The sequence below is a fragment of the Trifolium pratense genome, linkage group LG6 (genome assembly GCF_020283565.1).
Source record: "Trifolium pratense cultivar HEN17-A07 linkage group LG6, ARS_RC_1.1, whole genome shotgun sequence".
Lineage (NCBI taxonomy): Eukaryota > Viridiplantae > Streptophyta > Magnoliopsida > Fabales > Fabaceae > Trifolium > Trifolium pratense.
The window spans coordinates 36,855,119-36,978,053 of NC_060064.1; the positions used below are offsets into that span (position 1 = coordinate 36,855,119).

At 34.1% G+C, this 122,935-nt stretch overlaps 12 protein-coding genes and 1 pseudogene across 17 annotated transcripts; 6 read left to right on the forward strand and 7 right to left on the reverse strand.

Annotated features, from left to right (window-relative positions):
- The first annotated feature begins 8,162 nt into the window (after window positions 1–8,162).
- LOC123888958 (transcription factor PIF1-like) lies at window positions 8,163–13,367 on the forward strand. Of its 5 annotated transcripts, none has more exons than XM_045938127.1 (9): window positions 8,163–8,489; window positions 8,593–9,283; window positions 10,803–10,898; window positions 11,000–11,065; window positions 11,156–11,221; window positions 11,731–12,144; window positions 12,534–12,612; window positions 12,877–12,974; window positions 13,057–13,367. In XM_045938127.1, exons 1-8 carry the CDS (start codon window positions 8,401–8,403, stop codon window positions 12,885–12,887), a joined length of 1,512 nt encoding a protein of 503 aa, XP_045794083.1. In that variant the 5' UTR covers window positions 8,163–8,400; the 3' UTR covers window positions 12,888–12,974; window positions 13,057–13,367. The 5 variants fall into 5 exon arrangements, with proteins under 5 accessions (XP_045794083.1, XP_045794082.1, XP_045794084.1 ...); XM_045938128.1 differs by having other exon boundaries at window positions 8,169–8,489; window positions 12,877–12,957; XM_045938129.1 differs by having other exon boundaries at window positions 8,169–8,489; window positions 11,749–12,144.
- A 727-nt stretch (window positions 13,368–14,094) lies between these two features.
- LOC123888959 (ankyrin-3-like) lies at window positions 14,095–16,141 on the forward strand. The gene is made up of 2 exons (XM_045938131.1): window positions 14,095–14,691; window positions 14,958–16,141. The coding sequence occupies exons 1-2, from the start codon at window positions 14,095–14,097 to the stop codon at window positions 16,044–16,046; spliced, it is 1,686 nt and encodes a 561-aa protein (XP_045794087.1). The 3' UTR covers window positions 16,047–16,141.
- A 1,286-nt stretch (window positions 16,142–17,427) lies between these two features.
- Window positions 17,428–20,368, forward strand: LOC123891274 (espin-like). Its single transcript, XM_045941114.1, has 4 exons — window positions 17,428–17,944; window positions 18,380–18,462; window positions 18,569–18,767; window positions 18,843–20,368. The coding sequence occupies exons 1-4, from the start codon at window positions 17,428–17,430 to the stop codon at window positions 19,802–19,804; spliced, it is 1,761 nt and encodes a 586-aa protein (XP_045797070.1). The 3' UTR covers window positions 19,805–20,368.
- Window positions 20,369–21,381: 1,013 nt separating this feature from the next.
- On the forward strand, window positions 21,382–22,119 carry LOC123892198. The gene has a single exon (XM_045942014.1). It carries the CDS (start codon window positions 21,382–21,384, stop codon window positions 22,117–22,119), a length of 738 nt encoding a protein of 245 aa, XP_045797970.1.
- A 5,169-nt stretch (window positions 22,120–27,288) lies between these two features.
- On the forward strand, window positions 27,289–32,541 carry LOC123892199. The gene is made up of 4 exons (XM_045942015.1): window positions 27,289–28,086; window positions 28,379–29,344; window positions 30,699–31,310; window positions 31,424–32,541. Exons 1-4 carry the CDS (start codon window positions 27,478–27,480, stop codon window positions 32,240–32,242), a joined length of 3,006 nt encoding a protein of 1,001 aa, XP_045797971.1. The 5' UTR covers window positions 27,289–27,477; the 3' UTR covers window positions 32,243–32,541.
- A 23,603-nt stretch (window positions 32,542–56,144) lies between these two features.
- LOC123888284 lies at window positions 56,145–61,361 on the reverse strand (annotated as a pseudogene).
- On the reverse strand, window positions 60,736–61,366 carry LOC123888283 (histone H4). The gene has a single exon (XM_045937281.1). It carries the CDS (start codon window positions 61,271–61,273, stop codon window positions 60,962–60,964), a length of 312 nt encoding a protein of 103 aa, XP_045793237.1. The 5' UTR covers window positions 61,274–61,366; the 3' UTR covers window positions 60,736–60,961.
- A 3,016-nt stretch (window positions 61,367–64,382) lies between these two features.
- Window positions 64,383–69,422, reverse strand: LOC123889675 (26S proteasome regulatory subunit 4 homolog A-like). The gene is made up of 6 exons (XM_045939113.1): window positions 68,752–69,422; window positions 67,245–67,490; window positions 66,498–66,667; window positions 66,108–66,324; window positions 65,839–65,979; window positions 64,383–64,621 (listed from the first exon to the last, which is right to left on the reverse strand). The coding sequence occupies exons 1-6, from the start codon at window positions 69,226–69,228 to the stop codon at window positions 64,538–64,540; spliced, it is 1,335 nt and encodes a 444-aa protein (XP_045795069.1). The 5' UTR covers window positions 69,229–69,422; the 3' UTR covers window positions 64,383–64,537.
- A 14,642-nt stretch (window positions 69,423–84,064) lies between these two features.
- Window positions 84,065–84,831, reverse strand: LOC123890476 (glycine-rich protein 23-like). Its single transcript, XM_045940083.1, has one exon. It carries the CDS (start codon window positions 84,731–84,733, stop codon window positions 84,338–84,340), a length of 396 nt encoding a protein of 131 aa, XP_045796039.1. The 5' UTR covers window positions 84,734–84,831; the 3' UTR covers window positions 84,065–84,337.
- A 6,165-nt stretch (window positions 84,832–90,996) lies between these two features.
- Window positions 90,997–103,641, reverse strand: LOC123889299 (heat shock cognate 70 kDa protein 2-like). Of its 2 annotated transcripts, XM_045938577.1 has the most exons (3): window positions 103,544–103,641; window positions 93,261–93,455; window positions 90,997–92,882 (listed from the first exon to the last, which is right to left on the reverse strand). In XM_045938577.1, the coding sequence occupies exons 1-3, from the start codon at window positions 103,560–103,562 to the stop codon at window positions 91,147–91,149; spliced, it is 1,950 nt and encodes a 649-aa protein (XP_045794533.1). In that variant the 5' UTR covers window positions 103,563–103,641; the 3' UTR covers window positions 90,997–91,146. The 2 variants fall into 2 exon arrangements, with proteins under 2 accessions (XP_045794533.1, XP_045794532.1); XM_045938576.1 differs by lacking the exon at window positions 103,544–103,641 and having other exon boundaries at window positions 93,261–93,763.
- On the reverse strand, window positions 100,635–103,562 carry LOC123889300 (heat shock 70 kDa protein 3). The gene is made up of 2 exons (XM_045938578.1): window positions 103,349–103,562; window positions 100,635–102,565 (listed from the first exon to the last, which is right to left on the reverse strand). Exons 1-2 carry the CDS (start codon window positions 103,560–103,562, stop codon window positions 100,833–100,835), a joined length of 1,947 nt encoding a protein of 648 aa, XP_045794534.1. The 3' UTR covers window positions 100,635–100,832.
- Window positions 103,642–110,061: 6,420 nt separating the features above from the next.
- Window positions 110,062–115,216, forward strand: LOC123889467. Its single transcript, XM_045938810.1, has 3 exons — window positions 110,062–110,902; window positions 113,090–113,257; window positions 113,353–115,216. The coding sequence occupies exons 1-3, from the start codon at window positions 110,354–110,356 to the stop codon at window positions 115,069–115,071; spliced, it is 2,436 nt and encodes an 811-aa protein (XP_045794766.1). The 5' UTR covers window positions 110,062–110,353; the 3' UTR covers window positions 115,072–115,216.
- A 253-nt stretch (window positions 115,217–115,469) lies between these two features.
- Window positions 115,470–115,865, reverse strand: LOC123889468 (dolichyl-diphosphooligosaccharide--protein glycosyltransferase subunit 4A). Its single transcript, XM_045938811.1, has one exon. It carries the CDS (start codon window positions 115,863–115,865, stop codon window positions 115,752–115,754), a length of 114 nt encoding a protein of 37 aa, XP_045794767.1. The 3' UTR covers window positions 115,470–115,751.
- Window positions 115,866–122,935: the final 7,070 nt, after the last annotated feature.

The window sequence follows — 122,935 nt, forward strand, 5'->3', positions numbered from 1 at the left end:
AACACAGCTTTTCGGCTAACCCCTGTTCGATTCCCACCTAACGTGATTTATTATGTTATTATAAGTTTTTTAAGATAGTTTATGATAAAATAGCTTATAAAAATACAATTTTCACTAGTGTGAACTTATAAAATAACATAAAATCTAATTTATATTACATAAGCTGTTTGCATAAACTCTAAAAAAAGCTGGGCCAAACGAGCCCTAAAAATCCTTTTAGATACTTTTTCTCCGAATCTAATACTCAGTACACATTTTTAGCAAGTCTCTTTTATCTTTCCTTTTGTTTTAATCCTCTTCTTCATGGATTTTTGAAGCAGGTCAGTAGTTTAAAAATACTAGTACTACTACTCCAACATTCAAATTTAAATCTAAAAAAAAATGTACTTTAAAAATTAAATTCAAAATTTAACTTGTCTTTTTTGTTTGGACGACTTTAAATTTAATTCTTTTTATCCGTATATCAAATTGCAAACACTGAAACTCACACGAGATTTTGACTTCGAATACAGGTGAAAAGCGAAAATGTCCAATTTGTTCTCACATTATAGAGAAGGAAAATAATTTATGAACTATTACAATTTTTTAATTACCCAACTGTGTGAATTTTTTAACCTTAATTATTAGTTGGTTTAGTAGTAATTGACGCTGAACTTGGTTGGGAGGACCACAATTCGATTCCCTGCAACTGTAATCGGGAGGGGCTTAAACCACCTGATACAAGAACTGACCTCCAAACCAAATTAAGCAGTCCAATGAACCGGATACTGGTGAAAACAAAATAAATAAATAAATATGAATTTAACTTTTTAAATTGTTCTCGCACAACTAAGGATCCAAATTGCATGCAAATTAAATACAACTTTCAGATTTAAAGCCGACTTTTTATTATTTAAAGTAATCTAAATTTGGATGGTCCGATTTAATCTGATCTAAATCGGAAGGTGAGATCTGATCGGAATCTATTCTGCATGCAGCCTAACTAGCAGGAAAAACAGTGACAGAAATTTAGGAAGAATAAAATGTCAAATACGTTTCTAATTTTCTTACTGATTTTTTTGTGGAATACTTTTAATTTTAATAAAGGATTTTATTCATTCTATCCAGAATTATTTATATTTTTGACTATTATCTCCAATTTTTATCGCTGACTTTTATAGTAGTATTTTTCCTTTTGATAATATAGCAGTATATGTTTTATGTTGGACACATATTTAGTAATAATATATTTCTAAGAGAAGAATAATATCTTTTTTGACTGGTAGGTGAAGAACAATTTTTTTTTTTTTGACATAGGGCAAGTGAAGAACAATTAAAAAGCATATATTCTCACAAGTTAATAACACTGGTGGTTGATGACGACCAAATGGTCTATCAAAACATAGTGGAGTTTTACTTTTCACCCCTCTGAAATTATATTAGAGTTCTTAGAGAGAAAAGTGAGAGAAGAGTTGAGAGATTATGAGAGGATAAGGAAAGTTTCTAATCGCATTAAAGTGGAGGAGAGTTACATTTTTAGTTATATACAAAAATTCTGTTACTTGCACACTAAGCAACCACCTAACTAAACAATACACATCCATTATCATCATAACTAAACATCCTAACTAACTTTCCTAACAAACATTTGAATTATACATCACCATCAACAAAAATTACCAAACTAACTCTTTCGATTTTTAGGGTATGAACTCCGTTCGCACTCTAAGTAGCGAATGTCAATAGTTTTTTCCTCAAACCCAACGTCTCTGCCCCTCTTTAAATGAAAAAATTATTAAAAAATGAGTTCACATTCTAGAATGCGAACGCTACTTAGAGTGCGAACTGAAACACAATTCGCTATCTAGAGTGCGATCAGTTTGCACTTTAACTATTGAACCTTATAAAAATTTGGTCACCGTCCAATACCATATTTTAATTGGCCTTTGGAGCGGTTATGACAATATTGATCAATCACAGACACACATTGTATAACTCTATAAATTGAATTCTCTTTTTTTTAATCACTCGCTCATACAGTATTCCATTCGAAATATTTTCTAAGGGTGAATGAAGGATTCATACTTTAACTTGCAAATTGTGTTTCAATCAAAATTATTTCATGAGAGATGAAATAAGGGTGAAGTGGACACAAAAATTTGATTTTTATAAGGTTCGCATCCTAGAATGCGAACTCAGTTCGCATCCTAGAACGCGAACTCAGTTCACAGTTTACATCAAGAATGTGAACTCTTTTTTCCCAATTTTTACTATTTACACACTCGTATTCTAAATAGCGAGGGGTAAATTTGAAATGTTAGGAAGTGCGTGTGAGATTCGGAGGTGCGAAAAGTAAAACTCAACATATTGAACATGGCAGTGTTGGCCCAATGACTTTTGATGCCAAGTAAAATTTTAAACAAGGATTATAAAAATAAAAAATTAAATTGTAGAAAAAGTTTTATTATATTATATATAATACTTTATCTTTGTGATTTTTTTTTCCACAAATAAATTCATTCAAATGCTAACAGAAGTGGTTGCAACAACATAAACAACAACATAAACAATATTAGGAGGAATTTCTCGATTAAAAACTAGTATTACCAGCTCTTCTTGAACGAGAAACTAAAAATGTAAAAAATAAGTCATCAATCCCAAATTAAAGTAAAAATTATCATCGATACATGACTTCAAATCATTGACTACATTAAGAGAATCACCTTCAACTACAATGTTGAGAAATCTCATGTCATAAGCAAATTGAATTTGAATTGCTATCCGAAATCCAAAGCATCAACAATATTAGCATTAGGAAGTGTATCAAAATTCTTTGTAGCAACTGCTAAGACAAAACCGTTTGAGTTTTTAACAATATCTCCGACACCCTATTTGTTATCAACCGGTTAAATGCATCGATGCTCAATTTTTTATTTTATTTATTAATCATATGGTTTTCGGAGGAAGGGATCAATGTTTAATTTAAAGGAAGATATGAAAAGGGGACTCCAAATTAAATTAGACGGTCCAATTGGTCGGATACTGTGGTGAATTTTTTTTTCACTTTCGATTTAATTTATAATTATTTTTTGGTATACTTAATTAAAATATAATTTAATCTTATCATAATTTATTTTACACAAGTTAGAGATCAAACTCTAATATTCTTGATCGAGAATTTAATTTTGTACTTATTCTAAAATTGAAAATTTTACTTTTAATTTAGAAATTTAAATGTTGCAAATTGTAACTATAGAAATGATTAAAACACAAATAGTAATAACATTTAAATTATTTTTTTTGAATATTAGATAAATAGTACACAATTTGTTTTCTCTCATTTCCATATGTAAAATACGGGGCTTCTTTTTTTTACATAAATACGACTCTTTAAGTCATACATATCAATCATTAAAAATATCACCAACCAATTAATAAATCATACACAATTCTTTGTACCAAAAAAAAAATCATACACAATTCCCACTTTCTCATGTATATTAAATATGATTTTTCTCTTTTCTTTCATTTCATCCGTCTTTTTTGCATACATTCGTAAAAATAAAAGATAATTGTACAAATTTACGGACTATATTACTATTACAAAAACAACAAAACATATATCCTATAAATATTTACAATACTATTAAAATAAATTTATGTTCATTATAAAAAAATTACGTTGATTCAATATTTGTATATACTATATGTATTACTAAAAAATTATTTGACGCTTGTTTACAGATATTTATTATATAAGTTTATTTTATCTTATATCTCAAATCGTGCTCAGGGCCACCATTGTTTACAGGTATTTATTATATAAGTTTATTTTATCTTCATGTATCTTTAAACTATTTTTCTCGTGCATATGCTGAATTTTATCCACAACCACAACTACCGTGTATGATTTTTGTTATCCCTAAATTTTATATATATATATATATATATATATATATATATATATATATATATATATATATATATATATATATATATATATATAGTGAAATAACTTTTATGTTTATATGTACTCATTTTATTCAATCTAAATAATATATACTCTTTAAACTTTTATGTATGATTTTTATTAATAAATTATTTATTAAATTGGGGTTATAATATGATATTCTTTTTCTTTATTATTTCTTTATTATATATATATATATATATTAAATATAATTTTAAAAAATTTAATCAAGGCAACGCCGGGTGTCTAAACTAGTAATTAAGGAAAATGTATAACAAAATCTACTTATAACTTCTCAGCAAGATCGATCTGCAGCCTTGTTTTTCACTTCCCAGATCTTATGTTCTATGATAAAAAAAAATAAAACTGATTAGATTAAACTACTTACATGATCAGAAAATATAACATAAATCAATCACTTACATAATCAGAACAACAGAAATGTGCAAGTATTTTGTAAGGGTTTGATTTGAACAAAAAGAAACAAAACATTTCTAGTCTTGTTGAAGAAGAAGAAGAAGAAGAAGAAGAAGAAGAAGAAGAAGAAGAAGAAGAAGAAGAAGAAGAAGAAGAAGAAGAAGAAGAAGAAGAAGAAGAAGAAGAAGAAGAAGAAGAAGAAATGGATTTTGATGAATCCATTGTGACAAAAAAAAAAATAGAAGAAGAAAAATAAAGTGAGGGTTTGTGAGGAGAAGGTGTGTTTGAAGTAGGGGTGGCAAAACGGGCTCGGCCCGTCGGGCCGGCCCGTTTGACTCGCCATTTTTTGGAAAGTCGTGCTGAGGTTTTCAACTCGCCATCTTAAGTTGGCACGTCCCCCCATCTGCTTAAAAAATGAGGCGGAGACGTGGCGGGACGAGTTTGTCCGTGGGCTTTGTAATTATTTATTTAGAATGAAAATTGAGTGTGCATTGGTGAAGTGTTTGACAATGTGTTTTGTTTTGTCCTTTATTTATCTTGTTAACGACTAATTACTACTCCGGCCTAAAATATAAACAAGTTTTAATCCAACAAAATTGATATATTAGATCTAAAATTTACATCAAATATAAATTAACTTTATTTTAACCAATTTTTATGTATATTTGATGACCAACTTTTACTTATAATTAAATTCAAAGTAACTAGCACTTTAAATATTTGATTGAGGATAATTAAGAAATGTCTAATCTTGGTGCATGTTGTTACTACTTACTTAGTATGTTTTGATGGAGCAATAATGAGCATTGGAGTATATGTTTGTTCAATGTGTCATGCATTCTAATGCGTGAAATGAGTCGTGCTATATAGCGCCACTCTTTAATTTAATTTGTCTTTGTTTTTGGTATTGTTGAAGTTCTATTATGCGCTCTTAAATAATATTTTTTGTCGGCCTTTTTAATAATGACTAATAATTTTGTAATTAATGTAATAATTCAAACTAAAAAAAAAGGAAGGCGGGCCGGTCCGCCAACCCGCCAATAAATGTGGGGGGGGGGGGCTTGAGGTTTGAGCCTATGCACCTAAGTTGGCCCGCCGCACCCTGTTTTTGGGCGTGCTTAAACGGGACGGACCGTCCCACTTTGCCACCCCTAATTTTAAGGTGTGTTTATATAGAGAATGTGTACGTGTTGAGTGAGTGTGTGTTTGTTGTGATTTTGCAAAATGAAATGAAATTAAATCAAAATTTTGATTCTGTTAGTATGAGAGAATGATTGCAAAATGATTTTTTTTTATTAAAAATAAATATTCATTCATTCAAATTGAAACATATATAGGTCATTAAAAATTCAAGATTGCTAAAAACTGAAAATGGTGAATCTGCAAACAATCTTGCAACACCTAGGTTAATAGCATACAACATCATGAAAGTGCCTAAAAATATGACAAAATAAATGTAACCGGAATATTCATACTTCCGGATCTGTGACATTGATATTCATGTCTTCCTCAGATCTGTAATGAGTTGAGGTGGATATGTCAATTTGAATCAACGAAACACGGTACTAAAACGAAAAATCAACAAACGACACACAAGACGACGACAAACACAAAATCACGGAGAAAAAAATTAAATATATGTAAAAAACACTTATTTGAATAAAAAGATAGGGAAAAACAATTTAGAGGGGGTGATTTTGGGTCCAAAATTGACCCTAAAACCACCCCTCTTTTGGTGGATGAAGAAGAAGAGAAACTAGGGATTGAGGAAAAAACGGGTGGCTGTGAGAGAAAAAAAAGAGGCAAGACGATTGCAAAATGAATTGAGTGAGTGAAGTAAAGAAAATACGACGAATATACATACTGACTGAAATTAACAAACCACTTCCGAAGTAGAATCCACCTTTCAGCATGGAAGAAGTTGGTTGATACACTTGCTTTAAAAAATTAATATATCACCAAGTCCAAGTCCGATCTGAGCAGGACAGCAACGACGCGTATATATGATAGTCAATATGTTGTGCGGAGTCCCCCGTTTACAAAACTAGGTATCCCTTAGGGCACATCCAGAGAAGCCATCGTTCCATATATAAAGACTATACCATTAATGTGGGATCCGGATTTGCAGCAGTTAAAAAAACACACAGTTTGACGCAATAATTAATCTCAGCCATTCATTTTTTATTGGACGGTTTACATCATATATATATATACTAAACTGATCACAACCATCCATTCAGATCGGATGGTCCATACTGTAACTGCATCGACACAGTTACAGCAGCAAATCTGTTTCCATTAATGTGTGTTCCCTCCAATGTGGGACTCCATGTAAGCTTTTTTCAATTCATACATAATTTATCATTTGTGTTTATTTCTATACCAAATTTTTCTCTACAAGTTAGTCTATCCGTCCCAATTTGATTGACACAGTTGATAGTTGTGTACTATTCACACATGTTGCTTTGACCTTATTTTTCTACTAATAAACAAAAATAAATATTAGCATATAAGATGTTGTTTGATTCGTCTCGGTGAGTATTTTCAAAATATCAAATTTTTATAATTTTTACTATTATACAATTAAAAATATTAATCGTCAAAGTTATGCATCGGCATACATGAAACAGTCAACTGTATCAATCAAATTGGGACGGAGTACCAACTTGTTCCAATAGGAATAGTCAACAAACACTATGAATAAGCTTCTTTGCAACAATATATCAGGTAGAAGAATTGGTAACAAGGAGCTTTGGATTATTTTTTGTTGGTTATGTGTTGTTATCTCTTCTTGTATCGGGTCTGCATGTGTTAGTATTGCTAGACTGTTTCCATCTTTTTTGGAGCTTATTGTATTGAGTTTATCTGACTTTCAAGCATATAATTTGGCAGTTCTTTTACTGCCCGTTATAAAAGGTGGGTAGTTGTTTTTTACAACGATGTTGGATTTGGATCTTGCCAGTCATAAGGGTCGGAGACTGAGTAGCCCTTTCTACTTCCATTATTAGATTTTTGCTTATAAAAAAAATTATTTATTCCTTCAAATGTTTTTAGAATCTAATTTATACGTGCTGTGAGGGTAAAATTAGTTTACGTCAAATAATATATTAACATATCATATATTTTGTACCAAAAAAAAAACATCATATATTGTGTTTAAAAACACATGATGTGACAACGTATCATTTGATGTATGTGTAAAAAAAATTACACCGACAGCGCACAACGATTAAACTCTTATTAATATTGATGGAAAATAAGTTTAGAGTTTATAATTTATATGTATTGTCGGTGTAAAGTTTTTTTACACATGTATCCAATGATATGTTGCCACATCATTTAATGAATGTGACACATTGTTTTTAAACACCATACATTATGTGTTAGTATGTTATTGGATACATGCGTAAAATAACTTTACACCAACTGTGTATATAAATTACTCTATCCGGCCACACATATTAACAAAATTGCACTTTTTACATTCCTTAAGTAATTGATGTATCTAGACTATAATACAAACTAAATACACCTAATATTCAATTAATTTTAAAAATGCAATTTTTTAAGAGAAATGCACATTTTTAGGAAATTAACATAAATTTAAGAAGAAGAAAAACAAAAAAGTGAGTCGAAAATGAATAAAGGTAATGCAAAAAAATTTAATTTAAATGGATCGTAAATATAAAATTATTTTACACATGCATCCAATAATATATTAAACTCAATGTGTAAATAATATTGACACTTACTGGGCAAAACAATTAAACTCAATGTCAAAAAAGTAATTCGTCTTTTAGCTAAGCATTATTCGGAAAGAAACATCTTCTTATCTCATCTCTGTGGCCTCGCTTCTCTTCTTTTCTGTTCCATCGTCGTGTCTGTCTTCTCCATTATTTCAATCCCCAAACAACAACCAACTATATGTACTACCCAACAAACTAAAACCAACACGTACACTCCTCAATCTCATGCTCATGCTCATGCTCAACTCAACTGTAACCGACTCAAGAAACCCTTTATATATATTTTGAATGCTCTTTTGCGGCATGAACCACTGTGTTCCTGATTTCAATTCTCAAATGGATCAACAACTGTTACCTCGCCCTAAGAAACCCTTCATGTAATTACTTAATTCATTCATTATCTTTTTTTTTTCTATTTTATTACTATAATACTATTTTAATTAAACTAACGAGGAGAAGTGATTATGAAAATTGAAACAGTGCAGACGATGAGATTATGGAGCTGTTATGGCAAAACGGTCAAGTTGTAACGCAGAGTCAAAACAATCGTCATGTGAACAAACAACCGCCGGGGAGAAACTCTGACGGTGGAACTTCATCTGAAGTGGAAAATAACAATCAATTTCTCTTCATGCAAGAAGGTGAAATGGCTTCGTGGCTTCATTATCCAATCAACAATGATCATGATGATGATCATGATTCTCCCTTCTCCGCCGATTTTCTCAACAATAACAACAACAGTAGCATGCAAACTCCTCACCGGACTTCTCAATTGACTGAACTCCGGAGGAATCCGATGTCGGTGGCTCCTTCTCGTCCTCCGAATCCGCTACAACGGAGATCCGAGCAAGTGCAGCCTAATTTCGCGTACTTTGCTAGGCACGGTGTTAGAGCTGAGCCAGGATCATCGTCGATTTTGAGAAATTCTGCGAGGGAATCAACGGTGGTAGATTCGTGTGATACGCCGGCTACGATGCTGGCGGCAGGTTCAGAGACTTTACGAAGCTTAGCGGATCATACGGAAGGAGAAACCGGAGTGTCGGCGCCTTCAACGACGATGTTTGATGAACCGGGCGGTTCGAGTAGTAGTGGCGAACCGGTTCAGAAGTTAGGGGAGCAGGATCGGAAGAGGAAGGGAAGAGAAACGGAGGAATGGGAATATCAGAGCGAGGTGAGTGAGTTAACTCAACTCGGCGTTTTTTATTTTGTTTATTTATTCTGTATTTAAAGTTGCACATTCCCCTATGCTCTGTTTGTGGCCGTTACTTTCAGCAAAGCGGCCATACCTGTCGTGGCTGGATATGGCTATGCCACGTGTTTGGTGATAAATTTGATACCTTTTTAAATAGGAAAATGTTAACATATGCACAAAGGGCATATGTTAAGCAAGCAAAAGTAGAAATAATATATTGAAATTTGTGCATTTAACTTCTTAAACATTAAAATTTTTTCGAACATTAAATGCAATTTTTTATATTTAGAAGCTTAACATGTGCCCTTTATGCACGTGTTAACATGACCCTTTTAAATACTATATCAATGACAATGATGAAGTTAGTTATAACTTACAGTACTTAGTATAAAAATTTCTAACTGCATGCATACTATAAAACTGTTCTAACTAACATAATTACCAATTACATTGACTATAATTAATCTAATAGTAAAAAGTGGAGATGATCATTACTTACTAATAATGGACATAATTACTACTAAACCCATGGGTGAAGTTTGAGTAGGAGTGGAAGGTTCAATTAATTGTAAAAAGGGAAAATTCTGGTAAGCTTGAATCAGATGGGAATTGTTCTTGGCTCTGATGAGGACTGGGTGGCTGCGTGATCTCGTGATCATTGCGAGCCACCTAGCAACTAGCTGATCTTTAGAAAAGGCATTGTTGTACATGGTTTTTGCAGGTGAGGTATTTTCACACTCTTATACAAACTCCATAGAATAAGTTTGTAGTTTAACTGGGTAGAAATGACCAACCCTTTGAATGAAAGATTTTTGTTGTAGGAAAGTATGTTTGATTTAGAGTAGTTCAAATATACAAATGCGGTTTATAGCCGAGTATACACACAAATCAGGTATTCATCGTGATATTTTTGTTCTGATGGCGGTTAGATCTTATACTCCTTGACTTACATGTTATAGGCTTACAGTTTTGATTTAATATTATGAATGAATGATGATGGTACTCTTTTGCAATTGCTATGATAATCATATAAGCTGAAGACTGAAATCAATTTGGTAATTAGTAATTACAATCCTGGCTAAATGGTAAACATGTAGATTAGGTAAATAATGTTAATGAATAAATATGTAGGTACAGAAATAGAATTCAAGTGTTTCGTTATATTTGTATTAGGGGAGATGACATAAGGCTGTAGCGATCTATTCCTGTACAACTTAATTGCTCTAGAAGCTTTGTTTCGTTATCCTTGCTTCTATTTATATATGATAACTGTCTACTTAATCAACAACACTAACTAGTCCTTACTACTCTAATACTCATTTTCTTTATCCTAACAGTTTCACTTGTTTGTGTACTGTTTATAATTGAATTTTGCACGAAGGCAAATCAATTCGTTCAATAGCATTTTTCTAATCCTTTATTGTTTTTCTGCAACTCCTACAAACTTATTCTATTTGCAACTTCAATGTTCTTATTTATATTTTCCTTGCTTTAAAAGGATGTCGATTTTGAATCTGCGGAAGCCAAAAAAAATGTCAGTGGATCATCTACAAAGAGATCTCGTGCTGCTGAGGTCCATAATCTCTCAGAAAGGGTCAGTACTACTGAGTCAGTAGTTTATACAAACATTTGAGTTCACATGTTTTATGATTTCTTCCTCATAACTTGAAACTTTTACTTTGCATTTACCTGCAGAGGCGTCGTGATCGGATTAATGAAAAGATGAAAGCTCTGCAAGAACTTATACCTCGATCTAATAAAGTAATCCGACTTTTTATAAAGGGCATGGTTTTATATTTTATTTCCTTCCTAATTTTTGTTTCTAATTTTGATCCTGCTCTTAATTCGTAGTTTGACAAAGCTTCTATGCTGGATGAAGCAATTGAATACTTGAAGTCACTTCAGTTACAAGTTCAGGTAGATTCTTCTCTTTTTTTGTTGAATATATTCTTCAGTTTTTCTCACTTTGAGTTTGTGTTGTAAGTTGTAAATTCATTAGGCAGATAAACTTAAACTCAGTACATTTAATAAATTGTTTCTTAAGCAAGATACTTTAGTAAGCTTGCACCATCCCCCGGTGGCAGAACATTACAGAAGCAATTCACTCGATGATTACAGATAGTTTATCACCTTCCATTGTTTCCAAGTTTGTATAGCATCCAAAGGTTTTAGGAGGATGGGTTCTGTAACATAGGAATGCTAAAGATGGCAAGACAACGTAATAAGCTGTTGCATTCTTATAATATATTTATACCGTATTTTTTACGAAACTTCCCATCCGTCAATTGTGAGATGGAGATAGACAGTCATAGATGCTGTAGCAAGTTTACACATTAGAAATGTCCTCTCTATATTTGTGACTTTACAAAATGTCATGCCACTATCTAGTGTAGCAAGTTGGTCATGTAGTTTCATTTCTGAAACAGAGAGTACAACTTATGCAGATGATGTCCATGGGATGTGGCATGGTACCGATGATGTTTCCTGGAATCCAGCAGTATATGCCAACAATTGGAATGGGGATGGGGATGGGAATGGGTATGGGAATGGGTATGGAAATGGGAATAAACAGACCAATAATGCCATTTCCAAATATGTTATCTGGTTCTGCTTTGCCTGCAGCTGCAAATTTGGGACCAAGGTTCGCGGCCATGCCCCCTTTCCACGTGCCGCATGTTCCTATACCTGATTCATCCAGAATGCAAGCAACAAATCAGGCAGTTAATAATATTTTAACCTCAGTTGGAACATATGATTCAAATCAGTCACATATACCAAACTTCACTGATCCTTATCAACAATACCTTGGACCCCACCAGATGCAGTTTCAATCAATGCAGGTATTTTGTCCTCTAATGTTATTTATGATTAGGAATTTTTAAAACAATGTGTGAAATAACAACTTGTTGCACATGAGCTCCATTGAATTTCCTGCCACTCCACATGTATTGTTTTACTTAAGTGCATCGCCTTTTGGAGATTATTTTATTTGGCTGGTTGTTAATAATGTGCTATTTTGCTTGGCTTTTGAAAAACAGATCAATCAAAACTTATACGTTATATATAAATTGGTATTTATATATAACTTAGTTAATTTGTATTTTACTTTTAACTTAGTTAATTGGGAGGAAAACTTTATTTTTGAAATTTTTTTAGTTTCTTTTTAGAAAAAAATATCACAATGATGATGTAGACATTTAAGAATTATGAGGTCCATTTCCATGTGTAGAGTCGGGCAATGAACCAACCAAATGTCGGCAAGCCAAGTATCACTAGGCCCCTTGAGAATCCAGAAATCCACCAGTCAGGTAAATTACTTTATCTTAGTATTTTGCAGGATTTGGTTAGTTTAGGCAGAAATAAAAGGATGGTTTGTTATTCTTGGTTTTAATAATTTTGATGTACGCATACGGTGTTCCTGTGTCATACGCCTCTGTAGCATGGTAACTTCCAGATCTGGTTGTTTACATCAATGAAGTATTCTATTTTCCAGAACCAATTTACTGAATCTTTATTATATATCAAATATCACTGCTTCTAAGTATCTCAATCATTTTCTTGATTATGTTCAGGAGATAAATGATTATTTGATAGTTACAATCAAGGGCTGACTATTGAAATGGTGCTGCTTATTACTACTAGCTCTCAAAATGGTACTACTAGTATTATTGTAAGTCTCGAATACGCGATATTTCACAAAACATGGATAACTATGTATAACTAATAATGGACTTGTGCTGTGTGCATTGCAGGTTATATTTTCTGCCATCTATACTAGAGTATGCCAAGTTTTGTAGTGTAACGGAATGAACCTTTTAGCAGTTCTCAGTTGCAAGCTAATCTATACACGGCTAACATGTAAATTATTGTAATGTACTCCGACTCAGTTTTCTCTCTTTTTTATCTTCCCTCATTTACACTTTTTCTATTTACAAAATAAATTGGGAACACTTTCATCTGATGAAGTGGTCATCGATTATATTATATTATATGTATGTAAATGTAATGTAAGGTTAGATCATGAAAATAGTTTATAGCTGCTTTATTCATTAATGGTTTGTAATTCTGTCTCCGTATATTATTTATGCCGATGTTGGGTTATGATTTTCATTTTGCGTCTTTGCAGTTCTCTTTAGCGCGTGTTTGCTTGTTTTATCATGCAGCTCCACCTTGCACTCACTAGTGTAGCTTTTCTCTTGTAGTTTCTCTGGACTTGAAAAAGGATAATGTGTAAATAACACAAACCAAATATCTACTTAAAAGAAGAATGTGAGTATTTAATACTCCTAGTGCTTTTTTTAAGTATGATCTTTTTTGGATTAAAAAAAAAAAGTTACCATTGTTTCAATGCCATTGGGTTTTATAGCTCTTGAGTGTCAAATATAATGCAGTTGGTTGTAGTCCTTTAGATTAAGAAAGAGGAAATTTATATCTTAATCCATAGGAGATCCAATTTGTATTTTTGAAGGAGGTAATGTGTTTCACTCATTATTTAATGACCAACAAAGAATCTTGTGTTTCACTCATCAAATATTACTGTCTTCTGTACAACTACACAGTCAAAGCACATTGTTGGCTAACCGGCTAGGACCTTAAATATCATCAAAGATTCTCTTGCTATTGTATCTCTTTTACTACAAAGTCTTTGGTTATACCAATCCATATTTGTTCAAGTGTGTAATTTCATTAACTTTGTATCACACTATTTAATATATCAGAAAAATAAAGAATGTACTATTATAACTTATAAGTACATTATATCACTTGGCTAAGCTTCCAATATCCCTTAAATGGAGCTTTCTATAATGAGAAATCTCTATGATGCTTCACTAAAAGGATGTGTTAGTACCTTGAAAAAACTTATCGAAAAAGACCCTCTTATTCTAAGCAGAGTTTCACTCTATCCAAACTTTGAAACTCCACTACACATAGCTTCTTTGCTAGGATATTTAGAATTATGTCAAATTCTTCTTGATATAAATCCCATTTTAGCAACTGAAATGAATTCAGAAGGACATTGCCCTCTTCATCTAGCTTCAGCTAAAGGACACATTGAAATAGTGAAAGCATTGTTGTTGACAGACGCGGAAGCTTGCTTGATAAGGGACAAAGATGACAAGCTTCCTCTCCATTTTGCTGTTATGAGAGGACGTTTAGGTGTCATTAAGGAGTTGATCAGCGCAATGCCGGAGACAGAAATCGATAAGGTGATGGCCGAGATTGATGATCATGGTTCTGTTCTGCATTTGTGTGTTTTTTATAATCATCTAGAAGCAATGAAGATCCTAGTTGAATCAATTAGAGGAGACATTGATCAAATTTTATCTTCTAAAGACAAAGAGGGTAACACTGTTTTGGATTTAGCTATCAAACGAGGCCAAATTAAGGTAATGTTTCTATTTATTTGTAATTTTTAAACTTCAATGCACATTAATTATTGTTTGGTCAATAATAAAATTGAACTGGACACTGAATCGGCGAGACCTCCAGATCATAGTTTCATTGCTTTAAATCGCTCGAACTAGGACAAAACAGAAGTCGAACTGCTCAAATAATCGGAGTATAAACAATGTCGGTTCACAATTTAAGTGATTGAAAAAAATACTTGAGAGGTATAGTATAGTATAGTAACAACTCTTTTATCCTTCTGCAGATGATTAAGTACTTGATCTCACTATCTGAAGTGAGTGAGACGATAAATACTTCCAAATCAGAAGCTTTAAGAGCTTTGGATATGTTGGAGCATTATCCAAGAGATTTCATCAGCCACACAGTTCAACACATTTCCAATGAAGAAAGAGCTCAAACATCTTCAAATATATCTATTGCACAACAAGATCATATAACTTCACCAAACAATGATCCTCCAGAAAATCAACCACCATCACAAAATATTAATCCTCCACAATCTTTACCAATAAATGATCCTCTAGTACAATCACCAATTAGTCATCCTCTACAACTAACAAATTCTTCACCACACAATAATCCTTCGCAACCATCATCTCATAATCCATCACCAAGCAATAGTCCTCAACATCTACAATCACCATCACCACACAATGATCCTGCACAACCATCATCTCATAACCCTTCACTAAGCAATGTTCCTCTACAACCACCAAACATAGCTAATGAACAACACAAATGTACTAGATGGGACACGGTTGAGGAATTCTGCAACACATACCTAATAAACCAAGACTACTGGATAGATAAAAAGACAAGAGAACAACTAATGGTAGCAGCAACCGTGATCGCAACAATGACATTTCAATCAGTAATAAGTCCACCGGGCGGCGTTTGGCAAGAAGATACAACAAAAGGCGGTTACGCTTGTCCTGATTATGGTTTCTGTGAAGCAGGAACTGCAGTTGTAGGCTATGTTTGGTCACCAGATTATCTGAAATTCATTTTCTTCAACTCTGCTTCTTTCTTTGCTTCACTATGTGTGCTTTTGATTCTCATCAGTGGGCTTCCTCTACACAATAAGGTCATAGTGTGGATTTTGGCACTTTTGATGGTAATTGCAATCACATGCATGTTGCTTACATATATGTGGGCGTTGGGATTAGTTAGTCCTAATCATATTTACTATAGAATTCATGATTTGGGTTATATCTTAGTTGGAATTTGGATTTTCTTACTTTTTGTTGTTTGTTTGATTCAAATAGTTAGAACTGTGTTTTGGGTTAGGTCTAGGAGCAGAGCAGGTCCTCCACAAATTAATGTTGCACAATAAGAGTCTTACTTACATTCAATGATATATGACCTGAAAGGATTGAGTTCGACTCGACTCATATTTTAAAATGGTGTCAAAAGAGTATATTCAAGACATGTTTGGCCACTAGTATGTTAATTGTTATGTTAGTTTTTTTTTCTTTCTCTTTGCCGGAACTTAATCTTGGACCTCCAATTCATTAACGCTTAGCTCAAATTCACAATACTGTATTTTTTAAGCTATCTATCATTGTAGTTGTGATGAAACTAGATTCAAATCTCTATTAGAATAAAATATTCTATAAAAGACTACAGCAATATGGAGGGAAGAAGAAACTGTCATGACAGCTGCATATCAGTTAGATAACATATGCCAGTAACTATCATGTAGTTTAGAAAAAACTATTAAAGTAAAATAATAATAATTAAAAAGATATAATATGTTTTACTTGATGTAATCAATCAACATCGATTCAACAAAAGCTTACAAATATCGATTTAACTAATAAAGTAGTACGGTTTGTGCTAACATAGTGCCATAATCATCAAATACTATGGAATCATCAAAATACATTGCTGGTTAGCCAGCTGGGACCTTAAATATCATCACAAAAAATTCTCTTGTTATAATCTTCTTTCTACAAACTCATTGGTTATATCAATTCATATTTGGTAAAATAAAAAAGACGACAATTTCTAGTCACATTTAATAATACTAATTTACACAGCAATCATGAACTCAGTTTACATAGCCTGTATAAACTCAATTTACGACTAAATGTAAAGAAGTGGGAAATTCGGAATTTGAATCCCGACTTCTCCAATAACATCTCTAATAGCTACCAATTGAGTTATTCTTACGGGACAACATTCAAAAAATTAAAACAATGAGTTCACATAGATTTCCAAACATAGAAAGAAAATAAAAATGAAATCACAAGAAAAAAAATATGATAGCTCATAGAAATCATCATTTGAAAGACAAAAATAATTTACTTATGCAATAGAGTATTGATGAAAAGACCTTATAATCCAATCTTTAATTTTTTAGTTAGATTGATTATACATCCATATTCCATAGATATTTTGAGAGAGGTGAAGATGTAGATTGAGAGATGAAAAAAGTGTTAGAAAAGTTTATTCTCCCTCCGATCCTTTTTATAAGAAACAACTCACTTTTTAGATTCATTAAATAATTGAAGTAGCAGATACATCAGATATTCAATAAACCTAAAAAGTAAATCGTTTGTTATAAAAAAGATAAGGACAATTTTGGTATTATCATTATATTCAATTAAATTAAAGTGTAACCGGAAATGTTTAGGTGGACTAAGAAAGAATAAAAAATACTCTACTATTATAAGTACATCATATCACTTGGCTAAGCTTCCAATATCCCTTAAATGGAGCTTTCTATAATGAGAAATCTCTATGATGCTTCACTAAAAGGATGTGTTAGTACCTTGAAAAAACTTATCGAAAAAGACACTCTTATTCTAAGCAGAGTTTCACTCTATCCAAACTTTGAAACTCCACTACACATTGCTTCTTTGCTAGGACATATAGAATTATGTCGAATTCTTCTTGACATAAGTCCCAATTTAGCAGCTGAAGTGAACTCGGAAGGGCAATGCCCTCTTCATCTAGCTTCTGCAAAAGGACACATTGAAATAGTGAAATTTTTGTTGTTGACAAACGCGGAAACTTGCTTCATTCACGACAAAGATGACAAGCTTCCTCTCCATTTTGCTGTAATGAGAGGACGCTTAGGAGTCATCAAGGAGTTGATCGGTGCAATGCCGGAGACAGAAATTGTTAAGGTGATGACTGAGATTAATGATCATGGTTCTGTTCTGCATTTGTGTGTTTGTTATAACCAACTAGAAGCAATGAAGATCCTAGTTGAATCAATTAGACGAGATGTTCTGGACCGAGCATCACGCTCGAGCCTCAGAGGGTGTCGAACAAATACGACCCGAGCAAATATACCACGAAGAGCCGCAAGACGTGCTCGACTCTCCAACGGTCAGATACTCCTACGTATCGTAACGGCCGTAAACCGGAATGATGAACATTTACTGCTCATCAAGGCCTCCAAGCCGTTTTCCGGCAGCCACTTGATGGCCATTAATGCCATCAAGGGCCTTGGCCCTGCGCTGGGGGCTATATATACGTGACTCCACTTCATTTACAAGGTACGCATTATTTAGCCAAGAAAACCTTTACATACACAAACTGACTTGAGCGTCGGAGTGCCTGCAGGTACACAACCCCCCTCCGCTTCAACAGGGGTTTCAACGCTCTCAACCACCGTAAACGCCGGCGAAGTCGCTCTCTTCTGGTCAACACGATCACGAGACATTGATCAAATTTTATCTTCTAAAGACAAAGAGGGTAACACTGTTTTGGATTTAGCTGTCAAACAAGGACAAATTAAGGTATTGTTTCTTCAACAAAATTATATTTAAGGTCGTTGGACCTGAGAAATTGGACTAAACATTGCTTTAAATGACACTTAGTAACAACTCTTTTATACTTGTGCAGATTATTAAGTTCTTGCTATCACCATCTGAAATGAGTGAGAGTGAGACAATAAATACTTCCAAATCAGAAGCTTCAAGAGCTTTGGATATGTTGGAGCATTATCCAATAGATTTCATTAGCCATACAACTCAACACATTTTGGTAGAAGAAAGAGCTCAAACATCTTCAAATATAGTTATTGCACAACAAGATCATATAACTTCACCAAACAATAATCCTCAACAGTTACTAGAACAGCAGTTACAAATCAATGGTCATGAACAGTCACAAACTCCATCACCAAACAATGATCCTCAACAGTTACTAGAACAGCAGTTACAAATCAATGGTCATGAACAGTCACAAACTCCATCACCAAACAATGATCCTCAAGAAAATCTACAACCGTCACAAAACATTGATCCTCCGCAACCACCACAATCTTTACCAATAAATCATCCTCTACAACAAGCACAATCACCAATTAGTCATCCTCTACAACTACCAAATCCTTCGCCACAAAATGATTCTTCACAACCATCATCTCATAATCCATCACCAAGCAATAATCCTCAACATCGACAATCACCCTCACCACACAATGATCCCTCACAACCATCATTGCATAATGATCCTCTACAACCACCTCCACCATTCTTGCCGAGCAACAACCCTTCACAACCTTTACCTACACCAAGATGGGACAAGTTTGAAAATTTCTGCAAAACATACATAATAAACCAAGGTAACTGGATAACAAAAGAACAATTGATGGTTGCAGCAACTGTGATCGCAACAATGGCATTTCAATCAGTAATAAATCCACCAGGCGGTGTTTGGCAAGAAGATACCACAACAGGAGCTGTATCTTGTCCTGATTATGGTTTTTGTGAAGCAGGAACTGCAGTTGTAGGCTATGTTTGGTCACCAGTTTATCTGAAATTCATTTACACGAACTCCGTTTCTTTCTTTCCTTCATTATGTGTGCTTTTGGTTCTCATCAGTGGCCTTCCTCTACACAATAAGGTCATGGTGTGGATTTTGGTGATTTTAATGGTAGTTGCAATCACATCCATGTTGTTTACATACACATGGGCGTTGGCATTAGTTAGTCCTAATCATATTTTCAATAGAGTTCAAAATTTGGCTTATATCATGGTTATAATTTGGGTATTTTTGCTCATTGTTGTTTCTTTGATTCCAATGACTAGATTTTTGCTTTGGGCTAGGTCTAGGCGCAGGTCCTCCCCAAATTAATGTTGTTTTGTTGTTGCACTTTGAATTATTTTGACTATAGTTGAATAATGCAGAAATGGTGTTGATCCAATTTGTGATTCCTGTGTTTCTCCATATGGTAGAGTATCACATTCAATGAGATATGACTTGAAAGGATTGAGTTAAGCTCAACCAAATAAAACAATAGCAAAGGCTCTACAAATTTCTACAACATTGCAGATCATTAAATACTTGCTTTCACTATCTGAAATGACAACAACAATAAATACTTTGAACATTGCGGGTTTAACACCATTAGACATGTTGGATCACGATTCAGGAGATTCTATTAGTCTGACAATCAAACATATTTTAACTAAAGAAGGAGCTCCAAATATTGTCGGAACACATCTACCAGCTTCCTCGTCAACTCAAGTTAATATACACCAAATGACTACGTCACAAAATATAGTTTCTGCACAACAAGATCACGTCCTTTCACCACACAATGATCCTCCACAACCACAAACGCTGCCAACACAAACATCACCAAGGAATTTACAGTCCTCACAAACACGACGCAACAGATGGAACATGTTTGAGAACTTCTGCACAACATACCTAATAAAATTGGATTGATAAAAAGACTAAAGAACAATTCATGGTAGCAGCAACTGTGATTGTGACAATGACATTTCAGTCGGTAATAAGTCCGCCAGGCGGTGTTTGGCAAGAAGATACAAAACACGGTAACCATGCATGCACTACTTATGATTTCTGTGAAGCAGGAACTGCAGTTGTGGGTTATGTTTGGTCACCAGACTTTATGAAAAAAAAAAAATTTCAACTCTGCTTCTTTCTTTGCTTCTCTATGTGTGGTGTTGGTTCTCATTAGTGGGTTTCCTCTTGGGAATAAAGTCATGATGGGGATTTTGGCAGTTTTAATGACAATTGCTGTCACGTTCATGTTGCTCACTTACATGTGGGCACTTGGATTGGTGAGTCCTAATCATGTTTATTATAGAATTCGTAACTTGGGATATGTTTTGGTTGGTACTTGGTCTTTCTTACTTCTTGTTGTTGGTTTGATTCAAATTACAAGAGTGGTATTCTGGATTCGCTCAAAGCATGGATTCTCAACAAATGCTTCACTGAGTCAGAATTCTCCTGGTCGAATAGCTAATGGTTGTGTACAATAGGAATTTCTTTTTTTAGTACCAATGTGGTTGTCTTAATGTTCTAAAAATACAGAAAGGTTAACAAATAGTGTAAGATTAGAATTTATAAAAGGAAGAAAAACATTGATTTAGCACTTCACTAGTTATTAGTGGTTGCAAGCCTACGATATTAACTGCATTTTCATGTGAAGTGTTACTTCTTCGATTTGGTGTTTGTTATATATGCTATAGAAACTAGAATGCAATACTCATTCGTGTTCTGGAGTTTTTTTATACAAAAGTAAAATTACTTGTGTTAAGAAAATAATTAGAGCATGGACCTAATATAACAAGATTAATGAAGGCTAAGCTTGATAAGAACTGTGACAAGGTTCATGAAGATTAATGAAAAAAAGAAAGGCATATCCTATCAAAGAAATCTTCTCTTAACAAAATCAACACATGAGAAACAAATGTGATCCCTCACAGCCACAATCACCTTCACCACACAATGATCCCTCACTGCCACCATCACATAATGATCCTCTACAACAACCTCCACCATTCTCGCCGAGCAACAACCCTTCACAACCTTCACCTACACCAAGTATAGCTAATGATCCTCTACATGAACATACAAGATGGGACGTGTTTGAAAATTTCTGTAACACGTACATAATAAACCAAGGTAACTGGATAACAAAAAAACAATTGATGGTAGCAGCAACTGTGATCGCAACAATGACATTTCAATCAGTAATAAGTCCGCCAGGCAGTGTTTGGCAAGAAGATACCACAACAGGAGATGTATCTTGTCCTCGTTATGGTTTTTGTGAAGCAGGAACTGCAGTTGTGAGCTATGTTTGGTCACCAGATTATCTGAAATTCATTTACATGAACTCCGTTTCTTTCTTTGCTTCATTATGTGTGCTTTTGGTTCTCATCAGTGGCCTTCCTCTTCACGATCAGGTCATAGTGTGGATTTTGGCGATTTTAATGGCAGTTGCAATCACATCCATGTTGCTTACATACATGTGGGCGTTGGCATTAGTTAGTCCTAATCATATTTTCAAAAGACTTCAGAATTTGAGTTATTACATGTTTATGAGTTGGATAATTTTGCTCGCTGTTGTTTCTTTGATTCCAATCACTAGAATTGTGTTTTGGGTTAGGTCTAGGCGCAGGTCCTCCGCGAATTAATGTTGTTGTTGCACTTTGAATTATTTCTACTATAGTTGAATAATGCAGAAATGGTGATGATCCAATTTGTGATTCTTGTGTTTCTATGTAGAAAATAATAAGTGAATACTATTATCTGTTATTCCTCAGCTCAAGGCTGGTTTAAATAGGAAGAGTACAAACATAAAAGGAAATAATAGATAAGCTTAGAATCTCCTAGAAATAACAAACTAGGAAACTAAATATTTTCCAACACCCCCCCTCAAGTTGGTGCATAGATATTTGTCATGCCCAACTTGCCGATCAAATGCTCAAAGGTGGGTCTTGCCAAACTTTTGGTTAAGATATCTGCAGTTTGCTGACTCGAAGTTACAAAAGGTAGACATATGATTCCGGCATCTAACTTCTCTTTTATGAAATGTCGATCGATCTCAATATGCTTGGTTCTGTCATGTTGAACTGGGTTATGAGCTATGCTAATAGCGGCTTTACTGTCAGAGTATAATTTCAATGGAAGCTCAATTTTCATCTTAAGCTCTTCTAGGACTCTGTGGATCCATAATCCTTCACATATACCTTGAGCCATAGCTCTAAACTCAGCTTCTGCACTACTTCTTGCTACAACTCCTTGTTTCTTGCTCCTCCATGTCACAAGATTACCCCAAACATAGGCACAATATCCAGAGGTTGATCTTCTATCAGTAATCGAACCTGCCCAATCAGCATCGGTAAAGATAGACACATTCCTTTCACTAGTCTTCTTAAAAAATAATCCCTTTCCAGGAATTGCTTTCAAATATCGCAGTATCCTATAGACTGCCTCAAGATGTTTTTCAAAAGGAGAATGCATAAACTGACTTACTACACTAACCGAGAAAGCAATGTCAGGTCTAGTGTGTGACAAATAAATCAGTTTCCCAACCAATCTCTGGTACCTTACAGTATCAACAGGAACACTACCTTCTTCCCAAAGTTTTGCATTAGGATCCATGGGAGTATCTGCTGGTCGACATCCACTCATTCCTGTTTCTTTCAATAAATCTAGAATGTATTTTTGTTGGGAAACTACAATACCATCTTTTGATCGAGCAACCTCCATACCAAGAAAATATCTCATGGATCCCAGGTCCTTGATTTCAAAGTCTAATGCTAATTTCTCTTTTACTCTTGCCATTTCAACTATATCATCTCCAGTAAGGACGATATCATCAACATAAACAATTAGGACAGCAATTTTTCCATCTTGTGAGAACTTTGTGAACAAGGTGTGGTCAGCTTGTCCTTGAATGTACCCTTGTTTCTTCATGGAATAAGTGAATTTTTCAAACCAAACTCTAGGAGACTGCTTTAATCCATACAAAGACTTATTTAGTTTGCATACATTTGATCCAAACTTGTCTTCAAAGCCAGGAGGAATGTCCATATATACTTCTTCTTCTAAATCACCATTGAGAAAAGCATTCTTAACATCCAACTGATGTAGGGGCCAATCTAAGTTAGCAGCAAGAGACAAGAGAATTCTGACAGTGTTCAATTTTGCAACAGGAGCAAAAGTCTCCGAGTAGTCTATACCATAGGTTTGAGTAAAACCCTTAGCCACCAATCGAGCCTTGTACCTTTCGATTGACCCATCTGAATTATACTTCACAGTAAACACCCATTTGCATCCAACCGTCTTCTTGCCATCCGGTAGTGTCATAACACTCCAGGTTTTGTTCTTTTCAAGAGCTTTCATCTCCTCAAGTACAGTTTCCCTCCACTTTGGAACTTCTAGAGCAACCTGTACATTTTTTGGAATCTCTACACTAGACAATTTTGAGGTGAAGGCAGAAAAAGACGAAGACAAATTTGAATATGATATAAAATTGGACAATGGGTATTTAGTGCAAGATCTAACAGGTTTTCTAACAGCCACAGGATCATCGATATCAGGATACAAAATACGACTCTCAGAAACAGAGATAGACTTACCTTTTCTTTTTTTAGGAAGTTGATCATCCCCCGGTTCAGATTCATGACAGTGTTGAGATGTGGACTCATCACTTTCTTTGTGATTCTTTCTCACAAAAACCTTTCCTTTCCAAGTCTTGTTTCCTGCTTCAAACCTATTATCTTTATATGACTCATTATTTTGTGGCATTTCAATTAGATCACCATTATCATCGTTTTCAAGATTCTCATTGTTTTCTTCATGAGAAAATTTAGGCTCAGATTCACCAAGTTCACTACTCATAACAGGAGTAGGATTAGATAAAGAATCATGACCATTTTTTGTTGGTGCAGAAGTATAAGTCTTAGAACTTTGTGATACCGGCAAAGATAAATTATTAAAAAAACTCATGTCCTCAGTTTGAAACGAATCTTCATTTAAATTCCCCCCCTGAAGATGCGTGTCAAAAAAAGGTTTGTTTTCAAAGAATGTAACATCCATGGTGACAAACATTTTCTGGTTTTTTGGATCAAAACATTTATATCCCTTCTGGGTTGGAGAATACCCAACAAAAACACATTTTATAGCACGCGGTTCGAGTTTGCTAATATTCTTATGTTCATGAACAAATGCAGTGCAACCAAAGATTTTTAAGGTCAAATCGTTTGAAACACGATCATTAGGAAAACATTTTTTGAAAATATGAATTGGAGTTTGAAAATTAAGAACTTTGGAGGGCACTCTGTTAATTAAGTATGCAGCAGTTAAAACTGCTTCACCCCACAAATAATTTGGTACTTTACTTGCGAAAAGTAAAGCTCTAGCCACCTCCAACAAGTGCCTATTTTTCCTTTCTGCAACTCCATTTTGTTGGGGAGTGTTAGGACATGAACTTTGATGCACAATTCCATTTTCACGAAAAAAATCACTCAACATTGTGTTAAAATATTCTTTGCCGTTATCACTTCTAAATACTTGAATATTTGTTTGAAATTGATTTTGCACCATTTTAACAAAATCTTTTACGGCCTGACAAACGTCAGATTTCCCCTTTAACAAGTACACCCAACAAACTCTTGAGTGATCATCTATAAATGTGATAAACCATTTTTTATGAGAAAGTGTACTCGTTCGGTTAGGGCCCCAAACATCACTGTGAATAACATAAAAAGGTTTTGATGGTTTGTAGGGCTGTAATGGAAAATGAGAACGATGATGTTTTGCAAATTCACATGCTTCACATTTAAACAAAGATAAATCCTTATTACGAAATAACTCAGGAAATAAGTGTTTTAAATAAGGAAAACTAGGATGACCTAATCGTGAATGCCATAACATATCATCATTATTATTATTCAGAACTAAAAAAGATTCAAAGCATGAACTTATTGGTTTGGAAGGTAGTTGTGATTCAGGTTCAATGTCGAAGTAGTAGAGTCCTCCACTCTCCTTAGCACTACCAATCATCTTCCCCGAGTTCAAATCCTGAAAAACACAATGGGTACGGAAAAAATTAGTTTGACAATTTCTATCTTGGGCTAATTTACTGACAGACATGAGACTACAAGATAGATTTGGGACATGAAGAACATCTTTAAGGGTTAGACTTGGAGACAACACAACCGAACCTTTACCCGCAATGGCTGAAAAGGATCCATCCGCAATTTTTATTTTATGGTTACCTGCACATGGACTATAAGAAGAAAACAAAGTAGAATCACCTGTCATGTGATCACTTGCACCAGAATCTACTATCCAAGCACGACTGGGACTGACACTAAAAAGGGCAGAAGTACCTTTTGGGGCAACAGAGCCAGAAAGAGTGTTAGATTCAAGAATTTTGTACAGTCTGTCTAGTTGTTCCATCGTGAATGAAAGCTGAATTGAAGAAGATTGTTGCTCTTGATCAGAATTACTGGCTTGGAATGTATGACCCTCACCTCCACCTTTGTTCTTCCGATTTGAAGGTCGCGGAAGACCATGTAATTTCCAACATTGAAAAATAGTATGTCCCAAACGATGACAATATTTGCATTCACGACGGTATTTGAAAGTGGATGATCGTCGTCGAGAATAAAAAAACGTCATAATTAATAATCTTAGCCAAGTAGTACCGGAAGCAGCAAAGAAAAAAGTAACGCCGGTGAACAGTACACGCGAACAGTAATTCCGTGAACAGTACGCATGAACAGTGCCGTCAGTGAGCAGTACCGCTAGATGAACAGTGCCGTATGAACAGTACCACGGGTGAACAGTGCCGCACAAAATCAGTTGTCGTGGTCGGATTGTAAACACGACGGCGGCTAGGGTTTTGCGGAAGCGAGACCCCCAAAATCGGGAGCTCTCGATACCATGTAGAAAATAATAAGTGAATACTATTATGTGTTATTCCTCAGCTCAAGGCTGGTTTAAATAGGAAGAGTACAAACATAAAAGGAAATAATAGATAAGCTTAGAATCTCCTAGAAATAACAAACTAGGAAACTAAATATTTTCCAACATTCTCCATATGGTAAGAGTATCACATTCAATGAGATATGACTTGAAAGGATTGAGTTAAGCTCGACCAAAATTCTAAGATAATATCAAGAGCCTATTCAAGATATGTTGGACCACTTATCAACAAAAAAAAAAAATAGTTGTGTAGCTATTATGGGAGTTGTGATGAATCAAAATTCAAATCTCTAATAGAATAAACAAATTCTATAAAAGACTACAACAATGTGGAGGGAAGAAGAAATTGTCATGACAGCTACATATCAGTTAGATAACATATGCCAGTATCTTTCATGTAGACTATAGAAAGAACTATTTAAGTAAAATAATAGTAAAGTAGATATAATATGTTTTGCTTGATATAATCAATCAACATCGATTCAAAAAAAGCTTACAAATATCAGATAAACTATTTTATCTAAAATGGTCTTTAATAGTTTAAATAGTATTAGTTGATAGTTAATATTTATATTATATATGTCATGGTTGATAAGTGGCTTGAGGTTGTTTGACAGTCATGATCGGAGCCTCTAATGTGGCTTGATTGACCCAACCAAGCCTAATATATTAAGGTTTGAACGCTAAGAAAATTAAGGCAAACAATAAATTAACAAATCAAGCAAGCACTTTGTGCTCAAGCATGTCGCACGAGAAGGTAGAATATTAAAATCAAAAGACATCCATAGATAATTTGCTCAATTGTTCAATCATTTTATATAAGCTTCAAAGGACAATTAAAACTTGCCAATTGAAACTCCAATTATCATAGATCCCTTCTTATTAGCAATTTCTTTTGTTTTGATCATATTCTTACTCATTAAGCACAAGACAGACTCTACAAAAAAATTTAGATAAGTTAGATTCTGATAGCTCACCAGAGAAAGCCTTAAGGCTCAAAGAACGTTTACACAGGCGCATCAATATTTCTTGGTTTGTTGTTCAATATTCCTTAAATGGAGATTTTACAGGATGATACAATGAGAGAGCTCTACAATGCATCATTAAATGGATGTGTAAGTTCCTTAAGAATATTGATCCAACGAGACCCTCTTATTTTGAGCAAAGTTTCATTGTATCCATTCTCTGAAACACCATTACACATAGCCTCTTTGCTTGGAAATTTAGAGTTTTGTCAGATTCTTCTTGATACAGATCCTAATTTAGCAGCTGAAGTGAACTCAGAAGGACATTGCCCTCTTCATTTGGCTTCTGCAAAAGGGTACACTGAGATTGTGAGAGCTATATTGTTGACAAATCCAAGAACTTGCTTCATAAGAGACAAAGATGACAAGCATCCTCTCCACTTTGCTGCAATGAGAGGACGTGTGGAAGCCATTAAGGAGCTGATTAGTGCAATGCCAGAAACAGAAACCAAATGGATGATGACTGAGACTGATGATCAAGGTTCCATTCTACACTTGTGTGTTCGCTATAACCATCTAGAGGCTTTGAAAATCCTAGTGCAGTCAGTGAGAGGAGACAATAGATTGCAATTCTTATCTGTCAAAGACAAAGGGGGTAACAATATCCTGCATTTAGCTGTCAGACGCACACAAATAAAGGTACTGGTCATTTTTCTAAAATAACATAATGGACTCGAGCGCTGGATTTTACAGCTCAATTCCAATTAACTTGCTCATTTAGTTGTAATTTACATACCATTGTAACTCTCCCTTTTAGTTGCTTTCAATTGCCTCACTGGTGAGCTTGTATTCAAGTTGTGCGTCAGAGGCCTCAAGTTGTATTCAAAATTTATGTACAGTTTGGTTCTCTTTAATTTACCCCATATGAAACTTTCATGTTCATCAACATAAAACAATAGCAAAGGCTCTACTAATTTCTACAACATTGCAGATCGTTAAATACTTGCTTTCACTATCTGAAATGACCACAACAATAAATACTTTGAACAATGCGGGTTTAACACCATTAGACATGTTGGATCACGGTTCAGGAGATTCTATTAGTCTGACAATCAAACATATTTTAACTAAAGAAGGAGCTCAATGGTCTACAAATATTGTCAGAACACATCTACCAGCTTCCTCGTCAACTCAAGTTAATATACACCAAATGACTATGTCACAAAATATAGCTTCTGCACAACAAGATCGTGTGCCGTCACCACACAACAATCCTCCACAATCACAACCGCTGCCAACACAAACATCACCAAGGAATTCACAGTCCTCACAAACACGACGCAACAGATGGAACATGTTTGAGAACTTCTGCACAACATACCTAATAAACCAAGGTAATTGGATTGATAAAAAGACTAAAGAACAATTCATGGTAGCAGCAACTGTGATTGCGACAATGACATTTCAGTCGGTAATAAGTCCGCCAGGCGGTGTTTGGCAAGAAGATACAAAACACGGTAACCATGCATGCACTACTTATGATTTCTGTGAAGCAGGCACTGCAGTTGTGGGTTATGTTTGGTCACCAGACTTTATGAAATTTATTTTTTTCAACTCTGCTTCTTTCTTTGCTTCTCTATGTGTGGTGTTGGTTCTCATTAGTGGGTTTCCTCTTGGGAATAAAGTCATAATGGGGATTTTGGCAGTTTTAATGACAATTGCTGTCACGTTCATGTTGCTCACTTACATGTGGGCACTTGGATTGGTGAGTCCTAATCATGTTTATTATAGAATTCGTAAATTGGGATATGTTTTGGTTGGTACTTGGTCTTTCTTACTTCTTGTTGTTGGTTTGATTCAAATTACAAGAGTGGTATTCTGGATTCGGTCAAAGCGTGGATTCTCAACAAATGCTTCACTGAGTCAGAATTCTCCCTGTCGAATAGTTAATGGTTGTGTACAATAGGAATTTCTTTTTTTAGTACCAATGCAGTTGTCTTAATGTTCTAAAAATACAGAAAGGTTAACAAACAGTGTAAGATTAGAATTTATAAAAGGAAGAAAAACATTGATTTAGCACTTCACCAGTTACTAGTGGTTGTGAGCCTACAATATTAATAGCCTTTTCATATGAAGTGTTACATCTTCGATTTGGTGTTGTTATATATGCTATAGAAACTAGAATGCAATACTCGTTCATGTTATGGAGTTTTTTTATACAAAAGTAAAATTACTTGTGTTAAGAAAATAATTAGAGCATGGACCTAATATAACAAGATTAATGAAGGTTAAGCTTGATAAGAACTGTGACAAGGTTCATGAAGATTAATGAAAATAAGTAAGGCATATCCTATCAAAGAAATCATCTCTTAACAAAATCAGCACATGAGAATCAAATGTCGAGAAGCTCAAATTACCTCGTTTGCAACATCTATGTCATCCTTGTTCTCCACTCTTTCCAAATTTGTGTTTATTGTAATGAGATCTCTTCTACAGCATGCTTATAAACTGTGTCAATGAAACTGTTTCCCTTTGATGGTGCACCCTAGTCAAGTATATGACCAACAAAATAAGTGACGGAACCTGCCAAAACACTAGTAGTGAACCAAATATATTTCTATGCTTAATTTAGTCTTCAATAATAGGGCAACCCTCAATAATATTATAGTATATATTTATAATACAAGTGTGGTTTAACACTATCATAATTCGAGTGTGACACTCTACTATTTTGACACTATCATTTTCTGTATACTTTCTTTCTCTATTTCTTTCCATAGACTAGATTGATAATAATTCTGTATTCAAGCATGCAACAGACAAAAAAAATCTCAAAGAGTCTCAGTCCTGCACTGGTTACGATACTAATTCATCATAGCAGAAACTACATGTTCCCATATAGTAACAACTAATAAGAATGCATACTGTTACAACAATGCTTAGACTAAACTAAACACTATAGCCTGATTTATCAAACACCTCAATGCTAGGAAATTCCAACCATTGACTTTGTATATAAAAATCAAAGGAACAAGGCACACCCTCTGTCACTGTCACTATTATTATAAATAACAAATTGTTTAACTTCATTGAATAATTGATGAGGGTGTAAGCACAAAACCCAAATGTTACTCCATAAACTCTTAAATTCCAAAGTTGACCGACCATTGGCTTTTCATAATCAAGGGAACAAAGAAAGTTCAAATCCCAAATGCTACTCCATAAACTCTTAAATTCCAAAGTTGACTGAGCATTGACTTTTTATATAAAGATCAAATAAACAAAGTATGGAGAAATACTTAAACTCTTGAATCCCAAATTTATTGATGGAAGAGGAGAATATAACACCAAATTTTGAGGATGATACGGTAAGAGCACTCTACGAAGCAACAGTAAATGGCAGCATAAATGCCTTAGAAACACTAAATCCTCTTACCTTAAGCAAAGTTCCATTCTCTCCCTTCGGGGAAAACGCATTACACATAGCCTCTTTGTTTGGATATTTGGATTTGTGTGTGGTTATTCTTGAAGTAAATCCAAGTTTAGCAACTCAAGTAGACTCGAAAGGACGTTACCCTCTTCATTTGGCTTCAGTTGAAGGACACATTGACATCGTAAAAACATTGTTGATGGAAAATCAAGATATTTGTTTGATACCCGACAATGATGACAAACTTCCGATACACTTGGCTGTGTCTGGAGGACATGTGAAAGTCATTGAGGAGTTGAAAAATGGCATGTCATGTTCTATTCAAAATATTAGTGATGATGGATCAATATTGCATTTGTGTGTTAGGTACAATCATTTGGAAGCCTTGAAATACATAGTGCTATCCGTGAGTGGAGCACAAGAGTTATTGCATGTCCAAGACAAAGAAGGTAACACCATTCTTCATTGGGCAGTCAATCTCAAGCAAATTAAGGTATCCAACCTATCAGTTTTCTTTTGGTTACTATTCAATCCTTGCATATTGTACATTTTAATTAAATTTATTAATTTTAGTGCTTTTGAAATTGATTACTCTGCATTCTGCAGACCATAAAATTCTTGCTTTCACTTCCCAAAATGAGAGCATCAGCAAACACTTTGAATAACACAGGTCTAACACCTTTGGATATATTGAACAACCGCTCTCCAACAGATTTCACAGACATTGCAATCCAATATATTTTAAAAGAAGCAGGAGTTCAAAAACCTTGTACAAATCCAAACATGTCTACCACCAACTCTAGCTCTAGTACTGAAGCAAATGACCAATCACAACAACCCAATACATTGAAAAATTGGGAGAACTTTTGGTCAAAGTACATACAACATCAAAGAAATTGGATAGAAGAGTCACGTGGCACATTAATGATTGTAGCAACCGTAATTGCCACAATGACATTTCAATCAGCATTAAACCCACCAGGTGGAGTTTGGCAAGAGAATACACATAATGGTGTACACACTTGCACTACTTATGGTATTTGCCAAGCTGGAACAGCAATTGTTGGTTATGATTGGGAAAAGGGTTATATCAAATTCATGTCTTTTAACACCATCTCTTTCTTTGCTTCACTTTGTGTTGTGTTGATCCTTGCTTGTGGATTTCCACTTCAAAATATGGTTATAATGTGGATACTAAATATTGTAATGACTATTGCAATAACGTTTATGTTGCTTACGTATATTTGGGCGATTGGGTTAGTTGCACCGTATCATATTTATTATAAAGCTTATTGGTTGGGGTTTATTTTAGGTGGTGCTTGGGGTGTTATACTTCTTGTTCTTGCTTTGATTCAAATTGTAAGGTTTGTCTTTTGGATTAAAGAGAGGAAGAAGAAGAGGAAGAAGCTGCACACACGACCATAGTTTTAAATTGTGTTTTGCAACTACGATTGCGACCACTATCGAAGATTTTAGAGGTTTTCACATGGCATCACAATTCTAAATTGGATGTTGTTTTTAAGAGGATCGGTTTTACCATCTAAAAAAGATTGTTCACCGAGTCAGAATTCTCCTGGTGGAATAGCTAATGGTTGTGTACAATAGAAATTTCTTTTTTTATTACTAATGTACTTGTCTTAATGTTCTAAAAATACAGAAAGGTTGAAGTTTTCTTCGATTTGGTGTTGTTATTTATGCTATAGAAACTACAAAGCAATACACATTCTTGTTCTAAAGTTTTTCTTATATAAAAGTAAAATGACTTATGTTAAGAAAATAATTACAGCATTGACCTAGTCACCTAACATAACAAGATTAATGAAGGCTAAGCTTGATAAGAACTGTGACAAGATTCATGAAGATTAATTAAAAACAGTAAGGCATGTCCTATCAAAGAAATCTTCTCTTAACAAAATCAACAAATGAGAAACAAATGTCGGGAAGCTCTGAATTACCTCATTTGCAACATCTATGTCATCCTTGTACTCCACTCTTTCCAAATTTTTGTATCTCTTCTACAGCATGCTTCACAAACTTTGTCAATGAAACTTTCCTTTGATGGTGCACTCTTATCAAGTACATGACCAACAAAATAAGTGATGGAACCTGCCAAATAACACTAGTTGTGAACCAAATAAATTTCTATGTTTAATTTAGTCTTAAATAATAGGACAAACTTCAATATTATTAGTATGGTTTAACACTATCATAATTCGAATGGGACACTCAACTACTTTGACACTACCATTTTCTGTATACTTTCTTTCTCTATCTCTTTCCATAGACTAGATTGATAATAATTCTCTATTCAAGCATGTAACAGACAAAAAAAAATCTCAAAGAGTCCTGCACTAGTTAAGATACTAATTCATCATAGCCGAAACTACATGTTCCCAAATAGTAACAACTAATAAGAATGCATACTGTTACAACAGTGGTTAGACTAAACTAAACACTATAGACCGATTCCAAATGCAAAACTAGTCTTAGCACATGCAAATTTCTTTGCAGTATATTTGATATCACTAAACTAACTTTTAATAACTAATTGAGTTTATAATACAAGAACAGTTAAAAAAAAAAGAAAAATTGGAATGGTACCTTTCATCAGAAAAGTCTTCCACGGTAACCAACTTCCAAGCAGCCTTGTGGTTCCTTTCATATTCATAATGCAAGATATCATAACTATAATGAGTGCATTAATTTTCTTAAGGACAACAGAGAAGCCTGTTTCTTCAATTGAGCGTTTCGTGAAACCAATTAGGGTTATAATTATAACAGAGAATACACCATACACCATGATTTACGAGTTGATTTCTTATAAAGATTCATTCATATTATTAGCTTAAATTGAAAAACAAGTGTATGACTTGCCTCCTGATTATGTTTAGCTTAAAAATCTTAAGCAATTAATAACAACACAGAATTTAATATTAAAAGCAAATATGCAAGATTCAAATGAAATTGCAGCAACGAAAATATTCATTCATCATTAGGATTCAAGTCTACATGATAGAAACACAGAACTAACCGTTCAAATTCAATTGAAACAGATCTAAGATTAACCTAATCAAGAAACTGAATCAAGAACAAAACAAAGCAGAAATACACCGAATTAAACAACATTTACAGCTAACTAAACACAGCTAGGGTAAACAAAACCCTAAATCGGAACCCTAAAATCAACCACCAAAACCGTAAAGAGTCCTTCCCTGCCTCTTCAAAGCATAAACGACATCCATGGCGGTGACAGTTTTCCTCCTAGCGTGCTCAGTATAGGTAACAGCATCACGAATCACGTTCTCGAGAAAGATCTTGAGAACACCACGAGTTTCTTCGTAGATGAGACCACTGATTCTCTTGACACCACCTCGCCTAGCCAAACGACGAATTGCAGGCTTAGTTATGCCTTGGATGTTGTCACGAAGAACCTTCCTGTGCCTCTTTGCACCTCCCTTTCCCAATCCCTTTCCTCCTTTTCCGCGGCCAGACATTTTCGTTGCAGTGAAGAAAATGGATTTTTCTTATAATTATGAAATGTGATTATGAAATTTTGAGAAGAAGATTGATTTGCGAATGAATAATTGGGTTTCCCGGGTCGGGTTTATATAGGTGGATTTGAAGAAGTTTGCGAGTGGGAAGAGTAAGTGTAACCGTTGATTAGAATTTAATCGACGGATAACAATCACGATCCGTGTCATCTCGTTTGGGATTCATTTGTTTCGTTGTTTCTTTTCTTGATTTTATTTTATTTTTAATTTTGTAAATTATCCAATATTTTCCATTATCTTTCTATCTTTCTATATTAAAATAATAAAGGAATTGCTAACCCTAATTCTATTCGCCTTTGGTAACTCTAATTTCTATCCAATTGTCAATTGACATCTATAAGTTAGCAAATCACATGTTAACAACTAGAAATTTACATTCATTCAATAATTCTTTATCAAGTGTCTCATGTGAACTCCTCCTAAGTCATTTCAAAACAATTGACTGGTTTTATGATTGATTTCCCAATGTTTTTCATTTGTGAAGTTTTTTCTCTCCCTTCTCTCTTTTCTCTCTCATAGGCACTCTCTCTCTTCTCATCATCCTCACACTTTCATCTCTCTTTACCCTCAACCATTTCAAATCTCTTCCTCTCTGCCCTCCTCATCTCATCCTTCACCATAACATCCACCACAACCTCCACTGCCACCTACAAATCAATCACTGGTGAGAGTGAGGGAAGATTTGCTGGCGGAAGAGAAGTTCCGGCGAGGAGGAGAGAGTTCTGGTGGTGGTTCGCGGTGACACGACGGTGCTTGGAAATTATCCAATATTTTTCATTATTTTATTATTATACTAAAATAAACATATATGGTTTCTTGGGCTATTTTTTAAAAAAATTTAAAAAATTGAGAGACCAATTTCAAAATATGAATAATAGCGATCAAGTTACAATTTTTGAAATTTTATGCTGAACAATGTTCTATTTTATGAACATTAAAAGATTCAATTTGAAAAACATAGAGACTAAATTGTAAAATCCAATTGTGTAAAGAAAAATTTGTAAAATTCAAAAGAATTATAACGAACAATTTTATTTATTTTTTGAATCAGCAAAATATTATAACGAACAATATGATATTCACATTGAAAGAGTAAGAAAAGAATTTCAAATTTTTATCTATGATGATATTTAACATTTTCTAAATTAAAATTAGACAAAATACTTCATAAAATTGTTTGATGCGGTCTATCACCTCGAAGAATTGGACACCTGGCAAAAAAATTAGTATTCTACTCCAACCAAATAACAGTTTAAAACCAAATTAAATCAACTCAAGTTAGCATACGCCGCCACTTTGAAGTTACGGAGTAGAAAATATAGCTTTTGCACAAGATCATGTGTTTCTCCACATAATTACAAAACTTTATCCACTTTCTTTGAGTTACAGAGAAAGTTGGACTAACAATACTGTACCATACAAAGTCTTCTACGTGAGACTAGTGCCCCATAGACAATTAGCAACACCTTATGGCCTAATAAATACACCCCAACAATTTTAACACCAGAATATATAGAAACAGACACAAGCCTACAAAGAAAGTACACAAAATAGTAAGTAAAAGTAAGCAATAGGACAACACAAGTACACAACACCATCAATATACCCAATTACCTTAGCAGACACTCTACAACTAGAAAAAGAACCTCGTAGATTCCTTATCCAAATGAGATTGGATAGGTACATTCCTCTTGTTGGAATTCTTCTGACTGCACTCTCACTAGAGCTTGATCTGACCATGATCATTTATTAGTTTGACTAATGGTACAATTAGACATGCTTCCTCCTTCAAATTTCACAAAATATGGACTCAACATGAAAAATGCAAAAGAGTAGTGGCGGAGCTGAGGTACGTAACACTCTCGTGGTAGGATGTTCTCTGCTAGTTCTTTCTCATAAGCTTAAATTTCGCAAGTCTCATTTGAGAATTAATGTGTTTGGCAATATTCATACTAGATTTATTAACAGCTATAGTAGCATTGATGTTTTGAATCTTCAAATCACTCTTAATGGCTATTCTATGGATACTGTGAGCGAGGAAAATTTGGCTCATATTGAATTGCAAAAAGACCTTTCTTGGGAGGAAACTTTTGGAATTTCTGAACCAAGTCTTACTCATCGGGGTTCATCCTTTCCCGGCTTTCCAGTCTCTTTGCTAGCCTTTTAATCACTGTGCAATGACTATATCAAAAACCAAAGTTAATTGGTTTTGTTTTGGGATAGAAATACTGCTTACTTCTACCGATTGGCTGAAATTTAAACATAAATATAAGTAAATGATTATCTTAATTATTTATTGCTGATAATGTCATTAATCAGAATGTGTTCAATACAATATGGTATATCAACCAAAATTTGGGGACTAGCTAAAGATGTGACCGTCTTAGCTAAACTATGAGCAACCTCATTTGCTTGTCGCCTAACAAACTCAACACGGGAGTTATTATAAAATTTGGAAAAAATACTTTTACAATGCGTGAATATATCACCGAATTCAGTAGCATCATGTGAACGTGCATGGAACCTGTCTACTACTTTCTATGAATCGAGCTCAAAATCAACCGGTCGCAAGTTTAACTCATGAACCCAAGTAAGAGCAGAGAGTAAGCCAAGAGCTTCTCCAATATGAACCGCACGCACAGGAGTAAATTGGTCATACCTAGCCAAAACAAAGGCTCCAAGCTCGTCTCTAATGCATATGTAAATTCCCACTTTATTATATTGAGATGAGAAAGAAGCATCTATGTTACATTTAAAACATCTGGTGGTAGGATTGGTCCATTTTATAACTTGCAAGGCATTCTGATCTGAAGGAACACCTCCTGTACCTTCATACTCCTGCAATAAAGCTCTCATATACACAAAGTTTTGAGCATCAACTATATTATTCCACAATTTAGTATTCCTTTGTTTCCATATACTCCCAAGTATGCAAGCAAATGTGGAAGATTCCTCAGCTGTGAGACAATGTAACAACTGGAAAATTAAGACAGTAGCATCTGAGGCACTGTTGATAGCAGCAGAAACAGCAGGGAAAATTGTACTCATACTCCAAATATTCAAACTACTCGGACAAGTAAAGAACAGAGATGCGAAAATTGTTGAAAAAAAATTGGATTAAATCCATCTGGACCTGGACATTTATCCGGGTTCATAGAAAACATTGCCTCTTTGAATTCCTCCAGAGTAAACTGGGCTGTTAGCATGATATTGTCATCTGAGGAGATAGAATGATCAATTGTGCTAATGACTGGACCAAGAACACTATTTTGCTTCTGAAAATTTCAATGAAATAATCTCGTGCAACATTACACAACTCGACTTTGTTAGTAACTAAGTTACCAGAAGAGTCCACCAAGGAACGAATGCGATTAATTTTACGTCTAGAAGTAGCAGCAGCGTGAAAAAAACCTGGTATTTAAATCACCGTGCCGGAGCCAATGAGTTTTAGCTCTTTGCCTCCAAAAAGCATTTTCTTGGACTAATAAGTGGGACATTCCTTTCCTCAAAGTATTAAACTAATTCACATTTTCAGAGTTCACCTGACATCTGAATCGATCAATTTTTCTCCTGCATTTATCAATGTCGTGTCGGAGGCGTTGAAAATGATTTTTATTCCAAAAAGTGAGGTCCAATGCACACATATTCAATTTCTGTGATATAGCTTGATCACCATAAGAGCTCCACCGGTCACGAACATAGTCACGAAACTCAGGATCTACAAGCCAAGCATTTTCAAATTTAAATCTGGATTGAAATCCCCTACCCCGAGACTCAGGTTGTCGGACCAATAAAATGGGGTAATGATCTGAGGCGGGGGCTGCCAGATTTTCTAGAATGACATTAGGAAACAATTGTGACCACGCTTCATTAGCTAAGGCCCGACGCTCCTCAACTGCTCTATTAGTACCAAGGCTTTTGAACCAAGTAATAGGATAGCCTTCCATATGCACATCAACTAGCCCTGAGTCCATAACTGCTGATCTAAAGCCATTAATCAACCAAGGGGCTCTCTCATTTCTCCCTTTTTCTCTAGTGGTGATAAAATGTCATTAAAATCACCAATAATACACCAGGGTTGAGGAGATAACCGAGAAAGGTGTCATAAAAAGTTCCAAGAGTCCCTTCTTCTACCGCTTCCGGGAAAACCATAGAAGCCAGTTAATCTCCAATTACCACTGCCACTGTCCATAACTTCCATATCAATATGGTTTGAGGAAAAATTAGTAACTGAGCATTGAAAAGAAGAAAACCACATAAGTGCCAAACCACCTCCTCTACCTTCACAATCAACAGAGAAGGAAGAGTCATAGCCCAACATACAACACAACTTTTCCATTCTCCTAGACTTAGATAAAGTTTCAGTTAGGAATAATACATCCGGCTTATAAACTCAGGCGATGTATTTAAGGTCAGGACTCAGGAACTAGACGCGGGTTGCCTAATCCCCGGCAGTTCCAACTTAGAACACTCATTTCTTCATGAAATCAAACCCAAAACAAAATAAACCAAATCTCCAATCAGCTAGTAGAAAGCATCAAATCAAAATAAATTACCGCAATGAGGGTAAACAGACTCCCAAAAGAAAATAGCAGTAGAATGCAACAAGCTTCAGCATGCCCATCAAGTCTCCAATCAGTTGATAAAATCAACTTTGATGCTGAATTCTATCAGAAAAAACAATAGTCACTAGATTGATAAAGTAGCAAACCTGAAACCTTCACAATGGCTTCAATTCAAACAATTTGATGGATGTTTGAACCCAAATTGATGATCAAACCCTTAAATTGGGACCAATTTGAATGATACAAGAGGGAAGCAAGAACCATGAATCAGCATGGACAAAACAAAGCGACCACGTTAGGATTAATCTCCGGAATAAACGGCAAATCCTATCAAATCGAAATCAACAACACTCACAAGGAAACACAATGGAGTTTCCACGAAGAGACTAACATATGCCATTGCAGCAGCAACGGTGTGGTGTCAGAAACGGCAGAGGCTGTGTGTTAAAAGGTTATACGAAAGGTGATATTGGCAACAATGTAATTGACTACTATTCCTGTGTTAAAAGTAAAACTATTCTAAACATGTACTGAAAGGAATTTAACTATCTTTTTCAAAAGAGGTTCTTACTCCTTTATCACTTTTCATTGGATATTTCTCTACAGAGCATTAACTGAAAACAAAGACTTAATTGCTATTTGATTAATATAATTAAAATGAACTTCAGTTGAACATCTTAAACATGTTATAATATGACATAAAACTCAAAATTAAAAACAAGAATGGGCGTTTCAAATGTAATTGCAGTAAAAGAGTATTCAATATTCATTCATCAATAAGATCCAATTACAAATACTAGAAACACAGAACTAATCGATTCATTTCAATTCAACCAGATCTAAGACTAATCTAATCAAAGATTCAAAAGAACCGAATCAAGAACATAACAGAAATACAACAAAATCAACAAACATTTACAACTAAATCAAGCTAGGTGAATCAGAAACTCTAAATCGAAACCCTAAAATCAACCACCGAAACCGTAAAGAGTCCTTCCCTGCCTCTTCAGAGCATAAACGACATCCATGGCAGTAACTGTTTTCCGCCTAGCGTGCTCAGTGTAGGTAACAGCATCACGAATCACGTTCTCGAGAAAGATCTTGAGAACACCACGAGTTTCTTCATAGATGAGACCACTGATTCTCTTGACACCACCTCTTCTGGCTAAACGACGAATTGCAGGCTTAGTTATGCCTTGGATGTTGTCACGAAGAACCTTCCTGTGCCTCTTTGCACCTCCCTTTCCCAATCCCTTTCCTCCTTTTCCACGACCTGACATTTTCGTTGCAGTGAAGAAAATGGAATTTTCTTATAATTACGAAATGGTTTTTTTTTTTTTTTTTTTGGTAAGCTTATAATTACGAAATGTGATTATGAAATGTTGAAGAAGATTGATTTGCGAATGAAAGAATTGGTTTCCCGGGTCGGGTTTATATAGGTAGATTTGAAGAAGTTTAAGAGTGGGAGGAGTAAGTGTAACCGTTGATTAGAATTTAATCGACGGATGACAATCACGATCCGTGCCGTCTCGCTTAGGATTCATTCGTTTCGTTTTTCCTTTTTTTATATGAAAAAATTCCTAAATAGTCTTGCAAAATACTTCATGAAATTTATCAATTTTGAAAACTATCCAAATTTTGTGTTTTTTTACTGGTATAAGACTACATTCAATGGTGGGGTTTAAACTCCAAAAAAGGGTTGAATATATACAATGATGAGTTTAATGTTGGAGTTGAATGAGGTGGAGGGGAGAGGGGTTGAATAGAGTGAACTGAATTTGAACGTGAATTTCAACATAAAATATCACATAAAATATATCCATTCATTCTAATATTAGAATTAGAATTTCCATTGAAGAAATTGAATTATCCCTTTGAATTTATGTTACCTAAAAAATTTATATTATTCATAGAACAACACCATCAATACACCCAATTACCTTGGCAGCCAATCTACAACTAGAAACAAAACCTTGGCAGATTCCTTATCCAAATGAGATTGGATAGTGTTATCCCATATTTTAGCTCAAGGTAAAATATGTTATAATCTTCAGTTCCAAAGATATTTATTGCTATAAAAACCTGTTGAAATGGCTTTAAGTAGCCTTAGTTTTTAATGTCTTCAAGAACAAGAGAGTTCTAATGGAAAAGCTTCATGGCTCGAAACTGAAGAAACCTTTCGATAGAAGTCAATAAATCGAAGTAGCCAGGAATTGTGGACTTAGAGCATTCTTTATCATTTAAGTGTGATTCGACTTCGACGGTTACAACGGTTTAAAGGCCTTGGTTCATTTCAAATGCAAAAGGACGCGTGGCTAAAGTTTAGGAGTTTAACGTTAAAGTAGACGTTACTTAGTTTTCTATAAATAGAAGTATGTATAGTCGAAGTAAGGGTCACAATTCATTTACACAAAATCTCAAACACTCAAAGTATCCATGTTAAGGCGAGAAACGAGTTACTCGAGAAAGATGTATGAATCGGTGAACCTTTACATTTTCTTTGTAACTTTTACATTCTAAATGCAAATTTACTTTTCATAAGTCTTTATTTTCTTAAAGCATTTACAAATTCTGCTTTTTATTAGTTCCCTCGTTCGAGTGAACGTGCTTTAATTACATTTAACATATGTTTCAGAAATTGAACATGTTCTTTTATAAAATAAGGATGCCTTTAAAGATAAACTTCCAAATTTCCTTTAACAAAACGCATGAACAATTGTCCCGAGATTTACTAGTTGATCTCTCAAGTAATTAATTTAAACTAGCGGTTGTTTACCAAAAATCAGTGTAAACAAATTGGCACGCCCAGTGGGACGGGTTGTTTTGTGCAATTTACATTGTTAAAAGAAGTTTATTTTCTAAAAATCCTTGTACAAATACTAAGACAGTTAGTGTTTACAGTTTTGTGTTTTGATTTTGTATGCATTTGAGAAGTGGTAAGTCTTTACCAAATTTAACTAGTGTTAAATCTAGATCAAAAATGGTTAGACCACCAAATAATAATCAAAACAATAACAACAATGTCCTAAATCTTGAAGGACAGCCAACACAAGCGTCAATTAGTAACGCTACTGTCATGGCCCAAGGCTCAGGAACATCTGCTTCGAGCGTTCCTGCAGTCAGTTTTGGGAATATAGGGGTAACAATGCCCTCAACGAGTTCGACTGTATCTGGGTCGATATCCTCGTTAGTATCACATGGTATAGGGGGCAGTCAGCCTGGTGTTGAAGATGTAAGGAGCCCCATTCGATCGTTTTTGTTGAACCAATCAGGGTTAGGAATGCCAGATTCTTTAATGGCAGGCTTACATAATTCTAATCCAAATCCTGACAGGAGTACCATGCCTTCCCCAGCAGCCTCTGTTGTGGGAAATAGGACCAGAGACATTGCCTTACAAAATTTAACCAATGTAACTATGATGTCCTTTCGACAACAAATGGACGAGAGTAATCATGAAATGGTTAACACTCTGACTTCACAATTGGGGACTATTTTGAACCCTTTAATCAACAATACAAATAATAATTATCAGTTGCTAGCCCATCAGATGGGGCGGATTGCAGATTTCTTTGGTACTCCTACAATGCCTAACCAAAACCTTCAGCCCATTCGAAACCAAACACAGGTTCAGAACCAAGGGTTTCGTGTGAACAATGAAGTTCCAAACGATCAAGTGCCACAAGTGGTACAAGAGGAACCACCGGCTCCAGTATTGCACCATGTGCCAGAGCCTGAAGTAATTTTGGTTAATCGAAATCAAAATGCTGACGAAGTAATTAGAAATGTGCAAAGAAATAATTTTGCGCAACAAGATAACTTGGCAAATTTAGTCGAAACTATTTTAACTCAAAACGGTTTCAATGTTGGCCTACACAGGCCTAACTTCATTTCCCCATTATCTGAATACGTGTTACAAACTGAATTGCCAAGGGGATGGAAGATCCCCAAATTCACAAAGTTTGCTGGGGACACAACTGAGTCAACAGTGGAACATGTGGCAAGATTTTTTGCCGAAGCAGGAAATTTGGCAGATAACGAAAATTTAAGGTTGAAATATTTCCCAAATTCCCTTACAAAAAATGCTTTCACTTGGTTCACAACTCTCCCCCCCCGTTCGATTCAGCATTGGACTCAATTGGAGAGGGCTTTCCATGAACAGTTTTATATGGGCCAATCTAAGATTAGTTTGAAGGAATTGGCCAGTGTCAGGAGAAAGACACCAGAGTCCATAGATGACTATTTGAATCGATTTAGGCTACTTAAGGCTAGATGCTTTACCCAAGTGCCTGAACATGAGTTAGTCGAAATGGCTGCTGGAGGCCTAGATTATTCAATTCGAAAGAAATTAGATACACAACATCTAAGAGACATGGCACAATTAGCAGATAGGGTAAGACAGGTCGAACGCCTTAAGGCTGAGAAGGCCAGATCATCGAAGTTTCAAAAAAGGGAAAAGATTGCTTATGTTGAAACTATAGATGATGATGATGAGGAATATGTAATAAACTACGGAGACATAGAGGATAATGAAATTAATGTGGCCGAATTAAAACCTGGTCCCCCTTATGTCTGCAAATTACTAAAACCTTCGAATGGAAAAAATCCTGTCGAACCCAAGAGTGATAAATTTGTTGCTAAAACTTATTCGTTTGATATAACTAAATGTGATGAAATATTTGATTTGTTGGTTACTGATGGCCAAATTGTTGTTCCAAAGGGATTGAAAGTGCCTCCCCTTGAACAGCAAAAGAAAAGAGGTTTTTGCAAATTTCATAATTTCTTGGGTCATAAAACCTCACAATGTGTTCTTTTCAGGGATCTGGTTCAAAAGGCTTTGAAAGATGGAAGGCTGAAGTTTGGAGAGAAATCTGGACAAAAGATGAAAATTGACGAAGATCCACTACAAATATCGGATGCTTCCTATGTGGAACCGGTCGAATGCTTGATGATCGATGCCATAGACTTATCAGGAGGCGCTCAATTAGTTTCTATTCCAGAGAATGAGTACTATGAGAAAATGAAAGTAGTATATCCTGGGGCTGAAGAGGAACTGATTGATTTTCTACAAAGGTGTAAGCTTAACAAGTCTGAGGTGATGCTTTGCCCAAGGTGCAGTGCTGTATTCGACAAGAAGGCTACTGAGGGCCTTAACAAGTTTATACCATTCAGAAGAAACAAAGAGAATTGGCCAAACTCAAGGCCAATGAAAAAACAGAACATGGCGCATGCTAAACCAATACATCAAAGGTTGGGCAACCCAAATACTTTTGTGCCATCCAACAAATCACCAATGAACAAATGGGTTCATGGTCATGCATCTAACTTTGTCAGAAATTCTGTTGACAAGGGAAGTTCGAGTCATTCTGTTGATTCGAAGAAGTATGATTATAGAAACAATTACAAGGGAAAGAATCCCATGACCCGCACACAATGGCGTAGGCATCAGCGCCAACAAAGGCTCTCCCTTCAAGAGGCCCAAAAGACTGAAGACAACAAAAGAAAGCAGGTTGTCGAAGTGGCTAGAAGGCCTTTGAAAGAAAGATTGACTCAACCAGAGGATGATAAAAAGGTTGAAAATGAGTTTGAAGGAGAGAACATGGAAGATGAGGATCTCCTCGATTCAGATCCCGAGTTTGATGTGCTGGTGAACGTAGTTTCGATCCTCCCTGCTGAATATGACGTGTGGTCAGAAGTGACTGAAGGGGAGGATGAATTCGATGAGTCTGAATTGGCTTTACACAAGCCAATGTATTATTATGTAATGAATAATGGCTGCTTAGAGGAACAGATGGCCAATTTTGAGAGGCCAACTGAGGGAATGAAGAATCATTTGAAACCCCTCTTTATTCAGGCCAAAGTAAACAATGTGGGGGTCAACAAAGTGTTGATCGATGGAGGAGCAGCAGTAAACCTGATGCCAGAATTCATGATTACCAAGATTGGTAAATTCTCTACTGACTTGCACCCTCACAACATCGTTCTTTCGAATTACGAAGGTGAGACTGGTTTCTCGCTGGGGGCAATTCAAGTCGATGTGGCAGTTGGCAGCACTGTTAGGCCAACTTTGTTTTTGGTTGTAGCATCGAAGGCCAATTATAATCTGCTTCTAGGAAGGGAGTGGATACATGGTGTTGGAGCAGTGCCTTCGACCCTCCATCAGAGAGTAAGTATTTGGAGAGATGATGGTGTGGTAGAAAATATCGAAGCTGATCAAAGTTATTTTAGGGCTGAAACACACCACATAACCAAGCATTCATTTGATAAGAAATTGGCGAATATATCGCCATGCACTGAACAGGGATATGCCTATGCCCCTGCTGATAATGTCTATCATTCTGTCAAATTGGATCCAACTCATGGATTCATTTGGGAGAGAGAGGAGATAGACGAAGGTCCACATGTGGATGAAGGCAAAGTCCGCCCAACTGGGTGGGACCTTGAAGAATACTACGATGACTAAGCCCAATGCTTGGGCCAAGATTTCGGCTTATATGGCCGAAAACAAGATAAAGATGGATTTAGAAGCCACAATGCTGCAAGAAAATATGGCTATCGAAGCCAACAACTGTGAAAATGGCAAATTATTGCCAATGACTCAAAAAATGGACTGCATCTATGATGAAGAACCATTAGGATTTGAGAAAGATCCTTCCAGTTCCAGTCAAAAGATGCAGGCCCAAGATCCTTTGGAGGAAATAGATATTGGAGATGGCTCTATCAAAAGACCAACGTACATAAGTGCCAATATCCCAAAGGACTTACGTGATAAACTGGTCGAACTCCTTAAAGAGTTCAAAGATTGTTTTGCTTGGGATTACAATGAAATGCCAGGTTTAGACAGAAATTTGGTCGAACATAGATTACCCATTCGACCAGACAAGAAACCAGTTAAACAATCACCAAGAAGATTCGCACCAGAAATCCTATCTAAGATCAAGGAGGAAATTGAAAGGCTGCTGAGAAGCAAGTTCATCCGGACTGCCAGGTATGTCGAATGGTTAGCAAATATAGTTCCTGTCATTAAGAAAAATGGTTCTCTTAGAATATGTATAGATTTTAGGGACTTAAATAATGCTACCCCTAAAGATGAATATTCGATGCCTGTAGCAGAAATGTTAATAGATTCAGCAGCAAGTTTCGAATATCTTAGCATGTTAGATGGGTATTCTGGATATAACCAAATTTGTATCGCCGAGGAAGATGTGGCAAAAACAGCTTTTCGATGCCCAGGGGCTTTGGGTACCTATGAATGGGTCGTAATGCCGTTTGGATTGAAAAATGCTGGAGCCACATACCAAAGAGCAATGAACTCAATTTTCCATGATTTTATAGATACCTTTATGCAAGTATATATTGATGATATTATTGTTAAATCGTCATCACAAAATGATCATCTGGTTTGCTTGAAAAAGTCATTCGAAAGAATGAGAAAATATGGATTGAAAATGAATCCATTGAAATGTGCTTTTTGTGTGCATGCAGGAGATTTCCTTGGGTTTGTGGTGCATAAAAAAGGCATTGAGATAAACCAAAACAAGACAAAAGCGATTTTGGAGACTAACCCTCCAACGAACAAAAAGCAACTTCAATCCTTGTTAGGAAAAATCAACTTTCTGAGAAGATTCATTTCGAATCTAAGTGGTAAAGCTCAAGCTTTTTCACCATTGCTTCGACTCAAGAAAGAGGATGTTTTTACTTGGGGGCAGGATCAGCAAGAAGCATTCAATGCAATCAAAAGATACTTGTCTAATCCTCCAACTCTGATGCCACCAATTAGAAATAAGTTTATGAAGTTGTATATTTCAGCATCTGATACCACATTAGGTAGTATGTTAGCCCAAGAGGACGAAAATGGCGAAGAAAAGGCCATTTATTATCTAAGTAGAGTCCTTAATGATGTTGAAACTATATATAGTAGTATTGAAAAGCTTTGTCTTTGTTTGTACTTTTCTTGTATGAAATTGAAGCATTATATAAAGCCTATTGATGTTTATGTTTATTCTCATTATGATGTTATTAAACATATGTTGCTAAAACCAATTTTACATAGTCGAATTGGGAGATGGGCTTTAGCTCTTTCTGAATATTCACTTTCATACAAACCTTTGAAAGCAATTAAAGGCCAAATAGTGGCCGACTTTATTGTTGATCATTCAGCAATCGAATCACCTCAAAATTACATTGTTCTAGAACCATGGACTTTGTATTTCGATGGGTCTAGACATCAACATAGTACTGGAATAGGTATTTTGATAATTTCCCCACAAAAAATTCCTACTAAGTTCAAATACAGGATTAATGGTATTTGTTCGAACAATGAAGCTGAATATGAGGCTTTGATAGCAGGATTAGAAATATTATTAAGCCTGGGGGCAAAAGACATTAAAATAAAAGGTGATTCAGAACTAGTTTTGAAACAACTGACAAAAGAGTACAAATGTATCAAAGAGCATTTGATTCGTTATTTTGTCATAGCAAATGCGTTACTAAAACGTTTTGATTCGATTGACATAGAACATGTTCCTCGAATAGAAAATCAAGAAGCAAATGACTTAGCCCAGATTGCTTCAGGATATAAAGTGTCCAGAGAAAAGCTAGAACAATTAATAGAAATCAAAGAAAAGTTGATTTCTAATGAGCCAATGCAATTGGAATTGTCAATGCCAAAACTTGAGGGGGCAGAGATGTCACCAAATGACATAAATAATTTTGATAAAGAAATGAATTATGATGAATTCCAAATTTTGGTCATTGACAATTTAATAGATGGTGATTGGAGAAAACCAATTGTAGAATATTTGGAAAATCCAATCGGGAGTGCTCCTCGAAAGATCAAATATAAGGCATCAAATTATGTGATCATTGGTAATGAATTGTTTAAAAAGACCCTCGAAGGAGTACTGTTGAAATGCCTTAGTGAGAATGAGGCCTACATAGCAATATCTGATGTTCATAGTGGGGCTTGTGGTTCTCACCAATCAGGCCATAAGATGAAATGGCTTTTAGTTCGACAAGGCATGTACTGGCCATCTATGTTAAAAGATTGCATAGATTTTGCTAAAGGTTGTCAAGACTGTCAAAAACATGCAGGAATCCAACATGTACCTGCAAGTGAATTACATTCGATAATAAAACCTTGGCCATTTAGAGGTTGGGCATTGGATTTAATTGGTGAAATAAAACCAGCATCATCAAAAAATCAAAAATACATAATAGTTGGTGTTGATTATTTTACCAAATGGATCGAAGCTGTACCCTTGCCCAACGTTGATCAAGAAGAAGTTATAAGTTTTATCCAAAACCACATTATTTATAGGTTTGGAATCCCTGAAACCATCACAACTGATCAAGGTTCAGTGTTTACTGGTCGAAAGATGCAAGAATTCGCCAGGCAAACAGGGTTTAAACTTTTGACTTCGACACCTTATTATGCACAAGCAAATGGTCAAGTAGAAGCTGCCAATAAAATTATTATTGGATTAATTAGAAAACATATTGCTCAAAAGCCAAGAAATTGGAATAAGACTTTAAATCAGGTCTTATGGGCATGTAGAAATTCCCCTAAAGAATCAACAAATTCTACTCCATTTCGATTAACATATGGTCATGATGCCGTGTTACCAGTGGAAATTTATTTGCAATCTATCAGAATTCAAAGGCAAATGGAGATACCAACTGATCATTATTGGAGTATGATGTTTGATGAATTGGTTGATTTAGACGAAGAAAGGCTAAGAGCACTTGATACTTTAAGTAGACAAAAAGAAAGAGTAGCAAAGGCCTATAATAAGAAGGTTAAATCAAAAACCTTTGACGTGGGGAATTTAGTTTGGAAAGTTATTTTGCCTATGGACAAAAAAGATAGAATTTTAGGCAAATGGTCTCCAAATTGGGAGGGACCTTTTAAAATAATACAAGTGTTTTCGAATGGTGCGTATGAAATAGAAGAATTAACTCCAGAAAAGCGAACATTGAATATAAATGGTAAGTATTTGAAAAAATATAAACCAACGCTTTTAGAAGTTAATATTAGCACAGAATAAATATTCGAAACGAAATTGAAATGGCATAAACGAAGTAAAAGTGCCATAAGAGGCAATTGTCAAGGTTACAAACCAAATAAAAACAAAACCAGATAATTGTTCGAGAATTTAAAAACATCAAAAGAAAATCTAAGACAAACACTTAGATTTGAAATCAGCATAATGGTCCTTAATAAGGCCAACTTCGACAGTCTGGATCTTGATTGCATCTTCGAGAGATTTGATCTCTTCTTTGATCACAGTGGCAGCACTGAAGTGAGAAATACCTTCCTTCGCAGCTTCGCGGATAGATTCTTGAGTGGTAGCAGCAACAGCTTCTTCAATCTTTGTACGCTTTGCTTTCTCTTCAAGAATCTTTTTCTCTCGATCAGCAATCTCAGCTCGAAGAGAATCTATTTCTGCCTCCCACTTGGAAATATTGTTGGTACATTCTTGAATCCCAAGGCCTGGTTGCTGAACTTGTGCTTTCATTTGGTCAACTTTCGATTGAGCAGCCATGGCCTTCTCAAATAATGCATCATAAGCAGCTTGCTGACCAACAAGTTTCTGAGAGTTGCGTTTCAGGTTTTGCACTGTAGTAGCAAACTGGTCCAAGATTGATTCGAGCTGGATAACTTTTCCCAAGGTTTCGAGATCAGTTTGAGGATTATGCAACTTGTTCAAAAAGGACTTATGCTTGAAAGCATTAGCAGGGTGTTCCTCAACTGATGCCAAAATGTCTCCATTGATGAAATCCGTATATAGCTTTGAAATCAGAGAGTCTTGTCGAACAGAAGAATTGATTTCTGAGTCTGAAGCAGTTGAATTACTGGGTCCACTCGAACTTACGGGATCAGTAGTTGTTTTAGAAATCAGAAGTTTTAGAGCAGCTTCAGGATCATGAATTTGCAAGGAAATGAATTCTTCTTCAGCGAGCCCTAGACTGGCTGACAGTTTCGATGTCGAGGTTTCCGGTAGCAATTCTGATCCACCAGCCTCTGCTTCCTTTATGGCTTCAGAATCAAAATCCTCTTCCTCTGAGGAAGTTTCATCAGCATTGACCTCGACTGTTGGATTTTCGTTCCATTCTTTGAAAGGGGAGGTCTTGTTATCAGTTTCTGCAGATTTAGGATGCTCTGGTTGGTCTTGAATATGCTCTGGTTGGTCTTGAATAGGCTCTGGTATGGTTTTTTCAGAAATAGTGGTCTCACTATCTTTAAAGGTATCACCACTAGACCTGTCCGACATAATGTCCTACATAGCAGAATCGAATATGAGGGAATATGACTTTATTTATGATAAATGAGAAAATGCAAGTAATTCAAGTACCTCTGGATTGATGTCTGGCCGGGGCATGTTGTCCGATTCACTGAGTGTAGCATCAGGCATAGCAACATCTTCTTGAACTTCAGCTTCAGGGGTAGGCTCTTGTTGTTCACTCGAGATCGAAGGAGTTTTAAGGTTGGTCGCAGAGGGATCACTTGAGGACTTTGACTTTTTATGTTTTTTATCCCGGGTTCGATCCTCTGAACTCTTCTTTCCTTCTTTCTTCTTTTCCTCTTTCCTCTTTGCTTTCCTTTCCTTCTTTTCTTTCTTTTCTTTCATCTTCTTTTCCTTCTCTTCAGTAGAAAGATCATCAGAAGTAGTTTCTGGGATATTTGTTTCAATAATCACAGGAGGCTGGCTCCTCTTTCTCTGGAAACTTTGTTCTTCTTCTTCTTCCTGCAAATAGAGGTCGAGATAAGAAACATTTGAATTAATGGATTTGAAGGAACTTTGAAAATAAGTTAGAAAAACTTATACCTCTTCTTCGTCACTGACGACTATCATGTTAGGTTTTGGCTTCTTTGATGGGCCAGTCTCAGTGGAAGGGACGTTGGTTGGTCTTTTACGTGCCTAGAAGAAGTGGGTTAGAAAAATAAAGATTTAGCTTAGAATTTTCAAAGGAAAACAAGTTTCGATTAAGTAAGTACCTTAGAAGGTTCTCCAGTTGTTTCAACTGCCTTTGGTGTTATTTGTTCTTTAACTGTCTTAACAGTTTTTGCAGCTTGTTTCTTGGTAACTAGGAAACACAAGCAAAAGGTTAAATCGAAACAATATGAGAATATTTGGTAAAAGAAAGTGCATATATAAAGACAAGTTACCTGTAGTCTTGACTTGCTGTTCGATTCTCTTTATCTGAGGTCGAGTAAACCCACTCTCCAACCTCGAGATAAGCACTGCATCTCCTAGGTGTTTGCTGTCGAAATATCGCCTCCACCAGTTGGCAAACTCTTGTGTACAATAGTAAGAAAGGTTGAAGTCAAATGGCTCGAAGCCATAAACGTTATCACGACTAATCTTCATGTACCTTTCATACAAAGTGGAAGTCACAGTAGTCCCAAGCACGATGTTCTTCTTTCTTATATACATGCTCTTTGGGCGAAGCTGCGAAAAGCCAAACTGTCTAGAGACCAAATTCGGTTGATACCCAATTAATGCATATTCAGAGGATAGAGTACCAATTCGAATTGACAGGATGGTAGGATCTAAGTATGCTGTCCAGGTTTCATTTATTTCCTCCTCAGCATTAGGATTCAACACTGGTATCTCTTTGACGAACCAGGAGGGACCAATGGTTCTCTTTACAAATGGAGCGTGTTCAGGCTTGAATTGATCGATGGCTAAGAAAATTTTCATGTACTTCATGAAAAGCTGTTGAGAGTTTTGTTCGAGGGGATTAGGTTGAAGCCTTATCAAGCGGGTGCCTTCGACGTTCCTTTTAGCTATCGAAGCATGATGTTCAGTGGGAATGAACAAACCAAGTTCCTTTTCAAAGGTGGCATTTAACCACAATTGTAATAGCCACATTGGCCCAGCAGCTTGAAAACATCCATCTGTGGCGGCTTTCTTCGATTTCGATTTGGCAGGAACTAAACCTTTTAGGTTATCACAAACTTCCCCAATCGACTCATACAGGGTTGCCAGCAGAAGGCGTCCTAAGGCAAAATGGCATCCTTCATGTATTTGCACAGCCATGGGTATAAATTTCCTAGCAATCTGGAGAGATCGAGAGCAGAATACATAATGGGATAGCCATAGAGTAAGAAAGGCCACATGTTCCTCATCTGAGACTTCTTCATTCTCGGGTCCTGAATGTTTAAGAATATAGGCAGAGAAGGCGTTTTCTTTATAGTTTAAAGTGATGTTATCACTAACATCATCAGGGCTGTAAGTTTTGCCAGTGGGTCTTAACCCTGTGATAGCTGACACATCGAACAGGGTGGGTGTTATCATACCACTTTTGAAGTGAAAAGTGTTGGTAGATTTTTCAAAGAAATGCATCGCAGCAATGAGCATTTCAGGTTGATATTTGGGCCCTATCCTAGAAAATTGTATTAACTCGAAGATTCCATAATCTTTCCAGAATTTGCCAAAGGATTGTTCTATTCGATCAAGCCAAGTAAGGTAAAGGTTATTTCCGTAATAAGGATGGGATCGAAAGGGTTTATAATTTGTCAGCATATATTCAAAGTTATAGGGTTTGCTGTCAAAGATTCTGGGTTCACAAGTTTCGAGACATGGAAATATCTCATCTACTTCCCTAGTCAAGTTCATATCATCTGGAATCGGACCACCAAAAGCATAAACATTTTTATCAATAGCAAAGGGAATCATTACCTGACCTTCCCAGATTTCTCGATGTTCTTTGCTACCTTTGGGTTCCGGAACGTACTTCGTTCCATCGTCAGCAATGGAGAAGTCACTCCATTTTCCAGCGAAAGGAACTTGAAACTTGTTGGATGAAGACGCCATGAAAATTCTTGAGAAAACGGATGAAATGATATAGATCAGAGATCTTGAAAGATACGAACTGAAGAAGGTAATCAAAGATCCGGTGAGTTCAGATTTGTTTTGGATCTTTGGTGTTTCAAGATTTGGAGAAAGATTTTGAGAAATTTCTGGAACGTGAGAAGCTTTGGAAGAAGTTGGAAAAGTTTCAACTGAAGTGACAGAGCTCTATTTATAGGCGATCTTGGATTAAGACAAAATTTAATTAAAAAAAAAAAAAGGGATAAGTGCTGAAAAAGCGCTTTTTGTTTGTTCCGATTCCACTTCTCAGGCTGACGCGTGTCCCACTACTCAAAAGGACGCAGAACGTGACAGTTTTGTAAGAAGTGAAACGGTTATTTTCTTAAATGCCATGACATCATCAAATCGAAATAAAAGGGATGGCGTTTGGGAATAGAGGTACTTTGAAAAATGCCAATCTCTTATTTCATTCGAGTCATTCAAATCGAAATAGGCATTTTTGGGGGCAATTTGTTATCCCATATTTTAGCTCAAGGTAAAATATGTTATAATCTTCAGTTCCAAAGATATTTATTGCTATAAAAACCTGTTGAAATGGCTTTAAGTAGCCTTAGTTTTTAATGTCTTCAAGAACAAGAGAGTTCTAATGGAAAAGCTTCATGGCTCGAAACTGAAGAAACCTTTCGATAGAAGTCAATAAATCGAAGTAGCCAGGAATTGTGGACTTAGAGCATTCTTTATCATTTAAGTGTGATTCGACTTCGACGGTTACAACGGTTTAAAGGCCTTGGTTCATTTCAAATGCAAAAGGACGCGTGGCTAAAGTTTAGGAGTTTAACGTTAAAGTAGACGTTACTTAGTTTTCTATAAATAGAAGTATGTATAGTCGAAGTAAGGGTCACAATTCATTTACACAAAATCTCAAACACTCAAAGTATCCATGTTAAGGCGAGAAACGAGTTACTCGAGAAAGATGTATGAATCGGTGAACCTTTACATTTTCTTTGTAACTTTTACATTCTAAATGCAAATTTACTTTTCATAAGTCTTTATTTTCTTAAAGCATTTACAAATTCTGCTTTTTATTAGTTCCCTCGTTCGAGTGAACGTGCTTTAATTACATTTAACATATGTTTCAGAAATTGAACATGTTCTTTTATAAAATAAGGATGCCTTTAAAGATAAACTTCCAAATTTCCTTTAACAAAACGCATGAACAATTGTCCCGAGATTTACTAGTTGATCTCTCAAGTAATTAATTTAAACTAGCGGTTGTTTACCAAAAATCAGTGTAAACAGATAGGTAGATTGCTCTTGCTGGAGTTCATTTTCTTACCGCACTCTCTCTAGAGCTTATTCTGACCATAATCATTTATTAGGTAATTTGACTAATGCTACAATTAGACATCCTTCTTCTCTCAAAATTCTCAAAATGAAAACTGTGAAAGAGTAGCAGTTGAGGTTTTGAACATTCTTGTGGTAGCATTGATGTTTTGTATCGTCAAATCACTCTTAATGGCTATTATATGGATACTGTGATTGAGATTATCAGCAATAGTATCATTAACTCTTGATGGCTATTCATCATACCGTGAATTGCAAAAAGACCTTTCTTCGGAGGAAACTTTCTGGAATTTCTGAACCAAGTCTTACTCCTACTTAGGCATCAATCATTTAAAATAAGGGGATTCCTTTTAAGAGTGTCTTATTTGCATTTGGTTTGAAAATTGTCCCAATAACAGCTTCATTTTCCTTCTTTGTATTTCGTAGTAAGGGCATCGGAGTTCATGCTTTCCCGGCTTTCCTGCCTCTTTGCTAGCTTTGCTAGCCTTTTAATCACTTCATCTTCAAGAGGGCGCAATGTGTATTCAAAAACCAAAGTTAATTGGATTTATTTTGGGATAGAAAAATTGCCTCGAGGGGAGGGGAGGGATTTTAATTGCATGTATGTTTGGTTCAAAAGGGGAGGGGAGGGATTTTAAAACTAAATTACTTTTTTATCCTTATTATTTTACAAAAGTCTTATAGTTTTAAAATTATTCACTTTATAAATAATCTTATAATTTTAAAGTTATTCACTTCAAAAATAATTAAATACGAAAACTCAATTGCATGAAACCTCTGCAAATCAAATTATCAGTTGATAACAATTTTTTATTTTGATGATTCATCTAACTTAATAAAATATTTATTTATAAAATTAAACTCTAATAATTTTTATATATATATTTATAATTTATAATTCAAAGAAATAGAAAAAATATAAAACAAAAACAAACAAGAAAAAACATAAACATATCATCACAAAAAGAGGCAAAAGAATTGCAACTCAACCATTCTAATAATTACTAGTATATCTCGTAACAAGTACTACTGTACGTATACGTAAAAAATTTTGCAGGTATTGATAAAAAAAATTTGCATGAAAGGAAGAATACTAGTTACGTTAATAGCAAAAAGAATGAAGTTGCACTGTATCATAACAATACACTAAATAGGAGTATATGATATAGAGAAATAAATAAGGCTGATTTTGGAATTATAAAATAAGATCGAGGATAATTTTGTAAATGTAATAAAAATTTAAGTAACATATTTTACCTCCCCTCCCCTCCAAATCCCCCCAATTTGGGGGAATGCAAAAAATGAGTCTATGAGGTATTTTGCTCCCCTCCTCTTCCCTCCCCTCCCCTCCAAAAAATTGAACCAAACACATAAAATATAAAATATTCCCTCACCTCTCCTCCCCTCCCCTCCAAAACCCCCGAACCAAACAGACCCTAATTCATTATCAGTCTTAAAATTTAATTATTAATAAAAAGTAATTTTAATTTGAAGGGTGCAATTCTTTTAACGAAAAAAATGTTGAGAAGATTAACTATGCAAATAAAATGTGACGCAAAAAAAATAAATAAATAAAATTGCACCGTACGTGAAGGCTAAGTCAGAGAACAATGTGAAGCTTGTAGAAGAACTAGGCCTCAAGAGTGTATATACTACTATTCTTCTGCTGTTCATTACAACAATTCAAACTTACAAACATTCATACTGCATAATTCTTCAATGAATATTGGTTATTCAGAATCGTTGAAGTAAATCCAAACCGGGTCTCTTTATCGCATATTGTTCTGCTTAGATGCAAACAAAATTAAAATAAAACTATTCTAAACTTGTTCAGAAAGGAATTTACTATCTTTTTCAAAAGAGATTCTTCTTCCTTTATCGTTTTTCAATAGAGATTTCTCTACAGAGCATTAACCGAAAACAAGTCCACGCCAATGCCATGGTATTTTAGTTTATTAACATAATTAAAATGAATTTCAGTTGAAGATCTTAATCATGTTATAACTTCACAAAAAATATAAATTAAAAACAAAAACGCGCGTTTCAGATGTAATTGCAGCAAAAGAGTATTCAATATTCATTCATCAATAAGATCCAATTCCAAATACTAGTAACACAGAACTAATCGATTCATTTCAATTCAATCAGATCTAAAGACTAATCTGATCAAAGATTCAAAAGAATCGAATCAAGAGCATAATAGAAATACAACAAAATCAACAAACATTTACAACTAAATCAAGCTAGGTCAATCAGAAACCCTAAATTGAACCCTAAAATCAACCACCGAAACCGTAAAGAGTCCTTCCCTGCCTCTTCAAAGCATAAACAACATCCATAGCGGTAACGGTTTTCCTCCTAGCGTGCTCAGTGTAGGTAACAGCATCACGAATCACGTTCTCGAGAAAGATCTTGAGAACACCACGAGTTTCTTCATAGATGAGACCACTGATTCTCTTGACACCACCTCTTCTAGCTAAACGACGAATTGCAGGCTTAGTTATGCCTTGGATGTTATCACGAAGAACTTCCTGTGTCTCTTTGCCCCTCCCTTTCCCAAACCCTTACCTCCCTTTCCACGACCAGACATTTTTGTTGCAGTGAAGAAAATGGATTTTTCTTATAATTATGAAATGTGATTATGAAATTTTGAAGAAGATTGATTTGCGAATATGATGAATTGTAATTCCCGGGTCGGGTTTATATAGGAAGTTTTGAAGAAGTTTGCCAGTGGGAGGAGTAACTTTAACCGTTGATTATAATTTAATCGACGGATGACAATCACGATCCGTGTCGTCTCGTTTGGGATTCATTTGTTTCGTTTTTTCTTTATGAGCAGTGCTAGTTAATCCACGGGGATGAAATTTTCGTTGCACTAAGTATTATTCTTTTTCTTTTTCATTTTTTTTATAGGAAAGAAAAGATTACCTAAATTACCTAAATAGTCTTGCAAAATACTATACTTCATCAAATTCATTAATTATTTCAAAAATTATCCAATTTTTTTTTATTTAGGGTCTTGATAACGAGTGTCCCGATACTCTTTAGCATTCCATTTAAGAAAATCATTTATTCAAAAAGTAAAATATTTCAATTCTCAATACGTTGACTTCACATATTTCCATAAAAAACTCACCAAAACTTATTATTTAAGGTGCTTAAAAAGTGTCTCGGGGATACTTGATAGCATTTTCCTTTTGTTTATATTATGTTATTGGTCTAGTGATCAACACATACTCAAATAAACACATACACGGGGGGAGGAGGCATCTACCTCATCCCGATCACAAGTAGTGGTTCACCAAGATGGGGTACTTTTTTTTCCCTTCCGAAAATTATTAAATGTATAGGGGGGACCATCCATTTGTTGTGTTGCACGGGAATACGGTGAACTGAGTTTGAACGCAAGTTTCCATGTAAAATATCGACACATTCAAACAATAGAATTTACATTGAAGAAATTGAATTGTCCCTTTAAAATTATGTTACCTCGAACAATAGAATTTACATTGAAGAAATTGAATTGTCCCTTTAAAAGTATGTTACCTAAAAAATTTACATTATTCAAACACTCAAAATTCTAAGAGTGTGCTCTGATAAAGTAATTGAAGATTCTAGAAAAATAAATTTCATAAAATTGTTAATGCAGTTTATCATCTCCGAAGAATTGAACACCGAAAAATAAATAGCATTATGCTCCAATCAAATACTCCCTTCGGTCCTTTTTATACAAAATAACTCATCTTTTAAGTTCATTAAATATTTTATGTATCTAATCTATATTATAAACTAAATATATAAGTTATTCAACAAATCTAAAAAGTGAATCGTTTCTTATAAAAATCACATATCATTCTAACTATACAAATTCAACACAGCTCTAGGTAATTTTTGCCAGGTGTCAATCTCACAACCTCCCTCATCAAATCATTGCTGGACAAAATGATAAAAAGTTTACTTCTTATGGCCAATGTTTTGAATCGTTTTTCCCTCCTCTTCTGTTCTGTGATTTTAGGCCAAATACATTGAGTCCAACACAATCCAGCCTAGCAAAGCCCAGTCCTTGAAAGAAGAAAAGCTTCACGCCAAACAAAAAAATAGAGAAGCAAGAATCTTCCTTGAGCTGTACCTTTCACGTATTGCAGATTTTACAGGCTAGAATCCAAAAACATCAATTAGGTTGGAATCAATTTCAAATTTCAAATTTTCCCTCTCTCCAAAAACCTCAATTAGGTTGGAATCAATTTCAAATTTTCCCTCTCTTCAATATCATAACTCACTTATTGATAAGGTAAATGAATTAGGGCCACCTAAAGGGAAGGCGTCCCGAAAGTGTTATGTTTAAGCATATATCTTATGTTTATAATGTTAGGACAAATTTTGTATTATATTTTGCTCATAATATAGTTGTATTATGTTAATTGACATTTATCTAACTATTTTATTAAAGTAAATTATAAATAATGTTAGGACGAATTTTGTATTATATTTTGCTTATAATATAGTTGTATTATGTTAATTCACATTTATCAAACTATTTTCTGGATGATACTCTTAAGTTATTGTTTGTTTGTTGATTTAGGTTTTAACTATAACAATAATTATATTATTATGTCTTTTTTATATGGTTGTATTATATTAACAACCAATTGTCTAAGTGTTGTATTTAATCAGATAATACAATCGTCCTCGCCCGTGCACCGATTCCTAACTAGTAACACTAATATTTTAGAGTTAAATTAAATGAGACCCCAACCAATGGGACATAATTCATCATCACCTCCAAGTCAGCATATACCAATTTGAAGTTACAAAATATAGCTTCTGCACATCAAGATTATGTGTTTTCTTCATACAATGACAATACTTTATTAAGTTTGTATAAAGGGTTGCAGAGAAAGTTGGACTCACAATGCCATACAAAGTCTTTTACGTGAGATTAGTGCCCCACGGACAATTAGCAACACCTTATGGCCTAAATAATACACCCAACAATTTCAAAGCAAGGGTTAGAAGTTAGAACCAAAATATATAGAAACATACACAACACAAGCCTACAAAGAAAATACACAAAATAATGGTAGTAACTAGTAGTAAGTAAACCATAGAACAACACCATCAATACACCCAAATCCAATTACCTTGGCAGGCACTCTACAGCTAGAAACAGAACCTTGGCAGATTCCTTATCCAAATGAGATTGGATAGGTAGATAGATTCCTCTTGTTGGAATTCATTTTCTTATTGCACTCTCACTAGACCTTAATCTGACCATAATCATTTATTAGTTAGTTTGACAAAAAATGGTACAATTAGACATCCTCCTTCTTTCAAAATTCTCAAAATGAAAACTGCAAAAGAGTAGCAGTTGAGGTTTTGAAAACTCTTGTGGTATGTCCTCTGTTAGTTCTTTCTTGAAAGCTTAAATTTCTTAAGTTTCTTTTGAAAATTAATGCGTTTAGTAATATTCATACTAGAAGGATTAAAGCTAAACTAGCATTGATGTTTTGAATCATCAAATCACTCTTTTAATGGCTATTCTATGGATACTGAGGAGTAATTCATAATCATTATCAGCAATGGTATCATTAACTCTTAATGGCTATTCATCATACTGTGAATTGCAAAAAGAACTTCCTTATGATGAAACTTTCTGGAATTTCTGAACTAAGTCTTACTCCTACTTAGGCATCTATCATTTAAAATAAGGGAATTCCTTTTAAGAGTGTCTTATTTGCTTTTTGTTTGAAATTTGTCCCAATAACAGCTTCCATTTCCTTCTCTGTATTTCGTAGTAAGAGCATTGGAGTTCATGTTTTCCCGGCTTTCCTGTCTCTTTGCGCCATTTTAATCACTTCATCTCCAAGACGGCGCAATGTGTATTCAAAAACCAAAGTTAATTGTGTTTAATTTGGGATAGAAAAATTGCTTCCTTCTACCAATTGGCTGATAGTATTAGACATAAATCTAAGTCAATGATTAACTTAAGAGTGTATGATACTATTGGCTATTGCTGATAATGATGTTGATATTGGCAAGTTGGCAACCATGTCCTAAACTACTATTCTTCTGATTATCTGATATTCATTCTTGTGAGAATGTCATTACAACGGAAGAGGGTTGTCTCCACTCTCCACTCTCCACTCTCCGGTGTACTTTTCACCGGATACCCTCAAGTGTGCTCATCAAATCAATAATTCAATTTTTTAATAATTAATATTGTAAGTGGTGAAAATAATAAAGGGTTGAGTTTCACTGAACAAAATTTTCATTACAACAATGCAAATTTAGATGATATTGAATTTCCTATAGTTTTTCTTGAGGACAGTACTAATAACTTTCATACATTCATACTATTGCATAATTCTTCAATTGAGTATTTGTTATTTAGATTTGTTGAAGTAAAATCCAAACCGGGTTTCTTTATCCCCAAATTGTTTTGCTGAGATGCAATCATAAAATAAAAGTAAAACTATTCTAAACTTGTTCTAAAAGGAATTTCCTATCTTTTTCAAAAGAGATTCTTCTTCCTTTATCGTTTTTCATTAGATAATTAAAACTAAATTTAAGTTGAAAATCTTAATCATGTTATAACTTGACAGAAAACTATAAATTAAAAACAAAAACGCGCGTTTCAGATGTAATTGCAGCAAAAGAGTATTCAATATTCATTCATCAATAAGATCCAATTCCAAATACTAGAAACACAGAACTAATCGATTCATTTCAATTCAATCAGATCTAAAGACTAATCTAATCAATGATTCAAAAGAATCCAAACAAGAACACAATAGAAATACACCGAAATTAAACAACATCTACAACTAAATCAAGCTAGTTCAATCAGAAACCCTAAATTGAACCCTAAAATCAACCACCGAAACCGTAAAGAGTCCTTCCCTGCCTCTTTAAAGCATAAACGACATCCATGGCAGTAACGGTTTTCCTCCTAGCGTGCTCAGTGTAGGTAACAGCATCACGAATCACGTTCTCGAGAAAGATCTTGAGAACACCACGAGTTTCTTCATAGATCAAACCACTGATTCTCTTGACACCACCTCTTCTGGCTAAACGACGAATTGCAGGTTTTGTTATGCCCTGGATGTTATCACGAAGAACCTTCCTGTGTCTCTTTGCACCTCCCTTTCCCAATCCCTTACCTCCTTTTCCGCGACCTGACATTTTTATTGCAGTGAAGAAAATGGATTTTTCTTATAATTATGAACTTTGAAGATTAGAAGAAGATTGGTTTTGGAATGAATGAAAATTCCTTTCCTCAGATTGGCTTATATATGAGAGTTGAAGATTATTTCGAGTGGGAAGAGCGGTTTTGGCCGTTGATTAGAATTTAATCGACGGATGAAGATATCGATCCGCATCTTTCCGTTTGGTTTGTGAGCAACCGTTGGTGTTATGCGATGGACGGTTTTGATGCTATTATGCTCGATTAGCTTCTTTGTTGCGGATCGATAACGTGGCAGTGTTTATAAAACTTATCGCTGAATGACTTGAAAGGGAACGTGGTGTCATAATATAATTTGTATTTTTTTTGTTACAATATAATTTGTATTCAATTTCTATTTTATTTTTGGTACAAATTTTCTCTTTTATTTTACTTTCATACTATGAATGAAATAAGTTCATGTAACATTGGGTTTTGGCAATTTAAATTGTACGGAAACTAGGTTTTTGTCATCATTTTTTTGATTTGCATGCTAAAGAAGCGATCAAGAATGTTAAGGTTTCTCAATGTCTGTGAGGAACTGGTTTAGTGCCGTTATGGAGGTGAAATTGATCTAAATCGTTGAGTGTGAACGAAACCCAGCAGCTTATTGAATTACAAGGTCTGTTCCATGGTTTTTTTCTTCACAACAATAAACACGATCAGTGGCGCTGGATTCCGAATTCGAATGGATTGTTCACAGTTAAATCATGTTACACGAATTTATTAGACCTGCGGCAGGTCGAGCTTCAAGATGCTCAGGTGCTCGAGGTCATTTAGCGCCTATGGAAGTTGGATGTTCTTCGAAAGTAAATGTTTTCGATTGGAGGTTATTATTAAGCAGATTACCAACAAGAGCAGCTCTTCATCGCTGAGGTAATTTGACTAATCATCACGAATTATCTTGCATCTTTTGTTTTCAACAAGCTGAAGACGAAAAATATCTTTTCTTTTCATGTCCTTTTTGTGAGGGAGTATGGAACAAAGTTTTATCTTGGTTAGGGACATCTTTACAAACCGGAGTCGAATGTAGAGATCATTTCATTTTATTTGGTGGTTTGTTCAAAGTGAAAGACAAAGGTCGTGTCCGGTACTTAGTATGGTTGACAACCACTTGTAATATTTGAAATCTTCGCAATAAAGTAATCTTTAAGGGCAATATGCCGGATGCTTCATCATTATTGAAGACAATCAAACTTCATTTTTTGTTGTGGTTCATTAGTCGGTATGGACGTAGGGCTTGTACTCATTTACCTTTTTGGTGTTTAAATCCAATGTCTTTTATTCTAAACACTTAGTTTAGTGCTCTTTGTTGTAAGAGTTTGAGTACTTCTTATATTCTCTTATAATAAATTTTTGCTTATAAAAAAAAATTCATGTAACAAAAAAGAATTATTTCTCAATTCAAAAACAAGTAATACGTGGACAAACTACTATTGTGAAATTCTGTACCAAAAAAAGACTATTTAAGTTGTACCAAAAAAATACTAGTGTTGTTTCAAAAAAAAATACTAGTGTGAAATTAATTAAAAATAAACATGTTTAACTAGTTTGTATTACATGAATTAGTAATTTGTATTACGTGAATTATTTAGAGCAATTCCACAACAATTGCATAAATTATAAATTATTTAAGAATGTTTAAATAGATCTGAACTATTAAAACAATAAGAGCCCGTTTGGATTGGTTTATTTTTGAGTTTATGCGAAATAATTTATGTAAATAAATAAGTTTTTATATATTATTATAAAGCTTTTCAAGGTAGTCTATAAAATACAAGTTTTGTCGGTGAAAACTTATAAAGTAATATAAAATTCTATTTATTTGCATAAATTAAGTTATATCCTTTATATATTAAAACAAAATACATCCTAGCAAGAATTAAGTTATGTTCACCATATGAAGCGCATGAATTATATCCGCTATAATGAAGTAAGGAACAACTCACAATGAACTAGATAAGTCATAAATCGTCACAATGATTTTAGACAAACCGTGTGTTTTATAAAGAAGTTTTACGTGCCTAAAGTAGAAGAAATTCGAAATTCGTCAACCTGAAACTGTGTTTGCCCGCCATTAGGCGGGAGGCAGATTATTATTTTCTATAATTATGTTTTGAAACGTCTCCTGGCATTGCAGAACGCATGGTGCCGAAACCAAAACGCGTGACAAGTTGGAAGTTCAAGCGAAGGGACCGACGAGAACTAAAACACACAACTTCATTAAACGGCGAGGTTAAGATAGAACTCTCATACTTGGTAAATGTCCTTGTTGCATACAAGTATCTTAAGCATTTCAAACTTAAGTATCTTAAGCATTATTTTCAACAAATAATGTACATACATAATTCATCAGATATAATGGCCTTCAAACTTAAAAAAAAAACTCGTGTGATCACAACCATTTAGGCACTATGTTTAGAAAGAGAAAAAAATATAGAAAGAGAAAGAGATTATTTTTTTTGATGTATGTGTGACTAAAAATTGTGTTAAGATTATGATCATATAAGTATTTTTCTCAGATATAAGCAATAGAGTTTAATTGATATGCACCGACGGTGTAAAATAGTTTTGCACAATCATCCAATAAACAACCATTATTTTGCTATGTCATATCAAGAAAGTGGGGTGGAAGGGGTGATGTGGCGGAAAACATGGTTGGTATTGGTTGACAGTGTAAAATTATTTTACACCGTCGGTGCATATCAATTAAATTCTAAGCAATAACACAAGTTGTGTCTTGCAATCTAAAATAAAAGAAAAATTCACTAAGTTGTCATTTTCTATCTTAAAAAAACCATCTTGTCATATTTAATAATATTATTTTTAATATACCCTTTAACTAATTCTGATTGAAAATTTTCAATAACTATTTTATTCCCAATTATCTAAACCTACTAAATATCTCCATAGGACTGAACCCGATCTTATCAGGAGCTATCCTGTGTAGACAACCCAACTGCAGTGAGCACTTTGTACATAGAGAAGCATACTTCAGCAAAAACATAAGAACAATAACAGGAACATAAGGAATGTGTACTATCAATATAAATGAAAGACGGGTAAGGATTGTGGAAATATTCCTTTTTTTCTTTTATGAATCAAAGTAAACTATAATTCAGGTCTATAACAGACCATAATTCACAATGCTGAAGAGTACATCTATGAAGACAAGAAAAAGACCATGACAAAATAAAGGGGGCAAGGGTAAATGGGACAATATTTCACATATACAATCCTTCTGGCACCCCTTCTTTCTTCTTAAACATAACTTTATCTTTTGCTTTCTTAAAGTCAGGATGTGTCACCTGAAAAAAGAGACAAACAATTGCCAGTAAGGAGTCAAAATTTCATTCAAATATAATAATCAACAAGTTACAAAGTAATAGAAAAATTGCCAATAAACTAACACAAGACCTCGACCTGTAAATTAGGAATACTTCAAAATAGAATACAATGTCAATTAGGTCAAAATCATATACTCGAGTAAGGATTATCATACTCGCAAGTGGAAGAAAACTTGAGAAAATAATGTGTTAGATCTAGACCCTTAAAATATAAAAGGAGAGAATTTTGTGATTTAAAATAAATGGAGAAAAGTTACTTTAAGGGTTGAGATTGAAGACTTGAAAGATTTTTTTTGAGAGGATCCTTTGCCGCTCAAGTAATGCAAAGCGAAGGATATAAATGTCAGAACCCCCAGGTCATTAATAATCAAAGATTTTATTAATGACCAATAACAATGTCAGAAAACACCACACAAAATAAAACCAAACAAAAGAGTGGGTAACAGATCATAGGAAAGACATTTATGAGAAGTATTTGCAGTACTTGCATGAAAACTAAAATGAGAACATCTGAAACACAGTCTGTAAGCACGAAAAAAATGGGTTGAAAGGCAAACAGATACCAAGCTTGGGCAGAACTATGCCAGCAAGCAGTGGGTTGTACCTTAAGGGGGTTGCATCGAAACAAAAAAGGAAAATGGGGCTTCACATGAAGCATACAAACAGTACAAGGGTTTTTGAAGTACTTATTCTATTCTGATGAAAAAAGGGAGGAATCTTGAAATAACCCAAAACAAACTGCACAACCCAGGAAAAAGCGGCGTGGCATGGGCTTTCAGCCCTAGTTCACAGTTTGGCTGTGATTTTCTGTGCAATCGTAGGTGCAACATCTGTAACATCCTGTAATGGAAGTTATAACTTTTATGTGACGGCCGCAGGTTGGGACACTACAACAGCAGAGCTATTAATAACTCTTAAATTTTTTGGGTTGGACCTAACTCAGCCCTACAAAACCGGCTTGTAGGTTGAAGGGTTTGGTATTATTATTATTATACACTTAAGATAAACCAATCTGTGCTATATTTCATTATTTTAGCTTAATATATGAATTTGGGCCATAAAATGAGCTCCTCACATATCAGTACTACTAACTTGATAACTCCAAATAACAACAAATATTTCCAGAGAATCAGTGTTTTGGCAAAAATAGTACAAAAGATATAGAAGTAACTTCTAACCTTCATTCGGCGTTCTCGTAAAGCAAGTAAGCCAGCTTCGGTACATATTGCTTTTATATCAGCTCCAGAGAACTCATCCTTAGTCATAACAAATTCTTCTAAATTGACATCATCAGCTAATGTCATCCTTGATGTGTGTATCTAAATTTCAAAAGAACGAGAGCTGTTAATCATACAAAATAAGCAGAATTTGTATATAAAATATCGTAATACTAGTATCAATTAAAGCAGAAACCAGTGTGTTTTTTTCACACAGTAGGCATGCCTACCTGGAAAATACGTCTCCTTGTTTTGATATCAGGGAGAGGAAATTCAATCTTCCTGTCTATTCGACCAGGTCGCAGCAAAGCTGGATCGAGGCTTTCAATTTTGTTGGTTGCGAGAATAACTTTTACATCTCCTCTAGAATCAAAACCATCTAACTGGTTTAGCAACTCCAACATTGTCCTTTGAATTTCACGCTCTCCACCTGAGTGAGCATCATACCTGCATGATGGTGTACACGAAAAGTATAATATAAGACATGACCTAAATGAACCATTCCTCTACTAATCCCACACCCCCTCTGCCCAAAGTAAAAATACCACATTCAATAAAGGGTAAATTCTTACAGCCCAGTGACTCCTAAAGTTGATAGTTGATACCCAAAGTAAACATACCTTTTTGTTCCAACAGCATCAATTTCATCAATGAAGACAATAGAAGGAGAAAGATCATCGGCAACTCGGAAAAGTTCTCTCACAAGTTTTGGACCATCTCCCAAGTATTTTTGTATCAATTCACTACCGACAACACGTAAGAATGTTGCTGATGTTGAGTTGGCCACGGCCTGACAGCAAATAAAGCTTTGTATTTAGACCAAACCGATAGTGCAGAGTATAATATATGAAATAAAATACAATACTGATAACTAGATGTTACAATTAGACATGGGTCAATTAATGCATACCATCACTGCACATATGTCAAAGCAAACTTCTGGGAAAGATCATGCACTATACAACAATCATATAACAGGCAAAAACTAACCCCCTATTTGGTCACATGCTATTTCAAAATGCAGAATGTTTTAACTTGGTTTAGAGTTAATTAAATGGTATTAATAAACAGTTTAATGAGAATACATATGCGAAATAAGCACTGCCAAAACATGCGGGATCCGCCAAAAAGAGGACAAAAACCACTTTGTAACATGCATCTCCAACAACAATATAACATTAGCCACAATTAACTTTGCCAGCATCAAAACCAATATTAAAGAATTTAAAACTAGGTAAACTTGATACAAAGACACACATGAAAAAAGAATTTCACACTCCAAGTCATTCGTTTAAACAGAAAAATGAATTGTTAAAGATTAAAATTCTATTCAAACAGCCCTGTGATAAAAACACAAAAATACACACCTTTGCAAGCAATGTCTTCCCGGTTCCAGGTTCTCCATATAAAATGACTCCCTTTGGAGGCTTGATACCAATATCTTCGTACAGTTCAGGATGTGTCAAGGGAAGCTCGACTGCTTCTTTGATTTCCTGTATTTGGGCATCTAAACCACCAATGTCAGCATATGATTCTAAAGGAGCCTTCTCGACCTTCATGACAGAGACCATTGGATCAACATCATCTTGAAGAAGCCCAACAACAGAAAGAACCTGGTAAAGAGCCATGCATTATAAACATAATTATTCCTTCTTGCATGACACCATAATAAAAACATGTGATCTCAAATCACAATTTTGACTAACCTAGTCTCAACTCAAACAATTAACATTGCATTGTTCAAAACATTTAAAACCCAATGAAATGTGTATAATTTAGAGCCTTTTAATACCAAACAAAAGTATCATTTAAAGATTGATTTATATAAACTTTCATATTGGTATTTGTATTTAACTAATAACCTTCACCCTGCTGAGAAAATATTTCAACCGTGACGGGGTAGTATCATGACAATTAAGAGATGTACAGCCATTGATAATGAGAAACATCTAAAATTTCTCCTTAAATGCTATTGAAAATCCTAAATGAGATAGTACATCAATCATGCAGATATTGATTATATTAACTATGATGATATACCACATAACATCCAGAAATTCATTTCTCCAAGCTATCAATCCAGAACTAGCTTATCTTTATCTCACTTAAGATATTGATTATATGTACCAAAAAAAAAAAGATATTGATTATATTAACCATTAACCATGAACAAGAGACATGTCTAAAAAGTCTGAACTATCATCAGAAAAAAGCACACACATTTTTAAAATCCCTATAACCCCTCACAAAGAGAATAGTGTACTCATTAACAATTTTATACAATGTTGTTGGCATAACAAAAAATAGTTAAATGTGTTATATTTTCATAATACAATAGAGTTAAAATTGAAAACTAGTGTACGTCATGACTCTCGAGTTGACTAACACAATTATGTTATGTTCAAAATAACTTACAATCAAAATTTTATTCAAAAAACACCAATATAGTGTGCCACAAGTAGTAGATACTAGATACTTGAGCCCTTAAACATTTGGTCTTTGGGTTCACAATACCCGGCCGGTGCCTATGGAAAAACATTTGTTGGGAGAGGTCAACCCTTTAAATAGATCTCAGTTACCTCAAGGGATTAGTCTGCGCAATTGTGCGCGGAGGGACTATTCAGAAGGAAAAAAAACTGTTTTCCCCTAAAAAACAACCAAAACCAAACATACATACAGACAATTCTTGTATCCTAAAGGTTTCCTAATCAAAGTTCCAACTATATGTTTTCTCACTTGACCTAGGGTATAAAAAAAATTCAATTTATAGTACTATCTCCTAAACCCTAAACCTAAAATTAATCACAAGCTTCAACAATATATTCAAATAAAACCCTAAGAATCATATAATTATCATAATAATCAAAACCATACCTTATTATGCATCAAAATAGCGCATCCAGGTTCCAACTGATCCTTATCAACAAAAGAAGAAATCCCAACATAATATTCAGGACCAACAGAACTCGAAACAATAGCATGATTCTCATCAATCATCTCTTCAAGATTTCCAACACTCATAGGAGAACCTCTAAGATCATCAACCTTAGATCTATCCTCTTCAGCTTTCTCTTCCTGAGGTTTAAGCCGTTCCTGATTCGCTACAAACTCTTCTTCCATCAACAAATAATCTTTGATTCGTTCAAGTTTCAATAGCCTCAGTTTACACTTCGATAACGGAGTTACCGTCGGTAACCGGGACGCCGCCTCTGAACCTTTTTGTTTTCGCTGTTTACGACCTACGCGTGCTGGTGGTGCGGCTGGTTCGAACTTCTTGTCTTTTTTGTCGCTTCCGTCTGGTTTCCGATCGCCCGGTTGCCGGTTCAAACCGCCTGGTGTTCCTTGACCCATGGTTTTTTTCTCTCTTTTCTTTCTGAAAATCAAAGCGAGTGTTTGTTGATTATCAAAAAAAAAAAGCGAGTGTTTGTTGAAGTGTGTTGAAGAGTGAGTGAGAAAGATGAATTTATAATGTGGTTTCTACTTGGCTTTATGAACAAGTTAAATTAAATTAAAAATATCGACGAAAGATATGTTTTTTTTTTTTTGGTTGGGTACTAAAAAGATATGTTTTTTATTTAAGCTACTTTTTATAATTGGGCCTATCGACTGATATTGCTATTCACACCCTTTGTTTATTGCTTGTTGTGATAAATGGAAGTCAGACTAAGAAATTATTACATGAGGCACATTAAATTAAACCCTTCAATTTTATTTTTTTTACTAAAATAAAAGATATTCATTCATTCAAATTGGGTACTCCCTCCGTCCCAAAATATATGAGAAAATTGGTCAACAAAAATTGATGTATTTAGTCCAAATTCTTAACCAAATACATCAACTTTCTTTGACCAATTTTCTCTTATAATTTGGGACGGAGGGAGTACATCAGATTCAAGTACAAATTCAATACCGCTAAAAACGAAAAGGATGAATATACGAACAAACTCACAACACCCAAGTTAATAGCATAAAACGGCATACTCATGCATACAAATAATGTGATAAAATCAAAGTAACCAGAATACCTATGCCTCCGGATCTGCAACGTTGACGAACTTAATCACCTTGTGAATCAGTAGTTGACCAAGGTTGATCCGCCAATTCAATCAAACAAACACCGCAACAAGACGGGAAAGTAAACACCGCAAAAAGACGGGATGACGAAATCACAAAAAAACACAAAAAGAAAATTTTAATATATGTGGAGACCACTTATTTAGATTAAAGCAAATAAAAAAATATGCAAAGGGGTGATTTTGGGTTGAAAAAGACCCAAAATCACCCCCTTTTTTGATGAAATGAGATGAAGAAAACTTAGAAAGAATTAGGGTCGGTTATGCTGGTATCCTTCAATTTTTTTCTTTCATAGAAAATTTGTCTTTGTATTTAATTTTTTTTAAGAAATAGAGAATGAAAAAATATTATTAATAATGGTAATACTAGTAATAACTATTTTACTATTTATTGAATGAGATTTAAACTTCCTTCATTAAATTACAAAGTTCACAAGTCCTTGTCCTAAAATTTTGAAATCACTCTCTATATTACGATCAAAAAGATATGTTCTGAACTTTGAAATGTATCTCCAATTCAGTGCCTTTCAAAAATCAAAATGTAACGTTTAAAATATACCAAACATTTCTATACTGGCTTTTTCTCTTAGGAGTAGGCATGGTAATGGGGCGGGGCGGGGACGAGTTTTGCTCTCCCCAAACCCAAACCCATAAGGTTCGGGTTTCCTCAAACTCATCCTAAATTCGAGCGGGATTAAAAATGATAACCTCAAACTCATACCCAACGGGGATCGGGTATCCCCATCGGGTTTCGGGTATCCCCATTACGCCTCTTTTTACATGAATTTAGATTATATTTTAGTATTTTTTATTAAAAAAAAAGTTAAATGTCCAAAATTATTTTCTCTCAACAATATTTTTTTAAATAAAGAAAAAAAAATAGAGAAAATGGTTTGTTTAATACTCAAATTAAAATAAAAAAATAAATATATGAACGTAATTTAAGAGATTGTTTAAGCGTTTCTAATTTAAAAGAGGTGAAATCTAATGTTTAGTATAAGCGGGGCGGGTTCGGGGTGGGTATCAATGTACCCATTACCCGCCCCAAACTCATCTTTTGAAATCGGGGAAAACCCAAACCCAAACCCAAACCCAGTCAACTCGGGTTTTCCCCGTCAAAGCGGATATGGTTTGGGTGGGTACCCGCGGTTATGGGTTTAATTGCGATGCCTACTTAGGAGTATGATCTTTGACCCTGTCATCTCATGATTTTTCATGCTTATTACATTGTTATAGTTTGTGTAAGGGTAAATTGTGTTTATTCGCACTAGGCAATTGCCTTATATAGAGGTTTACAACATGGTCACTGTACCGGGCCATGGACCAGGGTGTGATTTGTTAAGGCCCAATACGAAAAAGCCCAATGGGAGCATCTAAAGGAGAAGCATGAAAACAACCATGAAAAACACATGATAAGCATGATCCACCATGACTTGGAGAAGAAGGAAGAAACTTGGAGAAGAAGGAAGAAGCTTGGAGAAGAAGGAAAATAAACCACCCACTACCCATGACTTCCTCTCCAAGCATGGCAGTTACTTAAGAAACAAGGGGAGATTTTTTGCCTATAAATAGGGTCTGTTTCAAGAGAAGAAGGGGATGATTTTTTTTACTGATTCTACAGAGGCTCTCATTCTGAGAAACCACCATACTTTCATTCTTGTAAAGACACAATTCTTTCAATCTTGTAAAGAGAAAATATTTTTCCTTTAATCATACTTGTATCCATTATCAATCTTGAATAATACAAACCCCCTATGTTTTTTACCAGAACATTTTGGCGCCCACCGTGGGACTGCGGTAAAATCATTTGATCCCAGCCTATCACAGCAACTAGACGAAAAATCAAACATCTCCACATGGCTGGAGAACATGGAAACAACTCAGATTGCGGTCATCAAGGCTGAAAGGGCAGATGAGAAAGAAGCAGACGTTACAACTTGACATCTCTTTTGGATATATCTCTATGTTCTTATTATTATTATTATTATTATTATTATTATTATTATTATTATAGTTTTGATCCGGAGGATTTTGTTTGGCTCCACTCATCAATAAAGAAAGAAGCGTGTATACAGAGAATCGCATCGCGTCCTCGTCTTTGCATCGCCATGCATCTGTTCTCACACCATCCAAGAACCGCCACGCCGCCACTAACACACTGTTTTCTTTACGGCAACTCTGCTCTCAGTCCAGGTCGTGTTTTGTTCCAAAACTATGCAGCACCGACGTTGTGCATCACTGAGAGAGAAGGCTTTATTCATATGTTTTCGTTGCTGTCGCTGTTGGCCAAGCTCCAGGCGGAAACAATGAAGTCGCCATCGCCGCCGTTATATTTGTTAAGAAATCGCCTCCGACGTCAGTTGTGGAGAAATTGTCATCGCTGCGGTCGGTTATGGAGGAATCGCCATCTCACCGTCGGTCGTTCTGTTCGCCTCGATCAGGTGTTAACGTTCTTTTCTTTTAACCTACTATTTAATCATATAGTTTTCACTAGTTCTATTTTAACAAACATGCTATTTCTACATGTGTATATATTGTCGGTTTCAACATGATTGAATTATAGTTGATGAATCATGTTTTATTTTCATCGAGTAAAAGAGAAGAGAATCAGTACTTATATCTTTCAAGTTTGATTACTAAGAGTGTCGCCCTTGTTTGTTATCACTGTCAAAATCACTTTTGAGTCATTCATATATAATTTGGTAAACACACACAAGAACACCTTTATTTGCTTTCATTTATTTGAAAATGAGATTTATACTACAAACATATGATTAAACAATTAATAAAATCGATGATAAGTTGATAATGAATTAGATAGCAAGGTAAAATTTGGCAAGGATAGTCAGTCACCTTTGAACAACGTTTGTTTCTGAGAATGTAAAGAGAAAGTAGTGTATTTTGGCTTTAGAATATATTTTACTGCTATAAGTAAAGTCAGCACATATTCTATGTTTTTGGTGACGGTGGAACGTAGTTAAATTCTAACAATATCTCTTGGTCCTTGTTTATTGATGGAAGTTACTTTCTTGCAAGTATTACTTTGTTTCTACTTGCAAATAATGTTCTCATCATGATAAATAGTATTAGTGGCAGTCCTAGTCTAGGCGTTTGCCGGATCTTGCTATTTATGCATCTATCGAATTTGTAATATTGCTCCACAAGTAACATCCTTATTACATATTATTTTGGAGATCCTTGTTGCTTGCTTCATGCACATGTTTATGTTTAATCTATCGTTTCCTTTATGCACAAGATGTCCTTGTTACTAAAGAGCTGCTGTAGATGAGAAGATCAATGCATAAGTGTAACGACATGGCTTTCATTAAGTCCCTGACACACACAATCAGGAAGGACACCTACATAGGAGATCATAAAACACAACCAACCGATCATGGATATCATTCGGCGAGATAGAAGTCGCCAACTAATATTTCAGGTTGAAGCATATTCCGCAATGACTACCGCAAAGGAACTCAGTCTCACCACGCCAAAACATAATTTTTTTTCTTACTAGGCGAGGAGCGCCGCAACAAACCACCCATGGCGGTATCATTTTTGTTTGTTTTATGTTTCATATATTATTATTGTTGAACCTTTAATGTATCAAAGCTTATTTGCAGCAATCATGATTAAGTTGCGGGCTCTGAACCGTAATGAAGCCAGCCGGCTCTAGACCAATAAAGACTAACCAGTGATGGAATAAAGATCAACTCATATGAAAGCTCTGAACCAAAAACAAGGTTGCAAGGCCTTGGCGTTACCTGTAAGTCTTACGAGTTGGGTACGTCAGAAAAAGAAAAATTAAACAAGGTTGCAAGGCCTTGGCGTTACCTGTAAGTCTTACGAGTTGGGTACGTCAGAAAAAGAAAAATTAAACAAGGTTGCAAGGCCTTGGCGTTACCTGTAAGTCTTACGAGTTGGGTACGTCAGAAAAAGAAAAATTAAAACAAGGTTGCAAGGCCTTGGCGTTACCTGTAAGTCTTACGAGTTGGGTACGTCAGAAAAAGAAAAATTAAACAAGGTTGCAAGACCTTGGCGTTACCTGTAAGTCTTATGAGTTGGGTACGTCAGAAAAAGAAAAATTAAACAAGGTTGCAAGACCTTGGCGTTACCTGTAAGTCTTACGAGTTGGGTACGTCAGAAAAAGAAAAATTAAACAAGGTTGCAAGGCCTTGGCGTTACCTGTAAGTCTTACGAGTTGGGTACGTCAGAAAAAGAAAAATTAAACAAGGTTGCAAGACCTTGGCGTTACCTGTAAGTCTTACGAGTTGGGTACGTCAGAAAAAGAAAAATTAAACAAGGTTGCAAGGCCTTGGCGTTACCTGTAAGTCTTACGAGTTGGGTACGTCAGAAAAAGAAAAATTAAACAAGGTTGCAAGGCCTTGGCGTTACCTGTAAGTCTTACGAGTTGGGTACGTCAGAAAAAGAAAATAAAACAAGGTTGAAAGGCCTTGGCGTTACCTGTAAGTCTTACGAGTTGGGTACGTCAGAAAAAGCAAAATAAAACAAGGTTGAAAGGCCTTGGCGTCACCTGTAAGTCTTACGAGTTGGGGGCGTCAGAAAAAGCAAAATAAAACAAGGTTGAAAGGCCTTGGCGTCACCCGTAAGTCTTACGAGTTGGGGGCGTCAGAAAAAGCAAAATAAAACAAGGTTGAAAGGCCTTGGCGTCACCTGTAAGTCTTACGAGTTGGGGGCGTCAGAAAAAGATACAGCGAAGAAAGGCGAGATTATTGATGCCGCCAGAAAAAGCTTATACATAACCAAAGCAAGGCGATTCATCACAACGCCAAATCATTTGCAACCACCAAAAGGCATAAGGTATAAAGTTATTCATAAATGATATATAATTATATTTAAAGTGCTAAAGACATTGCAGGTTCAAAGTTAAAAATTTCAAAGGCGAGATTATTTTCAACACCAAACACAAAGTACAGTGGAAGGGCGACTCCGAGCAGCGCCAATTCTTTCTAAATCTCCAAAGAAACAATAGTTACAAAATAAGGCGTGCAAGCCTGACAGTACGAAAATCAACTACAACAAAGAAGTGGCGAGACAGATTACGCTAGACTACTTACAATCTTCAAATATAGAATGTCAAAAGAAAATAAAAAAAAAAAAACTTATGTTGAGTAGAAGAAGCAGAAGTATAGACTAACAAAGTTACTAGCCACAAAGTTTCAATTCGTTTCCAAGAAGGAAAGGCGATCCGCGAAAGACGAAGAGGCGAGATTGGTGACAACGCTGGCTCGAAAATGCAAATACGATGGAAAAGAAGGAAGGGCGACTTGCCAACTTGCTCAAAGTCGCCAAGAAACAATGACAACAATATTCAAAGCCACAAATGGCGTGCATCAAGATATTCAAAAGTCATAGAAGGGCGTACAAATTATCTAAGAAATATAAACAACAAAAGGAAGGACAAGGCGACAAGCAAACAAAGAGTATGAGTCAGCAACAAATAGGCGACATAGAACCACGCCGAGACATAATAATCGCCAAGTTACTTCATTCAAAAGCACTTCGCCTTCTTGAAGCCTCGTGCTTGGGGGGCTGTGTACCGGGCCATGGACCAGGGTGTGATTTGTTAAGGCCCAATACGAAAAAGCCCAATGGGAGCATCTAAAGGAGAAGCATGAAAACAACCATGAAAAACACATGATAAGCATGATCCACCATGACTTGGAGAAGAAGGAAGAAACTTGGAGAAGAAGGAAGAAGCTTGGAGAAGAAGGAAAATAAACCACCCACTACCCATGACTTCCTCTCCAAGCATGGCAGTTACTTAAGAAACAAGGGGAGATTTTTTGCCTATAAATAGGGTCTGTTTCAAGAGAAGAAGGGGATGATTTTTTTTACTGATTCTACAGAGGCTCTCATTCTGAGAAACCACCATACTTTCATTCTTGTAAAGACACAATTCTTTCAATCTTGTAAAGAGAAAATATTTTTCCTTTAATCATACTTGTATCCATTATCAATCTTGAATAATACAAACCCCCTATGTTTTTTACCAGAACAGTCACAATTACACGAACAAACTTGCACAACACATAAGCTTTAGCGCGCGCTTTGCCACTACCTCTAGGTATGCTCAAGCTAAGTCACACTTAATGCCTTATCAGATTAGTACTAACGGTTTGATTAGAAGAAGAAAGAATAAAAAAAAACTGACATCAACAATAGACAATATTCTCTCTGTCTTATAATAAATGTCATTTTAGATTTAAAAAATGTTTCAATTCGTTTTTCATCCTTTTTTCATCCGGATTTTTCAGCCCAGCCCGACGTAGCCTGCTGCCCGCTTAGACCGGCCCAAAATAGATCGAGTAGTCTATTTTAACAACTCTACACACGGTACAATTTGGGCTTTTCTCCCTGTACCGGGCCATGGACCAGGGTGTGATTTGTTAAGGCCCAATACGAAAAAGCCCAATGGGAGCATCTAAAGGAGAAGTGTGAAAACAACCATGAAAAACACATGATAAGCGTGATCCACCATGACTTGGAAAGGAAGGAAGAAACTTGGAGAAGAAGGAAGAAGCTTGGAGAAGAAGGAAAGTAACCGCCCACTACCCATGAATTCCTCTCCAAGCAAGGCGGTTATCAAGCAACAAGAGGGAGATGTTTTGCCTATAAATAGGATCTTCTTCAAGAGAACAGAAAAAACTTTTGACTGATTCTACATAGACTCACTCTCATCATGAGAAACCACCATATTTTCATTCTTGTAAAGAGATTCAATTTCTTATCCGACATACTTGTATCAGTTATCAATCTTGAATAATACAAACCCCTATGTTCTGATCGAATTCTGACTTATAAAACTCCCAGGGTTGTTGGGATTGAACTGAGTGTAATCACACCATTTAATCAATAATATAAACCCCCTTGTTTTTACCAGAACATTTTGGCGCCCACCGTGGGGCTGCGGTAAAATCATTTGATCCCAGCCTACCACATCAAACTAGACAAAAATCAAACATCTCCACATGGCTGGAGAACACGGAAACCACTGGTGTCGCCGTTTACTCGTCTTCTACTTAAGAGATTCACCAGCGCAACGTCATGATCTTGGTTGGCGGAACCATAATTACGCGGAGGCAACAAAAGAAACAGTGGCGACGGCACGAACAAGAATGAAGGTGTGGGTCTTCTCACGCCAACGACAGGAAAGAAAATATGCGGCGAAGAAGAGTAGACCAGTGTTATCGACGCCGACTAGAGGCGACGTGAACCGATTTCGCCCAGGTGAATTCAATCCTTTATTTCTATTTCGATGTCTCTGAATTATTCTGACAAGAATGGTTAAATTTATTTGGCTGCAATTTGCTATCATAGATTGATGTTTTTGTTTTGATCCGTCAAATAAGAAAAGGAATGGAATCCACATGAAACTAATAATCAAAAAGGATATAATCTCCATGAGACTTGGTCATGTGATAAATTTGTGTTAATCTTTTTGTGTTTAACACAGTAAAAACGGTTAGAATATGTGGTAACACGTGTACTTCTAATTACTCCTCATGTGATGTAGAAGATTATGTTTATCGATTTTGTTTAAGTAGCTGATTATTAAAATCTTGGTTAAGAATGTGTTAGCGTCAGTGATATATATTTATGAGTGGTTGTGAGTTTAATGTTGTCTGTGGAAGCATCCTTATAACCTCGCCCTCGGATCCACCTTGCGTCACGGCGAGATGCATAAAATTAACTCGTGCTTTGGTCTATATATAATTATCAAATACTATTTATCTTCTCTGTGATTGAAAACATTTATAAGATTTGGCCACTTAACTTTCGATGAACTAAAATTTATACACAAGCTTCAATGTTCTGATGAATAGAAGGTAATGAATTAATTGTTATTTCTGCCAATATGATTCTTATAATAAACGCTCGTTTGAATCAATATGATCCTGATGCTTTCTTGTAACCCCATAGAGTTTTTCTTTCTTTCAAATATTACGTATCAATAGAATTTTTCATCATAATACAAATATATATGAAATTTAGCCTTGGAGTTTTCTGCAAAGCAAGAGCGTGTCCGAGTTTCAAATCATCTTTCTTACATACTATAAGAATAATCAGTTCATATTTTTATAGTTAGCTAATCTATCTTTTTGCTCGTCGATTTAACTAGTTGCCCACATGTTCAGTCTCTTGTTTAGACATATATTTACTTTTAAGATTTGTTCTGAATACGATATTGTTGTCAACACTTGTATGTTATTTTGCCAACGCCGTTTATTAAGGTTGTACATAGAAGTAATTCACAGTATTTGAAAAGATTAAATGCATTATAAACGAGTGATGAAGTGCTAACATGTGTTTCCATTTTAGTTGGTTTCATTCATCTATTTTGTCTATTTTAACTTGGTTCACTTATTTTTGACTTGATTTAATCAATGATGTGGATCTAAATTTGACATCTCGCCGCGAACCGTCGTTGCCATCTAACGCCACCATCTTGCTGCTGATCGTTGGTGCTGCAACTTTGCTCATCGCCCTTTTTAAACGCAAGTGAAAACTATATCGGATCATTTGCTAGCTTGAATGATCACAATCCAGGTGATATCAATCTAAACTCTGGTGAATTTCATCCTTAATTTATAGCACATTTTAGAAAAATTCTGCTATAGAAAATTACACAATGTATTGAGTCATGTTATATATACTTGTTTCTTCACCATTTATGATTATGAGTGATATTGTTTTTGGTTCATAAGGTGAAATTGAATTTTTCGATTAAAACAATATACCTATATATCTTAAGCATTGTTAGCTTAGCACGTTCACTATCTCATATCTAACTTTTCAGAAATTGGATATTCGCAAGCTTTGAGTATAAATTATGCATCTAGCAGTAATCACGGAGCTTTGAGCATGAATTATTTGATGTTGGAAGATCTTTTGTCCGTTGATCAACTTGCAATATTCAGAATTTGTTTACAAAGGAAGTGAAGCTGTGGAAGAATTTGTGAAAACAAAATATTATAAAGATCTCAATAACTTAGACAAACGTCATCGCATGCGCAGGGCAACGAACAAATGTGGAAAATTAACATGAAAATTCAATAATTATCACTCGGCGAGATAGAAGCCGCCAACTAATATTTCAGGTTGAAGCATATTCCGCGATGACTACCGCAATGGAACTCAGTCTCGCCACGCCAAAACATAATTGTTTTTCTTGCTAGGCGAGGAGCGACGCAACAAACCGCCCATGGCGGTATCATTTTCGTTTGTTTTATTTTTCATATATTATTATTGTTGAACTTCTAATGTATCAAAGCTTATTTGCAGCAATCATGATTAAGTTGCGGGCTCTGAAGAAAAAGAAAATAAAACAGGGTTGAGAGGCCTTGGCGTTACCTGTAAGTCTTACGAGTTGGGTACGTCAGAAAAAGAAAAATTAAACAAGGTTGCAAGGCCTTGGCGTTACCTGTAAGTCTTACGAGTTGGGTACGTCAGAAAAAGAAAAATTAAAACAAGGTTGCAAGGCCTTGGCGTTACCTGTAAGTCTTACGAGTTGGGTACGTCAGAAAAAGAAAAATTAAAACAAGGTTGCAAGGCCTTGGCGTTACCTGTAAGTCTTACGAGTTGGGTACGTCAGAAAAAGAAAAATTAAAACAAGGTTGCAAGGCCTTGGCGTTACCTGTAAGTCTTACGAGTTGGGTACGTCAGAAAAAGAAAAATTAAAACAAGGTTGCAAGGCCTTGGCGTTACCTGTAAGTCTTACGAGTTGGGTACGTCAGAAAAAGCAAAATTAAACAAGGTTGCAAGGCCTTGGCGTTACCTGTAAGTCTTACGAGTTGGGTACGTCAGAAAAAGCAAAATTAAACAAGGTTGAAAGGCCTTGGCGTTACCTGTAAGTCTTACGAGTTGGGTACGTCAGAAAAAGCAAAATTAAACAAGGTTGAAAGGCCTTGGCGTTACCTGTAAGTCTTACGAGATGGGTACGTCAGAAAAAGAAAAATTAAACAAGGTTGAAAGGCCTTGGCGTTACCTGTAAGTCTTACGAGTTGGGTGCGTCACAAAAAGAAAAATTATACGAGGTTGCAAGGCCTTGGCGTTACCTGTAAGTCTTACGAGTTGGGTACGTCAGAAAAAGATACAGCAAAGAAAGGCGAGATTATCAATACCGCCAGAAGAAGCTTATACACAACCAAAGCAAGGCTATTCATTATAACGCCAAAAGACAACAGGTATAAAGTTATTTTTATTGATTTACAATTATTATAGAAAGTCGAAGATGTCGCAGGTGCAAGGACAAAGTTTCCTAGGCGAGAACGACAAAAGGCGTTACCTCACAGCGTAATGCAAAATTCATCCGCAAAATTATGAAGAAAGAAGATCATTGCAAATAAAGGAATTAATAGAAACCCAAATAAGGGTAAATTGTTCAAGCCACGAAGGGGCATACAAATAGTTACAAAAGTCATAGAAGGGCGTACAAATTAGCTAAGAAATATCAACAACAAAAGGAAGGAAAAGGCGACAAGCAAACAAAGAATATGAGTCAGCAACAAATGGGCGACATAGAACAACATCGAGGCATAATAATTGCCAAGTGACTTCATTCAAAAGCACTTCGCCTTCTTGAAGCCTCGTGCTTGGGGGGCTGTGTACCGGGCCATGGACCAGGGTGTGATTTGTTAAGGCCCAATACGAAAAAGCCCAATGGGAGCATCTAAAGGAGAAGTGTGAAAACAACCATGAAAAACACATGATAAGCGTGATCCACCATGACTTGGAAAGGAAGGAAGAAACTTGGAGAAGAAGGAAGAAGCTTGGAGAAGAAGGAAGAAGCTTGGAGAAGAAGGAAAGTAACCGCCCACTACCCATGAATTCCTCTCCAAGCAAGGCGGTTATCAAGCAACAAGAGGGAGATATTTTGCCTATAAATAGGATCTTCTTCAAGAGAACAGAAAAAACTTTTGACTGATTCTACATAGACTCACTCTCATCATGAGAAACCACCATATTTTCATTCTTGTAAAGAGATTCAATTTCTTCTCCGACATACTTGTATCAGTTATCAATCTTGAATAATACAAACCCCTATGTTCTGATCGAATTCTGACTTATAAAACTCCCAGGGTTGTTGGGATTGAACTGAGTGTAATCACACCATTTAATCAATAATATAAACCCCCTTGTTTTTACCAGAACACTCCCCAAACTACCACTCTCTAATTTTTTAATTTTTTTGACAAACTCTCTAATTTTAAATATAAAATTAGGTTTTTTCTAATCTATCCTTTCATAAATTGAGGGTATTTACCCATCAACCAATGAGAACAAGTTATATGCAATTCCTCATGTGCAAATTCAATTTTTTTTATAAGTTTCTTGCGGGTACCACATGTAATTCAGTTATGTGATTTGTTCTTATTGGTTGATGGACTGATGGACATATACCCTCAATTTAAGAAAGGGTAGGCCTCGCCAAAAAATTAACTTTTTCAAATTTTGATTTATTGAATAATCAATAAATCATTCATTAATCATTCAACAAACTAAAAATTGTTTTGTACCTATATTTCTAACTGAAAGAGTAAACTTCAGGCTAAGATAATACTAGAAGCAAAGAATGGATAGTAGTTGATGGTTATTTAATGGTATTGCTGTTAACACCTCTCATTCTCTCCTACGGAGTATACTTGAATTCTATCATTCGATTGGCGTGCCATGCGACTACTATGCAAGTTGCCTTTCTGCGTGTCGGCAGTAGCTAGTGTCGTGACAGACAGGTAGTAAATATAACACGGAAGCTGCTGCTGCATCTGCTGCAGTACGTATCGATTGGTTACCGTACTCGGGCCAGCAACTCTGCTCTCCATTTACTACTTCACCAAACTTAATTTCTCTTGTACAATATACCAGTCAAACTAGTAGTAACTCATTTTATTACCATATGTGAGAGTCACCGGGAAAAATATTCATATGTTCTTGTCAAAAGATTGGATAGTTTGATTTCAAAACCGCAACTGCGATCGCAATATTGCTAATATGATAGTTACACAATTACATTATACCATACTTCAACTGATTTACAGTCTGTCGCTTTTGACCACTCGGCCACTCTCCCCTTTCCCGAGACGAGGCCCTGCCCCGCGAAGCTTTCGAGAAGAGGGGTAGTATTGCGTTCAGAAAGAAAGGTTTTGATTGTATTCTTTATTTTATGATTCTAACTAATAAGGCATTGATGCTCCTGCCATTGTGGTGTAATTTTTAATCACATATACGATTGCAATGTAACCGCATTAGGAACTGCACGCGACGGATAATTTTAGACATGTTTGTTTCATTTTAAACATGTTCTCTAATGCCATCTAGGTGCCATATCATTAAAATTGGTGGGGACCAAACCATTATGTTGACTTCTATAATAGATGATCAAAAAGTTGATTTTAGAAAATGGAGGATTAAAAGTTAAAAAATATCAAAATAGAAGATCAGAAGTGCATTTAAGCCAAATTACCCCAAATTTCAAAATACCTCATATCTATTTAAGAATCTTATTTTCAACGGTATTTTAACTTTGTAATTCAAGCCTGTCTCAATAGTTATTTATGGAGTAAACTCAGACTTCACTATTGTTAAAATCATTTCACGTTGCAAACAAACATCAAAGGCTTTCAATGAACTATTGAAGCTATTGAGAGAGTACCAAATGTTGACGAAGTAACAACCACAATGCATATCACAACAACAACAATGATCGTAGTCGCGACTGTAACCGCAATTTAAAACAACGTTTAACGGTATTTATTTTTGTTGTATAATATATTGTGTACTATATAAGAATATAATAGTAAATCCTCAATATGGTCCGAGTTTAATTACTTGATACAGTAAGTTAATTATTCCTAATATGGAATAGTAAGAAGTTATGATTCTGCAAATTGCATCTTTACTACTAGTAGTAGTACTTCACCAAACTTTCTGTTTGCAGAATTTACCGGTCAAACTAACTCTCATTCTAGTATAGCAGATTCTTATTCTTGTCAAAAGATTGGATAGTTTGATTTTCAAACATGTACTAGTATTGCAGATTAGCAGTATTTGTTTTTGTCGTTTACTATAATAAAAATAAAAATAGTACCACTACTAGTAAATCTTAAAAATAGCACATAAAAGAAGTTATGATTCTGCAAATTGACCCTTTAGATTATAGACCATATATGTTCACTTGATCAAATGATCTATAAATTTTAAACAAGATATTTTTTTATCAAAATTAGTATTAAAATTTGAATCGTTTGATCTCGATCTTATTACTACGGTTATAGTAATTGCATGAATATGTTAAATAAATGACCGGAATTGTTAGATTGAACTATATTGGAAAATAAATGTTTAGTAAATTTTTTAAAAAAATTAACAGAATGGGATAACTAAGAACATGGCAAAATATAAAAGTCACTCACCAAACATGTTTTCTTCCTAAGAAAAGTTTTAATGACTAACCATAGCATTGATGCCACCCTCCAAGCGTGTTCCGGCCAAGAAGAATTTTAATAAGTTGAAATAAATTCGTGAGTTATCATGAGAGAAATCCTCTAATTTATAGCATTAATCTTTTTGAAATATAATTTAAAGTACACTGCTGCGAGTCCAAAACTATTTTCCTTCTTTCCTAATTTTTTTTCTACATATATGTATTCAAATTAAATCAAATAACTATGTCTATATATGATACCATGTTTTTAGATTATTGATATATATATTCAACATGACCAACGTGAGAAAAAAAAATTAGAGAGATTTCAAATCCTTGAGCGGCAAACTCTCTCTAAGAGTTTTAACATTGATGTCCAAGTCAGAGATCGAACCCAAGAAACTCATGTCATCTCATGTATGTGCTCTTGGGTGATGTAAATAAGTTATTTATTGGTTATTGATTTTGGAAAAAAAAAGAGAGAATAAATTAAATGCAATTTACTTTTCATTTTCATGAGAATAAGTCAAAATAAATTGTAAAATTGATAAAAATTAATTTTTTTACTTATAATTTTTAAAAAAAATAATGATTTTTTTTCTCATAAATTGGAACGAAGAAGACAAAGAGAGAGATTGTGCCAAAATAGGAAGAGAACAATACAAAGTAGAAAATTAAACTAATATATTGCTCACATTACTTCCAAAACGAAATATATGAATTCCATAAAACAACGTAGTGGTTCACATAAAGTAATAATCAACACCAAAACAAAAGGACACGAACCTCACTAATAAACAAGATCAAATAAACACAAGCTAGCCTAGAATGCTTCAACGATAAATACACGTACACAACATTAATCCATACTTAAAGAAATAGTACTAGAGTAACAATTTCAAAGAAACAACTCCATGCATGCATGCATGGATTGTTTATCTTAAGGGGAAGGAAAAACACCACTTCCACCACCAACACCACCTAAGGCACCACCACCAACACCACCAACACCGCCAACTCCACCTAAGGCACCACCACCTACACCACCAACACCGCCAACTCCCCCTAAGGCACCCGCACCACCACCAACCCCGCCAACTCCACCTAAGCCACCGATTCCGCCTCCAAGACCACCGCCGCTACCAAAAGCACCGCCGATTCCAGCTCCAGCTCCACCAAAAGGTAGTCCATTACTTCCTATTCCTGAATAACCACCAACACCACCAAATGACACGAAGTTCTTCTGGTCCTTCACACCTGCATCGCTTGGTATGTTTCTTGCACTTGCAGCCACAACAAGAGCAAGAACCAACAAAATCATACACCTCTTAGCCATATCTCTCTCTCTCTCTCTCTCTCCAACTTACTAGGAATTAATGTAAGATAATAACTGCACTCAATACTACTCTCCCTTTTGTGTGTTACCCTGAGAACTTGTGTGGCTAAGTGTGTTTGGGGAGTATCTTTTTATAGGGAAAATACTATGACCTGATAGGTGAATGGGTAGTTGAGCATGGTAAATGAAATTTAATGTCATTGCAGAACCTTGGTGTCATTACCAATTCCAAAGACAAAATAATTTTGGGTGTATTATAATCTGTAAAACTTAGATAAAATAATTTTAATTGGATTGTGTATTTAATTTTAAAATTGTTTTTTGGATTGGATAAATTGGAGGAAAATTAAAGACTAAACAAAAATTGAAATTTTTATTTTTTACTAAATCATAAAATAACTTTTTATTAGGTACAAATGATCTAAAATACTAAAATAACTTCTTGTTCATCAAGTATGTTCAATATATACAAGATGATAAATTATACAATAACATACAAGTTGTTAGTGTATAGAGTATTGTTATTTACTAAGAGTGATTATAATTTATGAGTGTTTAATACCACATATATATATAAGATTCTTCTCATTTTCAAAAAATAAATGATTATTTTCTTTTGGGTCATGCTAAACAGTGCCCCTGGGGCACTAGTTAAGTATACTAAAAAAGGAAACAAATGATAAAGTTAATGATGAGAGAGAATAACTTTTCACATCATTAAAACATTGAATGCACAATTTACGAGATAAAATTTCTATATTTGTATCCTTAACTAGTGCCCCGGGGGCATTGTTTAACATTTTCCTTTTCTTTTTGCCAAGACTATAATTCTTACAAAATAACATTTTTCTAATTAGTGTGTTATAGTACACAAATTAAGACCATCTCCAATGGTGGTACTTATATTTTTAAGTACTAGTACCTAATAGGTACTCCCATTGGAGGAAAAGTAAAATTGTACCTAATAGGTACTAGTTCTACAATAAGACATAGTACCTAAATAATTTTTGTGGGACCCATTTAAAATGATGTTGAGTTATTGGATAGATGTGCTACTAGTGGGACCAATTTAGAACTTTTGAAGAAGTTTTGGGTTGGAGAGATTATGTACTTATTATGTACTATTATTAAAAAAAATTATAAATGAATGATGTGTACATGTGGGGCCCACTTAAGTACTCAAAAATGAGTAGGTCCATTGTGGATGCTCTAACTATAGAGTTATGAATGGGATCCACCCGTATCGATGGGGCCTTGCCACATGGAGTATGCTTTACACACTGTTTGGTTGACTAGAAAGTATGAGGAAAGAAACTAAGGGAGGGGAAAACTTAAATCCCAATTAATTTTCCGTTGTAGAGAGTTGTAGTAGAAATAGAAAATTGGAAGGAAAGAACAATATAACTATGACTACGAGAACCACAAAAATCCTTTCTACCCCCAATTGAGAATAAAGTTTGAAACCAGCAGACTTGTTCTTTATTCCAAATCTACCCTTCGCTGCTTTCGCATATGTTAATTTTTTTATTTTTCCATTATTTTGAGTGAATTTAACACAATTATTTTTATCACGTATTTTTATGATGGTGTGATATTTAAATAAAAACAACATACATTGTCTTTCATAAAAAAGATAGTGTTGTCTTATCAATATCACACATACTTAATAGTACATGAGGATATTTTTGTCATTTTATTAAACATATATTTTTTACCTTTCACTTTTCTTCCACTTCAATCATACTAAACAATATAAAAATCGTCTCATTTGTTATAAAAAAAAAATCATCTCATTTTTCTACTCACTTCCATTTCTACAACATTCTTTAGTCTTTCCTTAAAAAAAACATTCTTTAGTCTTATTTTTTTTCCTCTAACTTTCTTTTGTAAACCAAACAAAGAATGGTTGAATAGTTGCAAAGCAATTACTCCTATATCTATAGGCAAGATATAGGGTTGGATTTGGGGGCAAAGAAGCAACGTGGCCAAGATTTAGAGTACTGGAAATTTCAACAATTAATAACTCCATCTCCGTATTTACACAGTTGGGAAGATGGTTTTGAATACTTCACGTGACTTTCGTTTTTGTACACTCTACAAACAGTAAAAAAAAAAAATACTAGTATAAATTTAGTATGAATAAGGGTTGGGTATATCACAATCAGTATAAGCTGAGTGTTGAAGGAGTAAAAACACCGAGATTTGAATAAAATCAAACATGCACTCTTTATATAATGCTAAAATAAAAACAAAACATGCACACATTTTCCTATAAAGAGATAATAATACATTTGGTATGAACTGGGTTTTTCTTTTCTATTTGCAAAACACCTTAAATAAGTTTTTGTGAATCTTTTATGGATATATAAATTGAACTATTTTACTTTTAGAATAAATTATTTCTTTAAGGAGAATGTTAACTTGTGCCCTTAAGGCACATGTTAAGGAAGTAAAAATAGAAATTATTAAATGCTAATTTGTGCATTTTGACTTTTGAAGCATTAAATTTCTTCTATCATTAAATGTTGAATTTCTATTTTGGTATATCTTAACATGTGCCTTAAGGGCACATGTTAACAAGACCCTTTCTTTAAATAGAATGTTTAAAAAGTATCCCCAAGGAGAAATTCTTAGGTGAGTAATCACCTAAGCATTAATGATTAGGCACAACCAATAAAATTCTTACAACTCATTAATATATTAAATAATTATAAATAATTAATAGATTATTAATAAAATCAAATCTGGACAAATCTAAAAAAAAAGGGAAATAATTAATAGAGTATAGCTCAATGTTTTTTTTTTACACAAAAGTATAGCTCAATGTTTTTTTTTTTACACAAAAGTATAGCTCAATGTTAATATAGTTAGATCATTGTCAAAACGATGACCTAGCAATTTATGTAGTGAATAGCCGGTAGTATTGGTGCTTTCTTTGTGTCAGAATTTTTTTGTAGTGAATGTAGCACTCTTTGTGCCCATTTCACTCTTTAAAAAAAAAATTGTTTTTCCAAAAAAATAATATTGTATTTTCTTCTGTATATATAATCTTTTCTTTTTTTAGTTGTATTTACATATTCTTTTTTTTTTCTTCTTTATTTTTTATTTTTTTTATAAATCGTATGTATTTTTTTCACGAGCTTATAATTTTTTTTACTAGATATGTGCACATATTTTAATTAACTAATTCAATTTGATTATAGCTTATTACATTTTCTCCGAGATTCTTACTAGAAAAAATTAAATATTAATTAAATATTTTTTTTTTTATGTCGTTTGATACTTATAACCTAATTCAACCGTTAATTTTATCAAATACTACAAATTGAATCAACTAGCTTATATATATATATTATACGGTATTCTATATAAGTCCATCTATTATAAGTTAACTTATCAAAATAATATGCTATTTGTCATCAAATGAACCATAATCATTTGAATAGCCCTTGAATTTTCAAAAAATATAAGACTAAAAAAAAAATATAGCTTTTCTCTTCTTATTTCTATTAATCTGGCGAAAAAAAAATCTTTTTGGTTTCATGACTTTTTTTTTTGTTTCTTCTTATTTTCCATATTTGGTTAGATTTGATTTTATTAATATTCTATTAATTATTTAATATATTAATGAGTTGTAAGAATTTTATTGGTTGTGCCTAATCATTAATGCTTAGGTGATGACTCACCTAAGAATTTCTCGTCCCCGAGACACTCGTTAGAAGGACACATATCTGAATGGTTTATTAAGGGCCATTATTTCTTTAGAAATAAGATACAATTAAGTCTCGTTAAGGTAACATAGTTAATAGCAATCAAAAATAGTATTCGAGAAGTGAAATCTGAATTCCAAATTTCGCACTTTTTCATATTTACAATGTATGAATCTAGTCACTACCAGGTGTCCGTGTGGTTGAGTTGGTTTCCCAAACCATCACTCACACAGGTTAGTCATTGGCATGTTGTACTTTCAATTATGATTCAAGTTACTAAACTACCCGACAAAGAAAAAAAATGTGAATATTGAAGAAAAAAAAATAGGGCCAAATAAGACCCAAGTAAGATAGATACACTTTTTTAAAGAAGGGTTATATCCTCAAACCACACCCCTCAGCATTACTCTAATTAACATATTTTGCTAGAGAATGGGATATCCTAGGTATAGGAATTTTCTCAAAATAATGACCCAAGACTAACGGTGAGTTTTTTTTTTTAAAGTTGTTTTGTATTTGATTAAAATTATAAACGAAAATATTGAACTCAAGTAGTTTATGAATTCTCTCTAAGACAAATCATTTGACTTATCCAAGACTCTAAATCCGTTTTTTTGACAATGAGTTGATAAAAAAACTTGCAAACGAACTAAACTTTTTTTTTAATAATTCTAAAACAAACCATAGCATAAGTAACAACGGTGGTCTCATGTTTCATTCTCATTTTCAAGAAAAAATAACAAATTAAAATTAATGTTAACATTGGCTATTTGAAATTTTCAGGCCAGAGCAAGTTGTTTCGACTTTACAAAACGACTTTAAACTAGGGGTGTACGTGGGCCGGATTGGGTTGGGTTTGGCCAAAACCAAAACCCAAACCACATATGGTACTCCGGGTTGGGTTTAGTAAAATAACCACCCGTTATAACATTGGGCCGGGTTTGGTAAATTTACTAATTTTCGGGTTGGATTGGGTTGGGTTGTGGGTTACCCAAATTATTTTTCTATTTTTTATATTAAATATCTAAATGTTGAATCATAATATTTTTTCATAAAAAATAACTCAATCAATATATTTTCTTGAAAAATAGGGTAACTTTTTTTCACTATAAAAAATAATCAACCATTTTTTTTGTATAAATCTACTAATTTACGGGTTGGATAGCGTGTTATCCAAATGATTTTTTTGCTTTTTTTAATATCAAATGACTAAATCATGAATCACTATATTTGTTTATGAAAATTATTCAATTTTTTAAAATTTTAAAAAAATAATGCGAAAAATTATTATATTTGTTCATAAAAATTATTCAATCTTTTTATATTTTCGTAAAAAATAGTATAACTTATTTTCAATATAAAAATATTTAATAATCAAATGAAAAAATCTTTAGTATTTTCATAAATAAAATTCAAAAAACATAGCACTAGTGGGTTAGTGGGTTTTTTGGGTTGGGTCCGGTTTTACCCGAAACCCAATTTTTTTAATGGGTTTTTCATTTTTGAAATCCATATTCACCCACTTGCCCGACCCAACCCACTTTTTTGGGTTGAATTGGGTGGGTTTGACCGGGTCGACCGGGTTTGCCCAATCCATGTACACCCCTACTTTAAACTTGTTAAGTATTATTGATCATTTTAATTCTTTTACCAGCAGGTAAACTAGTGTGTACTCCGAAGCCATGATTACTTGACCATGGCAAAGCTATAAAGAAGGCTCGAATTTGGGACGCAAAGCAAATAGGTCAAAAAATTTCAACCATCCAAAACACAACAAATATCAAAGTTTGAACATATATATAGTCCAATTGTAAATGAAAACAGTTTTTCCCTATCCAAAGGTTTTTGTTTTTTTTTTAAATGTGTGGTTTTTATAGAAGTGTAGGGGTGAAAAAATTCCCAAGTGTCACAAGCGCAAATAAAATAAAAACAGTATGTATCTCTAGTTAAAAATAGGATGATTGTCCATATGCAAAATTTCAAGGAAAATAGAGGAAAAGACAAACAGTAAGTACAAGGAAAGAATGGAGATCGAGGATTTGAGAGAGAAAACTGAATCAAGAAAAACAATGACATTGATGTTGATAATTTTGAACAAGGAAATTTGACAAAATCTAATTTCTCATTTAATTACGATATTGGTCTGAACTTTTCATATAAAGGACTATATCCAAGAGATATAGGATCAAAAACTTGTAGTTGTGTCAACTCAAACTTACTGGTTATATTTGCACACTGATTTAGTGTGATTGTTTGAAAATCTACAAAATCTCATCGTACAATCAACCAAAAAATTTGACTTTTAACTGAAAATTGAAAAAGATCAAAGCCCAGTTACATTGTCAGTAACACGTAGTACACTAAACCAAAGTACGAACATTGTGTGAGATCTCACAGCTTAAAAAAATACCGAAATAAATTGCTTTGTGAACAAAACTAGCACTCGATTGGGGTAAAGATATAAATTCAATCATAGAATCATATTATCACAATACAGAACAAAACTAGAACGACAATGAATGTTAAAAACTGTAAAAAAATACCTCCATCCAATGACATGCAAAAAACAACATAATCCTTAACAGTAAAACATAATGAAATAGCCAAAATAGCTCCAAAATCCAGCTAAAACCAAACAGTTAAATAAACAACTGAAACAAATCAAATATAACCTGCAAATATAAATCGTAGGAGCAACTACATTTAGTCCACTTCCTCAATCTTGGGACCAGCACCACCTGCACCGGCAGGAACATCATCATCATCTGCTGCAGAACCCATGTCAGGACCAGCACCGCCTTGGTACATCTTGGCAATGATAGGGTTGCAGACACTTTCCAATTCCTTCATCTTGTCCTCAAACTCATCTGCCTCTGCAAGCTGGTTGGCGTCTAGCCACTGGATAGCCGCCTCAATGGTGTCCTCGATCTTCTTCTTGTCATCTGAATCAAGTTTGCCAGCAATCTTGTCATCCTTAATGGTGTTCCTCATGTTGTATGCATAGTTTTCCAAAGCATTCTTGGCCTCGACCTTCTTCTTATGCTCTTCATCTTCAGATTTGTATTTCTCGGCCTCTTGAACCATCTTCTCAATATCTTCCTTGGACAGCCTACCCTTGTCATTGGTGATGGTAATCTTGTTCTTCTGCCCGGTAGTCTTGTCTTCAGCAGAGACATTCAAGATACCATTGGCATCAATGTCAAAGCAAACAGTGATCTGGGGAACACCCCTGGGAGCAGGAGGAATACCGGAAAGCTCAAACTTGCCCAACAAATTGTTATCTCTAGTCCTGGTCCTCTCTCCTTCAAAGACCTGGATCAACACACCAGGCTGGTTGTCGGAATAGGTTGAGAAAACTTGTTCCTTCTTTGTTGGAATGGTGGTATTCCTTGGGATCAGAACAGTCATAACACCTCCAGCAGTTTCCAAACCAAGAGATAGAGGGGTAACATCCAAGAGGAGAAGATCCTGAACCTTCTCATTGCCCTCGCCGCTAAGGATAGCAGCCTGAACAGCAGCACCATACGCAACAGCCTCATCGGGATTAATGCTCTTGCATAGCTCTTTTCCATTAAAGAAATCCTGAAGAAGTTGTTGAACCTTTGGAATTCTGGTGGATCCACCGACAAGGACAACATCATGGACACTTTTCTTGTCCATCTTGGCATCTCTCAAACACTTCTCAACTGGTTCCATACATTTCCTGAAGAGATCCATGTTGAGCTCTTCAAATCTGGCACGAGTAATGGGGGAGTAGAAATCAATACCCTCAAATAGAGAATCAATTTCAATGGTGGTCTGGGCAGTAGATGAAAGAGTTCTTTTCGCCCTCTCACATGCAGTTCTCAACCTTCTGAGTGCCCTTGGGTTGCCACTAATATCCTTCTTGTTCTTTCTCTTAAACTCTTGAACAAAGTGGTTCACCATTCTGTTATCAAAATCTTCACCTCCAAGATGGGTGTCTCCGGCGGTTGCTTTCACCTCAAAGATACCCTCTTCAATAGTAAGCAAAGAAACATCAAAAGTACCACCTCCAAGATCAAAAATCAAAACATTCTTCTCACCAACGCTGGTTGCCTTCTTGTCAAGACCATAAGCAATGGCTGCAGCTGTAGGCTCATTGATGATTCTCATAACATTAAGACCAGCAATAACCCCAGCATCCTTAGTAGCTTGACGCTGAGAATCATTAAAGTAAGCAGGGACAGTAACAACAGCGTTCTTAATAGCAGAGCCAAGGTATGCCTCAGCAATCTCACGCATCTTCATAAGCACCATAGATGAGATCTCTTCAGCAGCAAATTGCTTATCTTCACCCTTGTAGTTAACACCAATCAGTGGCTTCTCAGCAGGGCCAGAAATAATCTTAAAAGGCCACAATTTCATGTCACTCTGAACAGAAGCATCGCTAAATCTACGACCAATCAACCTCTTAGCATCTGTAATAGGAACAAAATAACCATATTAATCTTAATATCTAACAAATTTTCAATCACAACACATCTTTCATATTAGTATTACTAATTACCAATCTAATTATTAATCAATCTTGCAAATAATACACAAGACTATTTACACATATCAACTCAAAAAGACGCATCATTAACGGTAAATTAACATATTCAAGGTACACGCAAGTGAAGCAATAAATACATATGACAAATTCTAATTTCTAAACTAATTAACTGAAAATTAAATCAACTTCATATATAAATAAATATTTAATCGAAGCAATATACGAAAACTAATTAACAGATCTTAGATCGAGTAAATAGAATAATAAACTGAACTAAATAGTATGATTTAGAATAACTAACCGAAAACGGTGTTGATAGGGTTCATGGCGACTTGATTCTTAGCGGCATCACCGATAAGACGCTCGGAGTCGGTAAAGGCGACATACGACGGCGTGGTTCTGTTACCTTGATCGTTAGCGATGATTTCAACACGGTCATGTTGCCATACACCGACACAAGAGTAGGTGGTTCCGAGATCGATTCCGATAGCTGGTCCTTCTCCCTTTCCGGCCATTGGATTTTGCTTTTACGGTGGAAAAAGAGAAAGATCTGAGAGAAACGGATGAAAAAATCACAGCAGCGAGACTGTGATTTGAAGTGAAAGGAAGGAATTAAGGAGCTTGAGTTGGCTTATATAGTTACTAGTTAGGGTTTTTATTTCTTCTAGAATATTCTGTTACGAGTCCTTGGATTTGATTGGACGAAAATTCCGCGGTTGTCGATCTAGTTTTCGACTTTGGGCCCTTAGTGGGCCTGATTATCTGAGAACCAATGAGTTTCTGACTAGATCTACCAATGAGTGCCTAAAAAATCAATAGAAAGAATATTAAAATCGATCAACGTTAAAGTTACTAAATTATCCTTATTGTTTTTAATCACGTTGTAAGTTTTATATTCTTTCATTGTAATTTCACAAAAAAAATATAGAAAGAATATAAGATAAATACAATAAAAATTATAAAAAAACGATATGCTTAAAAATAGAAATAAAACAGATTATAAACAGAACAAATCAGAGCAATCTAAACGCATTAAAATTTCACTAAAAAAATAAATATAAAAATAATATAAGATAAATACAATAAAAAGATAACATGCTTAAAAATAGGAATAAAACATATTATAATATATGAACTAAACAATATTTTCCATAAAAAAAAAACATAAACAATATTACTACTACTAAATTTACTACTAACTATAAAAAAAAATATAATAAAGTTAAATACTGTCAAATTTACTAAATTACACTAACTATTACTAATCAAAATTTTAATTTTTTTAATAAAGAATATCCGGGGACAATTATTTGTCACTGATACATAAAAAATTGAATATATATGTATTGATAATTTATTCATTTAATAAGTTTTACAAGAAATAACACAATGGTTTCACTTATATTTTAACAATATTATATAACAAATTTTTAAATATCGGATAAAAGTCGATAGATCCGTGCGAATGCACGGGTCTTTTAACTAGTATATAGTATTGATATAGATGTAGATGAATGAAAAGAACTAAGTTTGCTTGTGTAAAAATAAAATGACAACGGCAAAAAAGTTTTTTGAGAGTTGAGAAAGTCTTTATTATATATAGTATCTGTATTTTTTTAATTAAAAAGTCTCACAAAAAACTAACTTATCCTCAACAACAAATAAGACTATAGCCATGTGCTACTCCCTCCGTCCCAAAATTTTAGTCCTTTTAAAGTTTTTAAAGTTTTGTACGTGTATTAAAAAATAATAAAGATTGATTGGTAAGTTAAGTTATTTTTTCTCTTACTTTATTAAGAAAGAGAAAATTCATTTAATAAATACTTTGGTTTTTATAAGGGTATTATTGGTAAAGTATTGTGTTTTGATTTCTTAAAAGGACCAAAGTTTTAGGACAAAACTAAAAATATAAAAGTACTAAGGGGGGTGTATTGGATTGGGATTTCATGGGATTTTAAAAGACTTTTTTATGACAAAAAAATCTTGAGGTATTCAATCAAGACTTTTAAAAAAGTTAAATAAATCTTGTGGTATTCAATCAAGACAAATAAGATTTTTTTTTCAGGGCAACACAATCCGTTGGTATTCAATTGAGATTTGTTCATACTTTTAAAATGTCCATTGGTATTCAAAAGTCTACCGATTTTGATGGATTCTTGTTTGGAATGGATTTTGAGAGACTTTTTAGTTGAAAATACACTTGATAGACTTTTTCAACAATCTCACCAAAAACCTTGAGACTTTTTTGAACTCTCCAAGACTTTTTACTTTCATATGTATAAAATTTCTTCTTCTTCTTTATTACTTTCACAGTTCATCATCACTGCACCCGGTTTTTTCTTCTTTTCTTTGTTCACTTTTTCAACAATCTCCCCAAAAGCCTTAGAATTTTTCAAACTCCTCAACACTTTTTACTTTCATCATCATTATACCGGTTTTCTTCTTCTTCTTCTTCTTCTTCTTCTTCTTCTTCTTCTTCTTCTTCTTCTTTACCTATCAAATATGTTTTTTTGCAAAAAAATATTTTAACAAATTCTACATCTTTTTTACAAAGTTTTGATTAATTACAACGGCAAACAAAGTTTTTTCGTCACCCATTCATTTGCTTCTATTTTCCATCAATGGTAGTGGTAGTGATAACCTTTTTATTGGTGATTAGAAACATATACGTAAAAATGTACAAAAAAAAAAAGAAACATATATGTAACAAAAATGTAAGGTTTTTTTTAAAATCTTTGGATTCCCAAAAAAATATAATTTCTTTTATTAAAATTTATTGATTCTTTTAAAATTTTCCTAATATACAAAAGTTTCCTAATATATAAAGTGTTATGAAATCTTGATTGTAAAAAAGTCTTTTGAAAAAATCTCTCAAAATCCATTCAAATCATGTGTTAAAAATCTTGATTGTAAAAAAGTCTTTGTAAAAAAGTCTTTAAAATCTCACAAAATCAATATAGTCCAACAAAATCTCATAAAATCATCAAGACTTTTTTTGCCAAAATTGTCTCATAAAATCTCAATCCAATACACCCTCCTAATATTCTACAAGATTTACTATGAAGCACTTGGAAAGCACCAAACTCTTATACCGGAGGAATCTCAAAACAATGTGCAAATTGGTGGTAGCAGAAAAAGAACTAATGTATTGAAGTTCATAAAGGATAGCTTTTCACAGTTCTCAAATAGAGGTAGTTGCATTTCATAATTCATAATTAATTAAAGGAAAATGTTATGTAAACACATTTATTTGAAAAAAATACAATAAATATACTTTTTTGATTTTTTTAATATTTTTTGCATACTTTATTTTGCGTGCTTGTGATGGAAAGAAAATTGTATTAATTTTGTGTCTCAAAATTTGTGTTTGAATAACACACCTCGAAATGGTTCTTCCTTTTGAACCACATTCAATCACCTTTGATGAACTGACATATTCTGTAGACATGCCACAACCCACGTGTAATATAGAAACCAAATAAGTGAAGAGTTTAATTTTCACACACTCTCAAGTGTAAAAAGTTTTACATTGCCGCAAATCACAATCAATCAATCATATGTGACTTATATGTGATTTTTGACGTAGTTATTATAATTAAATTCAAAGTTTCTAATGTTGTCAGTATAAAAAATATTTATAATGAGAGTGACAAAAGATCATATTGAACTTTTTAAGTATTATTGTGAAGAAAATATTCTCATATACTTAGACTGAACTTGCAGGAAATGCGAAATCGGGGTGTTTTTGAGGATAAGTTAATTCTTTTGAAGGGTGTAAGTGGAGTTTTTAGATTGTAGTCATACGAAGATCGATCTAACCTATTCTCACCCTAAGTACAATTAAGCCAAATATTATTTATTAAGTAAGATTCAAATTAACTTAGTTGACATCCAAAAGGTCTCTAAACAAAAAAACATTGTATTTTAAGTGTTATGGGTCACGATGTAAAACCAATTTTAGAAAGATAAGCAATTATATTCTCATATCCCAATAGATCTTCCATTCCTAACAACATCCTTTATTGATAATCCACTTAGCATGATAGATATTCCTCTGTTTGAATTCTATTTGCTAATACCGACTTTATCTTCAAAAAAAACACAATCGTCTAACATCTACGATTTTTTACTTTTAACTAAATTCAAATTTATCAAGCATGTAATTCAAGAATCTCCAACCCTACGAATCATATACTTTTTTAAAATCTACTTTTAATCATGGAACCATAGTAGATAATTGATATGGAAAGGAACCAAATAAGGATTTATTGATACATACCACTTGAAAAGAGCAATTTTTCATTCTCAATTATTCCTTAGCCAATGTTTTGTTTTGTTTAAAGCCTCAGCATAAAAATTTTAATGCTACCACCTATTGCCAAAGAAGAAAATGTTAAGTTTCAATCTAAGACAACCTGCAATATTTCTCATCAGACCATGAAAAGATGGAAAGAAACTTACATAAAGGAATGCATAACCTTCATTACTTCAAACACTAATTTCCCTCCTTTACATATACCTTTAATAAGTCTCACCTTATTCTTCTAAAAAACGACACAAAGAGTAGACATTCAACAAATATTAGAAAATCAATCATATAAATATAAACAGTCATTCAAAGGAAAAATAGTAACATAAGATTATATTCATACAATTGACAAAACAAAGTTAATTACTATTAAGTACATAGACATTTTATCAAACATCTAGAGTGCATGTTAATAATTATACAATTTGAATTTACCAGAAATCTCTCAAAGAATGTGGAGACTTTTTTTTTTTGAAAGGATGTGGAGACTTAACCTTCAGAATTAGAGTTAAAAAGTAGGATAATAAACTCTTAGGGTGTGTTTGGTTCGGGGGTTTTTGAGGGGAGGGGAGGTGAGAGGAGGGAATATTTTAAATTTTTTGTGTTTGGTTCAATTTTTAGGAGGGAAGGGGAGGGGAGCAAAATCCCTCATAAACTCAATTTTTGCTTCCACCAAATTGGGGGGATTTGGAGGGGAGGGGAGGTGAGGTGAGATGTGTTATTGTAATTTTAATTACATTGACATAATTATCCTCATAATTATTTTTAAATGCCAAAATTATCATTGCAATCACAAATTATTTCTTACAGTTCTAACGTGCAATTTTTCATCACTTGTCTGCATATTTCTTACGGTTCTAACTTTCAATTTTTTTTTTTCAAGTTTTTGTTACGGTATTTTATTATCACGTATGCTATATTTTTTTAAAAAACCATTTTGTTTAATATAGTATTTGTTTTATGGCAAATGCTAAATAGTGTCTCCGGGACACTCTTTAAACCCATAAATAGTAAACTTTTTATAGAATTTTTATCGGAATGCGTAAAGTCAACGCATTGGAAATTGTAGTGTTTAACTTTTTGAATAAAAAGTTTCTTTAAATAGAATGCTTAAAGAGTGCCCCGGAGGCACTCGTTAGCAAGACCCTTGTTTTATAACTTACGCAGCACTACGTATATGTTTACTACTACTGAAAGTTTTTTTTTTTTTTCAGGCCAATTTAATTCCGTTTATATTCTTTACATATTCTATAATTAATTTGCTTCTATTTCTCTAAATTTTTTTACTCTATGGTCTGTTACTATTTTATTATATCTATTTATATTTTATTAGATACATTTTTTTTATAAGTAAATTATTATTAGGTACATTTGTATAGAATTTAATTTTATAAATATTATATTGGATTAAATGGATTATCATCGAAAAATTGTGTATTTTTATTTATATGCATTATGTGTGGTCGTAAGATTATAGATATATTTATATTTATTTTTAAAGTTGTAAGATTATAGATATATTAACTAAATACAAATCTGGTTGAAATAAAAAAAAAAAACTAAATACATATCAAACAAGATCATAGGGATAAAAATGTAAATGAATAATAAAACCTCTTTCATTCCCTTGTGAACCAAACATATATTTAATTAAAATCTCCTACCTCCCCTCCCCTCCCATCTTATGAACCAAATATGCATCTTATTATAAAAATTTCCCTCCCCTCCCCTCTCCTCCCCTCCCCTTCATAAAAATCCCTCCCCCCTCCCTTCATTTGAACCAAACAAGGGTATGTTTGGTTTGGGGGTTTTGGAGGGGAGGGGAGGTGAGGCCGTGAGGGGATATTTTAAATTAATTGTGTTTGGTTCAATTTTTAGGAGAGGAGGGGAGGTGAGATGAGGTGAGCAAAATCCCTCCAAAACCCAATTTTTGCTTCCCCCCAAATTGGGAGGATTTGGAGGGGAGAGAATATTTGTTATTATGATTTTAATTATATTAACATAATTATCCTCATAATTATTTTAAAATACGAAAACTATCCTATTTTGTATGTTCTAACTTTTTTTTTCAAATCTTTTTGTTAATATACTCAGAATTATTTTTTTCCTGCGTAAAAAATTTACTCAGTATTTTTTCTTACCTTGTATAAAAACTTTTGTGCTAATTTCTTATATCCATTTATTTTTTACGTAAGTTTTTTTTATATGTTACATAAACATCTTTTCTTTTGTTTTCAAATATATTCTTGTTACGTATTACAAGCATGTTGTTTGTTTTTTTTTTTACGTAATTTTTTAAATTTATTTTTTATTTTTCTTAACAAAGTTATTTATGAAGTATAAATTTTTTTTACTATATGAACTATAGTTTTAAAATTATGAGACTATGTTAAGATTACAAATGATAAAAAAGTAAAATAATTTTAAAATCCCTCCCCTCCCCCTCTGAACCAAACAAATATATAGTCCAAATCCTTCCCTCCCCTCTCCCCCTCCCTTATTAAGACCCCTCCCCTCCCTTATTTTGAACCAAACACATAAATACTCCCTCCGGTCCTTATTATAAGAAACACTTTGACAAAATCATACAGACCAAGGAAGGTAAATTTTCTCATTAATGATTCTATCATTTTATGTTATATTCCAAAACTAACCTTTGACTAGTATGGGAAATAGACTTCTCTAATTAATGCACTAGCATTATAATGAATTATTTGATTGTATTTAATAAGGGTACAAATGGAATTGTGTCAAAGTGTTTCTTATAAAAAGGACCAAATAAAAATTCCAAAGTGTTTCTTATAAAAAGGACCGGAGGGAGTAATTAAGACCCCTCCCCTCCCTTTCCCTCCCCTCATTAAAATTCCTCATTCCCCTCTCCTCCATCTACTTTGAACCAAACAGACGCTTAGAGAGTCCCACATTATTGTGAAATCGGTCAACCACGATCGTTACATCATTTATAAGATCCCAAAACTCCTTATCGAATAACTTATTGTCAAATTAACACAAATGCATAGGATTTAGATTCTCTAAATTTATTTTTTTGACGCATTCATTTCAGTTAACAAAAACACAATTTGCACATTGTCTTGCTTTCAGGCAAGGAAGTTCGACCAATTATGCTCTGAGAATACATCTGAGAGATTAAATTGCAATATAGAGGCCATCTCTGCCTCAGACAACTCAACTGCTGTTGGTTTTAAAACTCAAGCCAGGTATCTATCTCTATCCACAACAGGAGCCAAACTTTTGCATTAAAAAGCACAATAAAAACCAGAACTGCCCGGCTACAAAATGAGCTGTTTTGTGCATTCGATTGGGCTACAAATAGAATCACATATTATATCACAAGAGAGAGAAAACTGAGAGGCAAAAAGTATATTATAGAATGCAAAAAATTGCCTCTGTCCAAGAGGAAAAACAATATCACATAATCATTGGTACAACATAACAAAATAGGCTAAATAGCTAAAAATTCCAGCTAAAACAAAACAGCTGAATAAACGACAAATGGATCAAATCGAATATAACCAGCAAATATAAATCAGAGAGCAACTACACTTAGTCGACTTCCTCAATCTTAGGACCAGCACCACCTGCACCGGTAGGAGCATCATCATCAGCTGCAGCACCCATGTCAGGACCAGCACCACCTTGGTACATCTTGGCAATGATAGGGTTGCAGACACCTTCCAATTCTTTCATCTTGTCCTCAAACTCATCGGCCTCTGCAAGTTGATTAGCATCTAGCCACTGGATAGCAGCCTCAATGGTGTCCTCAATCTTCTTCTTGTCATCCGAATCAAGTTTGCCAGCAATTTTATCATCCTTAATGGTGTTCCTCATGTTGTATGCATAGTTTTCCAATGCATTCTTGGCCTCCACCTTCTTTTTATGCTCTTCATCCTCTGACTTGTACTTCTCGGCCTCTTGAACCATCTTCTCAATATCTTCCTTTGACAACCTACCCTTGTCATTGGTGATGGTAATCTTATTCTTCTGTCCGGTAGTCTTGTCTTCAGCAGAGACATTCAAGATACCATTGGCATCAATGTCAAAGCAAACAGTGATCTGTGGAACACCCCTTGGAGCAGGAGGAATACCGGAAAGTTCAAACTTGCCCAACAAATTGTTATCTCTAGTTCTAGTCCTCTCTCCTTCAAAGACCTGGATCAACACACCAGGCTGGTTGTCGGAATAGGTTGAGAAAACCTGTTCCTTCTTTGTTGGAATGGTGGTATTCCTTTGGATCAGAACAGTCATAACACCTCCAGCAGTCTCCAAACCAAGAGATAGAGGGGTAACATCCAAAAGGAGAAGATCCTGAACCTTCTCATTGCCCTCACCACTCAAGATAGCAGCCTGAACAGCAGCACCGTATGCAACAGCCTCATCGGGATTAATGCTCTTGCATAGCTCTTTTCCATTAAAGAAATCCTGAAGAAGTTGTTGAACCTTTGGAATTCTGGTGGATCCGCCGACAAGGACAACATCATGGACACTTTTCTTGTCCATCTTAGCATCTCTCAAACACTTCTCAACTGGTTCCATACATTTCCTAAAGAGATCCATGTTGAGCTCTTCAAATCTCGCACGAGTAATGGGGGAGTAGAAATCAATACCCTCAAATAGAGAATCAATTTCAATGGTGGTCTGGGCAGTAGATGAAAGAGTTCTTTTCGCCCTCTCGCATGCAGTTCTCAACCTTCTGAGTGCTCTTGGGTTGCCACTGATATCCTTCTTGTTCTTTCTCTTAAATTCTTGAACAAAGTGGTTCACCATTCTGTTATCGAAATCCTCACCTCCAAGATGGGTGTCTCCGGCGGTGGCTTTCACCTCAAAGATACCCTCTTCAATAGTAAGCAAAGAAACATCAAAAGTACCACCTCCAAGATCAAAAATCAAGACATTCTTCTCTCCAACGCTGGTTGCCTTCTTGTCAAGACCATAAGCAATGGCTGCAGCAGTGGGCTCATTGATGATTCGCATGACATTAAGACCAGCAATAACCCCAGCATCCTTAGTAGCTTGACGCTGAGAATCATTAAAGTAAGCTGGGACAGTGACAACAGCATTCTTAATTGCAGATCCAAGGTAAGCCTCAGCAATCTCACGCATCTTCATAAGTACCATAGAAGAGATCTCTTCAGCTGCAAATTGCTTATCTTCACCCTTGTAGTTAACACCAATCATTGGCTTCTCAGCAGGACCAGAAATAATCTTAAAAGGCCACAATTTCATATCACTCTGAACAGAGGCATCACTGAATCTACGACCAATCAACCTCTTAGCATCTGCAAAATAGAAAATCATCTTAGCATCACAAATACCACACCTAATGTTACTCATTACCAAAATAATTTAAGATAAACCCATCACAGCTGCATCATATAAAACATACCTACAGAATCAGCGCAATTTATAGCATAGCATCTCAGGTATCACATTACAATTCATACACATTATTAAACATAAATTCAAACATATCATTGAGACTATACATATCTTAATGAATCATATCATCACAAAAAGACACACCATGAGCATCAAAATTAAAAAACCGTCCATCTTACCAAATCATGATCGACATTGCATATTTATTATTATAATGAGATAAATCATGTTCATCATATGCAGCATAAAACATACATCTATATATATCATTGAAAGAAAGCACTATATTACAAATAACTGTGACAATTCATAAACATGCATCATGATTGATTAATGAATCATGATATCACAAATTCAACATCCCATGTTCAACATTAACAATCTAATCTAATTAATATAAACCAAGCATGATTGCAGCATAATTACATCCCTAAACATAATCAAGGCCATAAAGAATATTATAGAATCATTACAACTTTATATGATAACATCTCATCTCATGTATCACATTACACAATTTATTGAACCAAATCATGTTTAACACTACCGATCTATTATTCTGGCTCATCATATGCAGCATATAACATACATACATTCAAACATATAGTTGAAACACGCACAATATTATATACATAGTGAAAATAATCTATAGAATAGATCTAGCAAAGAGTAGAATAACTAACCGAACACGGTGTTGATAGGGTTCATGGCGACTTGATTCTTTGCAGCATCACCGATGAGACGCTCAGAGTCAGTAAAAGCGACATACGACGGCGTGGTTCTGTTACCTTGATCGTTAGCGATGATTTCAACACGGTCATGTTGCCATACACCGACACAAGAGTAGGTGGTTCCGAGATCGATTCCGATAGCTGGTCCTTCTCCTTTTCCGGCCATTGAATTTCACTCTTTTTGGTTCGTTGCGAAAAAAGAGAGAAAGATCTGAGAGGAAGAGAATGAAAATCGCAGTTATAATAACACTGCGATTTCAAGAGTGAGTAAAAGTAGAATAAAATTGAAGTAGTTAAGTTAGCTTATATAGTTAGGGTTTTAAGTTTACGAGTTTCTAGAATGTTCAGTTTGTTTACACAGCTGGAGCCAATCGATTTTCAGCATCTTGGGCCTTTTAGTGGGCCTGAGACTAACTTTAGAACCAATGGAGTTTCTGTCATCAAATTTTGTTTCTTTCCTCGCCTCCTATTTCTCCAATTTTATTGGCTGGATTTTTTCCTTTTTTTTCTTTTTTGCTCCAAAGTTTTTTTTTTTTTTTTAAATATTTTTTTCTTAAGTAGTTAAGTTACTGATTAAAATTATAAATATTTTAAATTTTGTGAGATGAGATATCGGAGTTTGAAATTTTGACTCCTATACTAATATTTTCTGGTAGTTATTTTTTTGAAGCAAATATTTTTTGGTAGTTTTTTTTTTGAAGCAAATATTTTCTGGTAGCTATCAAGTAAAGCTTTTGTGTTCCTTAATTGAAATTTTTTTATTCAAAAATAAAATAAAATAGAGTTACACTCATGGAACATATTTTGACTAGTTTTTGGCTTGATTTTAAAGATCTTGTTTATATACGTTGTGCATTACCTAAAACAACAAAACTATACACTTGATGTGTTGGTAAAAACTTATAGTTATCATCACTATCAAAAAAAAAAAAAAAAACTTATAGTTATCATAAAAACAAATTTAGTCTTATAGTATCAAAGTGCTCAGTTTGAAACCTGTTATAAATAGTTGGCCAATAGCCCTCTTTGTTATAAAAAAAAAAAAAGAAACCTGTTGTAAATAGTTGTAGAATGGTCTTTAGTACCACTTGAATTATTAAAAAGAAAAAAGAAAGTAAGAATACCAAGGACAACACATTGAGTAAGGTTGGCTCTATGTGAGAGAGGAAAATCGCATGGACACGACTCCTTTTGGATAGATCGTCAATTTATCCATATAGTTATTATCGCGAGGTTGAAATACAAATCATTTTAAACTTGGCTACGGTGCAAATTTGACTAGATTTGAATTTTTCGCACTCCCTGAATATACTCGGTCACCCCATAAAATTACCAAACCAACTCTCCCGCTTTCTAGGATGCAAGCACTTTTTCGCACTCTAATAGCGGGTGTCAAATTTTTAGCTCAAATCCATGAAAAAAAGAGTTCGCATGCTAGAAAGCGGACTCTTCCCCCCCCCCCCCCCCATTTTTGCTATTTACACACTGCCTTTCTAAGTGGCGAGAGAGGTAAAATGAGATTTTCAGGGGGTGACCATGACATTTGAAAGGGTTTCACATTTGAAAGGTGTATTTTAATTGAAAAAAAGAAAAAGACATCTTTCAAAAATATAGAAACTTAATTGATAGTAAGTAATTAGATACTAAAATAAACTTTAATAGTTTTATATAATTGTAGATATTCTTAAAATAATCATATTTTTAGAGACCTATTTATTTTTTTTTTTGACGCAAAGAGAGAGAGAGAGAGAGAGAGAGAGACCTATTTATAATCGTTCACAAAGTGAAACATTAATTTAATGATTTAATCTTCAAATCCGGCATGAAGTCTTATGTGTTGGAATTAGATAGGTTAGTGACTATCAAGCTCTTATTCTTTTTTTACTTTTGAATAAAAAGTTTTTTTTGGAAGGTATGTGGGCTTGACAATCAAGAACATTTTGGTCCAAAATATCAAATGAAAAATTCTTCCCCCCTATACATACATCTTTTCTCCCCCTGATATTTCACTTTTGTCGTTACGTAAAAACTTGTGAACATATTTTTTGAAATATTTTTACCATTAAAAATAATACTTGATCTAGGAAAACTTCAGAAAACACCTTTCAAAGTTTTTCGCAATGACAAAAATGAAATTTCTTGGAAGAGAAAAGATATGTGAGGAGGGGGAAGAGAGTTTTTCACATCAAATTTTAGTTGTTTCGGTTCTTGTCATACAAAAAGAGATGGGAATCAATTGGACCACTTTCTTGCTAAGCATGATATTAGTAATAAGGAGGTGTAGTGGTGAGAAATTTAGATAGTATGTATGAGATCTTAGGTTTGATCGTCATTGCCAACATTGTAAAAAAAAAAAAAACAAGGGGGTGTGGATAAATATAACTCCTTTTTTTGTTTATTCTTAATTATAATTTGTATTACATCCCTATACGGTCGCTATATACAAAAGTGGAGAAATATTTGTATAGATATTATAAGTCTAAACAAATTATTCTTGGACACATTCACATAAGAAAAAAAATTAATTAGAAAAGGATTAAAATAATATTATTTAATGTGACTATTTTATTTTTTTTAATTATTTTAATTTGTGAGTGTGTGCCTATGGAAGAATACATCACAAAAGTGATATGTATGTTGCCATTGCTGAGAGCATCTCCTCCGATATGCTATGTTCTTATGTTCTTCAAATTTAAGAGATTAAAGTTCTTCAAATTTAAGAACTTATTTTTTATTTTTTATTTTGCTAGAGAGAACATAAATTATTTTATGTGTTGGAACTTGGAACACATTAGTACTATGGAGGTGGAGATGACCACAATTTTATGTTGTACGTCATTTTTCAACGAAGGCAAGATATATAACAATAGTCTATAGATTAAAATCAGACGATTTATATTTTAAGTTTAAATTTGTTGATTTTTAATTTTTTTTCTTGAAATAGAAAATTTGTTGATTTTTTTAAAATTGGAATTTATATTGAAATATGAATTATTTCATCCTAATCTAACGATTACGGATGTATTGAATACATCTAAACAATGAATTAGGGAATTCAATTTGATGGTGAAAAACGATTGTCATTCTAAGACATTTAACATACAATTTTTTTTGACTTTCACCACCAGTTTAATTTGGTTCGGAGTTCTGACATCAAATTGTTCCAGCTCCCTCTAGATCGCAGTTGCGGGAGATCAAACTGTACTCCTTCCTATCAAGTTTAGCGCAAATCACCATTGAATCAAATAACGATTGGTTTTGACATACAATTTTTAATAATATAAAATTATTTTTTACAACATCCATGTGAGTGAGAGAGTGAATACAAGAGATTAAATTCTAGTAGGTGGGATCTATTTTGTGTTCTTGTATTTTTTTTTTTTAGTATTAGAGAAAAAAATATAATGGTTCTTAAAGTTGAGCCGGCACAATGTATTCCACTCAAACCAACTTAAGAACAATATTTGAATTATAGTATAGGATATTCAGAGATACTTCAAAGGAACACTTTGTTTTACCAAAGTTTTTTTTGTGGAATATCAGCTCCAAATTTTTACAAAATCGATTTGTATACAGTGAATTGGATATATTTGATGGGTTTATTGGTAGATAAATTAGATGGATAATGGATCAAATTGTCACTCCTAATTGAAAAATATTACTCAATAATTTTTTTTTTTGACAGATTGCTTTTCAACATGGAACATGAGTTTTTTTTTTTCCAATGTCTTTTTTTCCAATATCACACAACCACGTTGTTACATTTAAACCTACAACTTATGGTGCACACTATTTTGAGTGTTGGTACACTTTGTGTAACCTAGTGAAACTATCCATAATGAAAAGGGCTACTATATCTGCACCATTTTTACAAGTGCTAGTCCTTCCTAGAACCCACTCATCATTGCCTCTGGTATGTTTTAAACTAATTCGGCTGCTGTAGCCTTCTAGGTGCATGTGCATCTTTTATGATTCATGTGTAATGTTGCATCAAATAATTATCTAACACGTTTTCTTTAGTTCAATAAAACTATTCGATACGTGTTGGTAACTGTAATTAGAGCTGTAAAAAGGGCCTTAAGGGGCCGGCCTTTTAAGGGGCGGACCCACTTATTCCTAATTATTAATTTTATTTAAATTTTAAACACAGTTTTTTTAGGGTGCCGATCGTGGACAGTGCTGATTGAAGAAAAAGAGAACAAGTTCACGACACTAGAAAAATTGTTTAAAATTTAAATAAAATTAATAATCAGGAATAAGTGGGTCCGCCCCTTAAAGGGCTGACCCCTTAAGGCCCTTTTTACAGCTCTAAGTGTAATGATGTTTGATATGCAGGAGGCTTAAATTTGAATTTAAAATTCTTCACTTTTTTACATTTAAAATGTACAGTCTAGTAATTAAATTACGCGTCATTTAATATTTTAATGAGTCATTTTTAATTTGGTTGTTGTCACATATTTATTTTATATAATGGTTATCTATACTTTTCTTACAATTCTTTCTGGTGGAGTTGTGAGGAACCCAGTACCCTGGGTTAGAGGGAACTCTATCAACCATTACTAATTCAGTGATGTTCTTGGTATTAATTAATTCATTTTCAGGACATATAAAGATCTTAGGAATGAAAAATATATCTGTCACCATATCATATCATATGACACTATTTTAGCCGATCCACATGAATTTGTTAGTCTAAATCATGCATCATACTCTGCATTGAGTGTGTCATTAATTTCAATCAAACTTTTCAATCATAGTAAATTCAATTTGAATTTCTTTTCTATCTGACCCTTTCCAATTTTCCTCCTTTGCAGTATTTCCTTTCCCCTACGACAGAGCCAAACAACAGTGATCTACCAAATTACCGTATAGAATGGATACAGACGTGGATACATATGCAGGGACAGTACACTAACAATGACACATATGTTGGATATGAAAGGTTTCTAGGTTTGTCTGATCACTATTATCGGGAAGACTTTCGACGCAAGAGTCAATCTAACTCTTTGTAGAAACATTGACTCTGGTACTACTGTTGGGTCATAGGAGAGTTTGGACTTTGGAGATCATCCACACATTGTGACTCACACTTCCAAGTCCTACAATATAAGATATTTTCCGGTAGTTTATTTTGTTTGTTTGAGCAACACAGGAGAGGAAGAACAATCACCAAACTTTAAGGCATTGAATTTGAGATCATATTTCCCACAGTTACAACAAGGTGCTGTAATTGATCTTGACCGTTCGATCTCTAATCGACGTCTGGGATCATTTTGCTTAATAAGACTGTATTTTAAATATGAATCATCCGGTCTCAAATCAACAATCTCGATTGATTACTACGTAAAATCGCGTTATTATTTGACAACACTAAATCCGGATCATGTGTCTATAACACGCATCGAACAATGAAAACATTCAATCTAAAGTGTCTATGCTACAATTATTATTATTTATAATTATATGAGAATTTGGTGTTCTTGCAATATGGCCAGGAAGTTCCACGTACCATAATATGAAATGTACTAATTAATTTCTAGATATACACTTGCACAGTTCTAATAACAACAAATGGAGGACAAAGTAATCAATGCATATATGCAAGAAGAGAACATATGGCTAGTATTTGTATCTAAGATTATATAATAAAGAAGTGTATGTGTATCAAAACAATAAATAATAAATAGATATAGAAAGGATAGGTGGAGAAAGTCAAGATAGGTACGAAGTGTATGTGTGATTTTTGGTCGATCAATTCCTAGCCTTGTATTAGAATTTAGAACATCATGATCAGCAAATTGTTGAGTTTGTGGCTCAGTTATTTGCTTCCAGTTTGGATTCCACACCACACATAAGCCAACTGTATTTTTTTACTGAAATATATAGTAGTCAGACTAATTCCACATTGGCCAGTTAAGTTATCTGTGTATTTTAGGTTAATGTTTCTCTAAAGTGTTTGTGCTAAAGTGATTTATCACTTATAGTAAAATAGAGGCTTAAGATAAAATTAATTATAATACAAATTAATCAAAGATAATTACATTTTTCAGATTAAATTTGAAGGCTTTGTGGGGTTTCTAGTGCTTGGGAAGGGTAATTGTTTTGGACCGAGTCAAGTTCAATGTCACGTCCAATCGGTCTAATGCCACATTTGTAGCCTATTATAAATATGGTCACACAAATTTAATATGTATGTTTCAATCTAATCTAGTTTTCACGTCAAACTTATACTGACTTAGACATTTGAGTGTTTATAGATTCACCCCCTCTATTACAGTCATATTTATCTCGAATTTCGACCTCCACATTCACTGAACATTTCTTCTACTCATCTACCATCATTGAGTCATTCTCAAACTCTATGTTCAGAACAATAATAAGAATGTTTTACAATAACAAATAAAGGTATAGGTCCAAAAAGTAAATTAGAATTATAGGCTACAAGCTTCTTTGGAAAGTAACTTGAAATATTTAAGCCACACAACAGTGACTTATACATTCTCATATCATTCCATCATTTATAACTTTTTGATTGAATATAACAAATTTTAGACAAAAAAAAATTAGACATGTAAGTGCACTACATAAAGCAAGAGTAGACTTCACATCCTTAGACACATTAACTTTTTAGCTTATTTATGAAATGGACACATTAACTATTGACCAATCTTGTGCACTTTTTTAAAATTCTTTTGGCATAACTATTAAGAACTTTTTTCCACTAGAGAATTATGTCTAATTACCTACCATGTCCAAAAGTAAACTCACAAGGCCGGACAATATTTTTTATATAAAATGTTAAATGTTACATGTTGCTTTCTATCATTTATTAGAAAAATACAAAATTAAAACAAGAAACACACACTCTCCTCAAGTTACTACTATATATATAATTCCAAACTTCAAGTGATCATAATTAATTTTGTTGTTGTGCATAAAATTATCAACTTCTTCAATATGTCACAAACATCAACAATTGCTAAAACAAGAACAGAGCTAAGTCGAACTCGTCTGGGCTCGGCTCTAAGGACATTCTTAGCATGCAGCATAGTTGGTTGCACTGCTCTATATAGCCCTCAACCTATAAGACATTACATTAAATTTCCATCTATTGCTTATGTGACAACAATTCTTATAGTGTCCGATGCAACACTTGGTGACACTATTAGAGGTTGTTGGCATGTTTTATTGGCAATCATTCAAGTTATGGTTTTTTCTCTACTTAGCTTACAAGTTATAAGACCGGGTGGTCACTTAGGCGATTATATGGCTGCACTGGCCGTGGCTACCGGTGCGTTTTTTGTCGCGCTGCCGGGATCAACACACTTGTTAACTAAAAGGATTGCATATGGACAACTTGTGATTGTTTATGTAAGTACAGTTCTACATGGTGCTCAAGAAGGAGTGGCTAGACAATCAATTTATGTGGCTTGTTCCACTGCACTTGGAGCTATAGCTTCTGTTTTGGCCATGTTGCTACCTTATCCTCGATTTGCTTACAATGAGGTAAGTTAAACTTCTTTTTAATCTTGTAAAAATCATGCTAGATAGATATTGAATTTAGAATGCAAGAAAGCTTAAATGAGATGATTCAGGTCTCTTCCATTCTAACTTAACGAAAATTCTTGAGTTACCTTTAAAAATGTCGAGGGAGAGCTTTTCGGATCATTATGGTCTGGTTTAACTTGAGAGATTAATCTTTACGTACGGTTGTGTGCGGATAATATCCAATTTACACAACAACAAAAATGATTACATGAAAGTTGTTGCGAAAAGTTGTTCAATTAAGAGTTTGTTTGTTTTAGGTTTTTTAAAAATCATTTTATTTATTTCAATTATGTTTGTGTATAAGTTTTTCAATAAAAATGATTTTTTACGTTGAAAATGAAATAGTTATTTTGATTAGTTTTTAAGAAAAAATCATTTTTAGTATGAGAGGAAAATATATAGTTTATGGTATTTATGTTATTTCAAGTGTATTAATGAAAAACTATTTTTACATGCATAGATTTTAACTTGAATGTTTTTTTAACCATAGTTTATACATTTTTTTTAAAAGATCTCTAAAAAATAATCTCAAAAATATTTATATGAAAAATGCTTTTATTTTAATCTATATTAATTATATGGGTTGCTTCTTCCTTATGTGTTCAATACATGGAGCATGAATAATGTATTCAAAATTTAGAATAAATAGGATATTCTCCGTGTTAAAAAAAAAAAAGGATATTCTCATTAGAAAAGAAGATACAGATGCAGTTTTTATGAAAAAATTGGTAGTCAATTATGACAATTAAAAAATATTCTTAAGATTATTGTTATTGCTTTTTCTAGAGTAGTTTTATATACTTGTTGACCACAATCTCTCTCGTTATGATCGATATAATTAATCCTTATGATGCTTTCAAAATGTGACAATAGCAACATATTTTGGTTTAATATATACTTCCAAAACTCCAGGAATCCTTAATTCCAAAGTGGAAGTCCAACTCAACACTATGATATTTTTGAGAAAAGAATAGATGAAAGTTGTAAACTCAAGCTGTATTATGATGTCACTATATCATTCATTTGTCAACTTGGTTCCATTTAACGTACTATATAACTTCTATATTTTTTTGTAAAATATGAAATTAACCAAGTTATTAATCATTAAAATGAATCTATGAATCATGTACAAGTTTACATTTACTTACATAATCATTAAGACAATATATAATCCAACAGTTGAATTGACATATTTTATTAAAAAAGATATTAAAAAACTTAATAAAGTGTAGTATATATTTTTTTGGATCAAAGACAGTGTATATATGTGGCTATGTGAGTAGGTAGATAGAGACTAGAAAGAGAGTAACGCTTAACAAATAAAGCATTTTCATAAGACAGTGCAAGCTTAGCCAATTTGTCACCAAGTGGTTGTGTAGATGTGCATGAAGAGAAAGACATTTTGTTTATTATGTTCATCATTTAGCATCATAATTCGTAATAAGAAACAAATTAATCAACGGATGAAACAAACCAATTACTAATGTCAATTTGTTTCACTGATCTCATCGAAGCATTCTGTATACGTTTGACAACTTTACATCATAGTTTGATGCCAGTAAGAAAAATCTTTGTCTTTTTGACTGGAAAGTAACAAAAAATATCTTAACATGTTATGTTACTATCACAACCAAATTTTATACCAAAAAATGGCCATCCAAATTTACTTGTGCATATTAGGCAAAGTCTCTTTTTTTATTATGCCAACCAAATGAGATATGATAAGACCTATTAATTACTTTAATTTAATAGTTAAAAACACACTTGTGAATGATTTAAACTATTTACTTGTGCATAGTAGATAAAATCTCTTTTTTTTATTATTGATTAGCAACAACCTTTGTTTCCATGCGATTGTCTCCAAGCATGTGCTTGTGGTAACGAACTTGGCCAAGGTTTAACCCAATGGACAACAGGTTGAAGAACAACATAGGAATCTGAACGAATAGGAAAGAAATCAATGCTTGTTTTAGATTAACCTCATTTCTGTTTATCCCTCAACAAGATGCTAAGAACTCAAAATAAAATAAAATAAAATAAAATAAAACATAATAAAGCTATTAGTAAAAATGTAAATTGTTGTAATTATTGATTTCATTCATCCAAGCTGACAAAAACACACTTTGCACATTGTCTTGCTTTCAGGCTAGGAAATTCTACCAATTATACTCTGAGAATACATCTGAGAGATTAAATTGCAATATAGAAGCCATCTCTGCCTCAGACAACTCAACTGCTGTTGGTTTTATAACTCAAGCCAAGTACCTCTCCACAACAGGAACCAATCTCCTCAACAATATCACAACTACACTGGTAAGTTAACCAAAGCCTAAATCATGGTATTCAATTATTTAATTTTCTAGCAGATGCAAAAAAACTAATAAATATTTGTTTTTTTAACTAAACAGGATGGTATGCATTGGGAACGACCTCAAACAATAATTTCCAACTCCAGTTGCAATGACCCAGAAGAGAAACTGCAAGATTTGGATATACCAATTAGAGGGATGAACATCGCTCTGTCGAGTGGCATTTCTTTTCCTGTTGGTGTCATTGATGAAGAGCTCAAAGGTGTTCTGCATAATTGCAGAGGACAGATCAGTCAAAAATTAGATCAACAAGCTGAGTGCTTTGTTCCTTTTGATGCAACCACAACTCAAGAAATGAAACAAGATATTTTCGACAAATACCATTCCATAGCCTACAAACATCTCCCAACCTCGTTCTTTTTATATTGTGTGCAGCTTCTCCTAGATGACTTGTCTATTTCGAAGAAAACTGACCATGTGCAGAAGAAAGCTCAGAAAAGCGATGATTCCGAGTGGTGCTTCAACAGGATAAGACAGCTTTTGATGAACTTGATTCCGAGCAACCAAAGCTTGGTCTTTGCATTCAAGTCCTCTCTGTCATTGGGCTTTGCTGTGTTGTTTGGTCTGTTATATGACAGGGACAATGCATATTGGTCAGGACTCACAATTGCAATCAGTTTTGTGACGGGACGACAACCAACATTCGCAGTTGCAAATGCACGAGGACAAGGAACAGCTATAGGATCAATCTACGGGATCATTTGTAGCTTCATTTTCCAAAAAATTTCCCAAAAATATATGGATTTAAGGTTCTTAGCTCTTATACCATGGGTCATGTTCGCTTCTTTTCTCAGGCATAGTAAAATGTATGGTGAATCTGGAGCAATTTCGACAGTTATAGGGGCTTTGTTGATCCTTGGTAGGAAGAACTATAGTACCCCGACTCAGTTTGGAATTGCTAGAATGGCCGAAGCTACAATAGGACTCACTTGCTTCATCATTGTAGAGATTATATTAAGTCCCTCAAGAGCTGCAACTCTAGCAAAATCAAAACTTTCTCAAACCTTGAGCACGCTTCAAGATTGCATTAAGCAAATTGCCATGATTACCCCCAGCGAAAGCGAAAGAGATATGCCATCTTCAAGTTATCAAGCACTGAGAGAAGAACAGAAGAAGCTTAAATCTCTTGTGTGCCAGTTAAAAGAGTTTACAGCCGAAGCTGAGGTGGAGCCAAATTTCTGGTTCGTTCCATTTCATACTGCATGCTACAGCAATATGCTGAGATCTCTATCAAGGATGGTAGATCTCTTGCTTTTTGTGGCATACTCAATGGAGCATGTCACACAATTGGCACAGAAAGATGGAGTAAGTTGGATGGACATCCAAGGTCGAGGGAACGAGAATGTGAAGATTTTTAAGAACAAAGTTAACCCCATATTGAAAAGTCTGGAAGAGATAACAAGGATCAAGTCTATTAAGAAACTTGAAAATGAGTTGAAGAACCAAAATGTTCCTCAAGATCTCGAGTCACAAGAATATCCCAATGCAGACGCATTTAGCATCTTAAGCAGAGATGATGAGGTTGATAGCATTACAAACTCTTTCCTCCAACATCTAGAGGAAATTGCTAACAAGACTTATACTGACAAAGATGAGGAGATGCTTAAAGTTCAAATGCTTTTTCATTACAGCTGCCTGGGATTCTGCACCAGTAGCTTGATGAGAGAAACAATGAAGATTGGGGGTGAAATAAAAGAACTACTTATGTGGGAGAACCCCTCAAGTCAAACAAACTTCATCCAAAAAAGATCCCAGTAAGAGGCTTAGATTTACAAGTTAACCAAAAACATGTACATAGTATCTTGTATAAAATCATAAAATTGAGAAGAGAAAGTGATCCAACTCTATAAACTGACGTTTGTATCAACCAACTCTAAACGAAATAAATTACCTTATTTTTTAATGCGCGTCAAGTAGCATCCATGGTAAACATTTTAGTGATATCTTATAGCTTGAACTTAACAAATGATATATGCATGTGATATTAAAGTCAATAAAGGGCAAAAGTTCTATTTAGAAACTCCAAAGAAAAAAGATACAATACTATATTACTCACATTATGATTGCACAAAGGTATAGTAGCACATCTATAAATTGCGAATATGATCAAGTAAATGCCCAAGTTTCCTTTTCCCAATTCCAATAGGAGCATAATCTAGTAAACCTTCTAACATTAAGTCATTCTTTTCATTAGCTTATGCAAGCACACACAAGTATAACATAAAAGTTCCTTGACCACAAAGCATAGCTAATGCAAGCACACACAAGTATAACAAAAATAAAAAAGTTGTGCTCCTTCGATGTTTATAGAAGTTTTAGTACCAAGCTAACATTAATATTCCCAAACTGAAGTTCATAATTCTATCACATTAAATTCCATTTGCAAAGCATCTCAGTCTACAGCATAAAAAAATTACATCTTCAACTTCAAAAATTTCCTAGTTTCCTTCATACTTTGGGTCAGCCACGACATAGTGGTATGCTATCACCAGCACAAAGATGAAGACGCCAAGAAAATTGGCAAAGAAACCCAGATCATTATCATCAATCATCTGTAACATCATGGTAATAAAAAAATCCATAAGTAATCTGGTTTGTGATATCACAAAATTGATTTGCCATGACAATTAAGCATACCAAAACCATCAAGACCACAAATTCAAATGCGGAACAAAAAGGGTACAAGAATCAACTAGCTAAACCTCCTAGAGAAAGGCTATGTGCAAATGCTTTATCACACGCGGAGTAACACACGCTCATCTTGCTATGCCACGTCGCCTATTTTAAAATGCTATTTACCGGCTACAGGCTCAGCAAGTTAAGTCTCTTTTAACACTTATTAAAAATAAAAACACCCAAAACCTTTCATTACCAACACCACCATTCAATCACCCCCACACTCTTCATCCTCCATCTTCCTGCTACTAATATCATCAGAGGCCTCTGAAATACCAACTTCAACCTATCACCATAATCATCGAAGCCTGAACCAACAAAATCAACCTTAAGCAGTTTAACCACTCTTCTCCATCCTCACAACTATAACCCAAAAATCAGTGGGAACAGAGAAATACATAAAACAAAAGGTGAAAGTGAGAGCTGGGAGGATATATAATCCTCTGTCGTTGCCGATTCAGTGTCATTGTTTGCACATCTTCTTCCGGATGAAAACTCTCTGTGCAGGCCCATGAAAAAGGCCTGTGAATGTGTGGCTACCATGGAGTTTTGAGGAGGGAGATAGGCGATGGTCTTTTCAATTCCAATCTGTTCTTTTTAATTGAAGCGGTGGTGTTGGTAATGAAAGATTTTGGGTGCTTGATGTTTAATTTCCCTTACTTATTTTTCTTTTAATTTATAATAAGTGTTAAAAAAAGATTCAACTTGCTGAACCGGTAACCAATAACTAGTTTTTTTAAATGGGCGACGTGGCAAAGCAGAGCGAGCCTGTGTTATTGGGCGTTTGACAAAGAGGTTGTGAATAGCATTTCTCAAAACTCCTATCCTATGAAGCACAAACACTCCTCAGATTAATCGTGTTCCAGTTTCGAATGTGATTCGATGTCAGACACCAATATGATACCGACACATGATTACATAGTGATTACACTGAACTATGTTATTTTCACTAATTATTATCGGTGTCGATGTGTAAGTGTCCTCGTTGTATCCTGTGCTTCAAAGCTCCTATCATGAACTAAAATTGTTCACTAATCGCAATTGTGATAGTAATAATATAGTAAACGTTTTCAAATCATCTGCAACCACATCGTGATTGTATTTACAGCTGCATATTCAGAATTTGTCCACAATTTAAAACTTAACTATCAATTGTAACATTTATTTTCTCATTATTATAAATACAAAGTTCCTATTCCTAATCAAATCTTCAATCCTTTTACAATTGAAAAATCAAAACAGATCGTTCAGAAGAGTAATCAGATGCTTCAATTTCATTACGATCCAACAATTATCAGAAGATCAAAGAATTAATATATAAACACACAATCGAAACGAAAAATCTCCGATCTGAAAACTCATAAAAGCATATAAAGTAAAAAACGTGTTGCATCTATGAAATTGTGATGTAGAACATAGCGAAATTTAAAATTAAACTATTAATGATAATTGAAAACTGAAATTGGGGAACGATCTGGCGGTGATACCTTTGTAACGCGGTGGAAATGGATGTCTCTTCTGTTACTCTTCACTCTGGCGACTGGTGTTGTAGTTGCTTCCTAAGGTCCACTCTGTCTACCTTACAAACTTTTCTGATGCAAATAACAAGTACACGAGTCTTCAATTGGTTGACCATTTTACCCCTCACAAGTTTATAATTTTTTTTTCCTTAATTAGTAAAATGGTTACATTTTTGATTTCAGATTGGTCCGAATAGGTCCCTTAAAGACATCTCCGTTAATCTGATTAACGGAGATGTCTTTAAGGGACCTATTCAGACTTTTTTTTCTTTAAGGGATCTATTTGGACATTTTTTTTCTTTAAGAGACCAATCTAAAATCAAAAATATCTTTAAGGGACCATTTTACTAATTAAGTCTTTTTTTTTTTGAGCAGTTATAATTGCACCTTGCACGTTGCAAGAGCTATTTTATGAGTTTGGATTCTCACCAATTTTTCCTTATGTTTTCTTTCATTTTTTCTTAATTTAAAAGTTGTTAAATTACAAAGAATAAAAAGGAGGTGATCCAAATCTTTATTTTATGTGCCAAAGAAAAATATTCTCTTCGTTCCAAAATATAAGTCATTTGAGAAAAAAATTTGTACTAAATTATAAGTCACTTTACGTTACCAATGAAACATTTAATGTTATTTTTCATATTATACCCCTAATTATTTATTATTCTCTCTTCTTTCAATCATTCAATTTAGGGTCTTGTTAACATGTGCATATAAGGCACATGGTAAAGTATCTTAATATAGAAATTTAACATTTAATGATACAAGACATTTAATGCTTGAAAAGTTAAAATGCACAAATTTTAAAACATAATTTCTATTTTTATTACCTTAACATGTGCCATATATGCACATATTAAGATTCTCCTTCAATTTATCTTTCCTATACCATTAATGAAGTACAATTTTGTAAACTAACTCATAATTTCTTTTTTTTCATACAACATTAATTACATTCTTAATTTCTGTAATTCGACCAAAGTGACTTACATTTTGCAATAGAGGGAGTAAAATTGTAAGACAGATTTTTTAGCCACTAGACTATTTTAGATTTTTTTTTTATAATTTCCAAAAAATAATAATGCCTTAATTAGAGTTTTTCTACTTTTTATTTTAGACAAAATAGTAAAGCTTAAAAACTTGAGTTTCAACATCAAATTTATTCATTCTCATAATTTAATTAATTAAATTTAAATAATCAATTTCGATGTCGTTACTTCGTATGCTATATTTATTTAGTAATAAATTACATAATTATTTTTAAGTAAATCCGAGGGAGAGATCAAAACTAGGTGATTTTAAGTAATTATAGTACCCTGGCTGAAGGTACGGTTTGTTTAAATGTTGATGAGAGTATGTTGGGTTCGTTACAAGCAGCTGACTTTTGAGGGCTCATTTGCAACAGTTTGGGAGCTTTTCTAAAATGCTTCTATGGTGCGGCGACATTGTCGAGTGTGTTATATGTCGAGATCATGGCTATTCTGACTCGTTACAAGCAGTTTCGTTGATTGGAGATGGAGTTTCACATTTTCATACTTTTGCTAACGAGATTCATAACATTCACCAACTGTTATGTAGAGATTCATATGATATAAGATTTTGTTTGATTTGTTTTAATGAATATTTTCAAAATATCAAATTTTTATAATTTTTATTAATAGACAATTAAAGATATTTATAATCAAAATTATGTATTGGCGTACATACAATGATATATGAGTTTTTATATTTTGGGACGAAGGGAGTATATTGTATAATTTTGCATGCTTTAAAAATTTAAATAATGCTCAATATTTTGACAAATTTTAATCCAATTGCACAATCTAACCAAACCAATATGTCTTCATTAGTTTGATTTTGTTCAAATTTCATAAGGAAATTTTTAAAAATCGAACCAACTATATATATAAATTAAATTTTAATAGTGTTTAGTGTATACCCCTAAATCAGAGTCCTGACTCTGCACTTTTTAAGATTGATAAATAAGATGTTCAGGGTTTGAAATCCATACCCTACATATAAAATGCAATATTCTTATCGATTGAGTTAAGTTTATGGACACACTCATAAGTCATAACACATGTTCTAAATCATTATACTTGTAAGCTGTAACAAGTATACTCAACCCTGCAGTTTTAAGAGAAGTACACATATTTTTAGAAATGTATTTTTGAATGGACAATTTTTTTTTATAACTGATTATGGGGATGATGGAGCTTTTTAGATTGAAAGATGGAAATTACAACTTCTACAACTTAAATATCTATCGGGCTTGGCACTACTAACTAACTAGGCCACGATACACAAAGTTTCGTACTCTACGTGTAATAGGCGTGAAAATTGTTTTTTAAGCCCTTAAGTTGCTCTCAGACCTTCTAAAAATTCCAAAAATTACTCTTAATTTAATTTAGACTCAGATTCGTTTATATCCTGGGTTCCAAAATAAAATTCCAGTTTCATAATTCAAAAAAGATCAATTTCGAAACTAAAATTCCAAATGCTTGTTTATAAACAAAATGCATGAATCACATGTCAAAACGGTGTTACAAAGTAAAAAAAACAAACACTGATAGAATGCAAAGTAAAAATAAAAATTAAAAAAACTCGAATCCTATGATTCGAAATGTAAAAAAATTATGGCATATATTTTACTTGGATAGTTGATATAATTATAGGTCTTTTTTTTTGTTTCATTTAAAGTTTGAATTCTATTGTATAATTGCAGGTCTTACATTTCTTGAATAATAGGCATAAGGTGCACCATGATTCCATAAACTTTTTGTCAAGGAATTCTGCGGATTGATGATGTTGATAATTATACTAACTATCTAAGTAAAAATATAAGCCAATTTTTTTTACATTTTGGATCCCAAGATACAATTTATTATTATTATTATTATTATTATTATTATTATTTTTTAACTTTTTCTATTTTAACATTGTCTCTGCATGTGTCAAAAAAAGAAAAACATTGTTTCTGCATGTGATGTGGGTTCCTGCCTTTTTTTTTCCTTCATAAATCAGCATTTCGGAACCTATGTTCCAAAATCGGTCTATTTCGGATCCTAGGATACGAAGTGAAATTTCATTTTGAAACGCATAATACAAACGAATTTGGGTCTAGATTGAAGATATTTTAGGGTTTTTGGGGGAATGAGAGCAATTTTCATGAAGTCTGTACATATATGCTTTTAATCGTCTGTGCATGTATGCTTTTAATCGTCGTTGGGCCTATATTTTTAATTGGTTTCTATTTTGTCGTAAAAAAAAAAATACCCCTTTGTTTGAAGATATCTTCTGATATGTCGATACCTATAAAAAAAGGTCTTTTGATAATATAAAATTTTATCGAAATACATCTTTTAGTAATTACTGTATATTTTGTCCACTTATGACTTAGTAATAAGAAAGAAATACTATTTTTTTCTCAAAAAATATTGAAATTTGACATGCGCAGAAAACACTGGAGGTACATTTTCACAATGCATCTGTACCCAATTGTAGAAAGATACCTTTTACTAGCTCAAAAAGTATACATAATTTTTACTCCCTTTACTCCATCATATTAAGTCATTTCATATAAATTTCGAAGAAAATATAAATATAAGAAATAAAATGATAATTTTATCCTGGACCAAAAAAATATCAAAAAAATATTATTAATGATAATTCTCATTCTGGTGGTTTAACTCATTTTGTTTTTTATTTTATTTTTTGACATAAACTCATTTTGTTGTTATATTAGTTTTTATATTCTATTTTGCTTTTTGGTTAGATTTGGGCGTTGGCTCTTTTTGTATTGTAATTGTCGATGATTTTTATTATGGGCATATCTTGTATTTAGAATACTTTTTTTAATATAATTATTATCTTTTTGACTTTTTTAGAAAGAAAAAAAAAAAGGTTAAAAGTGACCCTTACTATTTTTTAGAGGTCCATATTAAAAAATCGGAAGTGCACTTGTTAAAAATTTTAACATGAAAACCAGAGACTTTCGACACTTTTGGATTTCTAGCACTAGAGACTCTAAACTTTTTGAAAATTAAGAGTTCAAAAGGTTATGCATTGTAATGTCGCGACGCCTAGGTCTAGGAATGTGGTTTTTCAAAGATTGGGTTTTACTATTCAAAAAGGATTAGCGGGGCAGCTTGTTGTCCGTCTACCTTTTGTTCAAGTGTAATTATTTTATATATATATATATATATATATATATATATATATATATATATATATATAGGAGTTGCTAACGTACACCCACTTATTTTTTAGAAGGAGTGTTTTAGCAACATGCACCTCAAGGTGTATGTTACCACTTTTTAGTTATGACTTGCTAATACACACCTTCTAAAAAATAAGTGGGTGTACGTTAGCAAAACTCATATATATATATATATATATATATAATATTATGTTAAAAAAAATGAAAACATTAAATTAAAGTATAACACTTTTTAAAGTTTGGATAATGAATACCCTCAAAACTTCTGATGATCAAGTCCTACATTTCTTTTAGCATATATTTTTCATTTACATGACACTTATTGAAAAATCTTTCACCAAAACTTCATAATGCTCGAGCTCGTTTCAATAGCTTAGAAAAATTTCCGAATTGAATTATTAGGCCTAGTGGTTAATCATAAATGCATTATATCTAATTTTTTTTTTGTGTGTTTTTCACCACCAGTTGAATCTGATCCGGGGGTCAGTTATGACATCAAGTAGTTCTAGCCCCTCTCCCGATCTAATTCTTATTTTTGGTCAAGCATATACATCTATCTATCTAGAGTCTTCTAGACTAATTCTATTATGAGAAAAAGAATATCCACCGACGATGTAATTTTATACCGTTAATCAATACTCCCTCCGTCCCAAAAAGAATGACCCAGTTGACCGAAACACGCATGCCAATGCATAACTTTGGCGACTAATATCTTTAATTGTATAATAGTAAAAATTATAAAAAATTGATATTTTGAAAATACTCATCGAGACGAATCTAACAACATCTTATATGTTAATATTTATTTTTATTTATTAGTAGAAAAATATGGTCAAAACAATATATATGAATAGTGCATATATTCAAAATGGGTCATTCTTTTTGGGACGGAGGGAGTACTAACAATTATGTTTTTCATTATATCACTTCATTTCACTTCACTTTTGGGATATGACATGATAAATTGATAATTTTTTATTAGATGATCATGTAAAATTTACACAGTCAGTATATTTCTATTAAACTATTCTATTATTTGTCCTGATTATTTTCTGGTCAATGAAGCGCGGCATAAACATTGGAGAATAGAAGTAAAGATTAATTATTATACTCACATTGTTTCCCTGAAATGTACCTGTCCATGACGAAAGCATATATTGGTTAGATTTTCGTTTGATCTTTTCACGTATGTGAATTGTGAGGTAGGTTA

Excerpts from the sequence above, each read along its gene's own strand:
- LOC123892199 (XM_045942015.1), top strand. The coding sequence starts at position 27,478 with ATGGAGATTTTACAGGATGATACAATGAGAGAGCTCTACAATGCATCA. Across the intron at positions 29,345-30,698 it reads GTCGAATAGTTAATGGTTGT|ATCCCAAATTTATTGATGGA; the intron begins GTACAATAGGAA and ends TTAAACTCTTGA. Across the intron at positions 31,311-31,423 it reads TCAATCTCAAGCAAATTAAG|ACCATAAAATTCTTGCTTTC; the intron begins GTATCCAACCTA and ends TGCATTCTGCAG.
- LOC123892198 (XM_045942014.1), top strand. The coding sequence starts at position 21,382 with ATGAGAAACAAATGTGATCCCTCACAGCCACAATCACCTTCACCACAC.
- LOC123889300 (XM_045938578.1), bottom strand. The coding sequence starts at position 103,562 with ATGGCCGGAAAAGGAGAAGGACCAGCTATCGGAATCGATCTCGGAACC. Across the intron at positions 102,566-103,348 it reads CCCTATCAACACCGTGTTCG|ATGCTAAGAGGTTGATTGGT; the intron begins GTTAGTTATTCT and ends TCTATTTTGCAG.
- LOC123889299 (XM_045938577.1), bottom strand. Across the intron at positions 92,883-93,260 it reads CCCTATCAACACCGTTTTCG|ATGCTAAGAGGTTGATTGGT; the intron begins GTTAGTTATTCT and ends TTCCTATTACAG.
- LOC123891274 (XM_045941114.1), top strand. The coding sequence starts at position 17,428 with ATGGAGCTTTCTATAATGAGAAATCTCTATGATGCTTCACTAAAAGGA. Across the intron at positions 17,945-18,379 it reads AGTTGAATCAATTAGACGAG|GAGACATTGATCAAATTTTA; the intron begins ATGTTCTGGACC and ends CAACACGATCAC. Across the intron at positions 18,463-18,568 it reads TCAAACAAGGACAAATTAAG|ATTATTAAGTTCTTGCTATC; the intron begins GTATTGTTTCTT and ends ATACTTGTGCAG.
- LOC123888958 (XM_045938126.1), top strand. The coding sequence starts at position 8,401 with ATGCTCTTTTGCGGCATGAACCACTGTGTTCCTGATTTCAATTCTCAA. Across the intron at positions 8,490-8,592 it reads CGCCCTAAGAAACCCTTCAT|TGCAGACGATGAGATTATGG; the intron begins GTAATTACTTAA and ends AAATTGAAACAG. Across the intron at positions 11,222-11,748 it reads CACTTCAGTTACAAGTTCAG|ATGATGTCCATGGGATGTGG; the intron begins GTAGATTCTTCT and ends CAACTTATGCAG.
- LOC123889675 (XM_045939113.1), bottom strand. The coding sequence starts at position 69,228 with ATGGGTCAAGGAACACCAGGCGGTTTGAACCGGCAACCGGGCGATCGG. Across the intron at positions 67,491-68,751 it reads CTATTTTGATGCATAATAAG|GTTCTTTCTGTTGTTGGGCT; the intron begins GTATGGTTTTGA and ends GCTCTTTACCAG. Across the intron at positions 66,325-66,497 it reads GATGCTGTTGGAACAAAAAG|GTATGATGCTCACTCAGGTG; the intron begins GTATGTTTACTT and ends ACCATCATGCAG.
- LOC123888283 (XM_045937281.1), bottom strand. The coding sequence starts at position 61,273 with ATGTCAGGTCGCGGAAAAGGAGGTAAGGGATTGGGAAAGGGAGGTGCA.
- LOC123889468 (XM_045938811.1), bottom strand. The coding sequence starts at position 115,865 with ATGATTGATGATAATGATCTGGGTTTCTTTGCCAATTTTCTTGGCGTC.
- LOC123889467 (XM_045938810.1), top strand. The coding sequence starts at position 110,354 with ATGTCACAAACATCAACAATTGCTAAAACAAGAACAGAGCTAAGTCGA. Across the intron at positions 110,903-113,089 it reads CTCGATTTGCTTACAATGAG|GCTAGGAAATTCTACCAATT; the intron begins GTAAGTTAAACT and ends TCTTGCTTTCAG. Across the intron at positions 113,258-113,352 it reads ACAATATCACAACTACACTG|GATGGTATGCATTGGGAACG; the intron begins GTAAGTTAACCA and ends TTAACTAAACAG.
- LOC123888959 (XM_045938131.1), top strand. The coding sequence starts at position 14,095 with ATGGAGCTTTCTATAATGAGAAATCTCTATGATGCTTCACTAAAAGGA. Across the intron at positions 14,692-14,957 it reads TCAAACGAGGCCAAATTAAG|ATGATTAAGTACTTGATCTC; the intron begins GTAATGTTTCTA and ends ATCCTTCTGCAG.
- LOC123890476 (XM_045940083.1), bottom strand. The coding sequence starts at position 84,733 with ATGGCTAAGAGGTGTATGATTTTGTTGGTTCTTGCTCTTGTTGTGGCT.